This window comes from Mchenga conophoros, linkage group LG23 (assembly GCF_057382185.1).
Source record: "Mchenga conophoros isolate Kocher_MC1m ecotype Shallow Benthic linkage group LG23, M_conophoros_male_GT1.1, whole genome shotgun sequence".
NCBI lineage: Eukaryota > Metazoa > Chordata > Actinopteri > Cichliformes > Cichlidae > Mchenga > Mchenga conophoros.
This window is the reverse complement of record NC_140547.1, coordinates 22,395,128-22,506,087: the sequence shown is the minus strand read 5'-3', so window position 1 is coordinate 22,506,087 and position 110,960 is coordinate 22,395,128. Positions and strand designations below refer to the sequence as shown.

The 110,960-nt window shown below is 40.6% G+C and overlaps 3 protein-coding genes and 1 long non-coding RNA gene across 4 annotated transcripts; 3 read left to right on the top strand and 1 right to left on the bottom strand.

Annotated features, from left to right (window-relative positions):
- Window positions 1-6,608: 6,608 nt before the first annotated feature.
- LOC146547206 (uncharacterized) lies at window positions 6,609-10,351 on the top strand. The gene is made up of 4 exons (XR_014890751.1): window positions 6,609-6,860; window positions 7,564-7,784; window positions 8,348-8,581; window positions 8,956-10,351. It is a non-coding gene; the product is annotated as an uncharacterized LOC146547206 (long non-coding RNA).
- A 5,577-nt stretch (window positions 10,352-15,928) lies between these two features.
- LOC146547205 (desmoglein-2.1-like) lies at window positions 15,929-42,933 on the top strand. The gene is made up of 12 exons (XM_085264247.1): window positions 15,929-16,033; window positions 17,458-17,583; window positions 18,051-18,197; window positions 19,579-19,720; window positions 28,407-28,570; window positions 28,927-29,061; window positions 30,440-30,625; window positions 30,802-31,079; window positions 31,169-31,311; window positions 31,417-31,638; window positions 34,473-34,709; window positions 41,215-42,933. Exons 1-12 carry the CDS (start codon window positions 15,989-15,991, stop codon window positions 41,397-41,399), a joined length of 2,010 nt encoding a protein of 669 aa, XP_085120373.1. The 5' UTR covers window positions 15,929-15,988; the 3' UTR covers window positions 41,400-42,933.
- Window positions 42,934-78,866: 35,933 nt separating this feature from the next.
- Window positions 78,867-81,383, top strand: LOC146547204 (dynein light chain Tctex-type 1-like). The gene is made up of 5 exons (XM_085265548.1): window positions 78,867-79,052; window positions 79,393-79,434; window positions 79,996-80,119; window positions 80,723-80,800; window positions 80,882-81,383. Exons 1-5 carry the CDS (start codon window positions 79,014-79,016, stop codon window positions 80,953-80,955), a joined length of 357 nt encoding a protein of 118 aa, XP_085121674.1. The 5' UTR covers window positions 78,867-79,013; the 3' UTR covers window positions 80,956-81,383.
- A 2,719-nt stretch (window positions 81,384-84,102) lies between these two features.
- Window positions 84,103-99,973, bottom strand: cybb (cytochrome b-245, beta polypeptide (chronic granulomatous disease)). Its single transcript, XM_085264374.1, has 13 exons — window positions 99,853-99,973; window positions 99,097-99,189; window positions 96,281-96,391; window positions 95,105-95,189; window positions 94,564-94,712; window positions 93,012-93,193; window positions 91,913-92,045; window positions 91,712-91,804; window positions 91,140-91,393; window positions 89,134-89,296; window positions 88,709-88,855; window positions 88,410-88,534; window positions 84,103-85,717 (listed from the first exon to the last, which is right to left on the bottom strand). Exons 1-13 carry the CDS (start codon window positions 99,895-99,897, stop codon window positions 85,600-85,602), a joined length of 1,698 nt encoding a protein of 565 aa, XP_085120500.1. The 5' UTR covers window positions 99,898-99,973; the 3' UTR covers window positions 84,103-85,599.
- Between the last annotated feature and the right edge of the window lie 10,987 nt (window positions 99,974-110,960).

Genomic DNA, 110,960 nt, shown 5'->3' with positions numbered 1-110,960 from the left:
ATTTATTGCTCATCCTGGAGCACATTTGCACTTTTAATATAAAGGTTTCTTAGAGATGCATTACTTTTACATTCTGATCCAATAATCTCATTTAATCTCTTGCTTATGTTGATTTTTTTTTTTTAAGTTTGGATTTTTGTGATAATAAAGAATTTTATATAAAGCGACAAAACAGTCTCAGTTTCCCTCCTTTTGTTTTTGTTTCAGTGGGAACATTTGTTGTTTACAAGCACTGTTTTTCATTTATTATTATTTATTATTATTTATTAAGCAGCACTGAAATACTTTTGAAACTCGATGAAAAGAAAATGGATGAAAATGTGAAGTTTGCAAAAGAGGTTAAATGGTAAAAAGCATCTGAGCAGGTGTACATAACAACGTGGCTGGCGAGTTACGATAAAGTGTACGGATAGTCGATCTGCGTCATTTAAAGAGGTAATATCATGACAAGGAGTTATGAGGAGTGAGGACAGGGTTGAACTCGGAGTGAGGTGTTTTTTTTAAGGCTGATATCTGGTAGTAAAAAAAGGGTGAGACAAAATTCAAAACAAATTTTAAACTTGTTTATTTATTCATTATTATATAGCGTTAGCATTGGGAACATGTTTCATGCAGTAAAAGATAACGATAAAACCACAGATCTACACTGATTTGCTATCAAAATCGACAGTGTACTGCACTTACGCCTCACTCTTCATCAAACTTTTTTATTTCCTGATTCAAACCAGCAATGATCAGATAACAAGCATGTCACGCTGGCTGCTCTGAAAAGGACCCACTACTAGTTTGATTTCACTAGAAGAAAGACATTACCTGTGGATTGTGTGTGTGTGTCTCCTCATTTAGCAGACACGCTACAGGGACTCAATAACCTTCATTTGATCTGGACCAGGACTTTTCTCCAGACATGACTGAGGTTTCTATGATGGGTTTTGTGCTTCTTTTGTTTGTGGTGAGTCAACAAAGAATTTTATGTCTTTACAAACTGAACTTTGTTATTTACTTATTACTTATTTATTTTTTAATGGGCTTGATCGGCTTTTTCAGCTAAATTTCTCCCAGACTGAAGAAAGAAGATAAATGGGGCTATTTAATAACATGTGGTTTAGCAGTTTTAGCAGCACCAGAATCACTTCAAACATAAACGAAACTTTAATACTCCTTTTGGAAGAAAACAGGCGGCCTTGATTAGTATTTATTCTCGTGACTGTCTTTATTTAGCTGTAATTATGCCTAGGATGGTGAATACTATATTAGAAGAAAACAAAACACCTCTGTGAGATCAGAAATTCTAGAAAAAGCTGTAAAACAGACTTCAAAGTCTTTTCCCTTCACTTCAAGTATCCTATTGCAACAACACCAAGAAAAGCCAATTGGAATGTGAATTTCACTAAAATTAAATTTGACTGAAACTCCTCAGATGGAAAAAGTAAAACCCAAGACAATTTTCAGGGAAAAATGTTTTTATGTCATGTGTCAGGAAGAGATCCAGAGAGTGATAAAAAACAATGAGAGAAGCCTCACATTTACTGAGTCAAATAATCGATTAAATGCATTTTTGAGGCTGTCATTTTCTATATCTGTATGTATGTTAAAATCACAATAATTATTTTACCAGAACTGAGCAGATAAAAAGTCTGAGAAATCAGACAGTAGAAACTGAGTAAGAGACAAGAGGACAAAAGATAACAACTAAAACTGCTTGTTGACTTTTCTAATTTACTAAGAGCCAGGCTTTCAAACGAATTAAAACGTTGGCTGGGTTTGGTTAATTAATAAGCTGGAGTGGAAGACTGTTGAGGTCAAAAGTCCTCACTGAACATGGTGGATCCTCTTCAGGCAAGTATTACCCAGTATTTCCCAGTATTACCTCGAACCCAAATGTTGAGTTTGCTTAATCCACTGCATCCTGTTTGTCTCCAGTCGCCAGTGTTGGTCAAGTTACTTGAAAAAAGTAATCAGTAACTAATTACTGATTACTTCCCCAAAAAAGTAATCCTGTTACTTTACTGATTACTTTTTCAAAAGTAATTAATTACTTAGTTACTTAGTTACTTTTTAAAAACACGATTTACAACCTGAATAGGTGATAAAGCGATAGAGCTTTCAGCCCAATTCTACTTTTTCTACATAATCCATCATACAAATTATAATCAAATGGAAAAGTCTCTTTTTAAAACTTGTTTTATTAGTTTTAATCTTTTAACTTCATGCATCAAGCAAAAATTTAATTATATGCAACATTCTCTTGACTTGAATAAATTAGTTTAACATTTAAACCTATTTTCTACACATTCCAGCACATAAAATAAAATATTTTTTGTGTTTACACTCACTCTTTCAAATAGATGCAAGTAAAACACAGCAGAAAATAAATAAAGTCAAAGACTCAGCGGTCCTGTTGCTCTATTTTCACCTGTAAAGCAGGACTGCGGTAGGCGGAGGTTTACCCTGGTGCAGGTATGCCGCGGTCAGTTGAAGAATCCGCGAGTTTCTCTGTGAGTTTCCCATTACATCATAGCACACTCGGTGCTTGCTTGGAAGTTTAGGTTTTTTTTGCTGTAAAAAGAAGTTTTCTTCCCATGCACGATGGACGCTAATGTTTTTGTCACTTTTTATGGAATCAAACTCAAAGTAAGGTCAGTACTTCCACGCTTTAATCGCTGCATGCTCATACTCTCTCCCACAATCGATATGTTATCCATTGTTGATCTGCAACACAGCTGTTGTCACTAACGGCCAGTGTTGGGACTAACGCGTTATTAAGTAACGCGTTACAGTAACTACGTTATTATTGTGGTAACGAGCACGGTAACTAGTTATTATGCCAAAACCAGGAACGCGTTACTCGTTACTGGGATTTAGATAGGGTCGTTACTCGTTACTTCGTGTGGTGGCTATCGCTGAGTTTCGACAGATTCAGTAACATTAGCAAGTGGTGGAGGCCAGCAGGTGGATGAAGGAAAGGGGACGCAGAAGGAAAAGAGACCCGAGGCGGCCGCCGGTCCAAGTGTGAACTGAACTTCAGGTAAGAAGTTATGACCTGCAGTCTCTCTGGGTCAGATATGAACCAAGTTTAGGTGGAGTTTATTTTCGTTATTCTGACTTTTTCCATACTGCGTGCTAGCTAGCATGACGGGGTTTCTATACAGCTGGGTGGTGCTATGAAGTTAATGATGCTGAACTTTATTTTGTTCATAAGTTATTAGAGTTGCCAACCATCCCGTCTGGTATTCAGAGAAAATATTACGCGTTTCGTATTGAGGTGAAAAGGAACAGTTTGTCCCGTAATCCAGCTACAATGAAAAAGACACCAAGCTGGAGTTATTCTGTGTCTTTGCTGCACAGCTGCCTCTTCTTTCATTCTCCCCCCTCCCTCTCCCGTTTCTACTTCAATCATGAAACTGATCAATGATCAGCTGATCGTCTCTCTTGTTTGTTTATCGCCCACTTTGCGCCGAAAGAGGAAACCAGCGGATGTCGCGCTAAACAACAGCAGCACGTTTAAGCTTGATCAGCTGTTGTTAGAATTTACTTAATATTAATTTCTAGTATCAGCTGATGTTTGCTGGAGCCACAGCTGTAAAAAAAGCTGCTGGTCATGATATCGTTTGGTTATCTGGTGAGAGGGAAACATGAAGATGAAACCAGGAGATGTCCTTACTGGATCATCAGAGCTGTGATGGAGAAACAGGTTTACCTTTTAGGTGACATGAATGAGTTGAAGGGAAGTTATGAACTGTTTCTGAGAGACAAATAAAACCAGGATCCTTTTTTATGTAGCTGACAGCTGGTAACTGTGCAGGTGCGGATCTAGCAAAGTGTTGCCAGGGGGGCATGTAGGGCATTAACAGGGAAAGGGGGGCACAAAGAAATACTTTTCTTTCTTATTCTCATTTAAAATGTCTAGCTTTTAAAAAATAATTATCTGAATCTTACAACAAACAATTGATAGATTGATGCATATATACCATCAAAACAGTGTACATCACTGTCACAACAGTGTTTGTTTTCATTCAAAGGCTTTATGATTTTTGCTATAATGGTGGGCCGGTCTCTAGTCAAAATGCCCGGGACGATTTATTTGTCCCAGTCCAGCCCTGTATGCAGCTCATCTGCAGTCTGGTGTTACCTACATCTTCCTATTCAGAAGGCAGAATTTCGAGTTCTGAGTACAATCGAAAGCACCACGACTGCAGTTTTTGTGTTGGATGTAAAAGGCGCACGTACCGCTGTGACGTAGGCTAGAATCATGGCAGCAGTCAATGACGGTCCAGGCGTGGGATTTCTCTCGTGGAAATATGCACATTATCTTTTCCTTTCTGTTGGTAGGTGGCACAGTGCACTTGTGGCAAGTAAGCAAGCTAGAAGACTGGCAAAGTTATGGAAGCAACACATTAACAAGAGAATTCTGAGTAAAACCAAAGTTACTTTCCCTAGTAACTAGTTACTTTGAAAGTAACGAGTAACTTGAAGTAACTGAGTTACTTTTGAGAGAAGTAACTAGTAATGTAACTAAGTTACTATTTTAAAGTAACTTACCCAACACTGCTAACGGCGCACTCGCTTACGTCACTGTCGTGAGACATTCTTGAAAAAAATCACGGTTTTAGTAACGCAGTAACGCAGTGTTCCTACGGGAAAGTAACGGTAATCTAATTACCGTTTTTGCAATAGTAATCCCTTACTTTACTCATTACTTGAAAAAAGTAATCAGATTACCACGTTACTGCCCATCTCTGCCAGTCGCACAAGCAAACCAAGCTTCTTATGTTTTATGGCTCTCTTAAAGTTAAGATTAAGCTTCTATAATTTGTCATTGTGAAACATACTGTGATATTTATTAAAAACCACTTAAAAAATTAGTCTCCTTTAAGACTAAAGGAATAAAATAAATAAATAAACTCAATACAGAAACCAAAACACATGAAAACAGAAAAACAAACTGTTGTCCAGGGCAGGAATAATGCGAATGAGTAAGGGAACTAACTAGAAATACAAACTCAATAAACTAAGCAGCAGCTTGAACCTAAATAAAAAGAAAGTAGTAAGAACTCAGTATTTAAAAAAATGAAACCAGTAGAAAGGTTGAAAGGAACAATGGCCCTTAGGAACGCACCAAAAGAAGCCAAGCCAATACAATTGATCATGTACTGTTAGTGCATCAGCAACAACAAAACTTAAGGTTTTGTTGTGTCTCTGCTTCCTGCACCAAAAATGGTGAAAGAGAAACATGAATTATGTCTCAGCTTTGATTTATGCTCTTTTATTTATAAACACCAACAATCATAGGACCCCAATTTGGTGCTTTTGCTTTGCCTGTGAGTGTAACAATGCTCTGATTGTTTTCTAAGATATTTAGAAAATGTGGCTTTCAGAAATGACAGCTTCTGATGTATAGTGTTTGTGAAAGCTGTGACATGCTCAGATAATCATTGGTTTTAATCAGGAAGTAACAGAGTTTGAGGAAATCCTGATAAAGACTTAGGCGCTGGTTCACTGCTAATTTTTGCTGTCAGCTTTGGCAATAAATTAGTTTGATGGTTAGTTTGAAAGCTGGCAATTATTCTTGGATGATTATGCTTTCAGAGACCAAAATTGTTACTAAAATACTTGACATCATTGTAAAGAACACCATCTTATTAGAAGACTTGTATATTTCACATTTATGCAGCTTTAATTTATAAAAGTGCTAAGGGTACTAACCAACTTCAAGTGCAGTCCAGTGGCACAAAGTTTTTTCAGTGTCAGTTCAGCTTTTTTGCTAAAGAAAAAGTGATGCGACATGTTCATGAGCATGTTTTTTAGAAACATAACAATGCGAGTGTGAATGAGAGGGGAAGGTTGCAAGAGTGAAGATACAAAGAGTGGTGGTAGTAAAGGTGGACAAGTTTACATCCACGTTTTTTCCTTACACATGTAACACAACATGAATCCTGAAGATGTTAAATTTGACAGCAAATTTTGATTTAGTTTTAGTCTTGACTAAAACATTTTTTTTTTTTTTACTATTTAGGCATCTAAATAATTTTAGTTTTGGTCAACTACATATCACATGAATATAGTAGACTAAATCTGAAGCTGATTCAGTGACTAAAACATAAAGCGTAAAAGTTTGTTTGTATTACCGATGCGAGTGGCTCCACACGGTTTACAAACCACTTAATAATTAATAAACCACTTTAATAATTTAACTATGGACAGATATCAAACATAATAAGATTTTCCCTGATAATGCATTATCAGGGATCGTAACCTCTAGTCCCTCATATGCATTTCACTTATGTTCTTCTTGTCTGCCGTGTCACAGGCTGTGAATTGTGAGAATCTGCAAAACGGTGAACTAGAGTTAGCTGTAAAAAACTAGAACCCACCGTTTGATGGAAGTTTTAGAAGTGGAGCAAGTGGTGCCAGGGGGTCAAGAGATGCAGGACCTGGTTCTAGAGTAAAAATTAAAATCTATCCCATCAAAATCAGTGTAAAGAATCAGCTTGAGGGGCCACGTTTTGATCCCAAGGTCAAAGCTATTCCCATCTCAGAGGGAGGAACCTTCTACAACAATGCCGAGGTTATTAGTAGCTATCCTGCAATAGATGAAGACACTGGAAAAGTAGCTGAGAATGTCAGGTCAGTGCTTAGATAAGAAACATGAACTATATTGTCATCTTCTCTTCCTATGTAAAATGATAACTGGCTTGTGGGCTCTTTCTGATGTAGGTATGCCAAAGTCTCAGACCCTGAAAACTGGCTGACTATTGACTCAAAGACAGCTGAGATCAAACTCAACAAGAGACCTGATAGGGAGTCTCCATACCTGATCAATGGGACATATTTTGCCAAAGTACTCTGCATTACAGAAGGTACAGAATGAAAGTGTCGTGGTCCTGAGTCTGGTGACTCAGTGTTTTGTGTTTCTTTATTATGATCTTGTTTATTCTAATTGTGTTTTCCATTAAGATTTGCCATCTGCTAGGTTTCTGTTCTGTCTGCCCTGGTCCCACTTTTCTGTGTTCCCTCTGTCTGTCCATTATGTTATTATGTCTGCTCATGAGTCTGCGTCTGTTAAGTTCTGTGTCTCGTCTGGATCTCTGTGTCTGTCATGTACTTCCTGTTTTACTTTGTAGGTCTGTACCTTATGTCAGTGCGTTCAGCTTTGTCCTCTCCCTGTCACGTCAGTGTAATCTGCGTCAGCTGTGTCGCCCAGCTGTTTCCTCTTAGCTCTGTTCATCTCTGGTATTTAGTGTCTGCGTCTTCCCCTGCTCGTTATTGCGTCGTACCCTCACTTTCACTGTGTGTTCTGCTTGCCAGCCTGCCTGCCTGTTAAGTTTGTTCCGTATTCCCAGTTTAGTTAGTTTTTTGTTCCGTATCTTTCCAGCAATAAAGCTGAGTATTTTGAGTTAAGTTTGCCTCCGTGAGTTCTGCATTTTGGGTCCCTTCTTCTTGCCTGCCTGCATATAGTCATGATAGAAAGTCCTGGAACTTGTCTCTGAAGAAAGGAAAGATCAGTGGAAATGAAGTTAAACTGGTGACTAATATATTAACATCTCTGTTTTCACATCACAGACATGCCTAGTAAAACAGCACTGGTACCATAGCCATCCAGGTTGAAGATTTGAATGACCACTGCCCCATCCTGACCAGTAATACCTATATTATATGCACCAGAGAGAATACTGTTATTCTGAATGCCAATGATGAGGATGCATATCCTAATGGACCTCCTTTTAAATTTGAGATCATCCCAGAAGGCACCAAAGGACAATGGAAAGTGGAGCATCTCAATGGTGAGGAGATGACTTCCAATCATTTAAAATATATCTAGTTAAAAAATACAATTTAATAAATAAATACGAAAAAAAAAGCATAGAAAATGAACCTTGAGCTAGTTGTGTCAACTTTGTTTTCATCTTTCAGAATTCATTTTATTACCGAGTAATAGGTCATGTTTTTAAACTAGCAGCAAGCTAGTCAAACTTGAGAAAGTTCAGAATCTGTCATAAATCAGAGAAATTTCAAATTTGCACTCAGTTGCAGACACATGAAAATAGGCAAAGTAAACTGAAAACAGATCTTCATTCTGGCTGATGAAAAGTCCAAAGTCACTTGAGTAATTAAACAAAATCACAAACTTGCTAGAAACATGCAGGAAAGGTTAACAGGTACTGGGACAAACACTGAGGGGGAGAACTTGTATTGTGCACTATACATACACGAGGATAAAATCCATTTGCATTTTTGTTTTGTTTTTTTTATCAGCATTTTACTTGTATGTTTTGAGCTGTACTTTAAGAGTGGTGCACATTAATAATTCTGTACATGTTCCACATTTCTGTTTGATTTCTGACAGACACTGCAGCTATTTTGCGGGCTCAGGAGTCCGTGGGGCCTGGTATCTACATGGTGGAATTAGTGGTAAAAGATCAGCAGGGACATTTCTGTCCAGAACCACAAAAAATGACAGTTCAAATTTGCAGCTGTGAGGATGGAGTCATATGTGGAAACAATCAGCCAATCAAAGGAGCACGATTAGGATCTGGAGGGATTGGGACACTAGTACAGGGCCCATTGCTGGTGCTGCTATGTAAGTAAGATAACTTTAGTGGATAATTTTGATGAAGCAAAAATTTTAAGTGAGTTTTTGAAATTTCAGATCCACTGATTGGATTATACATTTAAATGTAAACGTGAGAGTCCATGCTTGCTTTTAAGTAATTAAAAGCAATCCTGGCATTCCTTTCAAATTTATAAAGAACCATTCTGAGACCAGAATATAAAAAATAATAATAAAATAATTATTTTTCAGTAATAGCTAAAATATAAACACTGGTGTCATTTCACTCTAACTCTAAAAATCTTAATGGAGTCAGTGTTAATCAAAGTCTTGTTTGAAGCATCAGTGCAGTCGTCTCCAAATTTTTGAAGGCTTAAGTTTGACTAAAACCTTTTTCTTTGCAGTTGGTCCTCTGCTGCTGATATCCTGTCACTGTAGACGTGCTGCAAGAGATTTGCCCACAACGAATACTGTCAAGGTTAAAAATCGAGCTGAGGCTCAACAAGAGGAATTGACGCTGGAATAAGTCTGCCTGACAATTTTCTTATACACTGTTAAACTCAGGTCAGTAATCTGAAGCTAACCTTGTGATGCTGAATTTTTTACAGTTTAATATAAAATTGAAATCCAGTTTGAGTTTTTCAGTTTTTAAAGGTATCTTTAAAAACATGACTCTGTTTGTGATTTTTTTAGAAGACTTTAGAAGACTTGTTTCGATATGACTATGAGTCTGGGGATTTTCTGCTGACGATGTTAGTGGAGGCAAGAAAATCCTTTAGAACAACAATGAGCTGACTCCTCTTTTTCAGTTTTAGCCCTTGATTCCTGTTTTTAATTTTTACCTATTATATTCAAGTTTGTGTTTCTGTTGAGGTTTTTCCTCTTCCAATGTTTTAATGTTTATTGTGCTTTATTTCTGTATTTTTTATTCCTGTTTTGATTTCTCTTATTATTCTGATAATATTTAGTTTCCTGTTGTTCATGGTTCATTGTTTCTAGTTTAAAGTTTATGTTTGAAAAGAGTAGTAGTAGTGACTGTCTTCACCATGTTTCTGTTTGTGCTTCCATGTGTCTTGTTTGTGTGTTTGGATCTTGGTCCTTTTGTGTTTCCTTGTCTTGCATATCATGTTAAGTTTTCTGTAACTGTCTTCTTTGGTTATTTCCATTTTACTTTGAAGGGATCTGTTTTCTTTCATGTATCACCCTGACACCCTCAGCATCAAGTTTAGTGAGTTTCCAACATGTTGTCCCCTTCACACAAACGGTCAAATGGAATATAAACTACACTTAAGAAGACACAAAACAAGGCTATACAACAGTATATCAGAACCAGCAGATGCCCTCAGTACAACGGCCACACAATGTGACTCATTATTCAGTTTATTAACTTGGTATTCACAGTTCTCATATATACACAACATGATGTTCAGCACAGTTAATTTCTTCTACTTTCATCTATTGCATTCCCCTGCAATACTGGTCATCACTGGTTTTGTTTTCTTATATTAACTTCCATGACTATTCATGGATTTATTCTTAGACTACGACAGCAATTGGCCTACTACTCAATAGTCAATATCTCATAAAAGCAAATCTTTTAACTCCTAAACTATTGTTAGTGCAGCCTGAGTTTCATCCAGATTATCAAACAAACACACTCTGCTTTAATGTCAAGGCAAAAATCAAGACTGATTGTTGGTATTTGTTGATAATCATTAAGTAAAGCTGTGCATGTAGGTAAAGCTGATGTAACTAAAGAAAAAGGTGAAAAACAAATCCATGAAATAAAACTCCTATTTACTGCGCAAAAATAAATAAATAAATAAAATGTGATCAAACCAATGAATATCATCATGAATATGCTTTTTTTTGTAAAGTCTTATTATCCAATTATGTCAGGGCTCAATGGCCCGTGAAAAAGGATCGGACTTGCGCGCAGAACAAAAAGCAGAGGCTGAGTGCCTTTTAACAGAAATTTATTTTATTAGAGTCTTTGACAAAGAAAGCTAAGCTAAAAGTAAATGCAACAGCGAGCAATGACAAGGTAACATGAGAAAGGCCAGAACACAAGCTGAGTCAGGTCACAGGAATAGCAGGGTCAGGAATGGGGCGATGAAAGCTATAGCGGACAGCAACACTGAAACAAAGGAGATAATAATCAGAGTGGTCTGCGGTGTAGTGAATGAATCCAAGATTTCAAAGCTAAGAGGTTTTACATGGCGCAGGTGGAGATTAACTGGAGAAGGAAGTGAACTAGATCTGGGTGAGTACAGAGTGTGGGTGCGCAACGAGGCAGGCAGAGTTTTACCAGCAGCAGCAGCAGACCAGAATCCTGAGGTGTGACTACAACGAGAATTGGAAGATCTATCCAGGTGCCGACTAGAGAAAAGGAAGAGAGGGTTAAGCAAAACACACTGAGGAACACAAGACAAAAATGTGAGGCAGGGAACTGACTATTGTAAGCAGACAATCTGGTGAAGGTTCATTTTGAGCGCTGGTCATAAATACTGCTGGAGTATTTGCCACAGGTGAGGAGCAGGGAGGAGTGAGGAGGACTCCACCCAGGGGAGGAGAGCCGATGCTGTGGAAAATTACTCAGACTCACCCAGATCAGTAAGCTCTTCTTCAGTTATACTTTAACTACACAACCACTATTACAACAATATCAGAACATTTATTCACTTTGGCTGTGGTGAATCAGCATTTCTTCCAGTTCTACAAACATATCACTTGAATCATAAAATACAATGTACTGTAAATTAACCATTCATATAAAGCCTGTGGCGTAATCTATATTGATTGTATATGCATGCGTCACTAGGTGGCAGTACTTGCCCACAAAATAGAAAATGGTTTGGCATGGAAAACACGAAGAGCGTTGTTAAAAATATGTTGCTCGCTTGAGCAGGAGTCTTCATTCAAGAACCAACACAACAAAGCCCATTACTGAACCAAAGACAGACTGAAAGTGTCCATAAACCTGATTAACATACTGTCACAAACATGGTTTAGGCTTCATGAGCATAGCTATTATAATTGAAACTCACTTTACCCACTGGCAACATCATGAGCTGTTTATTAGTAGGATTTATTCTGCAGCACTTGCCTCTACAGCGGTTTGCATTGCTCCTGAGCACTATGAGCCAGTTAGTGGCATGGAATAGTACATATAAATAACCACTGTATCAGTGATGAAAAACCGGTTGGCAGATAAGTGCCATTATCTGCTGGAGGTTTCTTTCTGCTAAAAGGGAGCTTTTCCTTCCCACTTCCCACAAAGTGGGAATATGATTGTTGGGGTTCTTCTTTGTATTATTATATGGTCTTTCTCTTACAATATAAAGCGCCTTGAGGCAACTGCTGTTGTGATTTGGCTCTATATAAATAAAATTAATGGAAATTGAATTGAAAAAATGTAATTAAAGACGTAATATAAAAAATACTGAGATGTTCAATATTTCTTTAAACTTATTTAACATAAAAGACCCCACAACCTACAAGTTGTCTTTCTATCCTTTTGAGTTTTTAACTATGATTATAATCCATGTTTTTCTCTTAAACACACATTTCCAGCCTCTAAAATCTGCACATGCACAAACCATCTCAGTCTCGCCTCTTCGGGTCAGGTTTGCTTTGCTAATGCTTCGCGCCGCAAACTGCTTCTCCAATACTTGCGACACACAATTTGCTCTCAATTGCGCTATTCAATGTTGGTAGGGGGGGTGGGGGGCAGGTCTTATTTTATTTTTTATTTTTTTGCTTCATATGGTAGCCATTATTGCTGCATTGCAGAATGCAGATATTTAAGATATCAGAGTGAGATATTCGTGGTATTTCTCCGCTCCTGTCAGTTTATTTGGAATGCCAGATGACGATGTGATCAAAATGTACAGATTTTCAAGCCTGTAGCGGTCCTAGCCCACCCCCACCCACACATAAAACATATTAAGGATTGTACATTGACATATTTTATTGTAAGAACTGAACCATACTGAATTTAACAAGAGAAACAAACACACACACACACACACACACACACACATATATATATATGAAGAGAGAGAGTATTCATAGTATGCAAACGGCTAACAAACAGCCATCACAATGAGAACTGCACAAATCAACAACTGACAATGATTAATTAATATTGTGCTGAACACAGTCCAAAAGATTCAATAAGCTACATCAGTGTCTACTGTTTAACAAACGTTCTAACAAACATAAACTGAAGTTTTCACTATCCCTATTAATGAATGTTATCTTGTTGTATCTGTTGTGTCCACTGCTATCTTCTATGCTGTTGCATGCTGGGGCAGCAGGTTGAGGGTCATAGATGCCAACAGACTAAATAAACTGATCCACAAGGCCAGTAATGGTGTGGGGATGGCGAGAGTGAGATTGCCAAAAAGCACCACTGAACGACACAGGAAATCATTCCTGCCTGTGGCCATCTCCCTGTACAACTCCATCTAACACACTGTAATAGTTACACCCTTTTTATACACGCTCTTTTCTACTCTGTAATATTCTTGTCCATTTTCTCAATATTTCTTTATAATCACCTCCGTTAATCCTTGATATTCATAACTGAGTGATCTGTATACATTAGTGCTATTTCTTAAATGTGTCAAATCTGTAACATACTGTATTGTTTGGAGTTTAGTCTGTTACTGTTATTTTTACAATTTCTTCTTGGAGCAACTGTGACCCACATAATTTCCTTAGGGATTAATAAAGTATTCTGATTCTGATTGTTTCAGGATGACCCTCCATTATGAGACATCTGCTTACCTGTATCTTTTGCTCTTTTCTCCTCCTCTTCTTTTCTCTTTTTTCTAAACTGAGCACCTGATGGCTTTGAACTTTTCTTGTCCATCTTCCATTTGTTTTTTTGCACTACAGTATGAACACTCATCCCCCAACCGGAGGATCACCACAACATAACCTAAAGTTCACAGATTCACTTTGTCTAAGGTGTATTTCTGGGATTTCACATAACCCAGGATTCAAATCATGAATTAATAATGGGCTTGGATTTACAATATTAATGAATGAAATGAATGAATGAAATGTGCTCTATTTGGAAGCAGCCAATTTTAAATTATAAATTTTAAATTGTTATTGATCCCTTTACCCCTAGTCATAAAGTATATATTTATTTTCTTACTCTTCTTATTTTTATTGTTTGTTTACTTGCACTGTTGTAATTGGAGCCTCGTCGTTTCATCTGTCTATATACTGGACTGTATGTAGCGGAGATGACAATAAGGTTTACTTTGACTTCAGCAGTGAGCAGGCGCACCGAGGGCTCTCGCGCTCACTTTTCGCATATACAGGGAGTGCAGAATTATTAGGCAAATGAGTATTTTGTCCACATCATCCTCTTCATGCATGTTGTCTTACTCCAAGCTGTATAGGCTCGAAAGCCTACTACCAATTAAGCATATTAGGTGATGGGCATCTCTGTAATGAGAAGGGGTGTGGTCTAATGACATCAACACCCTATATCAGGTGTGCATAATTATTAGGCAACTTCCTTTCCTTTGGCAAAATGGGTCAAAAGAAGGACTTGACAGGCTCAGAAAAGTCAAAAATAGTGAGATATCTTGCAGAGGGATGCAGCAGTCTCAAAATTGCAAAGCTTCTGAAGCGTGATCATCGACCAATCAAGCGTTTCATTCAAAATAGTCAACAGGGTCGCAAGAAGCGTGTGGAAAAACCAAGGCGCAAAATAACTGCCCATGAACTGAGAAAAGTCAAGCGTGCAGCTGCCAAGATGCCACTTGCCACCAGTTTGGCCATATTTCAGAGCTGCAACATCACTGGAGTGCCCAAAAGCACAAGGTGTGCAATACTCAGAGACATGGCCAAGGTAAGAAAGGCTGAAAGACGACCACCACTGAACAAGACACACAAGCTGAAACGTCAAGACTGGGCCAAGAAATATCTCAAGACTGGTTTTTTTAAGGTTTTATGGACTGATGAAATGAGAGTGAGTCTTGATGGGCCAGATGGATGGGCCCGTGGCTGGATTGGTAAAGGGCAGAGAGCTCCAGTCCGACTCAGACGCCAGCAAGGTGGAGATGGAGTACTGGTTTGGGCTGGTATCATCAAAGATGAGCTTGTGGGGCATTTTCGGGTTGAGGATGGAGTCAAGCTCAACTCCCAGTCCTACTGCCAGTTTCTGGAAGACACCTTCTTCAAGCAGTGGTACAGGAAGAAGTCTGCATCCTTCAAGAAAAACATGATTTTCATGCAGGACAATGCTCCATCACACGCGTCCAAGTACTCCACAGCGTGGCTGGCAAGAAAGGGTATAAAAGAAGAAAAACTAATGACATGGCCACCTTGTTCACCTGATCTGAACCCCATTGAGAACCTGTGGTCCATCATCAAATGTGAGATTTACAAGGAGGGAAAACAGTACACCTCTCTGAACAGTGTCTGGGAGGCTGTGGTTGCTGCTGCACGCAATGTTGATGGTGAACAGATCAAAACACTGACAGAATCCATGGATGGCAGGCTTTTGAGTGTCCTTGCAAAGAAAGGTGGTTATATTGGTCGCTGATTTGTTTTTGTTTTGCTTTTGAATGTCAGAAATGTATATTTGTGAATGTGGAGATGTTATATTGGTTTCACTGGTAAAAATAAATAATTGAAATGGGTATATATTTGTTTTTTGTTCAGTTGCCTAATAATTATGCACAGTAATAGTCACCTGCACACACAGATATCCCCCTAAAATAGCTAAAACTAAAAACAAACTAAAAACTACTTCCAAAAACATTCAGCTTTGATATTAATGAGTTTTTTGGGTTCATTGAGAACATGGTTGTTGTTCAATAATAAAATTATTCCTCAAAAATACAACTTGCCTAATAATTCTGCACTCCCTGTAGTAGGGTGACCATATTTTGATTTCCAAAAAAAGAGGACACTTGGCTCAGTCATGCAGAACTTGCTTAAAGAAACAAAAAATCAGCCCGGCCATTTTGACTAGAGACCGGCCCCCCAGGAAAAAACATAAAGTCTTTGAATGAAAACAAACGCTGTTGTGACAGTGATGTACAGTCTTGTTGGTATATGTATGATGTCTATACATTTTACATCAGATAAAAACTGGTTGTAAGATTCATATAATTATTTATTAAAAGCGAGACATTTTAAATGTCATTTTAAATGTCTCACATGAGTACGAGCAACTTTTTGTTGCCGATGCCCATGATGCAGCCCCCACCACGATGCCGCCCTGGGCAACCGCCCATGTCACCCCTTTAAAAAAACGCTACTGGATCTCACTAAGTGTGCCCTCCTGTAAGGGTGTGTGTGTGTGTGTGTCTCCTCCTCGTTTAGCACTAATCCTCATTTCAAGCAGCTCAGTCATCCATGCAAGAAGTCACGCTACAGTTTCTTTGATCCGGATTGTTTCCTCCAGCCATGATTCGGGTTTCTGCACCGATGTTTGTGCTGCTGCTGTTTGTAGTGAGTCCTCTTATGTTCTTCTGAGCTGCTGCACACTGGCGTGGAGTTTTAACACGTTTGTGGAGGTTCTTTTTTTTTTTTTTAGCACTCATAGCTGTATACATAGCTTCTTTAACATAGTTGCTGTAACCTCCTTTTAACTTATTAATATTTAGTTAACAAATGACTCTTTGTTAACACTTTAATTTTGTGGAGCCGTTGTAAAATTCCGTCATTGAGTAAACCGAGTTAGGTCGAGTTTTCACTTGCTATGTTTCGATGGCCTGCTCTGCTCCTGACTCTCAGGGGTCAAACCCTGCTCGATCTGCACTCCATAACAATAATATTATTTAAACTACTTTTTTCTAATCCACATATAACAGCTGTATGTTGGTTTTCACAGGCCACTGAACTGAGTGGTGTAGTTAACAGTGTAGTTAAGACTAACTAACACCTCAGAACAAAAGCTGTTTTTCTGTTTCTGTGAGAATGTGTACTAGTACTTTAAAGACTGCAGTAACTGAAGCTGCAACAGCTCACTCGCTGCAACTTTTAGAGAAAAAATAAAATTGTTCACGAGCTGGTTGAAACAATAATTCAGGCCAGTATTTTAACATTGTGGGACTATGTCAGGTTTTAATTGAAATAGTATTAATTACAAAAAGAATTAATAGATTAGGATAGAATAGAAGATATTAATATTTCTGGATGTCTACTACAGGTAATGAATAAATGAACAATGCGGTCAGCATGTCTGAACCTGTTTGTTCAAGGTCTGCTGTAGTCAAATTTTCAAGCAGTGTTTTAAATTCAAGCATGAAGCTAAATTATTTAACTAAAAATACACTAACTTTGTGTGTTTAGTGCTTTTCACTAACTTGCCCTTTGAAGTCATCATGACGTCAGCATTCAGCTCTATTTCTTTGAATGTCCATTACATTGACCGACTGTCTCAAATTATGTGGAGAAAAGCAGGTGAGGAATGAATTCCTTACAAAAGAGGAAGTGGGGACAGGCTGTATGCAAACATTCATGTTGATCTTTGATGTGCAGACCTGCAACCGACTTTTGAGCTATCATCAATAAAACCAGTTTTTCATGCTCTGCTTACAGTCAGCATACATGACTGTTAACCTGTTATTAAATTTTAGGTGACACTTAAATAAAGCAGTCACTGCTTGCCTTGCTTGTCCTGACCAAATGTCTTTGATTAAAACACTTGCTGATCGTTAAAGGTAGTGAATTGTGATTATGTTCCTGTCACGACGTTTTTGAAAAATGCTGCTGGCATCATATTTAAAAGGAATTCATCTAATAATGAATAAGAAAACTGAAAAGAAAAAAAAGATTTCTCCCATGATGAGAGATAATTAATAAACCAGTTAACTGTATGTAGCTGAGATTCCGTTAAGAAATTCTTCATACAAACATCTGTTTTGTTACAGCTGCAGGCTGTCGCTGTGCTGATGGCCAACTCTGAAGACAGGTCACTTAAAAAGCGAAGAATGTGCATTTTCCCTCAGATCCTGATGGAAAATAGAGATTACACTAATTTAGACTACATTGACAAAGTAAGTTACTGTTTCCCAACTTTAATTTTTTGACTAACTAAGCAGCTCATTGTAGTAAGTAATTACCATATTGTACTATATATGAAAAAAGTCATTTTGAAGTTCTTCTTCTTCTCTGCGCCCTTCCTAAATGACCGAGCTCCTCGCTCTATATCTAAGAGAGAGTCTAGATACCCTATAGGGGACGGTCATTTCAGTTCCTTGTATCAACAAGTGCCTTCTTTGTGTCAGGTTTCAGAGCTCAGCTGGCCATAGGTGAGATTTGTGAAACTGCAATAATAATTGGAAAATGTGGTGTGCCATTTTTTCTTTTCTTTTTTTTTCTAGTTAGCTGCCATGAACTGATTGACTGTACTAACTTTTTGATTTTCAAAAACAAATAATGTTTAATAGCCATTAGATGGACAAATAGATGGTGGTCTACCAACCCTGAAGCATTTATCTATGTGCTATTCTGTGTGTTTCAGGTTTACTCAGAATATGAAAATGTTACATACTCCCTGACAGGTGTTGGGGCAGACAAGTACCCCTTCAATGTGTTTGTGAGCGACCCTCATACTGGAGACATCCGTTTGACCCAAGTTCTCGACAGGGAATTCATCCCCTATTATTATGTTAGTGATTCTCTTCTATTGTACCTTGTTATTGCATTCATAAGATTTAACACTTTTTCCTTCATGTGTTAAATGTGTGAAATCCTAAATATGTATTACATTCAATACATTGTTTTTATTCTGATGACACGATAAAAAAAAAAAAACAGGATAGGGTCAAGTTATATTGAAATGTTAAAAGGTAAAGTTCACTATGCCATCACAATATTCTGCAATTTTTTAACTGACCATTGATCCACTCCATAACTTGTCTCATGTGTCTCATATATGACCATATCTCACATTTAGTCTCATAGTTGGTTTCACTAATATTTGATGCTCACCAAAGCAGCTCCTTCAAAGTCTACATACACTACATTTGTTCTATGAGTCTGAAAAGACATGGATATAAACAGTGTTGGGTAAGTTACTTTAAAAAAGTAATTAATTACTAATTACTTAGTCAATATTGTATTTAAAATACTTATCTAATTACTGTGTCAGAGAAGTAACTTAATTATTAAATAAGTAATTTAACTAAATGCTTCTTAAAATCCCTATAAACCTTGAGTGGACAAACAATAGAAACTAAACTCTTTAAATAATAAATAATTTTTTTAAAGACGGTGACTCTACAGTACGCAGCGGTAGCATCGCTTCCACAATGTAGCCTGCAATCATTTTTTTAAGCTCACCTTCAGACGCTTTCTGTGCTGCTGAAGTAAAATCAAGTTTTGCCTGCTTAGCAGGAGTTGCCGCGGTGTTATCCATGGATGATGAACAAGGATCACTCAGAAGTGTTCGTCTATGCTCTCATGTCAGGCGCTTCAGTAGATTACTCATGCTATTAACAGCGGCCGATAGTTTTTTCTCCCCAGGACATAGCTTACATATTACTGTAATGTTCTTGTCTGCTTGTTTCAGAAAAGTGAAGAGACGGGAATATGTCCATTTCATAAAACAGCCACACGCTTCAGCCGAGTCCGACATCTTCCGCTTTAGAATACGACTATGCAGCAAACTGGCGCGAAATGACGTGCAGCTGCACTACAGCAATGTTAAAGCGGCAGAGTTTACTTCTACGTTTAGAAGATAAATTATTGAAATTAAATAATGATATTCAGCGAGTTTAATTATTTTACAATGTAACGCAAGTACATTGTAAGTAACTGTAATTAAAATACCTTAAAATGAACAGTAATTAGTTACTCTACTTTTTCAGTGGAAAAGTAATTTAATTACAGTAACGCGTTACTTAGTAGCGCATTACACCCAACACTGGATATAAACTGCAGTTTCGCTGGTGGTAGAAACCCCTACTACAGACACTTTTTTGTTTTAGGTTATGATAGGATAGATGAGAAAGACAAGATAGTTTAAGTTGTTTTCTTCCACGTTTCAGCTAACGCTTGTAATTAAGTTCGCTAATGGCACAATTGCAGAAGAAAGGGATTGGTACCGTTACCGGATTGCAGATGAGAATGACAATGCTCCAGTGTTTGGGCAAATAAAGCCTGGTGAAGTTGATGAGCTCAGTCCCGAAGGTCAGTGATATAAATCCCAAATAAATGTATGGAGATGTAATACTACATGATTTCTTAATGAATTAAAGAAAGCTGTAACAGCCGTTATGGTGTGGTGTCCCTTTAAGACACCCAAGTCGAGGGTTGATGGTGTCATCAGTGTGTGCCACTGCTCTCTCGTTTTCTCTCTCTTGTCGTGTCCAAATTCATGGGCTGCATTCTCCTGAGGCCGCATTTGTAGACCGATTACGTCACAGCGACGCGCCGAAGGCTGTCCAAATTCGTAGACCCCTCCGAATGCAGCCGACAAATGCGTGCTCCTTTTTCCGAATTTGAAGGATGGGTCGGGTGTGTCCTTCGTGGCCCACCATATCCCAGAATTCATAGCGCGGCCCAGCCAAGCTCCAGTTTCCGGCTAATGGCGGCCGCTACTAAGTTTTAAAATTACTCTTATTAATCTTTCTGGGTCACAAAATAAACTTTTAACATATTTTCAGGCGAGAAAGTACCTGTGTAAACATCAAATATCTGCTCGGTTTATCAAGATATCGCATCTTTGCTAAAGTGCTTCGACGTTTTCGGAGACGTCTGCTACCCACCAGCTCGATAGCTAGCCGGGAGCTCGAGGGTTACTGATGCGGCCGAGAATGGCACAACTCCCGGCACATCATTTTCAGATCACCGCGGACTTTCGCTGCTCGGGTTAAACGTTGTCAGCCGGTGATCAGCTGTGATCAGCTGATCACGGGGCCGGGGTTAAAAGAGAGACGCCAGACATCATTCTCTTCGTGTCAGGAGCTCCGAAACTCTGCCGACGTCAGTCTCCGCCTGATTCAGCAACCGTGAGTGATTATCCCTTCAATCCTTTTTCTCTTCCCGGCTCCGCTCGCTCTCTGTCGGTAACGACCGTTCCGAAGCCACGCTTCGTGCACTGATCGTTACTAGAATAACTGCGTGCCTGCTCCAAACCCACCGCTAGCCTTCGCCGCGCTTGGGTCTAGCCAACACGCCACACGGGCACGCCGAATTACTGTGTGTAACCCGCCCGGCCGTGACAAACGTAATATATAAGTCACTTAGACAACCTAAAAATGTTATTGTTGGGCTTTTTTTCAGTGTTTTGTTTGTTCGTGAGTAAATCGGTTTGGCTGAGATTAAAGTTATTAGATTAGATAAAATAAAACTTTATTAATCCCCCGGGTGGGTTCCTCCTTGGTTTTTACACAGCTGACTAAACGTCAAACAGAAAACTGATTAAACAGAAGTGTGAGATGGCCGAGAGTTTACTCCAGTGTCCTGTTATATTTTAGACAGCAAGGAGCAGACGGCTGAGTTTATTAAACTCCACCGAGACAGCGGTGACGCTAATCAGAAGGCTAGACCGTCCAATTTCACGGCCGTTTACTTCCGGCCTACCCGATCTTCTGAGGACCCGGCCCACGTAGACCGCGAAGGCCGGGTCCTCGGGAGAATGTAGCCCATGAATTTGGACACGACATCTGTGATTATGAGGACACGTGCCTTCACGCTCGTGCTTAACGAGGGACGGACTTATGTTTTCTTTTCGAGACCCTTTTTTTTGTTTTGTTTGCAGCGCTTGGGTTGTATGAACGCTGGGCATTTTGTTGTTGAGCCGCAGCCGTTCAGCCGGGCTTTTATACGGTTGCTGAAGAATGCGTATTAAAGAACCACCGTGGATTACTGATACCAGTGTGGGTGTGTATCCTTCCGCCTAGCCTGCTAGGTGTTTTGCCGCCTCTTCTCAACCACACAACACAACCCAACGTTACAAAATGGCGCCCGAACATCTTCTCTTGGACCTCAGTATGCAGTATCTTCGAGCAGCGGATGATTGATACACTGAAAGGTACATAGCGGCAAAGTAGAGCTAGTAGTAGCCTGCCATACTTCGCGGAGACAGACCAGGCTGGCCTCGACGCGGACGTCCGATTCGCCGGATCACGGAAGTGTGTTTCTACGGCAACGAGTGAAGCCGCCGCAGCGCTGTTTTCGGGATGTATTATCGTCATCTGCCGAACGCCTTTACTGCGACATTTTTGGATTAACGTGGATTCACGCTACTTGGACGCGAGATGGATGCCGTTTCTTCATAGTTTCTGACGTACATGTAAGCGGAGTAAAGCGCACCGGATTTTTTTTTTCTTCCTCGCCAGCTGAGCTCACGCTGCAGACTTTGCTTCGTTCGTACGGTCTCTGCAAGTGGGAACTTTTCCACGGGACAAACCTCTATACCGCGTCAGGACTGGACAAGTCTGGTGTCCTCTGGAAAATCGCCGAACTGATGTAGTGAGTGTATTTAAAAAAAAAAAAGAACGCTGTCTATATTTCAAACTGATTTGCTATTGATTCTCACTGGCTTAACTGTCCTTATTGAAATGCTGTTTTAAGTGCATCTGACTTGAAAAGGTGTTGCTCATACTCAGTTACTCGTAAGTTTGGATCTATTTTACACCTAAATGCTTTTGATCCAGGGTGTTTGCTCCTTCCACCTCCACGTTTCAAAGTCAGATAAGACATGTGTAGCTAAACTTCAGAATTCACATGTTTCATATACTTTTGTGTGACCAGAACTGAAGTTGATTTCTGCTTAACTGCTACCTTGTATAGATTTGGGTCTTTGATAAGTGTGTATTATGGCTACTCATCCTGACTTGAATGACATGTGTGATGATATAGACTTTATGTTACACCCCAACCGACTTACTGCCAGACATAGTACTGCTGACCTTGGGCATAAAGTGCAAAGTCTGCAAGCAGAGGTTGATATGCTTCAGCAGTGTCTTCATGACTCTTTGGACCTCCAGAGGAATATTCTGGAGCAGTGGACTCAACAAAAACGACCAGTCCCAAAAGTGCCAGCTGCCCAGATTACTCACCCTTTTCCTCAGGCCTCCTCTACCCCATATGTGCCAGGCCTGCCAACCAGGGAAACGCAACAATCTATCTCAACACCTGGCCCCACGCAGCCCACCAGAGCCTTGTCCCAATCCCACTCAGATTCACTGGAGCTAATTAATACAACCAGAGTCCTTGCTGCGGCATTGCACCAAGCCAAATTGGAGCCCAAGGTGTTCGCTAATGATGGCAGCCTTCACCCAGAAGAATGGCTGCAGTCTGTTGCTGCTTATAAAACCTCCTTAGACCTAACAGACGCCCAAATCCTCAGAGAGCTGCCACACTTCCTAGCTAAGGAACCAAGAAAGTGGTCTAATGTGCTCATTCCTCACGTATCTACATGGGCTAAGTTTTGTGAACTTTTCAGAACCGTCTTCTTGCCTGCTGACAACCAGGAGCAGATTTTGAGAGGCATCCTGGACTGTTTCCAGCACCCCGAAGAACCTCTGCCAACGTTTGTTGCCCACATGCTCAGTGAATTTAGGAGACTGAGGAACCCACCATCTGAACTGGAGCAAATTGAGCTCATCTGTAACCACGCAGTGGAGAAGTACAGAGTAGCACTGTACGGAACGCCTGTAAAGTCAGTAATTGATCTAGTGCTGCGTGCCCACGAGCTGCATTCTGTTCTTGGCACTAACCTTTCACGGCCCTCCCGAGCTCAGCCGAAAAACAGAACTGAGGGAGGACCCCGCTGTTTCAAATGTGCCATGCCTGGTGTTACCTCTCGTACGTGCCCTAACTGTTCCACTGATTTTCAGGGAGCTCGACACTCTCCCAGGATGGCTCCGGAGCTTCCCCAAACGCTGTCTCCTGACCAACATCCAGTAACTCAGCCTGCGGATCCAGATGAAACTGGCGGGGTCAGGGAGACGAGAGCAACGGGCAGGAGGCCGGGAAACTTCAGGGGGGGGAGAGTGTTTCACAGGGGCAACCCTCCCCCCAACCAATAACTCAGCCCTCATCGTCTTTGTCAAATCAAAGTGTGCCACCAGTGCTCAATCACGTTGAAGATGGAACTTCGCAAGCATCGTGGAACACCCCTCTCAGAGTTAAAGTGAACTTTAATGGGGCGGCTCTGGATGCCACACTAGATACAGGGGCATCTCTTTCAGCAGTAAATGCAGACCTATTATCTGAGAGACACCGAAACCAGTCATTAGAGAATTCGGGGGATTCTCCTCCAATAAGACTGGCCAATGGCACCAACTGCAGTCCATTAGGAATAACCTGGCTGACCATTGGATTTATGGGCAAGCGAGTCTATCAGCGGTTTCTGATAGTGCAGGACCTGTCATCCCCCTTTGTTCTTGGGATGGACTTCATGACTCGCACTTCACTGACAATACATGTCCCAACAAGAACTGTAATTATGGATGATAATCCCCCATGTCTTGATGAACTCTGTGAAAATGGCTTTGTGGAAGCTGATCTTGAGTGTGGAACTATGACCCTGCAGAACACCCCGCAGCTCCATGATAAGGCTGGAGAAGCTAACTTGGATTCTGAGGAACGGGAAGAACTGTTGGAGTTGTTAAATAGTTTTGGTGACCTGTTTGATGGCCACCTTGGTCGCACTTCTCTGGCAGAACATGTCATCGTAACTGGGGATGCAAAGCCTGTTAACTTGCCACCATACCGCACCTCACCAGCTAAAAAGCAAATCATAGAAGAGCAAGTGAAAAAAATGCTACAGGATAACATCATCGAACCTGCATCAGGACCATGGGCAGCCCCCGTGGTCATTGTGAACAAACCCCCCCGCGAACCACGGTTCTGTGTTGACTTCCGTGGTCTGAATCAGCTGACCGTGAAGGATTCTTACCCACTCCCGCGGGTGGATGAATCACTTGACTTTCTGTCGAGAGGGAAATTTCTCACAACACTAGACCTTGCTCGAGGTTACTGGCAGGTCCCCATTGCTGAAGAAGCTAAACCAAAGACTGCTTTTATCACGCACTGTGGCCTGTTTCAGTTCAGAGTCCTTCCTTTCGGCCTGTGTAACGCCCCTGCGACTTTTCAGCGGCTTATGAACAATGTTCTAGCTGGCCTGATTTATAAGTCCTGCGCGGTGTATCTAGATGACATTGTTGTCGCATCACCGACCTTTGAGCAACACCTGCTTGACTTAAAAGAGGTCCTTGGTAGGCTTCAGTCTGCTGGCCTCTCTTTAAAGCTGAGCAAATGCCAATTCTGCCTTTCAGAACTCACCTTCCTTGGTTATCGGGTTACGCCGGCTGGCATTCATCCTGACCCTGACAAGGTGAGAGCTGTGACTGACTTCAGAGTGCCGACCACAACAAAGCAGGTGCGACAGTTCCTTGGCCTGACTGGCTACTATCGCCGCTTTGTGCAGGACTATGCCCACCATGCAGAGCCACTCTTCGCCCTCACTAAAAAGGACGTGCAGTTTCACTGGGATGACAAGTGCCAGGCAGCTGTGGACTTTCTGAAACATTCAATAACCTCAGCGCCGGTCCTCAGGTTCCCAGATTTTTCGCGTCCATTCTTCATTCACACTGATGCATGCGATGCTGGTCTTGGGGCAGCATTAATGCAAAAAGATGAGGATGACAAAGACGTTGCTGTAGCATTTGCTAGCCGGGCTATGCACAAATCGGAAAAGCCCTACTCAACTCCAGAGAAGGAGTGTCTGGCCGTGATCTGGGCCTTGGAACATTTCCGACCCTATGTCGAAGGCTTGCACGTAACCATTTACACCGACCACAGCAGCCTCAAGTGGTTGATGTCTCGACCGAATCCCTCTGGCAGGCTTGCTCGGTGGTCTCTGCGCCTTCAAGACTTTGACTTCAGCATCATCCACAAACCTGGAGAACGTAATAAGGTGCCCGATGCCCTTTCCCGTAATCCTCTACCAGATGTGGATGCCCCCATTGATCTTCTCCCTCCCTATGCCGTGATTGGGAGCATGGACCTTCGTGCTCTACCTTCTGTGATTGTTTCGGACCGCCCGCATGTTCGTCAGCTGCAGCTTGAGGACCCAGTCACAGGCCCGTTGCTCAATCAACTGGAAACTGACCAACAAACGGGGGAGAATAATCAAGATCTGGAACAGTACGTTGTCCATGACAGTCTCCTCTATTTCCTCGACCCAAAGACAAAGTGTGGTCTCCACCCACTCAAGCAGCTTAAACTGTTTGCTCCTACTGCCCTCCGTGGTTATCTGCTCAAATATTACCACGATCATCCCACAGCTGGACACCTGGGCATTGCAAAAACGCTGGCACGCTTGCGTCTCAGATTCTTCTGGCCACACATGAACTCTGACGTGAAAAAGTATGTGGTCTCATGTTGTTCGTGTCAAACCACTAAGCCGAGTCAAAGAAAAACAGGAGGCCTTATGGTCCCTATCCAGCCACAAAGACCACTGGAGTACGCAGGGGTGGACTATGTTGGCCCACTGCCCCGCACACAAAGGGGGAATGCTTATATCCTTGTTTTTGTGGACTATTTCTCAAAATGGGTCGAGGTGAGTGCTGTGAGAGAAGCCACTGCTCAAGTTGCTGCGAACAAGTTCATTACTGACATTTTTGCCCGACATGGTTCTCCCTCCCACCTTATTTCTGATAGGGGAACGCCTTTCGTCAGTGACCTCTTTGAGCATGTTTTGTTGACTCTTGGGACTGAACACAGACTAACAACTGCATACCATCCTCAAACGAATGCAACTGAGCGTGTAAATCGCACTTTGAAAACGGCCATTCGAGCCTATGTTGGGGATAAACACACCTCTTGGGACAAGTATCTTCCCCAGATCTGTTTTGCACTGCGCACTGCGCCTCATGAGAGCACAGGCTTGAGCCCGTCCATGATGCTGTATGGGCGAGAGTTGGACACGCCCTTGGACCTTGTCACTCAACCCTCCTGGGAGGGACTGAGCGACCCGGAAACGCCCCACTCAGATAACCTGAGAGCTTCGCTTCGGGATGCTCATGAACATGCTCGCGTGGTGCTCGGAGAGAGTCATGAAAGGCAAAAGCGCTACTATGATCTGAGACGTCGCACGGTTTCTTATGAAGTTGGGGACCTCGTCAGGGTAAAGTCACACCCAAAATCAGACGCATCGTCCAACTTTTCTGCTAAGTTGGCCCCGCTTTACACGGGTCCCTACCGCATCTCCAAAAGGATGTCGGATGTGAATTACTCTCTCACCACAGTGGACACTGGGGAGAGAGTGGGAGTTTTTCATGTTGCGAACATGCAACCATTCCATACCTGGGACTCGGCTTTGTCTAGCCAGCGTGCGAAGCTAAATGCTACAGCAGCTTTGGATCTCAGTGTCCCGGACAGCAGTTTGCCTCCTGCTCTTTCAGTCCCGGGCCGCATTGACTGTGACGCGGTTGACGCAACTCCCACGGTCTTTAGCAACGCCCCTGCTGAGACTGGCTTTGACTGTGCTGACGCTGCCCCGCTTGTCGTGGACCAGAACTCTTTCCAAGAGACTGCTGACGTTGCTCTGGAGACAGAGGTTAACAGTTCACCTCCTGCTGCCGATGGGTGTGCTGTTAGAGGTTCTTATGACCTCAGACCAAGACGAGTTCCTAGGGTCACCGCTGACTGGTCGGTCAATAGGTGGACCAACCCTTTTCATACTGACAGATTTAACATAAAGTGACCTTGTTTGCTTTCTGATGTGTTTCATGTGGTCTGCTGTTGTCACAGGACCGTTGTTTGAGTTTTCTACGATTCATGTTGGCACTGTTTTCATGTTGTGGTGATATGTTCATGCTTACTGTTGTAATTTTTGGGAAAACGGTGGAAACGCAATGTAACAATAAGAGGGAATTTCATTCTGTCATTGTCCTGGCTGTCCTAAGCTTATTTTCTTTCTTTGACATTTATTTGAATGGGCATTCACCATGTGGGACACTGTCATGTATGCCAGTTTGTCAATTTTGGACTGTACATTCCCCTATTTTGGTTTTGACGTCTTATCCTGCTGACCATGTATGGAGGCTGGTTAAGTTTGAACTGTACCTTTGCTGTGTTCGGCTGGGGACAGCCTTTGTTTAACCGGGGGGGAATATGTAACAGCCGTTATGGTGTGGTGTCCCTTTAAGACACCCAAGTCGAGGGTTGATGGTGTCATCAGTGTGTGCCACTGCTCTCTCGTTTTCTCTCTCTGTGATTATGAGGACACGTGCCTTCACGCTCGTGCTTAATGAGGGACGGACTTATGTTTTCTTTTTGAGACCCTTTTTTTTGTTTTGTTTGCAACGCTTGGGTTGTATGAACGCTGGGCATTTTGTTGTTGAGCCGCAGCCGTTCAGCCGGGCTTTTATACGGTTGCTGAAGAATGCGTATTAAAGAACCACCGTGGATTACTGATACCAGTGTGGGTGTGTATCCTTCCGCCTAGCCTGCTAGGTGTTTTGCCGCCTCTTCTCAACCACACAACACAACCCAACGTTACAAAGCATTGTGGCTTTGTATTTGCAGGGTGATCAAATTTTTACAATGACCTGCTAAAGGTGATAGCATAAAAAACATTGAGTTATCATGTAAGGTTAAATGCAGTCTGTAGTTAACAAATGTGTCTGAATTCTTATATAGTTAAGTTTATATTTGTAAGAATCTATAAAAGCCTCTAAAAGTTTTGCCAGTATATTGAGTAAATAGTGTTACAGATGACTTAAACTTTTACAAGTTAAAGCTCTAGTGGAAAGTAAGTCATTGTTTTACATCACAAGAAAACAAACAATGCCATTTAATGCCATTCTTTTTGCTTGTTTTAGGTTTTATGACTGTTTCATTTCATGCTGTTTTTCAGGTAGTTTTGTGATGAAAGTAACAGCAACTGATGCTGATGAACCATGGTCTTTACGTTCTGTGATTTCCTACACCATCATTAATCAGAATCCACCTGACGATATGTTTTACATTAACAGAGATGATGGTTCCATCTTTGTTAAAAAGCCTCTTCTGGAGAGAGAGGTATGATTAGATTAAAAAAATGTAATGCATCTCTTTCATTCAACAAGGTGTTAGAGCAAAAGTAACTAGCTAACTAAAACTAAATTAAGTATCACAAGCCACTCAAGTTAATGTGCAGGGTCAGCAATAATATGCAACTCTGTTGATGATAGACAATGAGCTTAACTGCAGCAGTATATGGGACTGTAACGTTAATGCTTAACCTTTTGATCAGCAAACCACAACCATAACAGTGAATTCACCCCAATGTGTCCCTTTTACAAATTTGTCTGAGAGTCTAACTTTGGACAGCCCACACATTTCTTCAGTTGCTCTTATGGTCTTGTAATATACAGCATACAATCTTCTGATTTCAGAAATGTGGTCAGTACATTCTGACTGTAAGAGGCCAAGACCTAAAAGGTTTACCAGAAGGAAACACTGGAACAGGCAATGTTACTATAAACATCCGTGATGTGAACAACAACCTTCCCACTCTTGAAAAAGAGCAGGTACTTCTCTTCCTCACAGTCCTCTATATTAACATGATATACACCAATGAGTTAAACTGCAGGAATGTCTTAAAGACATAAAGACCTGGATGGCCGCTAACTTTCTGCTTCTTAATTCAGATAAAACTGAGGTTATTGTACTCTGCCCTGAAAAGCTTAGAAATATGGTATCTAACCAGATTCTTACTCTGGATGGCATTACCTTGGCCTCCAGTAATGCTGTGAGGAACCTTGGAGTCATTTTTGACCAGGACATGTCCTTCAACGCACATATTAAACAAATATGTAAGACTGCTTTCTTCCATTGGCACAACATCTCTAAAGTTAAAAATATCCTGTCTCAGAGTGACGCTGAAAAACTAGTTCATGCATTTATTATTTCCAGGCTGGACTACTGTAATTCATTATTATCAGGATGTCCGAAAAACTCCCTGAAAAGCCTTCAGCTAATCCAAGATGCTGCAGCAAGAGTCCTGACAGGGACTAGAAAGAGAGAGCATCTTTCTCCTGTTTTGGCTTCCCTTCATTGGCTTCCTGTTAAATCCAGAATTGAATTCAAAATCCTGCTCCTCACATACAAGGTCTTAAATAATCAGGCCCCATCTTATCTTAATGACCTTGTAGTACCATATCACCCTATTAGAGCACTTCGCTCTCGCTCTGCAGGCCTACTTGTTGTTCCTAGAGTATTTAAAAGTAGAATGGGAGGCAGAGCCTTCAGTTTTCAGGCCCCTCTTCTGTGGAACCAGCTTCCAGTTTGGATTCGGGAGACAGACACTATCTCTACTTTTAAGATTAGGCTTGAAACTTTCCTTTTTGCTAAAGCATATAGTTAGGGCTGGACCAGGTGACCCTGAATCCTCCCTTAGTTATGCTGCAATAGACATAGGCTGCCGGGGGATTCCCATGATGCACTGAGTTTTTCCTTTCTAGTCACCTTTCTCACTCACTATGTATTAACAGACCTCTCTGCATTGAATCATATCTGTTATTAACCTCTGTCTCTCTTCCACAGCATGTCTTTTATCCTGTCTTCCTTCTCTCACCCCAACCGGTCGCAGCAGATGGCCGCCCCTCCCTGAGCCTGGTTCTGCCGGAGGTTTCTTCCTGTTAAAAGGGAGTTTTTCCTTCCCACTGTTGCCAAAGTGTTTGCTCATAGGGGGTCATATGATTGTTGGGTTTTTCTCTGTATCTATGAAGCGCCTTGAGGCGACTTATGTTGTGATTTGGTGCTATATAAATAAAATTAAATTGAATTGAATACTTTGTGTTCAATGTGTTAGAATATGCTTCCAAAGGCCTTTTTAGATGATTTCAGGAAATAACACATTAAGTGTCATAAAAAATGTTGAAATAACTTTTAAGTGTTCCACTGCAGTATGAAGGAAGCATTGAGGGGAACATACAAGGTGTGGAGGTGATGAGGATCCAAGCAGAGGACCTAGATCTGAAGGCCACAGACAACTGGAAAGCTGTCTTTAATATTGTCAGAGGCAATGAAGGCGGGTATTTCAGCATTAAAACAGACCCCAACACCAACAAGGGCATCTTAATGCTTGATAAGGTACAGCAGACAAAATTTCAAAGAAATTTATGTTATGCAGTCTATTGTGAGATGCATTTATTAAATGCTGGCAGGATGCCCCTTACATGAGGACATATACACTCATAATACATGACATACTTTTATTTACACGATCCACTATTTCAGTTTTATTCTTTATGTCTGCCATTTCACAGCCTGTGGATTATGAGAATGTGAAGAACTTTGTATTGGGGTTAACTGTAAGGAACAAGGCCCCACCTTTTTCTGGAGGATCATTTTGGCAATGGGGGGGAGAATATAAAATCTATCCCATCAAAATCAATGTAAAGAACCAGCCTGAGGGGCCACATTTTGATCCCAAAGTCAAAGCTATAGCCATCTCCAAGAAAGACACCTCCTTCAACATTACAGATGTTGTTGCTAGCAATCCTGCAATAGATCAAGATACTGGAGAACTGGCTGAGAATGTCAGGTCAGTGCATACACATGAAACAAGAATTACATGTTATCTTCTCTTCCTAAGTACAATAATAACTGGTTTGTGGCCTATCTCTGATGTAGGTATGCCAAAGGCTCAGACCCAGATAACTGGTTGACTATTGACCCAGAGACAGCTGAGATCAAACTCAACAGGATACCTGACAGGGAGTCTTCATACCTGGTCAATGGGACATATTTTGCCAAAGTACTCTGCATTACAAAAGGTACAGAATGAATGCCATTAGCCTCCCTCTGAAGAAAGGAAAAACCAAAAAAAAGAAAAAAAAAGTGATGAATTATATATTATTATTTCTGTTTTTACATCACAGAAACACCTGCTAAAACAGCTACTGGTACCATAGCCATCCAGTTGGAAAATTTTAATGACCACTGCCCTATCGTGACCAGTGACATCAAGACTATGTGCACCACTGAGAATTCTGTTATTGTGAATGCTAACAATGAGGATGCATATCCTAATGGACCTCCTTTTAAGTTTGAGATTATCCCAGAAAATACTAAAGGGAAATGGCACATGGAGAATCTAAATGGTGAGGAAATTACTTCCAATCATTTCAAATGTATCTAGTTAAATATACAATAGAATAAATACAATAGAAAAATATAATAAATATATACATACACTGAACAAAAATATAAACGCAACACTTTTGTTTTTGCTCCCATTCCCCATGGGATGGACGTAGAGACCTAAAATTCATTCCAGATACACAATATAACCATCCCTCCCAAACGGTGGTCACAAATCAGTCCAAATGTGTGGTAGTGGGCACATCTGCTATATTGAGATAATCCATCCCACCTCACAGGTGTGCCACATCAGGATGCTGATCTGACATCATGAGTAGTGCACAGGTGTACCTCAGACTGCCCACAACAAAAGGCCACCCTGGAATGTGCAGTTTTGTCTCACAGCAAAATGCCACAGATGCCACAAGCAATGAGGGAGCGTGCAATTGGCATGCTGACAGCAGGAATGTCAACCAGATCTGTCGCCCGTGCATTGAATGTTCATTTCTCAACCATAAGCCGTCTCCACAGGCGTTTCAGAGAATATGGCAGCACATCCAACCAGCCTCACAACCGCAGACCTCGTGTAACCACACCAGCCCAGGACCTCCACATCCAGCAGGTTCACCTCCAAGATCGTCTGAGACCAGCCACCCAGACAGCTGCTGGAACAATTGGTTTGCACAACCAAACAATTTCTGCACAAACTGTCAGAAACCGTCTCAGGGACGCTCAACTGCATGCCCGTCGTCCTCATCGGGGTCTTGACCTGACTCCAGCTCGTCGCCGTAACAGACTTGTGTGGGCAAATGCTCACATTCGATGGCGTCTGGCACGTTGGAGAGGTGTGCGCTTCACGGATGAATCATGGTTCACATTGTTCAGGGCAGATGGCAGCTGAGAATGTCCCAGTTCTTGCATGGCCAGCATGCTCACCGGACATGTCACCCATTGAGCATGTTCGGGATGTGCTTGACCGGCGTATACGACAGCGTGTACCAGTTCGCACGAATATCCAACAACCTCGCACAGCCATTGAAGTGGAGTGGACCAACATTCCACAGGCCACAATTGACAATCTCATAGACTCCATGCGACGATGTGTTGCACTGCATGAGGCAAATGGTGGTCACACCAGATACTGACCGGTTCTGGGTCCCCAGACCCCCAATAGTGCAAAAAACTGCACATTCCAGGGTGGCCTTTTGTTGTGGGCAGTCTGAGGTACACCTGTGCACTACTCATGATGTCAGATCAGCATCCTGATGTGGCACACCTGTGAGGTGGGATGGATTATCTCAATATAGCAGATGTGCCCACTACCACACATTTGGACTGATTTGTGACCACTGTTTGGGAGGGATGGTTATATTGTGTATCTGGAATGAATTTTAGGTCTCTACGTCCATCCCATGGGGAATGGGAGCAAAAACAAAAGTGTTGCGTTTATATTTTTGTTCAGTATAAATGCATGATATGTTGGAATTTAGTTTATCAACTTATATTTCTGTTTTCCACATTTTGTAAAGCAAATTTACTTCAGTTTTTTTTATTTTACAAATAAGAGGTTATACTACCAGTAAACTTGTCGATCTCCAGTGGACTACCAAAAAGTTGTGGTATTCTGCACTTCCTCTTTGTGTTTTGTCCTGTTCTGATTTAATGCACAATGGTGTCCCACTAGTTGGTCTTGTTAAGCGTACACTATTTTACAGAGTGACATATTTCCTATCATGAACTACAGTACATGTGCCTTCTCAAATCCCCATTTTGCTCAATGACCTGCAAATTGTATGCGTAGCATTCTCTACCTTAGAGTCCTGTTGAAAATAGTTGCAAAAAAAAGAAGAAATCCATGTAGCTGATGTGGGCCAGAGTAACTTAGCCCTGATTAGCTATCCTCCTGCTGATGATAGAATGATGATAGAAGCTTTATCACAAAGAATGCCTATTGATATATAAGGAGAGATTATCTTTACTTTGGCTGGTGTTAGTTGGTGTCTGTTTTTAGATTTCACTTGGTAAGCACTGTTTACCTTGCTTGCTCAGATAATAATTCCTTATTATCAGGTTGGTCTAAAAGCTTGCTGAAAAGCCTTCAGTCAGTGAAAAACTGCAGTAAGAACACTAGCAATATTGGAAAGAGAGATAATGTTTCTCCTGTATTAGCTTCTTTTCATCAGCTCCCTGTTAAATCCAGATTTTTTTTTCAAATCTTTCTCACATAGGTCTTGAATATTTCGCTATTAGGTGATAGGGTCTATTTAGACCCTATCACCTAACAGCATCATATTAACCTAACAGATGACTTTACTCTCAGACTGCAAGTTTACTTGTTGTTACTAGAATTTCTTAAAGTAGAATGGTGAGACAACTTTCAGCTTTCTGTTGTCTAACCACCTAACTGTTTGGCTTGGGGAAGCAGAGATCTTCTAGACTTTTTAGCCTTCAAACTTTTCTTTTTGATAAAGTTTATAGTTAGGACTACATCATGTCCCCCTGAACCATTGCTAATGTTGTGCTGTTAAAGGGTGGGGGTCTTCCCATGATGAGCATTTCTTCCTTACACTCTCTTTTCACTTCCCATGTGCCCCCAACGAGCGGGATGATAACTTTTGTGTTTTCTTCCACCCCACCATCACCATGTGCTGCTCATAGGCGATCATCCGATTGCTGGCGTTCTCTCTAATACTGTAGGCTCTTTGCTGTAGAATTTCAAACACGCTGTGTTATGTAAATAAAACTGATTTCAAATGAATTTAATTCTATTTAATTTAATCTGTTAGATTGTCATTTCAGGAATAATATGTATTCATTCTGTACATGTGTAACATCTCTGTGTGGTTTCTGACAGATACTGCGGCTATCTTGCGGGCTCAAAACTTCATGTGGCCGGGTATCTATGAGGTGGAACTGGTGATTAAAGATCAGCAGGGAAAGGCCTGCCCAGAACCACAGAGAGTCTGGGTTCGAGTATGCACGTGTGAGGATGGAGTTGTGTGTGGAAAATGGGATGGCAATAATCAGCCAGTCAAAAGAGTGCAATTAGGACCTGCAAGTATTGGGATAATGGTGGTGCTGCCACTGCTGTGTAAGTGTTACATGATTATTCTATTTCACAAAAGAAACAATTGAGTTTTTGTTAAACCTCAGATCCACTGACCAATGTGATGCTACACTTTTGATAGTAAATACCAAATGTGTTAGCACATTGTTAAGGTTCAAAATATTGGGGATGGACACCAGAGGAAAAACCCACAATAACAACACTGGTCCGGTCGGGTTGAGTCAAACGATGATTTAATGATCACACACGTGGGAGATGGACACTGTATGCAGACAGTCTCAGATCTCATCTCAAAAAACACATCACCATAGTTTTATGAAATCAGGGTATTAGAACGCCCCCTCATGCGTAGTGACAGGTGTAATACAATCAATGTTGACAATTTTATTTAACACAAAGAATAACATTGTCTCCTTCCCGAGGGCAGACGCTGACTGCCCCCGTCTCCTGGAACCGTCTGTACCCTGCTAAGACACAACATGGCAGCTACAAGGACTCTTTCATTTGTTAAGACCATCAGTGTGTATTGCTCTAAATCAAGTATATAATATTAAATGAATATTGCTGGATCAGCTACTTCTACTTAAAACATATTAAAACATGACTAAGCACAAAATCACCAAGAATAACATCTTATAAGTGCTGTGTAAGCACGTGCGGCCTTCCAAGCTCAAAGCCTTTGCCCTCCATAGATCAGCCAGACTCGCGCTGGCTGTAGCTTTTAACCTTTAATTACCTTAAACACAACTCTAGAATAAGCAACAAACTGCAATGTGTATGGAATGATCATGGTTACATCTGCAATGGAAAATCATGTTATTATTCTGGTACCTGTAAGAAAAGATCAAACTAAAGTTATCACCATCACTGTAATGCAAAGAATAATGTAAGGTCAAAAACTTCAATTTATGCTTAATGCAAAGCTGGTTATATACTTCTAATGAACTAATAATGCCATATTAAAATATTAAATGATAATGAGAAAAACATCCCCTCCTTATTCTACAACATCTTAATTACTGGTAAAGAAATTTTTAGGTTCCACCCTTTCCTTGTTGTAAGAAGCCCATTGATCCATCCATCGATTCCTTCTGTCAGATGCCTGAACCACCTCAACTGGCTCCTTTCGATGTGGAGGAGAAGCGGCTGTATTCTGAGTAGGGATGGGTATTGATAAGATTTTCACGATTCCAATTCCATTTTCGATTCTGTTTAACAATTCGGTTCTTTATTGATTCTCTTATCGATTCTTTTTTTTAAAAAGGAGAACACTAAGGTCGATTAGCTTAGAATTTTGTTTTATATCTTCTCTTTGAACAAGATAGAAATTTAGGAGTAGCATGGCCTTACAAACCCAACAGTGAGATCTTAAGAGATGCAGCCTATGGCTCTGCAATGTGGTGTCACAGGGTCCACGGGGAAAAAAATTGTAAATGTAAAATAATAAAATAAATATTCTTCTGTAGCAATAACAAAGTATAACATAAATTATTCTGTAGCAATTACACAAGAATATGCAGTAATGTCCCTGCCTACAATTAAACACATTCACTTACCGAAAATCAGGGCATCTGCTGTGGCAAATAGATGTTTGCCACTGCTCTGTGACATTAGTCTATCCTGGCCTGAAAGGAGATGCTACCGGTAGACTGCAGTGAGAACTGCCAGCGAGCGCCAGCCAGACTCTGTCTTTCTCATCATGGTCACCTAAATGCAGCGCACAGTAATGGCAGGTTTTGTAATAAGGCAGACATAATATGCACTGTTAGTTGATTATTTACCTGCCGCATTAACAGGAGAGGACGTGCAAACGTTACCGCTGCTGCTGGGTTGAGATTCACGAGTCTGGAGCGGAATTAAAAACACGACATTCATTTAAGGTTATCGTGTGTTTTGTGAGCAAATGCTTTTGCATATTTGTAGTGTTTCCTCCTTTAAATGAAATATCTACTTTGCAAGTATTGCAAGTTGCCCTGTTGTCATCCATTCTCATAAAGTATAACCAAACTTTTTAGCGTTTGAGCCGCTTAAAGGCGCCATGTTTCCTGCCAGGTAAATGACGCTCCGCAACGTGGTGATGTCATTTGGGGCGACTGGAATTGATAAGGGAATCGTTTGCAAAAATGGCAAACAATTCCAAGGAATTGAAACAGTGGGAACCGGTTCTCAACAAGAACCACAACAAACAACAAACAGGTCCACATCACTGGAGTTGGAGCACCAATTCGTCCCTTCTCCCGTCACTCATGAATAAGACTCCAAGGCTACGTTCACACTGCAGGTCTTAATGCTCAATTCCGATTTTTTTGATCAAATCCAATTTTTTCTGTCTGCTTGTTCACACTACAAATAAAATGTGACCACAAACGCGCTCTAGTGTGAACCCTCAAAGCGGCCCGCATGCGCAAAAGAAGATGTCACACACAACGCGCTCTGTTTAGATCCAGACCAAAAAATATTGTTTGACTGTTGGCCCTTAATATAAAGACTGGTTTCGGACTTTATGTTTCCCAGTTTTGCTTTAAGTTATAAAGTTATTTTGTTATTTACATATGGCCCAATAATTATTCTTATTGCTGTTTTAGAGAGGAGCGGTGCTTCAAATGATAGTTGCTGATTTCTGTCAGAATCTGCAGATTATACAGTACAAATAAAATTTTCACGTTTCTCCAACGCTGTCTTCCCAACTGTTTCACTAACATCTACACGGGATGGCCAGGAAGCATTTGCGATGTCTTCTCGGGCGCTTCTCCGGCACTGATAATTGGCGTCTGTTTTATGTCAGTGACATAAAAGACAGATTTAATGCGACATGACCATTCAAACAGCAGTCGCTTTCTAAAACATCAGGTATGTATCGGATTCAGTACCACATACAAAAGTGACCCAGATCGGATGATTTGAAAATATCGGATTTGTGCCGTTCACACTGTCATACCATGATCGGATATGGGTCGCACAGGGTCAAAAAAGTTGGATTTGCTGCACTTACGCCTGCAGTGTGAATAGGGATGGGTATTGTTTAGGTTTTATCCGATACCGGTGCCAAATCGGTACTTTTGAAACGGTGCCGGTGCTTAAACGGTGCTCGAACCGGTGCTTAAAGAATGGAGAACACAAACTTTGTCCAAAAACCTCTCATGTTCAGCTGTTTTTGTTTTTTTTTTGTAAAAAGATAACAATGTTAGCCTTTTCTGCAGCTATGGGGCATATATGGTATCACTCTTGGCTGGAAGCAGTGCTTAAACAATGGAAAAAAAACACAAACTTTGTCCAAAAACCTCTCATGTTCAGCTGTTTCCCACTTTTTCTTTGGTCATTTTAGCCTTTTTGGCCAGGGTGAAGGGAGTATCTGCCATCAAACAAGAGGACAGCCGCATGTAGCTATGATCATGTTTGCTAGTTCACCTTACATGCATTAATGTAATAACGTGGTTAGCCTACTCAACGTAAATTACACTCAAACAACATTTAGCTACTCACGCAGAAAAGAACGGCTGCTGCTGCCATCATCATCATCATCATCATCATTTCTGCTACACTGGCAGGGCTAGGGGCCAGGACTCTATTCTTCGGGTTTTTGGGGGATGTTGCTCCGGGTCCGATAACTGGCAACCCACCCAACGTGCACAGTGTGAGGTCTCGCAGCAAGCTATCAAATACGGCGCATTTCTCGGCTTTTAAAAAAACGCTATGCGTCGCCAGGTGTTTCATCGGATTTGAGGTGTTACTTCCTTTGACAGTATCACAGTATCAGCTTAAAGCACTTGTTGCAGGCTGCTGAGTTTGCATATTTTGCTGTGAAGTACAGCCAGACTTTTGACCGCTTCGCCTTGGACATTTTTAATCTGTAGCTCTGCTCTAACTGAACGTACGTACCTGGCCCCGCCTACTATCCTGGGAAACGTAAAATGATTGGCTAGAAGTGTATCACAGCTCAGGAAAAAAAAGCACCGAAATAAAGCACCGAAATGTGCGCTGCTTTTCGGTCTGGTTACTACCGTTTATGTCAGAAGGCACCGGTTCTGACATAAACGGTACCCATCCCTAAGTGTGAACGTAGCCCAAGATACTTGAACTCCTCCACTTGGGGCAGGAACTTGTCCCCGACTCAGAGTGGGCACTTTTCCTGCTGAGGACCAGGGCCTCAGATTTAAAGGTGCTAACTCTCATTCCCACTGCTTCACACTCGGCTGCGAACCGTTCCAGTGCGAGCTGGAGGCCATCACCAGGTGAAGCCAAAAGAACCACATCATTCGCGAAAACGCAGAGATGAGATTCTGAAACCACCGAAGTCAAAGCCTTCCGTCACTTGGCTGTGCCTATAAATTCTATCCATAAAAATTATGAACATAATTGGTGACAAACAGCAGCCCTGGCAGAGCCCGTCACCCACCAGGAACTAGTCCGACTTATTGTCTGCTATGCGGACCAAGCTCTTGCAACGGTTGTATAAGGATTAAATGGCCCGTAGCAATGGGCCACACACCCCATACTCCTGGAGCACCCCCCACTCCGAGGGACACGGTCGAATGACTTCTCCAAGTCCACAAAACACATGTAGACCCCATGCACCTTCAAGGCAAACTCCCATGCACCCTCAAGTATCCTTGAGAGGGTAAAGAGCTGGTCCAGTGTTCCACGACCAGGACGAAAACTGCATTGTTCCTCCTGTATCCGAGGTTCGACTAACGGACGGACTCTCCTTTCCAGCACCCTGGCATAGACTTTCCCAGGGAGGCTGAGGAGTGTGATCTCCCTATAATTGGAACACACCCTCCGGTTCCCTTTCTTAAAGGTGAGAACCACCACCCCGGTCTGCCAATCCCGAGATACCACCCCTGATTTCCATGCAACATTGTAGAGGCATGTCAAACAGGACACCCCTACAACATCCAGAGCCTTCATCAACTCAGTGCAGACCTCATCTACCCCAGGGGCTCTGCCACCAAGGAGTTGTTTAACTGCCTCTGTGACCTTGCCCCCAGAGATAGGCGGGTCATCCCCTTTGTCCCCAGACTCTGCTTCCTTCACGGAAGAAGTGCCAGTGGGATGGTCGAGGACGTCCTCAAAGTATTCCTTCCTGCCCCACAATTTTTTCAGTCGAAGTCAGCAGCGCTCCACCCGCCTTATACACAGTGCAGGTAGAGCACCGCTTTCCCTTCCTGAGTCGCCTGATGGTTTGCCAGAATTTCCAGGCAGTCTGAAATTCTTTGGCCTCTCCAAACTCTTTCCAAACCCAAGTTTTTCAGCCACTGCTCGAGCCGCGTTCTGCTTGGCCTGTCGGTACTTATCGGCTATCTCAGAAGTCCCACAGGCTAACCAAGCCCAACAGGACTCCTTCTTCAGCTTGGTAGATCCCTTCACCTCTGGTGTCCACCATCACTTTCGGGGGTTACTACCATGACAGGCACCAACCACACTGTGGCCGTAGCTCAGCGCAGCGGCTTCGGCAATGGAGGTGCTGAACATGGTTCATTTGCATTCAATGTCCCAAGTCTCCCTCAGAATGCTGTTGAAGCTCCTTCCCGAGGTGTGCGTTGAAGATCTCGCAGACTGGGGCCTCTGCTAGGTGTTCCCAGCACACCCTCACTATACTTTTAGGTGCGCCACATCTGTCCAGTGTTCTCCCCCGCCATCTGATTCAACTCACCGCCGGGTGGTGATCATTTGACGGCTCAGCCCTGCAGGTCTGGTGATGTGATTACAAAATCGGCCTGCAGCCTAGAGCATCCTGGTGCCATTTGCACTTATGGACACTCTTATTTTCGAACATGGTGTTCGTTATAGCCAAACAGTGGTTTGTACAGAAATTCAAGAACAAAACACTGCTTGGGTTCAGATCCGGGAGGCTGTTCCTCCCAGTCACGCCCCTCCAGGTCTCACTGCCGTTGCCCACATGAGCATTGAAGTCTCCCAATATGACAACATAGTCCCCAGGCGGAGCACCCTCCAGCACCCCACCCAGGGAATCCAAGAAGGCTCAGTACTCTGAACTGCCACTCGGCGCATAAGCACAGGACCTGTTCCTCGACCCAAAGGCTCAGGGAACAAACCCTTTTATCCACTGGGAGAAACCCTAACAGGCAGGCAGCAAGCTGAGTAGATGTTAGAATACCCACCCCAGCCTGCCACCTCTTACCAGGGACAACTCTAGACTGAGACAGAGTCCAGCCCCTCTCCAGGAGACTGGTTCCAGAGCCCACGCCGTGCGTTGAGGTGGGCCCGACTATATCTCGCTGGTACCTCTCAAACTCACTAACTCAGGCTCCTTCCCCGCCATAGAGGTGCCATTGCATGCCCCAAATGCCAGTCTTGGTAGCCGGCAATTGGTCCGCCAGGGCTTGCTCTCCTGGCTCGACACACAATGCACCTGACCCCTATGATGTCTCATGCGGGTGGTGGACCTGCAGGAAGATTGGGGTGGGGGGGTGGGGGGGGGGGGTGTCTTAAAAACTGTGAAATAATGCATCTCCAATAAACCACATTTTGAAACTTAAACTCTGTCTAAAACTTATTTGTTTTCCAGGTTTTTTTCTGTTTCTGATCTTCTGCCACTATAAAAAGGCACTGAGAGATTTGTCCCCTGCAAATATGGTCAGGTTTAAAGATCCTTCAGCAACAGCCCCAGAATACACCACCCTTGCTGTGGCTACGGAAAGTCTGAATTCTGGGACAGTATTACACTCAGGTGAGTGGCAAAGGCTCAACTGATGTCCAATGGAAAGAAATACGCGAAGGACAATTTGTTAGTTATTGTATTGAGGACTCAGGTTACTCTGCTGACTCTTTGCCTTTTGGAGTCAGACCGTTACCTTTAGTTTCTCAAAGACCTCAGACCAAAGTTCAAGGTTCTTGCAGGGTTGTACAGAAGCAAATAAATAAATAAATAAAATTACAAATACATTAAATAAATAAATAAATAAACCTTCTAATAGCAAATTAATGGTACATTCTGTCATGACCCCTTGTTTTGGTGTTTGATTCCTGTTATGAATTCTTCCTTAATATTTTTAGCCTAGATTCCTGTTCACAAAATTTTCTGGTTTGCTGTTTTACAGTTTAAAAAGTTATTTTTAAAGTTTAATGCTGTTAAAGTTTTGGTTTTTATCCATTGTGTTTTGGGATCCTTGATTTTATGGTTTCATTATTCTTATAGATTATGAGTCTTAGTTTTGGTAATATTCAGTTGCTTATTATTTTACTTGGTGAGTTCCAATTATAACTTTTAATTTAGTGTCACCCTGATTGTCCTGATTCTTTCCACCTGTCTGGCTCCTTGTGTTTCCCTTTTCAGTACTGTAAACCTTTCATAATTTTGCACTTCTGTTACCTTATTTACTTTTTGGAACTTATTATTGACAGTTGTGGTGGATTTTTGTATGATATGTATAACTATGTAACTATATACACTATATATCTATGTGCACTGAACATATATATTTTAACTTTCATGTACAGTCTTAAACACAAGACATTGTACTTCACCAAGGTTTATTAAGGTGGTACAGTTACAGGGCAGTTAATGTAAGGGGAGAGTTCTCCTGATTAATTTACTCTCCCGTAACTAACCTTCCCTAATACACCCTCAACGTCGTTCATGCATCACAACCAAAACAGTAACATTGTAACAGAGATCCTGAACACATGATAAAATATCATACGATATAATCACACACACACACACACACACACACACACACACACACACACACGCACACACACACACACACACACACACACACACACTTTGAACTACACTGAAGTGTCTTAAGCATGTAACCTATGTAGTTATAAGATTATATATTATAAGATTGTGCCACTTGCTGTGTAAGATTTAATAATTAGGATTAATGTGCGATGTTTGACCGTGTCATGACTTATTGTGATAAGCCAGAGCAAGGGGTAGTTAGAGTCCTGACTGGCCTTTGGCCAAGACCTTGGCAGCTATCTGACCCCTGCAGCTGTGTTTGGACGGGTGGAAAAGTTACTCAGCAGCAGGGGGCGGGGATACTGGTCCCTGTATATTAGAGGACCAGAGGACACCCCCAGCACTTTTTTCCCCTCTGCTGTTACTCTCTGTCCGTCTCTGTGTTGCTCTGTTGTCTGTGCTTAAGGCTGTATACCCCAGGGTTTTGCTTTGCTTGCTTTCTGCTATGTAATTCTCTTGCTAAATGTCTGTATGTATTTTTCCTGCTGTTCATATGATTCAGTGTATTAAACTCTGTTCCAAGAATTCTACTCTTGTCCAGAGCATCTTTTTCAGTGTCTTGATTTTAATTGGATCTAAAGAGGTTGGATCTCCACATCGTTGGTAGGAGAAGGTTATCAGGATGGCTTCAAAATTCGCGACCACACAGTTAAAGCTTGCTTTTCCATTTAATCCTCTGCCTTCCATTTTCCTGTGCACAAAACAGTATAGTAATGCCTCTATCAATGATCAGACCTTAGCTGCAGTAAAGCAGCTAAGGTCATCCCTTCCCCATAACCATGAGGGAAGGGATGACCACTGTGAATTCAAGATAGGCAAATTAGGCCACATGCTCCTGGTAAAGGAGTAGAAGCCTGTCTTCTACAGCACTGCCATGCAGCAAATGCACTGCTTTGTCCAGCTGGAGGTATAGAACACTCAACAGTTGGTTAAAGCACCAGCCATCGGTATCCCTGCAGTTTCACTGAAAATACTAAAGGATAGTCAGTATGCCTTGTTCAGAGAGGTACAATCCATAAGGCTTTTGGGATCGAGGCCTGATTACGCTCTACAGGTCTAAAATTATAATGACTAATAAATTTGACATTAAATATAGTAAGTCTGTAGGGGTTTGGACACATGCTGCCACAACAGCTTGAAAACAAGAGGTCTCAAGTGTTCAAGTGAGCTGAGAACCTTTTGTTTGAGTACTCAGAAACTATTTAGTCGCTCCCAATTTCGTATGGATGGCCACTTTCTTCAGGATAGAAATCATTCATTACAGGATTAAAGCAGTCATTCAGATCAACTTACTGATTTGCATCCTTCACTCTAAGGAGCGAAACCAGTGGAACAAAACCAATGAAACTAGTCCCTCCACGGTAACAGAACCCACACCACAGAGGTTGGTGTGATTTTTCATTTACAATTTTTTCTGATGGCTTAAGCACATTTTTTGTAACTATTGGCTATTTTTGCAAAACTCTACACACAAATAAGAAAACCTGTCACCCAATCAGCAAAACATTGTAGTTTTCTTGCAAAAGGGAATAACCCTTGCTTAACTCTCCACACCTTTGTAAAAATGGTATTTTCGTATCCAACAGTTAACACAAGCCATCATATTACAGTTTTTTTCAGTCGCTAACAAGCGTTTGTCCAAACAGTTGTCACATTTGCAAAACTCTAAACACAATTAGCACAGCATTGGTCTGTTGTGGCCATACCATTCACACATTTCATGTCGTGTTCACCCAATATGCAGTCAGTGAACACATTTCCACAATGCTTACATTTTCTTAACAGACAAGCTATACCTCCCAACAAAATTATGGACTGTTTCTGTAGTATCTACGAATGTTAACACACAACATCCCACAATAGCAAAAACAATATTCCAAACCTTAGATACAGTATAAAAACCTCTGCTTCTGCAATGATATCAGTACAAAAACAATATCAATATCAAAAATATATCTCAGCTGATAATAAACAAACAATTGAATAATTGACACACAGCTGATTTATGTTGGGTAAATTGGGCCAACCACAGCTTCTTCCATTCTGGCTTAGAGTCAGTGGGGTTTATAAGGCAAGACCTTGAGGAGTGATGTTTTTGGAAACAAAAAAAAGACAAACACTGTAATGTCTGGTCGAGGAAGAGTAGGAGCAAGGGGCCCAGGGAGAAGAGCAGGCCCAAGGAGAGGGCAAGGTAGAGGTGTAAGAATGCGTGGTGGTGGCATTCCAAGGGCTGCAAGAACAGTAGTCAGTGATGAAATTCGTGCCACTATCATTGACCATGTAATCAACCATGGTCTTTCACTAAGAGAGGCTGGTGAAAGAGTGCAGCCCAATTTGAGGCGGTCAACGGTTGCCTCCATTATACGCATCTTTCAACAAACCAACAGGTAAGTATTGCATTTTACATGGATTGTTTCTATTCTCACTTGACATGTCAATATGGTCATACAGTAATGCATATGTTGAATTTTTTGTCTTTCTAAAGAATGCAATGTCTTCCACCCTCTGGGGGAAGAGGAAAGCTCCTCAGTAATGATCAGGAGCTTGCCATTGTAGAAATGGTTACTGCAAATAATGCAATAAAACTGCGTGAAATTCAAACTAGAATTGTGGCGGACCATGAGATATTTGACAATATCAATAGAATCAGCCTCACAACCATTACGCGGACATTGTCCAAACACAGAGTGCGGATGAAGCAGCTCTACACTGTTCCCTTTGAGAGGAACAGTGAGAGGGTCAAGGAGCTATGACGACAATATGTCCAGGTATAGTGTATATTCAATCCAATGTCCAGTTCTATAAGCTTTGCACTTTGCAAGTAGGTAACCTACACAATACTAGGTTACAGTACAGTATGGTATACAGTAATAACATGACTTACATAAACTTTGTTTCAGAGAGTTATGGAATTGGAGGCCAACCATGCCCCTCATGAATCGATGAGGCAGGATTCAATCTGGCCAAAAGGCGTCGACGTGGACGAAATGTAATTGGAAAAAGGGCCACAGTTGATGTGCCAGGACAGAGAGGGGCAAACATTACCATGTGTGCAGCAATTGCAAATGCAGGATTACTCCTTCACAGATGTCAGGTTGGACCCTATAATACAGAGCGCTTGCTTGCCTTTCTCAATGATCTCCACCAGTGCCTGGTTCCAGAGCAGGGTCAGGAGGGTGAAAACATGAGGACCTTTGTAATTACCTGGGACAATGTGGCTTTCCATCACTCGCAGGCAATAACAACATGGTTTGAAGTCCACCCAAGACTGGTAAGTCTCTTCCTTCCACCCTATTCACCTTTCCTCAACCCCATAGAGGAGTTCTTTTCTGCATGGAGGTGGAAGGTTTATGACCATCAGCCATATGACCAGATGTCCCTCCTTGAAGCCATGGATGCTGGCTCCAGGGACATCACAGTTGACGATTGCCAAGGGTGGATCCGACATACCATGCGGTTTTATCCCAGGTGCATCGACTTGGATAACATCAGATGTGATGTTGATGAAAACATGTGTCCTAACCCTGAAGATCGCAGGGATTAGATGCAAATTTTTTGCCTTTTTTTTAGCCCCCCCTCCCCCTCCCCCCCTTTTTATCTTGGCTTTTTGCTGTTGTTTTTTTGTTCAGAATGCTCTTGTGTGTTTCATGGATATTTTGTTCACTGTAAGCAATACTGTAGAACTTTCTCTGTCCTATCATACCGTGTTTCTACTGTACCTCCTGTAGTAAACAGTAAAGAAACAGAAACTTGTTTGCTTTTTACTGGAATGCTTTTGAATGTGAACATTACTGTACATGTGGACATACAGTTACCAACCAAGACATTTCTGGTGTCAAAATGGTGGATTGCATGTTTCGCATGCAAATACCTGTAAAACTGAAACATAAAAGTCTATGCAGTTTTTGTAATGTCAATAATAGCCAGTATTTTGAAACCTGGTGTACTTTGATTGACTGCATGTACCTTGTGAAGTGAAAACAAGTGTTATTCTTTGACAGACTAATTTCATTTTGAGTCAGATTTATAGTGTTTTTGTACAGTTACTGTGTGCAGAGAAAGATGTGTTCTATTTTGAAATGAAGAGGTAGTATATATTTAACAAAATGTATTTTTGAGAAGAAAATTATCCATTTGGCCAATTGTGTTTTGTAGGTGTGAGTCTGTGTTAAGAGTTTAGAAAAAGTATCTGAAGTATGGGTAGGCGCTTGTTAGCGATTGAAAAAAACTGTAATAAGCACACAATGCACCAACTAAACACTGATGGTATGAATAAAAAACACATCTGGCTTTTGCTTTCTCTGTGCACAAGATAGGCTATGTCAGTTTGAGCTCATACTTTTGTCATAGGTCTGTAAACATGGAGGGATCCAAACTTCAAGTACTGGTGTTTATTTACACACATCAAAACAAACACAAGTGTTTATTTCCAAGTCCAAACAAAACAGTAATTTCACTGAGGAAAAAAAAGAAATCAGTCGACATTGTGTCGTCTCTCTGGGTCCGGCCACAAAATTTCGTCAACATCACATGCAATGTCCTCGAGTCCAAGGCACCGGGGAAAATATCTCCTGGAATGGCGTATCCAGGCCTGACATGATGCCTGGTCAATATCCCCACATGCCTCCTCCATTGCCTGTAAAAGGGCTATGCATTGATGGGGATGACGGTCATAGACCTTCCAGCGCCAGGCAGAGAAGAACTCTTCAATTGGGTTCAAGAATGGAGAGTATGGGGGAGGTTGAGTACAGTGAAGAGTGGGTGATCTGTAAACCAGTTGCGGACCGAAGCAGCCCTATGGAAACTAACATTGTCCCATATGATGACGTATCTGGTCTGCTCTGGTCTCTGAACATTGGTGAGCATGTCATGTAAGGTGTCCAGGAATGTAATAATGTGTGCAGTGTTATATGGGCCCAGGGTTGCATGATGGTGAACAACACACATAGTTATGTTACCACCACATTGTCCTGGGACATTCATTATGGCACGGTGTCCAATAATGTTCCTGCCACGTCTCCTTGTCTTTGTGAGGTGGAAACCAGCCTCATCCACAAAAATCTGCTCATGACCCATGGCATCTGCCTCTAGCTCCATCACTCTCTAGACAAGACAAAACAAATTCAGCACAGCAGGCACATGCACAGCACTACAGTATGCACTTCCAAATTCAGTACCAATGATACTATAGCTTACCTGCACATTGTGATATCGCAGCTGTTTTACACGTTCACTGTTTCTTTCAAAAGGTACTCTGTAGATTTGTTTCATTCAGATTCTGTTGCGGGCAAGTACACGACCTAATACAGAAATGCTCACATTTTGTATGTTTTGGAAGGTGGTGTCATCCTCAGTTATGTTCTGCTGAATTTCGCGTAGTCTAATGGAATTATTTGCAATCACCATATTGACTATATGGGTTTCTTGGTCTGCAGTGAACATTCTTCCTCTGCCCCCAGCATTTGGTCGCCTAGCAATTCTGTAAAGTAACAATTTCAGTATTTTTACATCTATGGTATTGTTGTGTTTGTCATCAGCATATGGCAGTGCTACAAATCTTAGTGCAAAGTGACTGTACTAACCGATTCTCATTTCGAAATGTCCTTATGATTCCTGCTACAGTGTAGCGGCTCAAGTTAGGCTGGACCCGTTTGCCAGCTACCCTCAGGGTCATTCCACGGTTGATTACATGGTCCACTATTGTAGCTCTGATGTCATCAGTAATTCTATTTCTTACTCTTCTTACCCTTCCTATCCCCCCTCCTCATCCTCCTCTCCCCCCTCCTCGTCCTCCTCTTGCTCCTCCTTGTTCTCTTCCTCTAACTTCACCTCCTTGTCCTTGTCGCCCTCTTTGTCCTACTGCTTCACCTCCACGTCCTCTTCCTCCGCCTCCTCTACTTCTCACTCTTCTCACTCTTTCTGCTCCCTCCATTGTACTCCACACACAGAGCTTACCTGTATTATAGTGCTTAGGCTGATTGCAAAGTGAACTAATTATCTAAAACAGTTTTCACATTTGACAGTGTGCCAGACAGTTGGCAAAATAGTGTAAATAATAGCAATAAATGTGTATAGTTTTGTTAGGAGTGCGTTGATCATTTGGAAATTGAGTGTAAAGCAGTGAGTTGTGTTCACACTTCTGCAAAAAGAGTGCTGTGCAGTGGATTGTAGCTACAGGTTTGCAAAGTGTGTGTTACAAAATGGCAAACTGAGTGCAAAGCAGTGTTTGTGCTTTTAGTTTTGCAAACTCAGTGAGTGGTTTTGCTTTAAGTATTAACAGTTTTTGAAATTGTGCTATAAGAATCACAGTTAGGGTTAAGTTTTACTGGGTCTACTCTTTCCTCATATATGCACTGCATTATGTTCAGTAAAGTGGGTATGATTGATGGTTTAGATCAATGTATTTAATGAAAGTTTTGTACTATGTGTGTTTTGTACCAATAAAAGAAATTAAAATCCATGAGTTCACTGGATTTTAGTGCTTACGTGTGTGTGTGTGTGTGTGTGTGTGTGTGTGTGTGTGTGTGTGTGTGTGTGTGTGTTTGTTATTTTTTTTAATGTCATTGGGTTTCTAAATCATCCCAGTAGGGCAGTGTTATTAAGTTTGTGCATTTTCTTTGTTCAGTACAGATAAAACAATTGTGGGTGATTTTAGCCTCCACATGGATCCTGAAAATAAATGAAGATGTTTCTTCAACACTGTTTCTACTTCTCCATTAGGCTAACTTTACTTCTTGTCACGACCCTGGGTCTTATGACCCAGCGGTTTCATTTTTTAATGTTTTGTCATTTTGTATTATGGTTTGAGGCCACCTTGTTAGTTCAAAATTTAGTCCTAGTCCCTAGGTTTTTATGTTTAACTTTTGGTTGTTAGTTTTCCCTGTGTCTTTGCGCCTGTGTTTTATTCCATAATGTTTCCCCATTTGTCATGTCTGCCCTCTCCCTTGTGTTCCCTTGCTCCTTCTTGGCTGCCTTTCCCCCACTCCTGTGTAATATTCCAGTTACTGTTTTATTGTGAAGGTCTTGTGTTTCTGCCCGGGGTCTTTCTGTGTGGAGTTTGCATGTTATCCCCGTGTTTGCGTGGGTTCTCTCCGGGTACTCCGGCTTCTTCCCACCGTCCAAAGACATGCAGCTTGTGGGGATAGGTTAATTAGATAATCCAAATTGCCACTAGGTATGAATGTGCGAGTGAATGTGAGTGCGAATGGTTGTCTGTCCCTGCGTGTTGGCCCTGCGACAGACTGGCGACCTGTCCAGGGTGTACCCTGCCTCTCACCCTATGACAGCTGGGATAGGCTCCAGCGCCCCCCGCGACCCTGAAAAGGATAAGCGGAAGCGAATGGACGGATGGATGGTCTTGGTTCCTCTCCTGCCTGCACACAACCGGTTCTTGACACTTCTCTAAAAATGTAATTAAGCATACCTACCATTTTAATTACTCTGTATTTCTTAATAATGTTTTAATGTACAATCATGGATTAGACAGCAAGTTTCATTACAGTTGATTTTTTTCACTGCTCAAAAAAAAAAAGAATTAAAACCTAGAAAACAGATCAGATGTTACAGTTTTTTCTGATTGCTTAAGCACATTTTTTGTAACTATTGGCTAATTTTGCAAAACTCTTCACACAAATAAGAAAACCTGTCACCCAATAATCAAAACATTGTAGTTCTCTTGCAAAAGCAAACACAGCTAGATTACAGTTTTTCTCAAATGTTAAAACACAAAAGCCAATCCTGTAACCCAAATGACCAGTAGTCTAAACACATTTACTAAATGTAGCCACCATATTCCAGTACCATAAACACGTGTCACATGAAGACACAATTCACAAAACACAACCCTCTGTACTCATAAATCTAAACACATTTTTCCTTGCTAAAACACATGTTGCAAAACAACTCTGCTCATATCCTCAAATGAAAGCCCATGTGATGCAAAATGCTTGCCACAGTCACCAATCTTTGAACACAGGGAACACACCTGGCGTCATTCACTACACACAATGACTCAAAATTGAAGACACTTGTTGCTAATGCTGTACCCACATGTAAAAGCAAGTTCAGAGTGCACAGTATGCTGAAGGTTCCAAACAAACACAATGGATGAAGGCAGAGTCAGGGGAAGAGGAATCTGATGCAGAGGAGGGAGAAGAGCTGGCCCTGGAAGAAGAGGAGCAGGCCAATGAGGAAGAGGAGTTCAAATGAGAGGAGGAAGAGGAGCGACCAACGAGGAAGAGGAGAAGGCCAACATGGGAGAGGAGAAGGTCCAGGAGGGAGAGCAAGACAACCTCGCACCATCATTACGGACGAGATGCGAGCAACAGCTCAGCGACATGATGCCGCACAGTGATTGTGGTGTGTGTGTGGTGTGAATAACGTAAATAAAAAAACTTCACACCCTGTTCATGTTTTCAAGATTACTGTTGTGTGCAATAGATTCTGTTTTTGCATTGAGTTGTGTTACAGTAGTGTACGTACATGCAGGATTTTCTATAGATTTATACTACTCATATGAAACTCACAAATCTAAATGCCTAATCCTCTGCAGAGATCTACGACGATCCGTTACTGTATAGCTTCTAAAATATGCATTGGCAGTTATGAAACAAAGAACCTTCTCACAAATTGAGCATTGTGTTTTCAATTGTTTTGCTGTAGTGTGTAATGCTGTGTATAGTGTTTACAGTTTTGACAGCTTCGAGCTGCTCTCTTGGTGTGGGAGTTTGAGTTTTGCAGTGGGAAGGTGTGGTTGTGTTTATGTAGCTTTAGAGAAGGGTGTTGTGTTTGGACATTGGGGGACCTGGTGGTAACGTTTGTGAAATGTGTTTTAGCATTTGAGAAAAACTGTAACTCTTCACACCTTCGTAAAAATGGTGTTTCCGTATCAAACAGTACACACAGGCCATCATCTACTAAGCACACAATGCGCCAACTGCACACTGATGGTATGAATACAAAACACATCTGGCTTTTGCTTTCTCTGTGCACAAGGTAGGCTATGTCAGTTTGAGCTCATACTTCTGTCATAGATCCATAAGCATAGAGGGATCCAAACTTCAAGTACATCAAAACAAACACAAGTGTTTATTTCCAAGTATAGGATTATTTGCAATCGCCATAATGACTATATGGGTTACTTGGTCTGCAGTGAACATGCTTCCTCTGCCCCCAGCATCTGGTCATCTAGCAATTCTGTAAAGTAACAATTTCAGTATTTTTACATCAATGGTATTGGTGTGTTTCTCATTGGCATATGGGAGTGCTACAAATCTTTGTGCGAAGTGACTGTACTAACCGATTCTCATTTCAAGATGTCCCTATGGTACTTGCTACAGTGTAGCGGCTCGAGTTAGGCTGGACCCGTTGGCCAGCTACCCTCAGGGTCATTCCACGGTTGATTACATGGTCCACTATTGTAGCTCTGATGTCATCAGCAATTCTATTTCTTACTCTTCCTACCCTTCCTCTCCCCCCTCCTCATCTTCCTCTCCCTCCTCCTCGTCTTCCTCTTGCTCCTCCTTGTCCTTGTCGTCCTCTTCATCCTACTTCTTCACCTCCACGTCCTCTTCCTCGGCCTCCTCTACTTCTCACTCTTTCTGCTCCCTCCATTGTACTCCGCACACACAGCTTACCTGTATTATAGTGCTTAGGCTGATTGCAAAGTGAACTAATTATCTAAAAAAGTTTTCACATTTGACAGTGTGCCAGACAGTTGGCAAGTTAGTGTTAATGATAGCCATACATGTGTATACTTTTGCTAGGAGTGTGTTGGAAATTTGGTAATTGAGTGTTGTGCAGTGAATTGTGCCTACAGTTTTGCAAAGTGTGTGTTACAAAATTGCAAACTGAGTGCAAAGCAGTTTTTGTGCTTTTAGTTTTGCAAACTCAGTGAGTGGTTTTGCTATAAGTCTGAATAGTTTTAGAGATTGTGCTACAGGAATCACAGTTAGGGTTTAAGCATTCAGAAAAAACTGTAAAATGCTTAAAATCTATACTAATGTGGACTGGGTAATGTCTGTGGAATCACAGCATGTTGAAAATGTTTGATGGGAATAAAATTTCTCATCCTACAGAGGGCTTAATTCAAAGACAACCCAGGTGCACTACAGTTGGAGAAGGATCAAATAGCATGTAGCAGAGAATGGCGGCACCCCACCACTGGCTAGGTTGAAACACATGTACTGTAGACCTCTTGGCCAAACTGCCCCCCAACCTCAAACATCCTTAAAAGGAGAAAGAGCTTGTCCATTATTCCACAGAATCAGAATCAAAATCAGAATCAGAAAGGGTTTTATTGCCAAATGTTGAGCAGGTTTACAACATTAGGAAATTGCTGCGGTGCTTCAGTGCAAACATACTGTCATAAATTACGCTTAAATAGACATGAAAAAATAAAAACATAAAAAAATAAAAATAAGAATAAGAATTAAAAGTGCTAAGTAGATAGATATATACATGAGTGCAGATGGTGATCAGTGCCAAACATGGAATGAAGCAGTGAACACAGCGTAGGGTCATGTGTTAGTGGTGGGAACAGTCATACGGTTATTGTTCATGTGTCCAACAGCAGAGGGGAAGAAACTGTTCTTATGGCGAGAGGTTCTGGTGCGAATGGACCGGAGCCTCCTGCCTGAGGGGAGCAGGTCAAACAGATTGTGTCCAGGTTGAGAAGGGTCAGCTGAGATCCGAACTGCACGCCCCAGTGTCCTGGAGGTGTACAGGTCCTGCAGAGATGGGAGTCTGCAGCCAATCAAGATGAAAACTGTATTTTGATTTTCTTAATGAGTCCTAAGTACAAAAAACCTCTTCTCTCCTCTTTCCTAGGAGTCTGTAATTGAAACATAACCTTCGGTCCCCCTCCTTAAAGTTACAAATCACTGCCCAGAGCTGTCTGTTATCATTCTTCATTCAGCCTGTTTGTCTTACATGGAGAATCAAACATACTGTCATCACTTGAACATGAACAGGAGATATCTATGTATGTTTCCTGCATGATAAGGTGATACTGATGAGATGTACTTTGAGAAACAGTAGCTCCTTCCTAAGCTGAAACCCGCCGCTGGCAGCTTCCTGTAGTTAGATGGTGGAGGCAAAGGAGTTTTTAGTTTGCTCTGTCCAGCTGAGTGATTAGTGTTAGAAATATAGAGTTTTATCTTAGCTGTCATTATGTTGAGTGTCTTTAAAAGTCATAGTATGGGCCAGTATTTCACCAGAAGGTTTTATTGAACATTTCATCTGAAAATCACTCAGGGTACCAGCATGTTGGCCAACTATCATAAATTTGGTGATTATGGAGGCACTTCTGTAGATAAATTTTACAGACAAACCCAAAAGTAAAGAAACAGTTATTTTGTTTTTAAGGAGAAATTACAGTTTTTTCTGAATGCTTAAAACCCTAACTGTGATTCTTATAGCACACTTTCAAAAACTATTGATACTTATAGCAAAACCACTCACTGAGTTTGTAAAACTAAAAGCACAAACACTGCTTTGCACTCAGTTTGCCATTTTGTAACACACACTTTGCAAACCTGTAGCTACAATCGACTGCACAGCACTCTTTTCGCAGAACTGTAAACACAATTCACTGCTTTACACTCAATTTCCAAATGATCAATGCACTCCTAGCAAAACTATACACATTTACGGCCATTATTTATACTATTTTGCCAACTGTCTGGCACACTGTCAAATGTGAAAACTGTTTTAGATAATTAGTTCACTTTGCAATCAGCCTAAGCACTATAATACAGGTAAGCTCTGTGTGTGGAGTACAATGGAGGGAGCAGAAAGAGTGAGAAGTAGAGGAGGCTGAGGAAGAGGACGTGGAGGTGAAGAAGTATAGGATGAAGAGGACGACAAGGACAAGGAGGACCAAGAGGAGGATGAGGAGGGGGGAGAGGAGGATGAGGAGGGGGGATAGGAAGGGTAAGAAGAGTAAGAAATAGAATTGCTGATGACATCAGAGCTACGATAGTGGACCATGTAATCAACCGTGGAATGACCCTGAGGGTAGCTGGCCAACGGGTCCAGCCTAACTCGAGCCGCTACACTGTAGCAGGAATCATAAGGACATCTTGAAATGAGAATCGGTTAGTACAGTCACTTTGTATAAAGATTTGTAGCACTGCCATATGCCAATGAGAAACACACCAACACCATTGATGTAAAAATACTGAAATTGTTACTTTACAGAATTGCTAGATGACCAGATGCTGGGGGCAGAGGAAGCATGTTCACTGCAGACCAAGTAACCCATATAGCCCATATAGCCATAATCCTATACTTGGAAATAAACACTTGTGTTTGTTTTGATGTGTTTGAATAAACACCAGTACTTGAAGTTTGGATCCCTCTATGCTTATTGATCTATGACAAAAGTATGAGCTCAAACTGACATAGCCTACCTTGTGCACAGAGAAAGCAAAAGCCAGATGTGTTTTGTATTCATACCATCAGTGTGCAGTTGGCGCATTGTGTGCTTAGTAGATGATGGCTTGTGTGTACTGTTTGATACGGAAACACCATTTTTACGAAGGTGTGAAGAGTTAATCTAGCTGTGTTTGCTTTTGCAAGAGAACTACAATATTTTTATTATTGGGTGACAGGTTTTCTTATTTGTGTGAAGAGTTTTGCAAAATTAGCCAATAGTTACAAAAAATGTGCTTAAGCAATCAGAAAAAACTGTAAGATCTAATTACAGTTTTTCTCAAATGTTAAAACACAAAAGCCAATCCTGTAACCCAAATGACCAGTAGTCTAAACACATTTACTAAATGTAGCCACCATATTCCAGTACCATAAACACATGTCACATGAAGACACAATTCACAAAACACAACCCTCTGTACTCATAAATCTAAACACATTTTTCCTTGCTAAAACACATGTTGCAAAACAACTCTGCTCATATCCTCAAATGAAAGCCCATGTGATGCAAAATGCTTGCCACGGTCACCAATCTTTGAACACAGGGAACACACCTGGCGTCATTCACTACACACAATGACTCAAAATTGAAGACACTTGTTGCTAATGCTGTACCCACATGTAAAAGCAAGTTCAGAGTGCACAGTATGCTGAAGGTTCCAAACAAACACAATGGATGAAGGCAGAGTCAGGGGAAGAGAAATTTGATGCAGAGGAGGGAGAAGAGCTGGCCCTGGAAGAAGAGGAGCAGGCCAATGAGGAAGAGGAGTTCAAATGAGAGGAGGAAGAGGAGCGACCAACGAGGAAGAGGAGAAGGCCAACATGGGAGAGGAGAAGGTCCAGGAGGGAGAGCAAGACAACCTCGCACCATCATTACGGACGAGATGCGAGCAACAGCTCAGCGACATGATGCCGCACAGTGATTGTGGTGTGTGTGTGGTGTGAATAACGTAAATAAAAAAACTTCACACCCTGTTCATGTTTTCAAGATTACTGTTGTGTGCAATAGATTCTGTTTTTGCATTGAGTTGTGTTACAGTAGTGTACGTACATGCAGGATTTTCTATAGATTTATACTACTCATATGAAACTCACAAATCTAAATGCCTAATCCTCTGCAGAGATCTACGACGATCCGTTACTGTATAGCTTCTAAAATATGCATTGGCAGTTATGAAACAAAGAACCTTCTCACAAATTGAGCATTGTGTTTTCAATTGTTTTGCTGTAGTGTGTAATGCTGTGTATAGTGTTTACAGTTTTGACAGCTTCGAGCTGCTCTCTTTGTGTGGGAGTTTGAGTTTTGCAGTGGGAAGGTGTGGTTGTGTTTATGTAGCTTTAGAGAAGGGTGTTGTGTTTGGACATTGGGGGACCTGGTGGTAACGTTTGTGAAATGTGTTTTAGCATTTGAGAAAAACTGTAAATGCTCTTCTCAGAAATGTAGGTTTGTACTGTAGAAGTGTCATCATGACAAGAATCTGTCTTCTAGGAGCTGGGAGCATGCTGAAACTCACATGATGTTCAGTTCTGCAGTTGTTGATATTGTTGTAATATACTCCACATTGCTTGAGGAAATTATGGTTAGTGGATTTTGACATCTTGGGGTGTGTTACATGCTCTGAAAAGACACTGCCATGTGTGTGCACTACAATGCCAGACATTCTGATCTCACAATGTGTTACTGCTTCTAGGGTGTGTGTGTGTGTGTGTGTGTGTGTGTGTGTGTGTGTGTGTGTGTGTGTGTGTGTGTGTTTGACCTCCCTATTTAACACTGTATTTCAAGCAGCTCAGTCATCCACGCAGAAAGCCACAGTACTGTGAGTTCATTTGATCAAGACTTTTCTGCAGACATGATTTGGGTTTCTCCACCAGTGTTTGTGCTGCTGCCGTTTGTGGTGAGTCCATGGCTCTTAGAGTTGATATTGACTGATGCTGAGTTTTCACCCTCTTATTTGATCTTTGAAATTTTAAAAATATTTTTTTGAACCAATCAAGCCGGCACTGCTGGCTGACTTCTAGCATGACAAGACATATATAGGCCAGACCTGGCATACATGCCACTGTTTATGCGATGCATGCCATATCTGGCTCGATTGTGGTTTGGGTTTATGGCCCAGACCCATAGAAAACAGGTCTTCCCTAGATCCGGCATCAAGCTGGCACTTCTGACTGACCAGTGTCATGGCAGAGTGTATGTCAATCAGATGTGGGCCAGGTCTGGCAATGATGGCACTATTTATATTCCTATTTTAGTTAGAAGACCCAAATGCCATGTTGCAATACTATACAGCTATGGGAGCCAACGTTTCAAATGCAGGTTTGACAGGTTTGTGAGTGTACACTTTATCCAAAGCCTAGTGAGGGTTTACTGGAAGGTTAGTGGTTCGATCCCTGGCTCCTCTAGTCTGCATGTCGAGAATGTGTATGAATGTAGTTAGGAAGCACTCAGTTTAGAAAAAGTGTGTGATTGGGTGACTGTGGCATGTTGTATAGAGCACTTTCAGTAATCTGGGATAGTGAAAAGCCCTAAATAAAAATCAGTCCATTCACTGTCTGAACATAGTTTTGTCATGTTACTTTTGCACTATTATGCACATGTTGTTATTACATGGCTCAACTGAGGTACACATTAGGATGACATCTGGGGCCAGAGCTGAAACTGTTCTGGGCCAGCACAGGGCCAGCAGTGTGTTTGCAACTGGTCTTGTGCTAGCCCATGTGTGGGCCACCTCTGGTAAACCAGATCTGGGCCACCAAATGGCCAACATTCTTTGCAGCATGTGGACCGTGTGTAGGCACATTGTGTGGCCCAGATTCGATCCATGCCAATTTTGCTATATGGGTAAAGATAGTCAACTTTATTTTTAGAAGATAAAGTTACTAAAAGATGATGTGACCATCAGAGTCAATAACATTATAGTTCATGCAGTATCAGTTCATCTTACCGCACCATCTCCCTAAAGAACTTCTGGGGGAAGATGAACTTCAAATTTCAGCTCCTTACTAATTTATTAGGTTTGTGCATGCTTGAAAACGTCTTGAGCCAGCTTATTATAGGACAGGAATGAAAAATAATTGAAGAAGAGCGGTGGATAGTGTCTTTGGACTCAAGCAACCAGTAAACTTATTGAAAACAAACAACCCCCACCCCCCCAAACATTATCTATAAAAATACAAATACAGTATGTTTGCATGGTTAGTACTTTTAACTAACCTGCCATTTGACTGGCACTTCAGCATTTAGGTGCATTTCTTTTCAAATCTCTTTTTGAGCGTCCATTACACCGGCCTACTGTCTCACATTGTGTGCAGAGAAGCAGGTAAAAAAACGAATGCCTTGCAGTGGCTAAGTGGGGATATACCATGCAGCCTATGAGTCAAGCAACTATTGTTTTTACTAATGAAAACAAAATAATCATATATCCATACATCAAAAATGTTAAGCAGCTACAACAGGGGAATCTAAACTACATAGAAATCTCAGACAATATAAATACCACGAGAATGACTCATCTACACAAGTCAGAGCAGGTTATAGAATGTGACTGTTTTATATTGTTTGTATTATACATAGTTCAGTTGATAGTTGAATGCCTCTGCACCGTCTGAGAGACAAACCTGTCTGCCTCTCTGTCTGTCTCTGTGTGCAGGATGACCTATGTTAACCCAAGACAATGTAGAGTCACTCAACCTGTAAACAGGTGCACAATGGCACAAGAATATGTGAAATTCTAAATTAATCCATCAACAAGGTGCTCCTACAGTACTCATGATGATAACTTGACTGTGGTTGTTTCTTTGTTTTTCATTTATGGAGTTGCTGGTTTGCAGTTTGATCATTGATGTTTATCAGGTAAGGCTGTCTTGTTGCTGGATGTGTTTCTAGCCCATGTGATGGATAGATTCATTTGCAGTTAGTTATAACTTAGATTCTCTACCACACACTTGGTAGCAGCACAAGTTTGTGGGCATATGCCTGAATAGAGCCTATTGTTAGCTATGTGGCCTGTTTATACTTCTTGATGTCCAATGACTTGAAAACTAACCAGGGTTTTTGGTTAGGACACACATGTTTGGGTCCAGATTGAGGAGCGCCAATTATTGTAACTACTGTTAGTGTCTTTAGTCCATGTAGTTTGTAGCTTCATTAAGTGAAGTTTGAAGAAAGATTTATATACAGTCCTTGTGTTATTGTAACAGTGTTTCAAAGGGCTATTTCTGTGGTTGGGAAGTTGACAAACTGATAGAGTTTTGATAAAGTTTTCCAAAGATTGTAGAGATTAAAATCGCCTGAAACAACAGCAGCCTCTGAGTACTTGTTCTCATATCTACATATCATGTCATGGAGTTGTCTGAGGACATGGAGGTTGTACATTACCCTCAATACAATCCATTAGACTTATCTAGCTAAATAAGTAATAGCCACCAGAGTCTCCTAGTGTAGTTCCAGGAAAGAGTCGAGCACTATAAGATTAAAATATTCTTTGTGACCCTTTCTAGGTAATCGTATTAAGGTTTCTCTATCATACTTAACATGAGCCTCAACTGACAGCAATGGGTTTGCTGAGGTGTTTAGAACAAAATTATCATTACTATTGTAAATATTATAAGTACCTGAATTAATGTTCAAGGCCATCATTGTATTAGAAAATATATACAATCAATGTAGAATCTAAAGCAGGGGTGTCCAAACTTCAGCCCGCAGGCCCCCGCAGTTGGCCCGCTGGCCATTTTTAATTGGCCCGCAAGTAATTTTATAAATAGAATAGAATATGGCCCGCGCTTCAGCTTTTGCTTGACAATCTGGGATAGTGAAAAGCCCTAAATAAAAATCAGTCCATTCACTGTCTGGACACAGTTTTGTCATGTTACTTTTGCACTATTATGCACATGTTGTTATTACATGGCTCAACTGAGGTACACATTAGGATGACATCTGGGGCCAGAGCTGAAACTGTTCTGGGCCAGCAGTGTGTTTGCAACTGGTCTTAAACTGGCCCTAAAAGATGATGTGACCATCAGAGTCAATAACATTATAGTTCATGCAGTATCAGTTCATCTTACCGCACCATCTCCCTAAAGAACTTCTGGGGGAAGATGAACTTCAAATTTCAGCTCCTTACTGCCATTAATTTATTAAGTTTGTGCATGCTTGAAAACGTCTTGAGCCAGCTTATTATAGGACAGGAATGAAAAATAACTGAAGAAGAGCGGTGGATAGTGTCTTTGGACTCAAGCAACAAGTAAACTTATTGAAAACAACCCCCCACTAGAGCAGGGCGATATGGCCAAAAATATTTATCACGATATATATTTGAAAATTTGCGATAACGATATAACTGACGATATAATTGATGCGAGACAAAATACAACTCCACAACATTACTAGCGCAAAAAGACAACCTTCCATTAATTTTCACTTAAACAAGAAGCTGGTTTTTATGTACATTAAAGCTTTATAAAAATGTAACAGTGCAAATGCAAATTCCTTGCTGAAAGTTTAACCAAAAGGCATTTCCAGTAGAAATGGGCTGACATATCCTGAGCATAACCATATATAATATCCACTGAAGTTAAAAAGAGGTGCTTTGCAACATTAAACTGTAGTGTGCAGTACGTATTTTTTGGACCATAAGGCACATTGAGCTAAACAAAGCAGTTAGATAAATCAAACTTTATTAAACTCATTCTTCTTGCTTCCTCCACTTCTGTACCATTGATTCATTGATGTTGAATTCTCTGGCAGCTGCTCTATTCCCATGTTGTTGCAGTATATTAATGACTAGCCTTGTATTGTGGATGGATTATCTCAGTTGTTCTCCTGACTGACGTTTGGTCCGTTTACAGCATCCTGCCATGCGATTGCATTTGTCTCTAACCATGAGGAACCTTAGTGTTCATCCTCCAGCTTCACTGTTTATGTTATGCTAACATAGCTGTGTCGCTAGCGATCACGTAGCACATCATTATATACCAGCTAGCCCAACTTCAGTAACCCTACAAACGTCACTGCTGTTTAGTTTCCTGCCTTCATTTATGTTGGAAGTGATAGCAGAGCTGTACGTTTGAATTTTTTCAGAAATCTCTCAGTCAGAACATGCAATATCATGCTTAGGTAACTAGCGAAACTAGCGAGCTAACTTCCGCTAGCTTCCTGCTAACTTCTAACTCCGTTAAATGTAATAACTTTTGTTTTCATGGATGCCTGGAAGTTAAACTGAATTGTTACACCTGGTAAAGCAGCAATGCTGATCGTTTTATTAAAGATGAAAGAATTTAGACAGTTAACTCTCAGTGATGCTGCAGTGTTTGTTTGACCTGAAGTGTACTGAGTTTAGGACCCAGATTACTCCCAGATTTAAGAGCATCTTAGTCCGACAAATACAACAATAACGACGGCCGCTCGCATGTTCTGCAAAAAAATGTGCTTTGTTGTGTATCTGACGGACAAACACCAAACCAGTTCCACATCACTGAAGTTGCACCATTTTTACAAACCAATTCTGGTTCATCTGTTTCACTCAACAATCGGCCATGTGCGTATGAAAACAAAGGCACTGCGCATGCGCGTTTTACTCATATTCTATCGCGATATTTCATTTTCCTATCGTTGCCTAACATTATACCGGTATTACCGTGAACGGTATAATATGGCCCAGCCCTACCCCCCACCCCCCCAAACATTATCTATAAAAATACAAATACAGTATGTTTGCATGGTTAGTACTTTTAACTAACCTGCCCTTTGACTGGCACTTCAGCATTTAGGTGCATTTCTTTTCAAATCTCTTTTTGAGCGTCCATTACACCGGCCTACTGTCTCACATTGTGTGCAGAGAAGCAGGTAAAAAAAATGAATGCCTTGCAGTGGCTAAGTGGGGATATACCATGCAGCCTATGAGTCAAGCAACTATTGTTTTTACTAATGAAAACAAAATAATCATATATCCATACATCAAAAATGTTAACCTGAGAGAGAACAACACATCTAAGCAGCTACAACAGGGGAATCAAAACTACATAGAAATCTCAGACAATATAAATACCACGAGAATGACTCTACACAACTTCTGTGTAGAAACAAGTCAGAGCAGGTTATAGAATGTGACTGTTTTATATTGTTTGTATTATACATAGTTCAGTTGATAGTTGAATGCCTCTGCACCGTCTGAGAGACACACCTGTCTGCTCCTTCTGACATCTGTGTGCAGGATGACCTATGTTAACCCAAGACAATGTAGAGTCACTCAACCTGTAAACAGGTGCACAATGGCACAAGAATATGTGAAATTCTAAATTAATCCATCAACAAGGTGCTCCTACAGTACTCATGATGATAACTTAGAATGAAAACAACAGAATTTGAGAGAAAACAACAGAATTAGAATGAAAACAACAGAATTTGAGAGAAAACAACAGAATTAGAATGAAAACAACAGAATTAGAATGTAAAGAACTGAATTAGAATGAAAAGAATAGAATTAGAATGAAAAGAACAACATTTGAATGAAAACAACAGAATTAGAATGACAAGAATGGAATTTGAATGAAAACACCGGAAGTTGAAAGAAAACAACCAAATTTGAAGGAAAACAACGGAAGTTGAAAGAGAACAACAGAATTTGAATGAAAATAACTGGAATAGAAGGAAAACAATGGATTTCGAACGAAAACAACAGAATTAGAATGACAAGAATGGAATTTGAATGAAAACACCGGAAGTTGAAAGAAAACAACAAAATTTGACTGAAAACAACAGAATTAGAATGACAAGAATGGAATTTGAATGAAAACACCGGAAGTTGAAAGAAAACAACAAAATTAGAATGAAAACAACAGAATTTGAAAGAAAACAACAGAATTAGAATGACAAGAACAGAATTAGAATGACAAGAATGGAATTTGAATGAAAACACCGGAAGTTGAAAGAAAACAACAAAATTAGAATGAAAACAACAGAATTTGAATGAAAACAGAATTAGAATGACAAGAACTCATTTATGGAGTTGACAGTTGGATATTAATTAATAAATTTCATGATGAGGGTATTGGGTGTATTGCACTTCTTAGTTTTAACACCCTGAGCTAAAGGATCTGTATTATAACTTATGCGCCTGCTATTTCATGAAAGAGCTAAGGGTGGTACCAATCCCCACAAATGCCAATATGAACTGCCAACAGTCCAGCATCACCTACAGAAAACATCTGGCTCATTATATAAGCGCAAAAAAAAAGAGGACATGAACTGCATGGATTAAAATTCTGTCTAAATGGGAAAACATGCTCCTTTCTAATCTCTCATCTCTCCCATGATGTCTCCATGGTGGGATAATTAACAAATCAGCATTAAACCAATATATAGGTGAGATTGTGTTAAGTAACGCTTCATTAACAAAAACAACAACATAACCCTTTTGTTTTGGTACAGCTGCTGGCTGTTGCTATGCTGACTCGTAAATCTGAAGATAGTCTGGTAAATTTGGGAAAACAAAAATGGCTTGCTCTTGTACATAATCGGGATTACACTAAAGAGAAATGAATTGCCAGGGTAAGTCGCTGTTTCCTTATTTATTTTAAATTGATACACTAACTTTGACATGGGGGCAGCACAGCGGTGCATCGTAAGCACTGTTGCCTCACAGGAAGGATTTCAGTTTGATTCTACCAGCTGGAACCTTCTCTGTAATGTTTGTGTGACGCCCACAAGTGTATGGTCACAATTTTAATTTTTTGTGAATTGTTTTGATGTAAAAGACATGATTTTATGTTGGTATTGCACTTTTCATTTAGAGTTATGGACAATGTAATTGCGTGGCATTACCACAAGGGAGAGATAGTGGTGAGTGCGATAGGCCGTTGTAACGCTTCTCTGACTAATACGGCGGGGTCCCTGTCGGCTCGTGGCCGAAAAATAGCTTTACTTTGTTGTGTGGGTCAACTTTGCTTGCGAGAGACAGAGAGAGGCGTTGAAAGACTGCTCCAACGGAACTTATTGTTTTCGGAGGAAAACACGAACACAGTGTACAGTCGAGTCTTAATAGCTTACTTACAACTGGGCTCGTCAGGTACTCTTCTTGGCTGAAGTGGTTATTATTATATTTACATGCTTCCAGCTCCCGTTTTTCCTCGATGACAACTCGTACCTTTCCACTCCCCTTTTTCTCCCTCCTCGCTCACAGACACATAACGTGTATGGCAGTCCATTCTCCCTGCAACACGGACTACACTGCCCATGATGCTACATTCTTTAGAGCTATGCTTGTAGCATTCTGCCTGTTAGCTTAGCACAACAACAACAACGAAAAGGCGCTCTCTCACCCAGGAAACTCACAGTCACCGAGAGAGAGAGAGCGTCGCCCTGTAACTATGGCAACCGTAACACTTCCGCCTGGAACAACAGAACGTAGCTGTCAAACAAAACCCAAACAGTCCTGACCCGCGACAAAATGAAACAGGAAAGTATCGCAGTGTAATCCATTTATTTCAACAAACTAACTGTATTCTGAATACCACCTTTTTAAACCGTAACTGTAACGGAATACAGTTACTCATATTTTGTATTTTAAATACGTAACAGCGGTACATGTATTCCGTCACTCCCCAACACTGGTTAAATGTCATCATAACAGCTTTGACTGGCAGCTGCAGTCACGGAGAAACTTGCGTATCTCTGTTCAGGAATAGCAGATAGAGTGTAGGCTCTGAGAGGAGGGCCAGCGTTTACACTACGAAAACACGACCGAGTGTTTTAACCTGACAGCCTGAGGTGTTCTTCAGTAAACTGGACTACCCGACAGAAGGACCCAAGGCCCCGCTGCACTTTTTCGGTAAGTTAAACGTGTTTGTAAGCTAATCCGTAACTAAAATTCAAATTCAAATTTTATTTGTCACGTGCACAGTCATACACAGTACGATATGCAGTGAAATGCTTAGACAACTGCTCGTGACCTAAAGAAAAAAAAAGGAAAAGGCTATGAATAAGATAGGAAATAAATATGAAAAATTAAAAAGGGTAAATTTAACTAGGAAGGAATAAAATATAAAAAAAAATTAAGGTTAAAAATGAAATAACTGTACAACACAAATTAGAATGAAGGGTAAATTTAACTGGGAAAGAATAAGATAAAATATATAAGTTAAAGTTGAAAATAAAATAACTGTACAACAAAATACACAATACACAGTGTAGAAATATATAAGAATGTATGAAGAAATATAAATAAATAAATATATATATACACAATACCAGCAGCTGTACAAGTATTAACTGGAAATGAAGAATATAATGTCCAGTGATGTGCAATCCACATTATGTCTTGTGCAGTGCAAATATGCTTAAAGTGATTTAAGTGATGAAGTGAAAACAATGTCCAGAAAGTCCAGTGTGTGTGTAAGAACTATATGTGTGGGTCAGTACTGTGTGGTGGTGTGATTGAGAGACCGTATCGCCTGCGGGAAGAAGCTCCTCCTCAGTCTCTCTGTGTTGGTCTTCAGGGAGCGGAATCGCTTTCCTGACCTCAACAGAGAGAACAGTCTGTTGTTGGGATGGCTGAGGTCCTTCACCATCTTCCTGGCCTTGGTCCAGCACCGCCTGCTGTAGATTGAGTGCAGGTCAGGGAGCTCGGAGCGGATGGTGCGCTCAGCTGACCGCACAACCCTCTGTAGAGCTCGTCTGTCCTGCATGGTGCTGTTCCCGAACCAGGTTAAGATGTTTCCCGTCAGGATGCTCTCTATGGTGCACGAGTAAAAGTTCCTGAGCACCTTGGAGGGCAGTTGGAAGCCTCTCAAGCGTCTGAGGTGGTAGAGACGCTGACGGGCCTTTTTCACCACGGTGTTGATGTGACAGGACCATGACAGGTCCTGCGTGATGTGAACTCCGAGGTATTTGAAGCTGTCCACTCTCTCCACTGGGCACTCGTTGATGACAGGGGTCTGGTAGTTCCTCTCCTGCTTAGTGCTGAAGTCCACTATCAGCTCCTTTGTCTTACTGACGTTTAGAAGGAGGTTGTTCCTCTGGCACCAGTTCTCCAGATTCCTAATCTCCTTCAGTTAGGCCGTCTCGTTGTTATCAGAGATCAGGCCCACCACGACGGTGTCGTCAGCAAACTTGATGATGGTGGTGGAGCTGGTAGTGGCCACACAGTCATATGTGTACAGAGAGTACAGCAGGGGGCTCAGAACACACCCCTGGGGGGATCCAGTGCTGAGAGTGGTGGAGGCTGAGACATGTCCACCCATCCTTACTGCCTGTGGTCTGCCAGTTAGGAAGTTGGAGATCCACTGACACATAGATGAGCTGAGTCCCAGATGCTCCAGCTTGGTGGTGAGTGTGGAGGGAATTATGGTGTTAAATGCAGAGCTGTAGTCTATGAAGAGCATTTTAACATAATTCCCCCTTCTAGTGTCCAAGTGAGTGAGTGATGTGTGGAGGAGATGAGAGATGGCATCGTCTGTGGAGCGATTTGGACGGTAAGCGAACTGTAGTGGGTCCAGTGTGTCTGGTAGTGAAGAAATGATGAAGTCTCTGACCAGGCGTTCAAAACACTTCATCACTACTGAGGTGAGGGCTACAGGGCGATAGATAAGAGAAGCAGGGTGGGGTTTCTTCGGGACAGGAACAATGATGGACTCTTTGAAGCATGTGGGGATCACCAACTGAGATAAAGAGATGTTGAATATCTCAGTGAACACAGGAGCTAGCTGGTATGCGCAGTCTCTTAGGATGCGACCTGGGATGCCGTCTGGTCCTGCTGCTTTCCTGGTGTTCACTCTCTTGAAGGCTCTCCTTACTTCATGCTCGGAGATGACGAGCACGTTTCCGGTGCTGGCAGTATCTTCCTGTCTGCAGCCGTTAGCGCCGCTAGCACTAGCATCGTTGGAGTCCTTAGCTGCAGCCTCGAAGCGAGCATAGAAAGTGTTCAGCTCGTCTGCCAGAGTCACGGCCGCGTTTGTCATACCGGTTGTTGGTGCTTTATAGTCCGTTATTGTCGTTAGTCCCCGCCATAGGCTCCTAGAGTCACTCTGTTGGAGTTGTGACTCTAGTTTCCTCCCATAGCGCTGCTTCGCCTCTTTCACCGCCCTCCGCACGTTATATGATGCGGCTTTGTACGGGTCCATGTCCCCTGTCGTGAGTCCCGTGTTGTAGGCAGCGGTGCGGGATCTCAGAGCGTCGCGGATGGTTTTATCCACCCACGGCTTCTGGTTGGGAAACGTTGTGATAGTCTTTGTCTCCACGGTATCATCCGCTAGTTTTCCGATGAATCCCACAACCGCTTCCGTAAACACGTTGACATCATCATCGGAGCTGTTTCTGAACATGCCCCAGTCTGCGTCATCGAGTGTGTCCTGTAACGCGGCCACCGATTGATCCGTCCAGCGCGCGACCTTCCTCTGAACCGGAACTTCCTGTTTCAGCCTTTGTTTGTATTACGGCATGAGGAAGATGGCGGCGTGATCGGATTTGCCAAACTGAGGGTGAGATTGTGCCTTGTAGCCGTCCTTGACCGTAGTGTAGCAGTGGTCCAGTGTCCTTTCACCTCTGGTGGGGCAGGTGATGTGTTGATAAAAGTTCGGCGCTGCGCGTTTGAGGTTGGCGCTATTAAAGTCCCCCGTCACAATAAGCGCAGCGTCCCGGTGTTATGTCTGGTGCTGTGTGAGTGCCTCATGCAGCTCGCATAAGGCGGTGACCGTGTCCGCTTGTGGTGGAATATAAACGGCACTTACAATGACCGATGTAAATTCCCGAGGTAGATAAAAAGGACGACACATGATGGACAGTAGTTCCAGATTTGGTGTGCAGGAGCGTGTGAGAGGAACAACGTTCGCACTGTTGCACCAATTGTTGTTCACCATTAAACACACACCGCCTCCCCTTGACTTCCCCAAGTCCCGTGTCCTGTCCATGCGGTGAACCGAGAAGAACTCGGCCGGCTGGATGGCGTGGTCCGGCACCGCTGGGTTCAGCCATGTCTCGGTGAAGCAGAGGAGATTGCAGTCCCGAATGTCTCTCTGGAACTTTATCCTGGCCCTGAGGTCATCAAGCTTGTTCTCCAGTGACTGGACGTTGGCGAGCAGGATGCTAGGCAGAGGTGTGCGGTGTGCACAAGCTCTCAGCCTGTTCCTGACGCCGGCTCGCTTACCTCTAGGCCGCCGCCGCTTCCTACCTACCGTCCTTAGCTCGGTCCTGAGATCTAGCTAGCTAAGATGAGGACTCGGCTGTCAGGGTTCGTTTAGCTAAAAGGTGCAGGTGAATGAATTTACTAAAGAAATCAAGAGAAACGCTCCAGGCGACTCAGTCACTAATTACTGTTACTGTACTTTTATTACAAGTATTATACTGTAAAAGCAACAGGATGCACTCTGCTTCAGCTCCTGTGCAGAGCTGATTATTAAATATGTGCAAACAACAGCATGTTTTCAGTCTCTTGCCACATCTATAAGGACAGTAACTTAAAAAAAAAAAAAAAAGCTTGTACCTTGTAGCTCCTCATTAATCAGGAACTATGGATTAAAGTACTGTAGTGTACTGTAATACTGAAAAAAATGTAAGAGAAGAACTTCAGATCCTGAGTGTGTGAGGACAAAAGAATCAGCTTTATTTCAATTTTGAGGGATAAAATTTATATTTGAGTTTGATGGTTCTGTTCTCTTTGTGATTACAAGAGCTGCCCTCAGATTCAGACCTCAGCACCACCCAGTGACAGCAGACAGATCATCCAACATGTTCACATGTTAACTGCAAAATGAACTGATGAAAACAGTACAAAGGTTAAAGTACCACATGTGCTGCAGTGAAAGCTGCAGCTGTTTTATTGATAAAGTTAAACACACACACAAAAAAAAAGGATTAATCACACCTGTAACTGTGTCACTGTATATCAGCATTAACAGGACCTTAGTTTGGTGTTTCACAAACCTGCTGATCTTAGACCTGCACAGCTTCCGTTTTAAACACTTGATGTACTCAGCTGCATGAAGAGCACGTTTGAGTTTCTCTGACACAATTAAATAAAACCTGATGAAAGTCAAAGGTCGTTACTTGTATGTTGAACTACAAACTTGTCATCTGGAATTCTTTCACAGTTTTTTGCACATAGTGGGTTATTTATCATAAAGTGATGCAGAGTTATTCATACCAGAGTAACCAGAGAGGATCATATATTTTTAAATATATAACTTTCTACAGGACTAAATATAATATCTTTATGTAAAAGTCCGGAGCCTCTGGGGAGTATCCGAGTATTTATAACATTACACAAAGCAAAGGTCTCCATCACAGTGTTCATGAAATGCTGGGTTTATCCATCTTCTGGGGCGGGCCTACGGAGGAGCTCTGAAGATTTCCCTGTGAGGGAGCTGCTGGTGAAGATCATGAGTCCTGCTTGATCAGTGCGATGAGCTTCAGTGTTCCTGGTGTTTCTTAAATGAAGTCTCTTTCAGTGGGTCAACAGAACTTCTGGCACAGGACAGCTGTAATGAAAGAAAGGGAAGTTTCTCCAAACCTCTGGACTCAGAAACCCAGCTTAGTCCTGATGGTCTCCCTCACTAGTTTCTCTCCAGGGTGAATGTAGCTGTTATACATAATATGGACTCTATTATTAAATGAAAACAACACATTAGACTACACTAATGAAACGTTCTGCTGCTGTTTTTAAAGTTTCCATGTTACCAGGCTGTAGACTAGAGATTTAAACAGTTTTAGATCCATTACACTCACAGTCTTAAATGTCAAAATCTCAAAGGACAGCGTTACATTTTTGGTATTAACAGTAACTCTGGGCCTCTGTGGGATGTGCAGATGATCTCATCGCTGTCTAAAAATGGATAAAAAAAAAAGAAGAAGTGCTGAATCCTTCAATAACACAGAGTATTAGAGTAACAGGTGTGTAGCATCGCTAACTAGCTAGCAAGAAGCCTCCAACACAGTGCGTATGCTAGCGGCTAATGTAGCAAACGAATTAACAACAGAGCGATTTATAAGATGATAAGCTGTGTGTCTTTTTTTATAACAGTGACATGGTTGTATTTACCTTAATTAAACGAGTCGTCAGTCGCGGTAAACCAGCAAAAAACTCGAACCACAGGTGCTACGTAAAAAGTGTAGGGGGGCGTGTTTGCTGTCATGTCCAGCGGGTGTGTGGGCGGGAGTGTTACACAGTCGCTCCACCTCAAGTCACTACTGCGCAGACTCTGGCTCCAAATTTGCAAGATGGCAGCCTCCACAAGCGGGATATTTTGGCTTCATTTTTGCACAATGGTAGGAGGCGGTGTCGCGTTGTCCATCTTTTATACAGTCATTGGTTGGGACTAACGCGTTATTAAGTAACGCGTTATAGTAACTACGTTATTATTGTGGTAACGTGCACGGTAACTAGTTATTATGCCAAAACCGGGAACGCGTTACTCATTACTGGGATTTAGATAGGCTCGTTATTCGTTACTTCGTGTGGTGGCTATCGCGGAGCTTCCACAGATTCAATAACATTAGCAAGTGGTGGAGGCCAGCAGGTGGATGAAGGAAAAGGAAGGCAAGAGGAGAGACCCTCAGGTGAACTGAACTTCAGGTAAGAAGTTATAACCTGCAGTCCATCTGGGTTAGATATGAACCAAGTTTAGGTGGAGTTTATTTTCGTTATGCTGACTTTTTCGTACTGCGTGCTAGCTAGCATGACTGAGTTTCTATACAACTGAGTGGGTGCTATGTTACTGATGTTGAACTTTATTTTGTTCATAAGGTTAATTATTAGAGTTGCCAACTGTCCCATAAAAAACAGAATCGTCTGGTACTCAGAGAAAATATTACAGGTTTCGTATTGAGGTGAAAAGGAACACAGTTTGTCCCGGACTTCAACTACAATGAAAAAGACACAAAGCTGGAGTTATTCTGTGTTTACGCTGCACAGCTGCCTCTTCTTCTCTCATCCTCTCACCCTCCCTCTCCTGTTTCTACTTCAATCATGAAACTGATCAATGATCAGCTGATCGGCTTTTCTCTCTTGTTTGTTTATCGCCCACTTTGCGCCAGAAAGAGGAAACCAGCGGATGTCGCGGTAAACAACAGCAGCACGTTTAAGCTTGATCAGCTGTTGTTAGAATTTATTTAATATTAATTTCTAGTATCAGCTGATGTTTGCTGGAGCCACAGCTGTAAACCTGCTGGTCATGATATCGGTTTGGTTATCTGGTGAGAGGGAAACATGAAGATAAAACCAGGAGATGTCCTTACTGAATCATCAGAGCTGTGATAGAGAAACAGGTTTACCTTTTAGTTAACATGAATGAGTTGAAGGGAAGTTATGAACTGTTTCTGAGAGACAAATAACCCCAGGATCCTTTTCTAAGTAGCTGACAGCTGGTAACTGTGCAGGGGCAGGTCTAGCAAAGTGTTGCCAGGGGTCCATGTAGGGCATTAAAAGGGAAAGGGGGGCACAAGGAAATACTTTCTTATTCTCATTTAAAATGTCTCACTTTTAAAAAAAATAATTATCTGAGTCTTGCAACAAACAATTGATAGATTGATACATATATACCATCAGAACAGTGAACATCACTGTCACAACAGTGTTTATTTTCATTCAAAGGCTTTATGATTTTTGCTATAATGGTGGGCACAGGACGATTTTTTTGTCCCAGTCCAGCCCTGTATGAAGCTCATCTTCAGTCTGGGGACGTCAATCTGGGGACGTCCAATTAATTAGAGGAGGGAGGCCCTAATTGGACAAACCAGGAGTGAAGCCCTTGATAAGGAGACTCACCTGTGGCTGGGCGCGGCTCTCTTCCCTCCTTGAATTGTTTGACACATGTGTGACGTTTCCCTGCTGTCTTTCTTTTGTTTGATGATTGTGGTGGGAGTAAAGTGGACTAGGTAAGTTTGGGGACCCCATACACTTACTCACGTAGAGTCTTTGTGTTAGAAACACTAGGTAAGTAGGTTGGTGCCACCCATGTAATTTTGAGCTTGTTTTAAGTTGAGGTTTAGGGTCTTTCTCTCCTGTTTGTTGCTTTTCTAGGATAGTAGCTCAGCTCAGCTAAGTTTTGGTTTTGTCTTTTTGGTGTTTTTTTTTTTTTTTTGGCACAACCTAACTGTCCCTTTTTCCCCCACATTTGTTGTTTGAGTCTGGGTTGTTTATTTTGTGAAAGCGCCGCCATTAAACCTTTTTTCATAACACCTGTACTGAGTTTCCGGAGTTGTTGTGTTATCCCCTCCTGCCCTCGGGGAGACGTAACACAAGTGGGGGCTCGTCCGGGATATATTTCCCAGAGCTGTGGACAACGCTGGTGCTTGGTACAGTGTTACTGCCTTGTAATTAAGTATGGCTTTCGACTTAGAAGATTTTATTCGTGCTCCGAGTCCTGAGAAGTTTGAGTTATGTCGCAAAGATGACTTATTGAGTATTGCGGCACACTTTGATATTCCAGTAAAGAAAAATAGTGCGAAGAAGGAAATCAAGGGCATTATCTTACAACGTCTGGTTGAGTTGAAGATCTTGACCGGTTCTGATGTGTGTGATAGTAACGTTCTCTCTGTCGAGCAAGGTGTCGCACCTCTGAAGGCGGAGGATGGTGCAATAGCTACTCCCCCCAAAGTCCAGGTGGCGCCTACGGTTCCTCCCACTCTACCTCGCTTTGATCCTCTGTCCCCGGACTTCAGTGGGTCAAATGGACATGCTAGACTTAAGGTGCGTCTAGCTCGCCTTCGGCTGGAAAGGGAGCAAACACGTAAGGCCGACCTTGACTTCAAACTTCGGATACGTCAGCTGGAAATTGAAGCTGAGAAGGAGGTAAAGTTGAAACAGCTAGAGGTGGAAGCTATGAGACTTACACAAAGCCTGTCTTCTCCCAGCTCACCGGTTACTTCAGAACCCTTGCCTTCATCTGGCAGCACCTATAGGTTTGATGTGCGCAAAAATATTGCTTTGGTGCCAACATTTAGAGAGACTGAAGTCGATTCCTACTTTAATGCTTTTGAAAGGATTGCAACGGCATTAGAATGGCCAAAAGAAATGTGGGCTGTGCTGCTGCAATGCAAGCTAATGGGCAAAGCACAGGAGGTTGTATCAACTCTCTATCGAAAACAGCATGAAATATGATGTACTGAAGGAGTCCATCCTTCGTGCTTATGAGCTTGTGCCTGAGGCCTACCGGCAAAAGTTCAGGAATCACAAGAAGTCTGATGGTCACACATACGTAGAGTTCGCGCGTGAGAAAGCCGTTCTTTTCGATAAGTGGTGCACAGCAAGTGAAGTGAAGAAAGAGTTTGAAGCGCTTCGTCAGCTAGTCCTGTTGGAAGATTTTAAGAATCTATTACCAGAGAAGCTTGTAATGTTTTTAAATGAGCAAAAGGTTGCCTCACTGTCAAAAGCCGCCGTTTTGGCTGATGAGTTCACTTTGACTCACAGAAATGTGTTTGCATCACCCCCTCGTTCAGATAAAGTGTTGATCACACGCTCACCGAAGCCTGATCGTGGTCAGCCTGAAGCCAGAGCTAAGCAACCGTTTCTCTCTCGTGAGGTGCGCGAATGCTTCTATTGCCACAAAAAAGGTCATGTCATAGCTGATTGCCTTGCACTAAAAAATAAGACCACGCCGCCACAACCCAAGGGAGTGGGTTTGATTAAAAACATGTCGCCTCCCAGAAACCAAACATCTCAGAGTGAAATAGACCCTTGTTTCAAACCATTTATCACACAGGGATGTGTTTCTTTGACGGGTGGTGCTGGTAATGACCAGTCTGTAACAATGCTGCGAGACACGGGTGGTTCACAGTCCATCATTCGAGAGGGTATTTTGCCTTTGTCTGTTGAGTCATCCTGTTGGTCAAGTGTTGTGGTCCAGGGTATTGGAATGACTTTTGTGTCTGCACCTTTGCACAATGTTCATATCACTTCTTCTGTGTTCAGTGGAGTTGGTAAGGTCGCTGTCCTCCCCTCGCTGCCAATAAAAGGGGTTGATTTCATCCTAGGGAATGATTTAGCAGGTGGAAAAGTGATGCCTGTCCCTGAGATGCTGGATAAGCCTGAACCAGGCTTGAAAGTTAGCCAGCAAGAAAACACTAACATTCTTCCTGCTTGTGGGGTGACTAGATCTCAGTCCAGGTGCTGTCATTCTACAGGAAGATCAGGATGGACTCGGCCACCCTGTGTGCTACTTCTCAAAGAAGTTCACTCTTCCCCAGAGAAGGTATTCCACCATCGAACAAGAAACCCTTGCCGTTCTGCTGGCTCTGCAGCATTTTGAGGTTTATCTTGGATTAAGCAGGGAGCCCATAAAAGTCTTTACAGACCACAATCCGCTTGTTTTCCTTTCAAGGATGTACAATAACAATCGTCGGCTTATGAGGTGGTCTTTAAACATTCAAGAGTACAACCTTCAAATCTGCCGTAAAAAAGGGACAGAAAATGTCCTGGCTAATGCACTATCCCGTGCCCTGTAGTCTGTTTAGGGTTTTTGTTTGTGTTTGAAGGATCCAAACTGTTTGTTTGGTGTTGTAAGGGTGGGGGTGTTACGTGTCTGCAGGCTGCATGTTTTCTTTCCCTCCCCTTTTGTTTGCCATTCCCTTAGGTCGCAGACTGCAGGCTGATGTCAATCTGGGGACGTCCAATTAATTAGAGGAGGGAGGCCCTAATTGGACAAACCAGGAGTGAAGCCCTTGATAAGGAGATTCACCTCTCTTCCCTCCTTGAATTGTTTGACACATGTGTGACGTTTCCCTGCTGTCTTTCTTTTGTTTGATGATTGTGGTGGGAGTAAAGTGGACTAGGTAAGTTTGGGGACCCCATACACTTACTCACGTAGAGTCTTTGTGTTAGAAACACTAGGTAAGTAGGTTGGTGCCACCCATGTAATTTTGAGCTTGTTTTAAGTTGAGGTTTAGGGTCTTTCTCTCCTGTTTGTTGCTTTTCTAGGATAGTAGCTCAGCTCAGCTAAGTTTTGGTTTTGTCTTTTTGGTGTTTTTTTTTTTTTTTGGCACAACCTAACTGTCCCTTTTTCCCCCACATTTGTTGTTTGAGTCTGGGTTGTTTATTTTGTGAGAGCGCCGCCATTAAACCTTTTTTCATAACACCTGTACTGAGTTTCCGGAGTTGTTGTGTTATCCCCTCCTGCCCTCGGGGAGACGTAACACTTTCCCTAGTAACTAGTTACTCTGAAAGTAACGAGTAACTTGAAGTAACTGAGTTACTTTTGATAGAAGTAACTAGTAATGTAACTAAGTTACTAATTTAAAGTAACTTACCCAACACTGGTTTTCACCGATTGAGAGAAAGCTAACTATACCGCTATTTGTAATGGCAGCCGCCATTTCACTTGTAGTCGTTGGAGATGCTAGTTCTCTACATTGGAGAACTGGCTGAAAATGTGTGGTCAATGCTTACATATGAAACAAGAATTACATGTTATCTTCTCTTCCTATGTACAAGAATAACTGGCTATAACTGGTATAGGTCCTCCCACATTCCAAAGACATGCATTTAGTCATGATAGGTTAATTGGAAACTCTAAAATTGCCCATTGGTGTGAATGTGAGTGCAAATGGTTGTCTGTGTCTATATCCTAACCCTGTGACGGATAGGTAACCTGTCCACGGTGTACCCTGCCTCTCACCCTAAGACAGCTGGGATAGGCTCGCAACATTGAAAAGGATGGATCGAGATTTTATATTTTAGCACTGCTTACTCTATGCAGGGGTGTCGAACTCCAGGCCTCAAGGGCTGGTGTCCTGCAGGTTCTCACCCTTGGTCAACACACCTGAATCAAATGATTAGTTCATTACCAAGCTTCTGGAGAACTTCAAGACATGTTAGCTGTGTCCCAATTCAGCGACCGCACGCTTCGTAGTACACATTTGTAGACCGATTACGTCACAGTGACGCGACAAAGGGTGTCTCTATTCGAAGTATACGGTGGCCCCTAGAGACGAAGCGCGTACAAACTCCCAAACACTTGCAAACTCCCAAACACTTGCAAACTCCCAAACACTTGCAAACTCCCAAACACTTGCAAACTCCCAAACACTTGCAAACCCCAAAACACAACGTGCTCCAGGACGCTAGGGGCAGTGTTGAGCTTTTGTTACCTAGTAACTACACAAGCCAGGAAGTACCAATGACCGGATTTGGGCTGTATCCCAATTCATGGTCTGCAGCCTTATAGGCCGCATTTTAAGGCCGATTACGTCACACACTTGACACATGAAAATACAACATTGTGGTATTAATGCGCAGTTGTTTAGAAACCGTTATGCTGTCTTGGCGAACTATATTTGTAACTTACAAAATGTAGTCACCGTAACATAAAAATCTGCTTGACATTTTAACTTCCAAAGAACCTCGGTTTAACTTGATGTTGCAAATTCCATAAAAACCTCACAATTAATGAACAATTCTAGGATGTAGTGAAAGTAAAAAAGTAAATGGCCAAACATAACAGTAAAATGATTTCACGTTTTTGAAAGATTTAAAACATTAAAAATTATAACTGGAACTTAATAAAATGGAAATGGACCAATTTTTTTTAACATCATTTGGTTGTGCCTGCATGTCATTGTGTGTGTGTGTGTTTTTTTTTTTTTAATATAATTTAACATAACTTACACAACGGTAGGTTACAGATATTCTTTGCATCATAGGATAATTTACATACAGAGGAGAGGACCAACAGATTTGATTATAACATGTAGCTTTTATGAGCACACTCACATCTCATATGAATTTTACAATTAACCAGGCCCATCCAGATTTTCCCATGCTGACCCATTACCACATTCTGCCACTGTCACTGCAGTACAGGTCAAAATGGTACAGATTTGTACTTTATTTCAAATTGAACCTTTAAAGGGGCATTTCTGGACTTTTAAAGATCAGTATTATACTTTTAAGGGAACATTTTTAAAAAATGTACCTATAGGTACAAAAATGTTCTTCTCTCCTACCTCTATTTCTGAGAGTGCAGCGACACAACGAAGGCTGTCCCAATTCAAAGGCAGCTCGAAATGCGGCCCTCAAATGCGCCCTTAATTTCCCTGAATTTTAAGGGTGGGTCGGTGTAGACTTTATGGCCCAACATATCCCAGATTTCATAGCGCGGCGGTGGTGTGGATAATTTCGCCGAAAAAAACGGCGGAAGAGTAAACTTTCATAAGTAAGTACTGAATATTATGTCACTTATTTATGCGCAAATGTTTTTATAATGAAGAACATTAAAACATTACTGTTGGCCACATGTCGGGAAAGTTATGTGACATTATCGATGTTTGTACTAACTTGGTTTTAAAGCCTTTACTTCAAAATATACGCCGTTCAATAGTTGACTTTAATCTTACAGAGAATGTGATGATTTTATGGATAATTAAAGTCAGTCATATATCCACAAACACAACAAGCTGAAAGTCAGTGATGCTGCTCGGTTTGCAGTCCTGAATATCACGGCACAAGCAGGATCCACTGCACTGTTAATGTTAGCTATGTTTTATTGCTGCCTCTGTTCGGTGGTGTCGAGCCAAACGGACTTTGACGTGTGTTTGAACGAGCTGACGGTTCACTCGTTAAGCTGAAAGAAAGATGCTTTAATCACAGGAGTCACACTTGTGTCCACTGTGTCATCTGGGAACTCTTCTTGTTTCGTAATAACACAATCCTCCTTCTTTTGTGCTGTTTTGTAGCAGTGTATACACCCGAGACTGTCACCTGCACTCTCTCTCTTTTTCTTTCTCTCTGATTGTGTAACAAAAGTATGAACATGTATTTATAAGTTACACTTGTGTTTGAATCCTGCAGCTTATCACACATTTGATTTCCATGTGTGACAACTGCAAGTGTCCAGAGTGAGGACAGACTGAGGGACCCACTGCTGCACATCATCTGTGAGGCTTTGCACCCCTGATGATCCACCAGGACAAACTCAGCAGTGTGTGAGGAAGAGGAGGAGGAAGAGCCAGCCGCAGCTGACAGATGGAGAGAATAGACAGACTGTTCCCTGTTTGTGAAGGACTGCTAGAAAAGTTTAATATAACTAATTGTCTGTCCTGAATCAGTCTTATTAGGTAATGTTCAAATAATTTTATCATTGCAGTGTTTTCAGTGTGGGAGAAAGTACTCAGGACCTTCAAGTTACACACTATGAAAGGCAGCAACAAGTGTAATATTCAGAAACCTAAAGTATGTATCAGCAGCAGAATGGACCTAAAAATAAATGTTTGTTTCAGTTCTGAAGCTTTGAGTATTTTGAATTAGTAGTACTGCTGTGTTTGTTGCATCATATTGTTGTAATTGTTTATATGCTTTATATATTCTGAGGTAAGTTGATCTATAGTGTTACATCATATTCTATAAGGATGTTATGTGTTTGTAGACTTTCTGCCCAGTTTGAACCATTTAGCAGAAGTCAGCCTGTTTAAGGCTCTGATATCTATTCTGTATGACTTAAAGCAGTTATGACATGGTCTGATTTTCTCACCCATTAAAGGAATATTTCATATATCAGTCTACTCTTCATTTTATCAGAAACAGTTTTCACAGCTCGTAAATTTTCCTTTTACACATACGTGTAAGCATTGAGCCAAATCTTTACTGAAGCTCAGTATTTGACACAGAGTTCAAGCTTACTGCTGTAATAAATCATAATAATAATAATAATAATAATAATAATAATACATATAATATTGGCCATATTATATTTACATTACCAAAGTAAGATGACTAGTCTCATGAACAGTATTAGCTAATTGTTATTTACTAATTAATCTTAAAATGACTCTTCAGTAAAGAAATGAAGCCCAACAATCATGTTTTTACAGTCCCGTGGTCTCAGCCTCAGATACTCAACAAATAAAAGTGATCTCATAAAAAAAAACAAAAAAACATTTCTGACAGAAATGTTCCTTCAATGCATTCACATTCTTCCAAATTCAATCTGCTGTACCTTGTCAAGCATGTACATTTTTAATTTAGGCAATCTGTATTTCTGTCTCAAGGCTGTATTTCACTGAGCCTCCATTAGGGGTCAGCGGTCAGCTAAGCACCGGTACTCCCTCCGGGTTCGGATCGCTCTTTTCGTGCGTCGTTGACTCCACTGACAGCTCCTCCGGAAGTCCCTAAGAGCTCCTGTCGCTTTATCTGTGAACAAAAGGTTTTTCTGGCTTTGTTTTTTCTTCTGTCAGTAAGAAAAAAAGTAGCCCTAGCCGGTGTCAGATGACAGGAGGAATGGAGGAATTTCATAACGGAAGCGAGGTTAGTCCTGATCCGAATTCACCGTTTTCACCAGTGACAGCAGAAATGAGCTAGCTAGCCACTCCCAGTGATAGCGGCGATTTTTTTTAATGCAAACGTCCTAAAATCAATAAATATAATTTATAATATTCAAAATAATCTGCTGTTGCTTTTACTGCTTAATGTGTTGTTAAAAATAAACGTTTACGTGCTCCAATAAGGTTAAATCTGTTGCTAAAAAGTGTTGCTAAAGTGATCCTATGGGTCACTTTAGCATTTTTCCATAAACGTATGTTTATTTAACTAAAGTCCTGTCATGTTATCTTTATTATGACCTGATGATCTGCTTTCTCTATTTTAGGGCTCATTCAATGCAGAAGAAGCTGACACCATAGTCAAAGAAGTAAGGTTTACTTTTATATGCAGCGTTATAAATCCCTTTAATGTCTTAACCCATTTTGCGCCACAGTGTCGTCATGTTTTTCAGGTCTTTATTAAACAAACACTGATTTTGTTCTTTGGGGAGTAAAACAAAAGCACATTTAACATTTTCCCAAGTATTAAGTCATAAAAATAGAAGTTTCAACAGCAGGTTGTTATGGAGAGATGCTTCGATTGTGTAGTAAACGGTTTAGTTTGATTGACTAAAGATTAATAATTAAATCTAGCCATGTAAACAGCTCAAATACACTCCTATTTTTAAATGTAACTTTTACGCGTCATTCATTTTTGCACATAATTTAAAGCTTTTTGATTTGTGTTTCATTGCTAAGCTTGCGTAGTTTTTCTGTGCTCCTGGGAAAATTCAAGATAATAAAAAAGTATCTTTAAAACCTCAGAAAAACCTTCAGAAACAAGCTGCACTCACTGCCTCTTTGTCTCAGTCTCCTCGGGCGCCAGCAACACCGGCTGACTAACACATGACTCTGAGCGCTGTGATGCCGTTTCTCTGTGTTTGTGTCAGTGCATTGAGAACGTCGTGGGCGGCGGAGACTACAGCCAGAGTCAGGTGAACAAGTGGACGGCGAACATCGTGGAGCGCTGCCTCACGCAGCTCGTCAAACAGGGCAAGCCGTACAAGTACATCGGTGTGTATTTGTTACTGTTAGAGTTAACCTTTTCATGCTCTTATGTTTGCCCTCCTATGAATTGTCACTCAAAAACAAGAAAGTCCCAGGGGGCCCAGCCAATCTTAAATCTTCACTCTCATGTCAATCTCTAATCTCTTTTAAAAATAGAGGAGGGTAATGGATTCACTTGAAGATTTAACTCAAAAAACATAAAAATCTCAGACTGTTGGCTTTAAACTGTTAAAGTGTTGAGGCCAATGTGTGATCCAGCTGCCACTCAGATACAAACTTCATTGCTATATATATATATATATATATATATATATATATATATATATATATATATATATATATATATATAACTAATACGTTTATATAAATCAATTTCACAAATTTCTGCAATACCAGCCCACCAGGGGGCCCTGTACCACATGGAAACAGTTTTGTTTGTTTTGTTTTGTTTTTAACATAAAACAGTTACTGTAGAGGAAAAAAATCAGCTGATCCAGAGATGTTTTTAAAAAATCTTTTATGTGTTTGTCCTCGTGGGGTAAAATAATGAAACCAGATAACATAAAGAGACGCTTTAAAACTAATTCTTGTGACTTTGTTTGTGCACAGTGACGTGTGCTGTGATGCAGAAAACAGGTGCCGGCCTCCACACAGCCAACTCCTGCTACTGGGACACTGCCATGGACGGTATGTGTTGATTTTGGGGTGTTGTTCCCCTCCTCGATGTGCGACTATAGACGTTTTCTCATTGGTTTTTCGTGTCTGTAGGGAGCTGCACGGTGAGGTGGGAAAACCGCACCATGTACTGTGTGGTCAGCGTGTTCGCCGTGGCCACCGCATAGAAAAACGCACACACATTAATGAATCCACGAGGAGTGCAGTGTGCTCTTGTGACCAGTAGGAGGACACCAAGTGCCACAGAGCCTTCACCCGTACAGCTGTCTGTGCCTTCTGTCAGCTCCCTTAGACCAGTGAGCTCTGAGCAGCAGCTGCAGTGGCTCAAACAGCTGTATGGCTTCAGTTTCCAGCCTTCAGGTGCATGAAACGCCTTCATCGTAATGTATTTACTCCCCTCGCGCCACCGCCGTGCTTTCATAGCTTGATGTTCAGCTGCATTTATCCCAGACGCCTGACAGCTTGCTGTAAAACGACACGTTCAGTCAGGTCCTTCAGTGTTTTGTCTGTTTGTGAATCATGTAGATGAGAGAGAGAAAAGACACTTTTTGTACTCGAGCTGCAGGATAATAAACACGAAGACATTTAAGAACGAGCAGCAGCTTCCCCTCGTCTTTCTTTACACTAATAAAAGCGTAATTCTGTTTTATTTTTTCTGCTTATTTATGATCCCATTGATTTTATCCTGCTTTATTTTACATTTTTATATGATTTTAGCTACTTTTTGTTTTTTTTCTTTTCCTTGAATAAAGATTTGTTTATATAATGTGTTTATTTGTAGCATTTATCATTTTAGGCTTCTTTTAGTTAAACAGAACAGTTATGAGATGCTTTAGCAACAGTGTTTTAAGAATCTTCTTTCATTTAAATAAAGTAAACCTAACTGATTATACAAATATGTCTTATACATTTTTTCTCTGAAGTAAAATAACGAAGTATTTAGCCTATTTAATATTTAATTTAAAACCTAAAGGAATAACATTTTATAGTTGTTTCTTTTATGAGTTGATTGCAGGACTGTTTTGTTTTTGTTTTTTTAAGTTTAACAAACTTAGAAAAGTAAAATATTTTCCTCTGTAGTGCAATGACAGGGAGTTTACAAGCGCCTCGAATTTGTGCCGAAACGCAGCAGCTCTCAGCACCGACTGGAGAACCGGGTTTGACCCGTTTTTCACTGGAACAAAAGATTATTCATGTCTGCCTTGCACCAGTGTCGCAGACAAACGTCAGATGTCGCCATTAAACTAGGACAGCTTTGCTAAAGCAGGGATCAGCGTTCTGCTGTGACACCATTTCCACCGATCGATCTACCTGTGGAGCAAAGTAGTTAAAATACCAATAAAGACCTACTTTAAACATCCATCAGCACTTTGTTCTACATAAATCAGAGAGGGGTCTAAAGCTGTGGCTTAAAGCTCCTGTTTACTGCTGGTAAATTTCCACCAGGAGCTTTATGGGATATCATCTCAAAAGGAATTCAGTTGTAGTCTTGCAAACACTGACCCAGTCTTTAAAATAATCTTATAGGCTGAAAAGGCACGTTTTTACTTGTGAACAGGTAGCAGACTTTAGTCTTTTATAATCCATTTAGAGTGTGGTGAGAGTTACTAAGTATGTGCACACAGACACACAAGAGTACCTGTAGACTTTTACACTAATTATAAATTCTACATGTGTTGTTGTTTTCGCACATAAACTCATCCTGCCAGCCTGGTGACATTAGACTAGAGTCCTGCTGATCTTAAAATAACCAAGTCTGTTTACTGAAGCACGGTTTTAATGTGTTTGTACTTTCTTGTGCTACTTTGTTCAGTTGTGACATATTTTGGATTTAAATTTTGTGCAAATTATCACAGTTTAACTGAAAGTCAGTTAAACTTCATGGATTTTGAGTCTATTTCAACAACTTTGGTGCAAATCAAAGGGACAGCGTTGACAACAATCAGACAATCAAAAAAAAAAGAGGAACAGCTTTGAAGTTGGTGGCTCTCTCTATATTCCTCCTAACTATTTTTCTTTAGTTTGCTTTTTTCTGCTTGTAGCTTGAGATAGTACCTGTGTGACCTGAATGGGTTGCACAGATAGTCCAGCTCCAACAGGATGGCACAACCATGCTCAACATCACAGGAAGGATGCCCATGTTCCAGCAAACCCTCATGTGTGGAGGAGATACCAGGAAATGAGCTGTTATGCAACGAGAGCTGAACAGGGCTGTAGAAGAGCATGAACCCAGCAGTGTTTGTGCCTCATGTGCATGTTTCTAACCAGACTGTCAGAATGAGACTCTATGAGGGTGCTGGGCATTGTGGACAGTGTGGCCATATTAACTAGATGGGTTGCCAACATTGACCGGAGGGCATTTTTTTTGTTATTACATTAATAATATGTGTTTTCTTGTTCTTTTTTAGAGCACTTGCACTCATGCACGCTATGCAGAATCAAAACTGGATGCATAGTACACTCACAGAGAAGTATAACCGCAGTTATAAAAGTGGAAAATATCTTTCTTAGATTGCAGAAGCAAAGCGGGAAACAAACACAGAGACTTTTTCCCTCGGTGCAGACGTGGATCGAGTAACTCACCACACAGTAGGACAGCTGACTGTGAGAGAACTGTGTCTTCAACGCATTGCCATTAGTTTCACGATTTTCGAGTAGGGCTGCGCTTTGAAAACTAGCTGCACAAGCTGGTGAATGACCTTTTTTTGCATGGCTCCTTCCTCCCTGTCCTCCTCAGACGTGCTGGTTACTGTTGCAGAAGCACTAAACTACTGTTAACCCAATAATTAAACTGAGATCATACTGCAAAAAGTTAGCAGCAATACGGATGTTTACGTTTTCCATTATTAAATTGTACAAATTAGTGCAACTTAATTTGACTTTATCAGTTGGTTTAATAAACTGAAACTGTAAAAATGAGAAACCTTTAAAGTCTTGAAGCTTGACAACTAGTAACCAAGACCTCAGAAGTTTTCTTTAAATTGAGTTTTTCGTCCATGTAACATTTTAAAATGTCTTTACTTCATTAAACAGTTCATGCTGTACGTTTAGCTTTAGAGGCTCTGGAGAAAATGTATTCATTATTTAAATACCAACACGTTGTTGATTAAAATCTTTCACACAATGAGTCAAAGCACTGCATTCTCCTGCAGAAACAGAATCAAAGGTGTGTTTTTTTTCCTGCAACATGAAAAGAAGAACAATTCATTCTCTATTAAAAAAGCAACAAAAGAGCATATTCACAAGTGTCCTTCAGCGAAGTTTGAACAAATTGAAGCGGTCATTTGTCAGGAATGCAGTGAAAAGTCAGGAAGTTTAAATTTAGTTTAGTTTTTATTAGACATTATGAGTTAAGAAATATTTTCAGCAGATTCCAAAAGTTTTTTCATTTACTATTTAAAAAGAAAAAAGCAGTGAATCCAAAATAATTACAGCAGGGATGTTATAGTAATTTTACTGCATGGGCCACACACATCCCACTTTGATGTGAAGTGGGCTGAACCAGTAAAAACGTGATAAACGTGTAGAAAATTCATTCAAAGAAAATGTCTTTGTACTTTGGGATAGTATGGATGGCAATGAGTGGTGGGAGTCATTATCAGTAGGAAAAACTACAGAACTTATGAAAATGCTGTTAAAGTTCAACATCTATCCACTAAAGCTGTCCAGGCTTACGTTTGATGCCCCTGACTTACAGTATGACAACAATATAGACATCTGATGTCTGAAAAGAATGACAAAAAGAACAGCAATAACCAAAATGTATAATAATTATCATGAAATATACCTTTTAAGAGTTTTGAACACTGTAATCAGCTAAATATGAAAATAAAAAGGTGGAACTACTTTCTTGTCTCCTTTGAGGATCTTTTTGACTATCGTCAAGAGATTGAGTTTGAGTTTTTTCATTAAAGGATTGAGAGCAATTTTAAATGTGTTTACCTTTGTGGTTGATTATTTGACAACAAGCAGTCTCACATGGTAAAATGAACTTTAGGTGACAGAGCCTCTATTAGTAAATCCAACCATGCATATAACCCAGATTTATGCCACAGCTCTCCTTTTCTTATAGCAACACCACCCAGACCTCTGAAACAGACAGACCCTTCTCCAGAAAGCACTCCAGCAGGTAGCCTTCTGCTCCTTCCTGTTCTTGGATTGGATCAAACAGCTATTCAACTTTTTTAGAGAAATCAGGAAATAATCACACAGTAGAAGATTGCTTCTGGTTGGTCCATTTTTTTTTTTTTATCAAAACAAGCTAAACAAAACATTTCTAGCCATAAAAGTCTTTGCCACATTTCTGCTCTCATAGAAAAAACACGGCAGCACAAAAGCATAAAGCATCCTGGAGCTTGTTCGGTCCATGGAGAACGTTTGCAGCAGCCAAAGCTTTAAAGGCCTCCACCTCTTCCCTCATACTGTTAGGGAATTGAAACCGCCTTTTAAGAAGATGAATCCACTTCTGGCACAAAGGAAAATCAATGAGGTGGAAACAAAAAAAAAAAAAGACGAGAGAAAACATTCTGAAAGTGGCGGTTTCACTTGTTGATGGAACAAAAAAGGAGAAGACAGTAACCTAGACAACGCCACAGGGTTTATTTTGAGTAACAACTGTATCTTTGCAGAAGTCTGCGGTGAAGACGTGATGAGAAGCTTGTTCCCGTCACCGATGAGCTGCCACTTGTTCCAAATGTAAATTTGTTCTTTTTTCAGAGGAAACTTGATAACTTATAATCAAGCAGCTACTTGGAAAGTTCCCCTTTTTTTTTATCATGATCTAGCTGCTGTTTCTGATTTTCTTTGTTTTCCTAGAAATTTTCTTTATTGAAGATGAACTTGACATCAGCAGCTGAATGAGACATACACTGTTTCTCCAGAGATGTCGCCAGCTGAGGCGGACCGCACAGGAACACACCAACTTTAGATCTGCAGGCACAAAACACCCCAACACTTTGATTATAGATATTGGTATTTATAGCATTCATCAGAGCAACAGTCATGGCTGTATTCCACTCAGTGGTCACACTTTAATAGCTTCAGAAAGAATCAAAAGGCAATGAATTAGCAGCAAAACTTCACCTGCATTTTGCTGTTTTGCAAACAATTCAAAAGTTCTCACAGAATAACTGAATTTGTGTATTTGTAAGTCTGTGCTTTAAATACTTACTATTTCCTACAGGCAGTTAAATCCAGTGTTATAAAAAGATCCCAGGGACCCCATTTAAATAGATGTACTACACATACCAGCATTAAAATTTCAAGAAACAGGAAATGGATGAAAAAAATAAATAAATGTTAGGCGCAGAATGTGGCAGTAAGTTTGTACAGGCCTGCAACTAAAGATAAAATACAGATGGATAAAGAAAGATAAAAATCCATACTGGATTAATACACTGAGTGTTTTCTTATTTACCTAATTTGTTATTGGTAAAACTTTAAAAACAGTATGAAATGACCTTTAAAGTAACGAAAAGTGGCACCAACTTGGGAGATACTGCTAATAAAATAGTTTACACAATTACAAGGAGAAACACAATTTATAAAGTTTATATTATCACAAAATATAACTTGTACATGCTGAAGGTCAGTCTGACTAAATCGTTTTACCTTAATACATTATTGGTAACGTATACAGTGTGCCGGACTGATATTTTATTGTTTTGAGAAACTTTTTCCTTTGATGTACTGAACTGTATCATACAGGTATGCAGGAATTGTAAAGTTCGTTGACTAACCAATTAATGTCTTATCAGTATTAGAGATGGACCGATCCGATATTACGTATCGGTATCGGTCCGATACTGACCTAAATGACTGGATCGGATATCGGAGAAAAATAAAAAATGTAATCCGATCCATTAAATATCACGAAAGCACCTCACAAAACTTGCAACACGCCGTAACTCACCTCAGAAAGTTAGCATGTCGGAGCAGTATGCATCACGTGATAGAGCGGCTGGGGACCTGTGGTCTGGATAGCATTTGGAGCTTCGCTAGCAACCTGGCATTTCATCTCCGACAAAGTTATCCCCGAGAGAAGTAAAGCAAGTGTGTAAGTCCATCTCTGAATGTTTGTAAAGCATTCCTGCGTTAAGCTTAACGAGCACTGCCTCTCGCTCTCCGGCTGCTACTTCAATCGTGAAACTGCTTAAATGATCAGCTGATCGGCTTTTCTGTCGCGAGTCCTGGTTTGTTTTTGGCCCACTTTGCACCAGAAAGAGGAAACCAGCGGCTGAACAACAGCAGCACGTTTAAGCTTGATAAGCTGTTGTTAGAATTTATTTAATATTACTTTCTACACCAGGATCTTTTTCTATGTAGCTGACGCTGGTAACTGTGCAGGGGCGGATCTAGCAAAGTTTAGCCAGGGGGGCCGATAGGGCATTAACAGGGAAAAGGGGGCACAAAGACATACTTTTCTTTCTTATTCTCATTTAAAATGTCTAGCTTTTAATAAATAATTATCTGACACCCAAAGTTTTAATTTGATGTAAAATGAATAGAAGTCAATTACTGTATATAGTGACTATTAAGTCTAATATATATACCCTAGTAAGCTATAGTACTTTTTCCTTTGGGAAGGTACCATCTGTGCAGTCTGCAATTTTGTTGAAGAAAGATGTTGAATCTATTTAATATTTCTTGAAAAATAATTGATTTCTGTGCATTTTTTTTCACACTGCATCAAATTAAGGTTGATTACGTCGATTAAGCATCATGAGGTGGAGCGTGAGGGGTGGTTCCCTATTTTTTATTTATTTATTTTTGTTGTTGCTGGGAGTTGGAACCCTATTAGTTAGGTTGCTTAATATTTACGCTAAGTACTCTTTAAAATACCAGAATAGGGAGGATGGTGTAGGTCTAAGTTTATTAGATTGATCAGTATTGCTGAACTATGAAATATTTTTTTTGTATACAGGTATAACAGAATAGCTTTAGTGTAGTTGTTGTTTTAAACTTGAGTATGAACTTGCAGACTTGCAAAATGCAGCAAGATATTTTAAAAAACAGTTTTGTTGATTAAAAAACACTATATCGGATTCATATCGGTATCGGCAGATATCCAAATTTATGATATCGGTATCGGTATCGGACATAAAAAAGTGGTATCGTGCCATCTCTAATCAGTATTAAAGGGTGCTCTACAAAATGAAGACTCTCCTGTTTATGTCTTTGAGTATTTAGCAATATGCAAGCAGTTATATATTTGTTATTTACTGCATCAGAAAACCTTGACTTTTTACGTAACTGTATGTGATATTTCACTCTGAGCTGTAATGGACCTAATGTACGACACAGCATGATATTAATATTCTCAAATAAAATTACAAAAATCTCTACTAAATAAAATACTTGAGTAAATCTACTCAGTTTTAAAGCTGCCTAAAATTAGGCAAAGTGGAAGAAAATATGCTGACCCATTTCATTCTTTTATAACTGAGATTGGTATGATGTGCTGACCACTTCTCCCAGTTTACCAGAGATGAGTTTAATAAGATAAGATAAGATAACTACATTTTCAGTCATTATGTAGTGAAGAGGTAACAGCAGTTCTTGAGTAGATGAGATCATGGACTGTGTTTGCTTATGGAGAGATAATAACGTTAAAGAGGCTCACCGAGGGTGCTGCGAAGTAATATTGGTAAACTCATTGTCCCAGTTAGGTTTCCCGTAAAAGGTCTTCTGCTTCAGTCCGGTGATCGGATCATTTTCTGCCTCATGGTGAACACGGAAATGAGCCGCCTGTTAAAGGAAATGACAGATGGATGTCACTTTTTTTCTTTTTATGACTTTTTGCTTAATTTAAGAACCACATGCATTAAACCATAACATAAGAAGATTTCTTCAATCACAAAAAATGGTATTTGTTGTCAGTTCAGCCCACAGAAATAAAAATTTATATCAGTGCCTTCATACCTCCTGCTCCTTCCAGCGGGTGAGGTAGATGTTGTAGCTGAGGAAGCCCATCATGTTCTTCTCCGTCATCTGGCCCTCCAGGGACTGCAACAGGTCTGCAAACCACTCGAAGGCTTGGGTCTCCGGACAGAGCCAGTAGAAGTAGATCTGGCAAACAGTTTATTAACCTGACATTCAGACTTACTTACATTTATCATTTATTTTTTGGTTCATTTCAAACACTCTTATTTCACACTTTTTAACTCAAAGCCTTCAGTAAATAGTTTCACAGCAAAATGGATATGTAGCATCTAGCATTTCTTCCAGACAGATGTTGTAGATAATAATTTTTATTTTTGTTTCATTATGAACGCTTCATGTGGGGCTTATGTGATATGGTTAGTTTTATTTAAACACATTTTTTTTAATTTAAAGTTCTCGCTCACCTTTTTGGTAAAGACATCTTGGTTGTTCTGGATGCGTTTGTACCACACAGATTTGAGGATGGAGGCAAAGGGAGTCACTCCAATTCCTGCACCCACCAGCATGACCACCTCATAACCAAACACGTCTTCACTGGCGGTACCAAACGGGCCATCTATGGCCACCCTGACAACAAAATATACACAAAATAATCTTATATCCTGTTTTTACTCTGCTCTGTGCTTTCAAGTCAAGCTTTATTTACCCAATAAAACTTTGATTATGTGTATTTATCTCAAAGATTAACTTGCTAACTTGCTTAACATGTGGATGTATTGGGACTTTTAGCCCCACACCCTAACTAAAGACCCATGGGCTCTGTGGCTTAACCCACCACTAACTAAATCTGACATTTCCAATGTGCAACTGTTGCTAAAATGTGAGCAATTAAGATATTTTTTGTCCCTCAGAGAGACAATGCTACTTGCTTGGTAATGCTACTGTATGTTTAGTCACTGTCATTGTTCACATTTATGTTTGTGTGTAAAATTAAGCACTCACGTATTGGACGTACAAGTTCCTAGTACTTCATTAGATTTATTAGGTTAATGCTAATTTCCAGAAAATCTTTATTATGTTGAATATATGAACACATGATCTTCTTCTCTGATGTTTTTTTGCTAAATGTTTTGACCCTGTTAAGATTATAAGAGATTCCATTATTTATTTATTTATTTAGTTGTTTTTAACAAGATAATTGTGATGGCCCAATAATTCATGATGTACATCACAAGATCTAAAAATTGAACATTTTAATTACAATAATGATTTTACTTAAGTGACTGTAGTGCATAGTGAGTTTTTCTTTGTTTATTCTCTTATTTGTCTGTGTTATGGCAAATTAATTAAGCTTAAGTTACAAATTTGTGGAACTGGAAATGGCTTGAGTAACCAACATTATACTGAGATTTACACAAGGAACTATACAGAGCATGAGCATGAGAGCCTCCTCTTGATGTTAAAGGGCTGTACTAAAACTTGTTTTATCACCTTTTTATTACAACGTGATAATGTCAGATTGTTATGGTGTCTTTTTAGGAAGTTGTATCCAAAAAATTCAAAATGTATTGTGCAGCTCTGCCCTTTCATATGACATATTAATCAATATGTTTTTTTGAAAGATTTTTTTCAAGGTCAGCTTTGACCTTTGGTGCTAACAATAAAGATAAGGTCAAATGCTTGAAAAAGATATCTTGAAAACTGTGGACGTTAAACTGCTGAAAAAAGACATATAACATATTGTCTTCCTTTGGACGGAGAAATATTTGCGATGTTGCCATGCTATGCCTCCAAAAGTGGCTGAAGTCTGCACAACCTCCAGCAGACATGCAAAGAGGCATGGTGCATTGCCATTTTGAATGAAGGCTGCATACATGACTTCAGTCTCAAGCTAACTGCCATTTTTTTGCATCTGCTTTGGCAAATTCTAGAAAAAAATCTAAGGCCAGTTATATAATGTGTATATTTTTTTTAAATATTAGCTTCTTTTTGTTGTCATCTAGAACAGCTATTTGTTTGTTTTGCCTTCAAGCAACTTAAATAATGACATAATTTCAGGATTATTAAGGGATAATTGAAGACTTGGTCACTGTGCTGTTGTCTAGCAAGTCCAATCAAGGTCTATCCAAGCAAACAGTACACTGGCCTTAAGGTGATTCGAGGCAGCAGCTCAAAATAAAGGCCTCCTTCTTTCATTGTCTGGTCTATAGAAAGGAATTAGTGCTCAAATTTGCACAGCAGGACCACTGTGAAAAGATGGTATTCTTAATATTGTATGATTTTTACTGTTTGTGCCTCTCTACTCATTTCTTATGTGAGGGAAGAGAAACAGACATACACAATAAACCTCTCAGGGCTGTAAATGAAACCCCTCCTGCCAACTTTTCAAAGGCGCGCTGGACAGGCAGCAATCAACTGTAATCACAAGCAATTTAAAGCACAATTTTCCTCTGTTGTCAATCTTTCCTACTTGGGCAGTTTCCAGGCCTCCTGAGGCTCATTTTTGTCCCCTCCACAGGCCTCGTACAGCGCCTGAGTCCAGTCCCCGACAATACGGATGTGAGCACTGAAGTAGTCCTCCTCAGGGGCTGAGGTCAAAGTGAAGGGGTGCCACTCTAGCCTGGAGACAGATGGACACTGAATGAAGACGTACTGTCCCACCTCCATACTGAAGCCTTTCCTCTTCATCTGTAGTTCCAGTGTCTTGGAAGGGTGCATAACCACCTGAAGACCAGGTACAGGGACAATAGAATTATAATTACAGTTATTTATTCAGCCTTTTTGACCACATAGTAGCTATTGAAAGTAAATACAGTTTCAAGTAGTAATAATTTCCATGGCACAACTCTAAAATCCTTTGTGTTGTTACCTGCTGTGTTAAGTGTAATCTGCAGTTGTAGTATTAGTGTAATAATGCAGCTAAAAGTCAACCTTTTTTGAAAGACATGCATTTTTTAATCATTTTTCTTCAGATATTTAGTTGAAACAAGCTTGGTGGAGCTCCTAAAAAATGTATACCAGTGTAACTGAGGCAGGACCGACCTTAGTAATGACCACTTTTTGATGGGATCGGTAGATGCGGACGATCCTCTCACACACATACAGGATCATGGGACCCAACACCCACTTCCATGTCTGAAGAAGGGGAAAATATTGGATGAAGTACTTTTCTTAAAAGCCTGAGAAGAGATGCAACTTGCTGAGTGTTTGGGCTGGTAAGAAGTTTAGAAATTCGAAGCTAACCCCAGGTGGGTTTCCAGCAAATTCTGGGACAGCACAGTTGGAGCCATTTTTACCCCAGTCTTCAAACTTGTCGGAGCAGTTTTGAGGTTTATTTGTGTCCAGGCTGGCCACCGTCTGTCCTCGCACAATACGCCTACAATCAGACACACACAGAGAAAAGATGAGCACTTAAACATGTGTATCAATGATTATTTGAAGAGAGACCTGGGAATTTAGTTTAACTAAATTAATTTAATGGAAATTATATTATTATAAACTATGTAGACAAAATTACTGGGCCAGCTGCACATTACACCTACAGGAGCTGCATGACTATGGAAAGCAATGCCATGGGGCTCCCAGTGATTTCAGCGAGATTTGTAAAATCAAACATTTCTGAAATAGCGTTTGAAAAGACAGACTGCATGGCTTGATGGTTGAGTTTGTGGTTGGTTGAATCCGTGGTCATGGGACTGTATGAAAGAGCTGAATTCACAGACTAAGCGGCATGGCCCAATATTTTTGTTCACACAGTAAATTTGTAAATCCTTAAAACTAAGTGTATGATTTATAAAGCTCAATCACAGGTAAGTACAAATTTTACCAGTTTAGAGACTGATTCAAGACCAAGTCAGAGTAATGACAGTTCAAGAATCAAATAGTATTGACTATTAGTTAAAACTGTGATCAGTATAACATGCGTATGAGTTAAAGACCAAGATCAAGCCCAAATGTCCAAATCAAACCGCTAGTCCTGAAAAATTATGTGACAAAACTGCAGTTCACTTGAGGCTGGGAGTCAGAAGGGAGCCAGTTCACATAGACTCCTATGTTACATTGCCCAATGGTATAGCAGTATATACCGTTGGTATATATCACTTCTGGCTCCAACAAGTGCACTAACATTAAGGATAGAAACATAAAGTTGTGGCTAGATCCAGTCTGGTCAAGACAGAAACCAAGTAAATCATTTGTAATAAGCTCATTGAGGGCAAAATACTCTAAGAGGAATTACGTGTGGCTAAGTGTTTCAGGTCAGAAAAAGACAACTAATGTAAAAAAAAGAAAGAAAAAACAGAGCTGGCAGTCCTTTTATGGTTGAAATTTTGTGCTATCTTACGCATAGCCGTGAAACACCAGTCCAATGAAGAAGATGATGAAGAGATGATGCGTGTACCAGAACACCTCAAAGTATGACCTGCGGATGACCTCCATAGATGAAGTGATGATGAGGATGAGTGCTAATGTGATGGCCACACCTGTCAGCCCAGCGACGGTGGTGAACATGACAATGGTAGGATTCTGTAAATGCAGTTTACAGATGACATTTTGAGAAGATTTTCTCTTTAAAAAGGCCAAACAGATGATTAATCTAGAGTGGGATGAAGTCCCAGGTCATCGCCTCAGTTTTTCAGTTGCTTCAGTTGTAATGACACACCTCATGTTTGTTGACTAACTTCCCTCATTTACTAAATGGCTGTTTTGTCATACTTCCCTATATCACAGAGGTTGATTGTTTAACACAAGGTAACAAGAAGGAAACAAATGTTAGAAATGTTGGAAAGCGGAATTTATAAAATGAAATGGAAAGCCTAAAAGTCTCTAAAGAGTCAGCTGGAATGTTGGTGAATTAAAATAGGTTAGCACTTAGCTAACCCCAATTAGCATCGATGGTCAAGTTAAAATCACCAAATCTTATGTACATCTGAGGAAGTCAAACATGTTTACTCCACACAGAAAGGCCCAAGTCAGGATTTGAACCAGGAACGTGGTTGCTGTGAGGCAAAAGTGCTTGCCAAACCACCGTGCTACCCTTTTGCAATTCTTGGATCACTGTGAAGGCACCATGTCTCTGACCTCTGACCACTCTTCATCATGTGCACCAAATATGATCACTTTTGTTTTACTTCTAGATTGTCTTTCTGTGGGAGTTTGGACAATTGTGCTATTTTACAGTAAGAAGACGTTTTTAAGCAGTAATTAAAATGTATTGGTAATTTTGCAGAAAAACAAAACAAAAAAAACATTTCCCCATTTTGTACTGTAAGTACACTGTACTTTTTGGGCTTGGGCTGTTATGGAGTTGCTTAACCTTGCCTACCTTCCAGGTAATTTACAGGAAAGTAAACACTTCTTTCTTGTACACTCCTTTTGAAAGTTATGTTTGAACAGTGATTGTTAAAGAAAAGAAAGACCTGCAAGTTTTGATGGTATTTACTTTTTCTTGTATGTTGGTAAGGAAGAACGGTCCTTCATGGGGGAATTACACCCTTCGTTGTGGGCGGTACCACATTTTAAAATATTTTCATGTGCATGTTTTGTCTTTTTCGGAACCTCAATCTTTCTTTGTCTGAAAGAATGAGGTTTATGTTCTTTTTGTTTTTTTGCTTATATCAATTGTCAAAAGTTTCTGTTTTGGCTTATGAACAATTGTATTTGAGAAACAGTATCATTAAAGATGAAATTTCACAACTGATCTTGAGGTTTTTTTAAGAAAAAGGGAAGTTTGCCAGATGAAGTAATACTACTCAATACAAAATTTAGTAAGAAGTTGCAGAGATTTCAAGACATCATTGCAATACAAGAAAACTCAGCTCATATGACTAATCTCACCATTATTTTTGTACTAAAAAGGAAAAAATGAGGGCAGCCTGGCAATGGCAACAACTCACCGTCTCATTTGTTCTGATGGGGTTGAGGAAGGAGGCGTTGTCCCCATTACCAATTTCTGACAGAACAAAGGTCAGAAGGCTGGTGTTGCGATTGAGCTGGGCGTCCATAAAAAACTCAAAGTTAAACAGATGTGCAATAATGTGCACAGCTACAAGAAACAGAGAAAAAGGAAAAATATCACTATAAATATTCAGTGCTTTTCTCCAAAATGTATACAGTTCTGTTTGGGCAGACATTACTGCATAACTACTCATTAAATGGTCATAAGTTAAAGTTAGATGCAGGTTTATTATTAATCATTACTCAGTGGGATATACAAACTCACAAACTCATCTGTATATTCCACTGACCAGTTTAGTCAGATTATGACTCACTTGTAAAATCCAAGTCAGTGACTTTGTAGTCATGTGTTTATCAACCTCAAGCTATGTCAAAAAATCAATCTTAAAACTTTAATATGCTTTAAATCATTGCTATCATTAGTTATAGGGTAATGATTGCTCCAACCCCTTTAACATGTTAAGAAAAAAGAAAAATTACCTGTATGGAAGACAATCATGTAAGCCACCAGTTTGTGAAAAGTTATGTTTCGATCTAGTTGGCGAGCTGCTGTGCGGCTGCAGCACTGAATTTAAACGAGAAACACACAAAAATAAATTAATAAGCGATGAATATTAAAGCACAAGCAAATACACCACTACAGCATTAATAAATATGGTACACCTGTTCAACTGGTGGTTAACAACATCTACTAATCAGCCAATCACATGGCAGAAACCCAGTACATTTAAACATGCATCAATGGTCAAGATCAGTGGTCCCCAACCCCCGGGCCTCTGACCGGTACCAGTCCGTGAGTCGTTTGGTACCGGGCTGCGAGAGTTGAGGCTCAGGTGTGAAATGTATAGTCTTCAGGGTTTTTTATCGGTTTTCAGCGTTATTTTGTTATCATTTTTATCGTTTACTCGGTTTTCCTGGGTCTTTTCACGTGTGTTATGAATAAATCTTCTTTTTTTTCGGTACCGGTACTAGTTTTATTTTGTTGTATTTATCCGCGACACCTTAAAGGCCGGTCCGTGAAAATATTGTCGGGCATAAACTGGTCCGTGGCGCAAAAAAGGGTTGGGGACCGCTGGTCAAGATGACCTCAGTTCAAACTGAGTATCAGAATGTGGACTCAAGGTGATTTAAGTTCACCAGTTCACCAGAGGTCAGAGGACAGTAATGCTCTGAGGTGATATGAAGGAAACAATGACTCAAATAACCACTTGGTACTACCAAAGTTTGTAGCAGAGCATCTCTTCTACAGTACTCTACGGTATTTTTGCTGATCACAGTGTATCTAACTTCTAATGGTGCTTGCTCATAGGGGGTCATTTGATCGTTGGGTTTTTTCTCTGTATGTATTATTGTAGGGTCTACCTTATAATATAAAGCGCTTTGAGGCGACTGTTGTTGTTTGGCGCTATATAAATAAAATTGAATTGAATTGGTTCCTTCTAGTAGGATATGGTGCTTTTGCACAAGCTGAAAACATTTCAACCTAATAAAGTAATAAAGTGGCCGGTAAGCAAATGTTTGCAGAAGAATCTGGTCCTATACCCTCATTACTTCTATCAAGTCTTTTCCACATAATGGGACACATTACATGCTATATACTGTCGTTTTGTGGTAAGCCAGATTTTCATTTATCTGTTATTTATCCTTAATGAATACCTGTATGGTGCCGCGGAGGAAGGAGAGGAGGTTTCTGCAGACTGGCAGCAGGATGAGCATGCAGTTGAAATTCAGGCAGGCAGCAGGAGCTCTGGCCCAGGGCAAAGCTTGCTGTGGAGAGTATAAAAAAACGGTGTGTTACAATAAAAAGTTTTCAAATTCACTTCCCTCACCAGTCACGTATAACAGTTCACCAGTAGGAGGTGAAAAGAGTTTTATATAAACCTGAAACTTAACTGCTGACAGGTGTTAAGCAAAAAGAAGAACTAGAACTGGACAGTAAATGGAAATGTCAAGCAGCAGTTATTTAGTGAGGTTTGTGGAAGTCTGAATGCCTTTTAATGTGTCACTTGAAACCTTAAATAGATCATTGCAAACAAGGCTAATGGATATAATTTTTTATTTTCTTATTTAAAAACAGGCAAAACAACAAGATAAATCAAATTAGAGCACGGTTATGGACGGCTGATGGGCTGTGAACCGATCCGGGACTTTACACCCTACAGCAGTTGGAAATGGCTTGAAAAATTCCATTAGAGTCATTTCTATCATTTAATACTGGCAGTCATAGACTTCATAGAGATTGACACACATTTTAATTTAACACCGTGTCATTGGTACCACAATGCATGCATGCATATATTATCTAGATCCTCTAATCCCCAGAAGAGCCCTGATGAGCTGAAGCTAATCCCTGATGGCTCACTTTCTTTATTTATTCATCTTTTCCATCAGAGTGTTATTGTACTGCAGTTACAGAGCCAGTAAATGCTGGTGAGAATACACGTGTGCTCTCACCACTCTGTTTTACATCAATAATTAACTTCATCTCAACATGGTATTGTTAACCTCAAACCCAGTCCCTCATCCCCAAATCATCATCTGAGCCCTTCCTTCAGTGTAAATGATTCATTTTTTTAAGCTTTCCTGAGGTTCTTTTTGGAGCTTACAGGTTTCTCAACACTTTTGGGAAAACAGTCTCTCTAAAGAAGCAGGATGCAGCCACGCTGAATACTGTTCCTCATCTCTCCATATTAAAATTTGAAAAACAGAAAGTACGAGATGCAATGTTTCACTTCTGCTGGCCTGAAGCCAGATGTGCAGCTGCTGGTCCAAAGTCAGTGTGTCATGAAGCCAGCTGTAACTTACTTCCCTTCTCTGTGTGCACGTTTGCTTGTCGAATAATGCCTATGTAGATAAGGAGTGTTTAACATGGGTGTATATGTGTGTATCAGGTGTAAGAATCCTAAATTGCAAGTTTTATTTGAACAAGATATAATCAGAAATATTTGCAAAGCCCGACAGAAATGGCCTTTGATGCAGGCTGATAGCACTGTTCAAACACAAAACGTTATTACAAAGTCCAACAAAGATTCAATAATACCTCACAGGCACATTAATGACTACAAACAAGTATAAAGATGACATAGTTTAAGTTACTTAAATCTGTTTTCCCTATTTTTATATCTGATCACGCCATTTTTTATAGTAACCGCATTTAACCTTTACTCTTTGTGGACTTCGTTTAAAATATAATTATTATTTTTTTTCTTATCACAGTAAAAACTTTTTCAAATGGCAATTAATAACTTCCCAGCATTCAAACATTAGAAACATTTAGTGCGTCACTCACACTTTTACAAATCTGTTAATTTTTTTTCTTGTTGGCTGCCAGACAACAAACTAATTAAGTTGCAGCATTAATAGTTCATGTGCAATTTCTGATAGCAACTTTGTAATTTAAAAATGAATGAAATGAGGAGTTAATCATCGCCGTAAGCCAGTCCCGTCCATAAACGTAATCAGGTGAGAGGGAATAATCGTTAGCTCTCACAGTGGTTATTTTGAATGGGAGATATGAGGCTCTGATATCTTCCATGTGGACCAATTATTTGTGGAAGTGTTAACAAACTGATGGGTTTTGTTCTTGCGTACAGGAAATTTTGGCATTTCCACAACAGAAACTTTAACCAACCCCAGGAAGGGAAATTCCCTTCCTCGTTTCAGGGTATTAACCAGTTCAGCTAATTTGGGTTAAAGTTATAACATAATAATTATACTTGTTACTGCCTAGAAAATGGCCATACATTACAGATAGATTCAGTCATGAGAAAGGGAACATTTTCACAGGATTGTATGCAGTCCAGTGCAAAACCTAAGTACACCCTTACTGCTTTCATTGTTTAGATTTGTTTGGAAGCGTTGCCAAGAGAAAGTCTCTTCTCTCTAAAAAGAACATGGTAGCACTATTACCTTTTTTACATTTGTGCGATCTCAACTCCAAAGGTCAATTCTTGGAGTTAAAATAGACCGTTATTAATTCATTTGCATGTATAGATAGGTATCATGAATCGAGTTTATCTTAACATATAAAAAAAACCCAAATATCACATAAAACAAAATAAAATATTCATAATTTAGAACATAGAACTGCAAAAATGTATTTCTTTTTAATGCAAGATTGTTTAACTTATTGCCGTGGCTCTGCACTGTATCACTTCTCTATTCTGTTGCATAGTTACAGTGTACTAAAAAGAGTAGTGGGTGGGGTTGCAGGGTCTGCTTTAATTTTCTTGTTGTAATGTTAGAAACTTTTAAACTTTTACTGTAGCTATAATTTGAGGAAATGAAAAAGGCAGAGTCCTGTTTTTTTTCTTTTTTTTTTCATATTTGCCTACAACTTTTGAAATAGGTGCAATTGTGTGTTTAACAGCTTGGAAATTCTCTGAAGAAATAAAAACTAGAAATCTACAAATACCGACTCAGTTTGGAGTGAAAGTCTGTGCAACAGAAGTGAAGTTGCAGGTCGGACTCACCCCGAGCAGGACTCTGGTGTAATACCACCTCTCTACCAGGAAGGCCATGTAGAAATGGACAAACAGGAATGCGTTGATCCCCAGCCATACCAGCTGTAAAATGCACCCAAACACACTCAGGTTTAAATCAGCTGCAAATACAGCAACAGTTCAGGGTAGATAAAAGCATCTTTATTAACACACCAGGAGTGCAAATATCAGTTAAGTGCACTTGTTTAAGTCCCACTACAACAATGGCACACTTTCAGTGCTTAACTTGGAGAACATTTTTCTTTACCTGCTGAAAATGACTTCTCTTTGTTCAGAAAACAAGTCAGACTGTAATCGAAGTGCAACTAAAAACGTGGCTCAAAACTGTGGCATCAGCTCAAATTTAGAATGGATGCCAAAGAATACTTCATTCAGTTTCATGACTCTATCCTTGACACAGAAAAGAATTCAGATCTATTACCACGATCTGCAGCAGCAATTTTTTTTTTAGCTTAACCAATTAAAACTAAATATTTGGAAAAATGTTTAACTGTTTCAACCAAAGCCTATTTGGTTCAATCAATAAGAAGAAAAATCATATTTTTCTGAAGAAAAAGCTTGTTTTTCCATGTTTAGTCACTGATTTATATACCTTAACTATTTTATGACACATTAATGAGACACTGGTGACAATGCAGCTTGAATGAAAAAAACCCAAACAAAACAACAAAAACGAACAGACGTCATACCAGAAGCCAAAAGGAGAAAATCATTAAATATACTCACAATAACAAAGACTGAAAGTCCCTCGTTGGCGATAAAGTTCCCCATTATGAAAACTGTTTCTGAAAGGAGTGTGTGAAAGAGAGTGTTAGTGTGACAATGTAAAGGGAGACAGGAAATGGTGGCGGAGGAGAGTGAAGACTGCTGTGACTGATTACTCCTTTTATAATCTTTCTCAGGCTACTAATAAGGAAGTGGCCTTTCTGCAGAGGCAGTTTCCTTCCCATCATTCCTCCAGTTACTCTTAATCAAAGTTTGAGAAAACAATTATTAGATGGAGAACAAAAAAAGGTGATAATGAACCCTTAAGCCAACACAGTTAAAAAGAAATCATTTCATTTTCCTAAGAAGGTGTGAAGGACTTTGTTATCAATTGTTTTCTTTCACTTTCAGTCCAAGGTACCAGCTAACAGTTGACCACAGCTAAGGTCCATACAATGATAAGATCGGTTTTATCCCAATTACTCTGCACTTCCAGCTAAAACATTGCTCTGACCGAGAACACCAAATAACTTCTTTCAGGTTGATTGCAGTTGGACTAAATATGTTTATATCCGGTGATCCGAAGGGCCAGCTCTGTTCTAGGATGCCCTCTGGACCCAGTGGAGGTGGTGAGTGACAGGAGAACGGCGGCTAAGCTGTCATCCCTGATGGACAACATCTCCCACCCCATGCAGCAGACTGTGACAGCACTGAGCAGCTCCTTCAGTGGGAGACTGCGGCACCCACGGTGTGGGACGGAGAGATTTCGCAGGTCTTTCCTCCCCACTGCTGTCAGACTCCATAATAAAGACTTTAACTGATCAAGCACACACATCCACACATATGCAATAATACTAAGTGCAATAATCCTTTCTGTCATCGTTGTATTTTTACTCAGTTGTATATAGTATTTGTATTTGTATTCTATTTTTATCTTATTGTATATTTGTTTTATTTTATTCTATTCTGTACAGCTGTGTACTGTATTTATTCTTATTGTATTCTAATTTTTGCCTCATAACTTTTGCACTGTCCACTTCCTGCTGTGACAAAACAAATTTCCCACGTGTGGGACTAATAAAGGTTATCTTATCTTATCTTATCTTATCCTGTAAAGAAGTCCTATTCGGCCTTGTTTAAGGACCAAACATGACCAAAGATGCAAAATCTCAGACTTTAAACTGCTTTAAATACTCAGTTGCACCTACTTATTTTCTACTCTTGAGTCTGTTACATGTCAATGCAAGTGGATATCCTTAAATGTTCATTTTAAGCACACAGAACTGCCACCCACCTGCAGGTCAAATCAGAATGAAGTTGACATAAAGGGCTCGGAGCTAATCAGCTTATTTGATTATTTATGTTTAATAAATAACAAAGAATTTCCAGAAACACTTGCCCAATTTTAGGATCCCTTTGCTCTAACCATTTTGAGACACAACCTAGTGGTCCCCTGAAATCAAGTTAAGGCGCACAAGGGACAACTGGAAACCTTATAAACCCCTGTTGGGATCAAATGCTATTGAAAGTTAACTCTAAAAAAAAGCATTGAGAAAATTCGCTTAACTAGTCCTGGAAAAATCACATTTTTCTTGGCAGATTCCAGAAGAAAGCAGTTATAGAACATGATAATTTTTAAAGTCTGGTTTATGGTCATAGCATTGGTCTTAATGTGGAGGGGGGTGAAGCCTGACATTCAGATAAGAAATGACACTCTTACCAACATGAGCTGTGAGGATGGGTATTCTGATAGCAGCAGTTGAGTCCAAGGTATGTTGACACTCGAGGGGTAGATGACTGTTTAGGAGGAACTAGGTACTTGATGGCGACATTGTAAATTTTTGTCAGAGGAAGTGGCAGTTTTCTAAACATGAAGTAAAACAGAAGGTAAATTTCCACACGCTTCCTATTTCAAACTAGACTGCAGCAAGGGAAACACATGAACCGAACATTAACTTTGATTTACACTCGAAGAGTACAACAGAAGAGAAAAAGCCAAAAATGTTAGCACTTTTGAATCAAACACAGAGCAAAGGAAAGATGCTTTATTTGACACTAATAACTGGAGCTTTTTGTGTTTTTTACAATTAGAAAGAAGCTTAGCTGCAGTGTGTCATTCTGAGTGAAAGAAAAAAAGCAGTGAGTTATTATCTTTTCCACTGATGACAATGAAAAGATCTAGGGGTCCTTAAGGATTGTAACAAACTACAAGAGGGTTGCAGAGTTTCTTAGATAAGTCAAGATGGAGGCTCAGATAGGGTTTTTTTATGAGGTAGAGTTAAGGATTAACTCTGGGGACACATCACAGAATGTGTATACTTGTTTGGTTCTTTTTTGAGAGTTTCCTCATGAGTCACTCTAAAGCTTTTTCCTTGCTAAAAAGTGGTTGCAGAGAACTTAGAGAGGTTACAGAGGCTTTGAGACAAGTCATGGAGTCCCAAAGGTCCAGCGGGTGGTTCCAGGGGTGTATGAGTTAGAGTTCATCGACGGATTTCTGATGCATTCAGTGTTCATTAGTGAGTTTCATGGGCTTTTTTATGTCAAAGTTCTGTCTTATCTGGGGTTCTTGGTAAGGTTTGGTATGTTTAAGGGGATTTCAATGGTCATAACATCCTTAAGTCGATTACAGTGGGCTAGAGGGGTCTTGATAGGGTTAAAGGCATAAAAATAATTAGATTGAGAGATCTTGATGTTCAATTTGGGGGCTCATGGGACTCATCACTTGACATTTTTCCACTGAGTTGTGTGGTGGCGCTAAATGGCCTCTTGTTGCTTGGGAACATTTTAAGGACTCTTGGAAGTATCTGTGGCACCTTGGGACCCAGGAGTTGATAGGATTCCAAACTCAAATAGTATTGAAAGTGTTCCTGGGGGTTCCTGGAATATCTGACCTCCTAGAAATTGCCTATAATGTGATTCTTTTACTAGTCTCCATTATGTGGATGGTACCTAGAGCTAAGGGTTATTTGATGGAACTGTTCACTTGGATATATTTGATAGGAACATCTTGATAATCCCTGCATTAGAAGACATTTTTTTGTTTGTTTTTTTCCCCTTTTTAGTGAAACTAAAACCAGCTCTCTTTGCTTGAAAAATAAACTTTCCAAGAACAATAACATGTTCTGGATAAAAACCTGTGGGAACGATAAAATCAAATCAAAAGCATTTAAAAATGATATCAAGGTCATAGTTTTTAAGTTTTATCTGGATTTAAGACCTCCATCACTTTAACGCTGGTGCTTTTAGCACAATTGCATGGATGGAAATCCAACTTTCACTTGGGATTATTGTCAATCAGATCACTGATGATTGTGTTGAGGGATTTAACATTGCTGATTACATCACACCAATAGTAGTTAAGCCTTAAAATGGCGTCCCTCGTGTATGCTGGAAATGAGTATAAAGTTCCCCTTGAGTGTCATCTTTTCCTTGTTAAATATCTGACTGGTGCTCAGTAAATGCCAGGGCTTACGAATATGTAGTTCCATGAAACATGATTTAAACAGTGCACAGGTTTGTGTGCATGCAATAAATCACCAACATGCAAATGCAGAAACAATGTTGGCGCATTACTGCCACCTACCAGGAAATACTACACAGTGTAAAACATGATTGACAACAGACAGTGAATACATGAATGTAGAAAGTAGAAAAAATACCACATGTATAATATTGACAATTCATAGTAATTAAAATCTTAAACTTTATGTAGCAGTTTAATTCTTTTATTCTTTTATCATAAAATAGACTAAAAATCATACTATCATCGTACTATAAATTCCAGAAACTTCTTTAAGCAAGAAAACTGTCAGTGCATTCCTGCTATTATAAACTTGCTGCAAAAAAACCCAACTTGCTGCATTCTTCTCAGGTCACCGACGCGTAATCTAGACAAAAGATGTTTAAATTTAGCTAAAAAGTGAAAGGACTTCCTCTCCAACATCTCTAATGAGTCCTCAGCTGACCAGATGATTTAAAACCCAGGCCCTTCTTAGGGGTTCTGAAGAGGCATTGTTTGCCACAGCATCACCATTCATAATGGCTGTATCCCAATTCAGGGTCTGCAGCCTGCTTAAAGTACGCAGCCTTAACGGTCCACAAGGGCCGCGTATTCAAAGACCGCTAAGGCCGGAAGTACGAGGCTTCTGAAATGGGACGGTCTAGCCTCCATCACGCTGCCCAGGTTGCCTAGCAACCATGATACTAACAGCTGGAAACGTTTCATACAGCTTTGTTTGACAGAAATGAAGGAGAACATATTTTGTTCATTTGTTTGCTTGTTTTCACATGAGCTTTGTTTGATTTGTTGAGTATCTGAGGCTGAGACCACGGGACTGTAAAACATGATTGTTGGGCTTCATTTCTGTACTGAAGAGTCATTTTAAGATTAGCTAGCTATCTGTATGTTAACAGACCGTCAGATATCGTAGTTAAATATGCTTCTTTAAAATGATATCAACATTTTGGAGCATGATTTGCTATTCAATTGTTTTGTATGACCATAAAAACTGTGTTATAATCTTTACTAGAAATTCACTAATACTAATGGGAATTCCATTTCTCTTCACTTCTTTATCATTGGCAGGAACATACAGGAACAAAAACAAAGTGTTAAAGCCCTCAAAACTGAAGTGTATTCACAAAAAACCTGGTTCCTAGAACAATATTGTGAGTATGCAGTCACCTACAAAAACGTGTCAGAGGCAACAGATGTGTTCAGCCTTGGATGGCTTATTTATTACTAGAAATTGTCTAAATTTTGCAGTAAATGAAGCTGTTGAATTGCTAGAGTGTAGTCGGGTATTACTGCATACATTTTTTAAATGATATTTTTATTCCATGTAGACCAGTCAGTCTTCTGTAAGAGCTGTCATTTCCAGTGATGGGAATAACAAGTAACGGCGTTACAAACGGCGTTAACTTTTTCAGTAACGAGTAATCTAACTAATTACTACTTCTATCGTTACAACACGTTACCGTTACTAACAAGAAAATGCCATGCGGTTGCGTTACTATTTTTCAACAACCAGACGGTTGAAACTGTCTTCAGCTTACCGCACCTTACCGCATCAGTTGTACAGAAGTAGCTGTCTACGTAAGTAATCTGGGCGCTACAGCTTTAAGCAGCTGCGCACGCTCCCGCGGACAGCAATCACTTTCTGCCCGACAATCACTTTTTGGCACTTTTTTGCAGCTAGGGGGGCAAAACAATCGCATAAGTGCTGCTGTTTGACTGAGGAAGAATAAAGTAGTCGTGGTAAGCCAATCACATGACTCCTTCAAGATGACAAACCAACAAGGTGATATTTACCAGTTTTTAAATTGTGTTGATAGGCCGTGTAAAACCAGAGCCATGATAAACAATATATATGCGGCGTTTTGTCCTGAATAGTTTCGTCACGTTTACTGTCTAAGGACAGCACTAGCAAGCACTCTCTGCTTATGACCAAAAAAATACCCCAAAACAAAAAAACACCCCTTTCGTGTTGGTGGAAAAATGCACCATGTTAACGAATCAAAAATGATATGACAACATGACATTTGGATGTTTAGGAAAAGGGGGGAGTTTTAGAGAGAGAGAGAGAGAGAGAGAGAGAGAGAGAGCGAAAGACAGCAAAAAAAGAGAGAGAGCGAGTTTTGAGATGCGAGAGATTTGTGACGTTTAGCGTGTTTGGAGTGTGTAGTTAATGTGTTGTCTTGTGTAGTTAGTGTGTTGTGGATAGTTTTGTGGTGTGTGTCAGAAAAATGAGGTGACTGCTGTCCCCAGGTAAAAAACAGGAGTGATGCACCTGCTGCTGTCAGAGCTGCAGGTATCAGGCTGTGATGTTCTCCTTTATAGTGGACAGAAATATTTAGAGTGGCCCAAATAATTTGGGTGGCATCTTATTGAATGCAGAACAGCTGATTGTTATGCAAATAGTTTGAAACGGTTATTTAAATAAAAGGTCAAAGGTAAATGGATGCAAATAACTTTGTTTGCAAAACTTGTGCATATGATTTTAAAATTGACAATTTATATTTGCATTTAAAGTCATGAACATGATTCATTAAACATGTTTGTGGTTGTTACAGTAAAAATATATCCATTTTCTACTCTGATTTTACGTTTTTTTTGGTCTGATTTTAGATCAATTGTGTAAATACAGTATGTCAAAATGAAAATATAACTGCAAAATCAGACACGTGAGGTTGTGCTGATAAGAATGATACCAAACAAGGCAAAGTAAATTGTTTTTAAAGGTGAAATGTAGAGGAAACATCAAAAGTAGTTAAAAATGGCCAATTATACCCTGGAAAAAATGTTAAACTTTTTTTTTAAAAATAACGCAATAGTTACTTTTCAAGTAATTAATTACGTTTAGAATCTTGTAACTCAGTTACTAACTCAGTTACTTTTTTGAATAAGTAACTAGTAACTATAATGAATTACCTTGTCAAAGTAACTTGCCAGCACTGGTCATTTCTATCTTCAGCTGTAATGTGCCATTATTTAGAGACTGAAATAGATCAGACCACTGAGATAATTTAAACACATCTGTGTGTCCATGTTGCATGCTGGTTTGCATTTGTGCACTGGAATAATGTGTGTGTGCGTGTTTTGTTAGGTTTTGTATGTCAGTTTTGAGTGTCGAACAAGCAGACGGTTGTTGAAGAGAATGGGCGAAATGTATTATTCAGATCGAATGAGACTGAAGTTTAATGGCAGAGTGACACACATTAGATGTGACAGAATGAGTCCAATACCACACACATGCACAGACACAAACACAGAGTGCAGGTGTATCTTCTTTTTATTGCTGAAACATGTTGGAGTTGTTTGACACAGTTGTGAAGATCACATCGAGCTGTCTGTCACAGCCAAACTTTCATGAGTCGATCAAGACCAGCTGAGGATCATGTGGCTCGATTTTGCTACATTTAAACACTTCTGTCCAGTACTGATGAAAATATTTGTAATAGATTAAACTATGTGCTGAGCCCAAAACTTCAGATTACAAGGTAGAGACTAAATATTGATGCTGGTCCCCTGGTACTCCAGTACAGGTGTCCATCTCAACACTAATGTTAAAGTGGTGTGACAGGGCCATGTGAGATTATATAGTTTTACTGGCTCACAATGAAGCTAATTTAATGAATTCATATACTACTGGTTAAATACTGTAGGCATACACTGGACCCCCTTTTACCACCAAAACAGCTGCACATCCAAAATGAATATCTCATTACATCACATGCCAAGGGTGCTCTATTGGCTTAAGATCTGGTGACTGTGGAGGCCATTTGAGAACAGCGAACTTTTGAGATGATTTGAGCTTTGTGACACAGTGTGTTATCCTGCTGGAAGCAGCCATCAGAAGACAAGAACAATGTGGAGATAAAGGGATGGACATGGTCTCAAATAGGTTTTAGTATTTAAATGAGGCCCAGTATAATACTAACGTGACCAGAGGGTGTCAAAAAATATCCTTTACACCATTACACCACCAACAGCCTGAAGTACTGATAAAAGGCAGGACTGAGCCATGCTTTCATGTTGTTTACTCCAAATTCTGACCCTATCATCTCAGTGTCGAAGAAGAAATCAAGACTCATCAGACCACACAAGCTTTCTCCTGTTATCCAATTTTAGTGGGCCCATGTAAACGTGGCACTAAATGTGATCTTCTGCTGTATTCAGAGATGCACTTCTGCATACTTTGGTTGTAACAAGTTGGTTATTAGTTAGTGGTTGATTTGCTGTTGTCTATTTCAGCTTGAAGCCATCTGACCATTCTCTAACCTCTGACATCAACAAGGCATTTCGCCCAGAGAACTCTCTTTTTCAGACCATTCTGTAAACTCTTGCAAGGGAAATCTAGTAAAAAATTAATAGCTAAATGACAAGAAATGCCATGCCTCCTTTAGACTTATATGATTATGAAGGAGATTTGCCCAGCTGCGTTAGCACCTCTCTTGGCCAATCCAAGAATACAGATGAAAGCATTAGTTTTGGAGAGTCCATCAACAGGAGTTTTTGTCAATGGACCTTGACTTTATTACAGCAAACTGGCAAAAATAGAGGCTAATAAGAGGCTTGATGTCATATACCAGGAAAACATTATTCCTATCTGAAAGTATCATTCTTCCACCATCTTCGTAAAACACACACTCTGGAGAGGTTGCTAGCACGTTAAGAAAACCTCTGAGCAAATATAATGAGGCTATTTTTACAACAGATGTTAAACTTTATTTGATAACAGCAGAAGCTAAAGGTAATATTTAGTCAAATTGAACAGTAAGACATCCAGTAATGCATACAGTTAAATGAATCTTATTCCACTGTGTTCACCACCTCTGCTGCTGTGCCATGTACACAACCTTTGTGATTATTTTCATTTACCACATATTTGATGTAAACCCTCAGCTCTCCACATTGTATGTGCTTTATTTTATTTATTTGTTTTGTCCTTGGGATAAAATCCAGCTTGTGTTTGTCACTTTGCCTCCTGTGCCAAACAGTCCAAATGAATTATGCAAGTTCTCCAAGTGCACAAAGTCATCCAGTCAAACCTATGTAATTGTTGTCTCTATTACACTGCTATTAGGTAACTATCAGTTAGCCTGTTGGTTTTAGTCAGGGTTTGGTGTTGGTTTACACCCTAAACAGTCTTTGGATATCTGCCAATTAAGAAGCTCAGCCTGGTTAAAATGACTTGTCCACATTGGTGCAGTTCCTCACTTCTCGCAATGCCTCAGTTAAGCATAATGAATAATTATGATTCTCCATCTGAAATGTGCTTGGTTTGAAGGGAGAATGTTTAAGGCTGAAATCCTGCGAAATGAATAATTTATTCACTTGTCATTCCGCAGCTTCGCACTGTATTTCTATGTCAGCCGTGAGCAGTATAACCTACAAAAGAGGTCAAAACTTAGTCCAGGGTGGAGCGTCACAGCATATGGTAAACCTGCTGTAGAAGATGGAGGTTAAACAAATACTCACATGGTGTGTAATTTAGACAAAAGACCTTCTAGTGATTTTTCTTTCTAATCTGGGGAAAGGGGATTAGATTAAATCTGTTGCATGGCGACTGTGACATCACCGCTGGCCCGTTTCACAATCACAAAGAGCTGCAGGCACTGCAGCTGAGACCTTTGAGCTGCCAAACCAGAACCAGGGCTCGAACGTTTGTAGACCAGGATTCACATTCACCACTAAAAACGCATAAAGGCTTCTCTCAAGGCCTTAGAAAAGAGGGCGAGGGGAGGGGGTTCCTAATGGAGTTTGTTTCCATTAGGGCTGCCCACTGAGACTCAGTCCTCTGTTTTCAGTGCCCTGACCTTCATGAAATGCACTGTGGACCACATGACATAAAAATCAACTATTGTACTCACAGTCTCAACATGAAGTGATACAAGCAGAGGTAGACCGCACACACACAACACCCTGTCATGGACAACTAGTGACCTGAAAATTTTCACCCTGTGTTCTTTTCCCTCTGCAAGAGAAATGAAGCCAGCATGGAAAACTGCAGTTCCTCTAATGTCCACTTGAGGCTGGCCCCCAAACTAAGCCGATTCTTATAGATTCCCATATTAAAATGTCCAGTATTGTAGCAGAATTAAAAAGGTTTACAGCCTGTTTTCCAATAACTCAGCTAGGAAGGCTTAAAATACTTTGACAGATGGATGCTGACAGAGGGAGCTGACTAACAGGGTTGCTGCCTTTGTAAACATTTTCCATAGAATCACCAGGTAAATATCATGGCTCACTGTTTTTATAGCAGTTAAAAAAATGAATTTAAACACAACCAAAAACAAAGCAGTTCAGTTGATTATTATACAGCTCAATAACAAAGTGAAATCTAATGTGAAATCGAAAATAATCCCACTAAAGTAAAATAAGCATACATTCAAATGCTTACATAAGAAGGTTAACTTTCTCAAATTTAAGATGCCAACATAAAACAGAATTAAAAATAGCTGTGTATAGTAAAAAAGAATATGGTAAAAAAAAAAAAACTGATTAAATCACAGTCTATCAGACAATGCACTGCAGTATTAAGTATTGTGACAGTGCATCCTTGATATATTAACATGACATTATTGAATATCTCACAACCATTTTCAAATATTTCAGTTTTATTGTGTTTGATCTCATATATAATATGAGATGCCTAATTAATAGTTTATGCATTTACAAATCCCCATCGGGAGGTTGGAGGGGTTCAGCACTCACACTGACTCAACGTCTTACACAGCAGAGACACTTTTCATTGGAAACAACATAGTGAAGTTAAGGAAATATAAACTGCTTGACTAAGCTAAGAAATATAGTTTGGGTTATGTATAATGGCTTCAGCTTTTTTGTTGTTGTTGTTGTTGCCATGGTGACTATTCACTTCTAAAGAGTCTGGAAAACAAAAATACTACCTGCAGCTATTACAGTTTATGGATGTAGCTGGTAATAAAAACTAACAATACATACGCCAGCTCAGTCAGGCTGCTGAGTGGTGGAATTTGTTTCTTAAAGGCCTTTTTAAGCTGTAGGTAGGTCCTTAGGATGTTGAAAACAAGCTAACTAAAAGTTTTCACTCATCACACTTTAAAAAAGCAGTATGACGGCTGCAAACATCCAAACTATGGATATTCATGTGAAGTCCTACAGCCAAAATTGAGAGATCTCAGTTTCAAAGGAACTTCAGGAGTGCAAGGTTAAGCTGCTTCAGCTGTGTTAGCATCTGAAACAGAAAATTCATACCCAGAATGGAGTCAAGCTGTAATGACGAGTCAAGAAAAGGGGAATGAAATAATTTCCCTCAAAATGAGGAAAAAAGCAAAAAAGCAAGCACTCGTGAAAACCTCATAGCCCACCAAAACATCGTCCGAGATTTAAAGCATCTACTTCAAAATTGTACGCTGAGGAGTTGTTTTGGCTACAACATCAGGTGAAGGAAATGCAGGAAAATGCCACCTGCAGAGTGAGTCGGGAGGCTGCTCAAAACAAGGCCTTAACTTTCCAGCTGAAGGAGACTCTAAAAGTTGTTAGTTGAGTTGTTCTTGAGATGAACTTGAACTAATAGAAACATGTCTAATAGTTTATTATACAACTGAAAATGTCTTGCACTAAATGGGTTTAAGGAGGCACAGAA

Bases quoted from the DNA above. Each gene is read 5' to 3' on its own strand.
- LOC146547205 (XM_085264247.1), top strand. From the start codon at position 15,989: ATGATTCGGGTTTCTGCACCGATGTTTGTGCTGCTGCTGTTTGTA. The intron at 28,571-28,926 runs GTATGATTAGAT...TTCTGATTTCAG, and splicing joins AGCCTCTTCTGGAGAGAGAG to AAATGTGGTCAGTACATTCT. The intron at 31,312-31,416 runs GTACAGAATGAA...TTTACATCACAG, and splicing joins AGTACTCTGCATTACAAAAG to AAACACCTGCTAAAACAGCT.
- LOC146547204 (XM_085265548.1), top strand. From the start codon at position 79,014: ATGACAGGAGGAATGGAGGAATTTCATAACGGAAGCGAG. The intron at 79,053-79,392 runs GTTAGTCCTGAT...TCTCTATTTTAG, and splicing joins AATTTCATAACGGAAGCGAG to GGCTCATTCAATGCAGAAGA. The intron at 80,801-80,881 runs GTATGTGTTGAT...TCGTGTCTGTAG, and splicing joins CTGGGACACTGCCATGGACG to GGAGCTGCACGGTGAGGTGG.
- cybb (XM_085264374.1), bottom strand. From the start codon at position 99,897: ATGGGGAACTTTATCGCCAACGAGGGACTTTCAGTCTTTGTTATT. The intron at 94,713-95,104 runs GTAATTTTTCTT...TGTTTCTTGTAG, and splicing joins CATGATTGTCTTCCATACAG to CTGTGCACATTATTGCACAT. The intron at 88,856-89,133 runs GTGAGCGAGAAC...ACTGTTTGCCAG, and splicing joins AAGATGTCTTTACCAAAAAG to ATCTACTTCTACTGGCTCTG.